We start from the raw sequence: 144179 nt of genomic DNA, 5'->3' as shown, positions 1-144179 counted from the left end.
TGAGTATCAAAAACTGGAATTGGTACTCTTTACTTAGAAGGGCGCCCATCTCGGGCATTGAATGCACTAAAAAATCAGGTGCGATGCGACAGACGAGATGCCCGAGATTTCCCATAGGGAACAATGTTAAATGTCTCAATTGACCCGATTTTCCTGTTCAATGCCTCAATTGACCCAATTTTTCCATAGGAAACAATGTTAAATGGGCCACAGAGGCCAAATAGGCACCCTGAAGTGAATAATGGCCACCCGAATTGTTAACGCCACCCCACGATCAACGTCAACCCGAAGTGTGGCGAGCGCAGCGAGCCCGCGAGGGGCGGCGGTACGCGTCCTACGACCTTTTCATACCCCCACTATCCACGTCGGCGTGGAGTTGAGAATAGAAAGTGTGGCGAGCGGAGCGAGCCACCGAGCCCGAAGCGTGGCGAGCGCAGCGAGCCCCGCGAGGGGACGCGGATACCTTCACAGGTATCCGCGTCCCCTCGCGGGCTTCACAGCTGTCCGCATACCCTCGCCACGCTTCGGGCTCGGTGGCTCGCTGCGCTCGCCACACTTTCTATTCTCAACTCCACGCCGACGTGGATAGTGGGGGTATGAAAAGGTCGTAGGACGCGTACCGCCGCCCCTCGCGGGCTCGCTGCGCTCGCCACGCATCGGGTTGACGTTGATCGTGGGGTGGCGTTAACAATTCGGGTGGCCATTATACACTTCAGGGTGCCTATTTGGCCTCTGTGGCCCATTTAACATTGTTTCCTATGGAAAAATCGGGTCAATTGAGGCATTGAACAGGAAAATTGGGTCAATTGAGACATTTAACATTGTTCCCTATGGGAAATCTCGGGCATCTCGTCGGTTGATCGCACCCGATTTTTTAGTGCATTCAATGCCCGAGATGCCCGAGATTTTTTACTAACGATGCCCACGATCAAAATCGTGGGCGCCCTTCTAAGTAAAGAGTACCCTGGAATTTATTGTATCACGACCTCAACGGCTCATTTTGGGGCTACAACCCTTTATCAATGTACCTACAGTAGCCCCGAAACAAGGTTGTGATAAAATAAATTCTAGTTTTTGATACTGAAAGTCTGCTGCAGTGACGTGCTGTTTCTTGTCAGCCCTTGGAGCTGGAAACCTCGCCTGATATATATATATATATATATATATATATATATATATATATATATATATATATATATATATATATGTATATCTAGAGGAGGGCAGAAAGAAGGCGCTTCATGGTGCAGTAATTAAAATATCAGATTTTTATTTTAAAATAACGATCCACGGTGCAGTTTAGCATAAACTCGTACCATGCATAAAAACTCTGTGGACTGGGTACCACAAGGCATAGGTAAAAAACCAAAGGCATATACTGCTCACACACTGTACGAGGACACCGGTTCCACTCGAACGCCGCAGGGCTGGTTTGCAGAGAAGCATGCAGGGATACAACACGTCCAGGATACCAGTGATTGGAGAGAAAGGAGCGTCGTAGGCCACGCCCTGACGCATTTCGGCACTTAGTACGACGGAAAACCATTTTGGGGGCCTCAGGGATATGTCCAGCTAAAATGGGATCTAATTTGAGGACACCCCAATGTTTCTTAAAGATATAGTTTAACTCTTTTTCATGTGAATTATACTGGGTCACAAACATAGTATCATTACTATTGGTGGTATCAGGTAATGATGCCTGGACATTTCTTTTAGGTTGCCCTCTGAACTATGTGGATAGCTTTTCTCATTGAACCTCTTCACATACACTGCAGCTTGTTCCTCAAAACGCAAGATGTTCGAACAGTTCCTCCTTAATCGTAAGAACTGCGAATAGGGGATGTTGTTTTTCCAAGCCCCCAGATGACAGCTTGAGTATTCTTCAAGCGCATGGATGCGAACAGTTAGCTGGAATACTCAAGCTGTAATCTCCAGTCTGTATATATATATATATTTTTCTGCATTTTTTGCATTTTTCCATTTTTTATGTACTGTCTGTTATTATTGTGCTATTTTGTGTAGCTACCCCATTATTGGGATAACATCAGTGTAAATATTGTGTGTTGTTATGGAAACGATTGCTGGTGACCTTACTGGCACCAAGAGGTTTCTTGATAAAGATATATCCAAAATTCTTTTTTCCGATACTTCCGAACTAGCATTTGATGTTGACAATCCGGAAGAAATTTATAATGACCTCTTGAAATTGAACAAAAGGTTAGTGGAACTCGAATTACACGAGTTAACACTTTCACAGTACCACAAAGATAAAATTTTACCATGGGGATTTCGCATCAAAAATCAACCCACCATTGGGCGTGGAAATGCAGAATTCTTCAAACAATGGTGCATGATCCTTAACCAGTGCAGTATGGATTTAATGCTACTAGTTGTGCAACAAGTTAATACTGAAATTGAAGGGATTAAGTCTGATATAATTGACTGTGAGAAAACAGGGCTTGAGACACTGAGAGCTGATGAAGGTGGGGCCTGGTTGACCAAAATCAGTGAGGGTGTTGACAAATTTAAGACCGAACTATTGGCCTTCAAAAAGACCAAATATAAGAAAGTCAGGGAAGATTATAAAGAACTAAGGGTATATCCCTGGCTTAATTCACAAAATCCCAGACGACCGTGGCGATCGACTGAGGGGCAGAGGAAACGCGGTGGTGGGAGGGAGTATACAGACGTTGACTCACACACCTCCCAAAGCGACTCCGATCAGCCCTCAAGGGGTGGCAGACGCCCTTTTTTTCGGGAACGTGTGTACACCCGCAGCCGCAACCGCAAAGGAGGGGACCCACCAGACGAGGGGGTAGGAGACACAAGGGGAAGAGGGGCCAATCCCAAACCCCGGAAATAGTGGTCTTCAATTTATCACAATATAAACCTACCACTGTGGAGATGGCGGTTCTGTCGAAAGGTTTAACTTTTGTACAGACATATTCGCCCAAACCCATTGATATAGATGTCGAATTATACAAATTTCAGAGGAAACTGAATATCATTGATTTTTTCAAGAAACATCCGACAGAGAGTGGATGTGAGAGAGGTCCCTTTAGGGGTACTAGTGTATTTGACCCCCCAACCACCAATCCTTCGATACGTTTTTCAGATTGGTAAAGAATGACGTTGCACAAAACAAGGTCAAATTTGTACGTTCTAATTTATCTAAAAGTGAAACTCAGGCAATACGTTCTCTCCATGACAACACCAATATAATCATCCGCCCCGCTGACAAAGGCGGGGGTATTGTATTGTTGGATAAAGAGATGTATGTAACTGAGGTCATGAGGCAGTTAAATGACAGAGACTGCTATAAACGTTTGACATTTGATCCAACGTCGTCATATAAACGTGAGATTGATGCAGTGATTGGGATGGGTTTGTCGAACCGGTGGATCAATGAGGACACAAGTAGATTCCTGACACAGGATTTCCCCAAGGTACCTCTGATCTACATACTCCCCAAAATTCATAAAAGCCTGGTGGCCCCCCCAGGTAGGCCCATCATCTCGGCCAGGGGGTCACTAGGACAACCATTGTCTCAGTATGTAGATTACCACCTTCAGCCGGTGGTGACAAACACTCCATATTTTATACGAGACACCACCGATTTCCTTTTGAAATTACGACAAATTGGGGTACCTCCGCCCAACAGCCTCCTGGTAACTATGGACGTCAGCAGTTTGTACACCAACATCTCGAATGATGATGGTACAGCTGCTGTACGATCCATCCTGAGTGAAAGCCCCCACTATACGGGTCCACCGGTGGACTTCCTCATTTTGTTAATGAATTTAATTTTGCATAAGAATTATTTTCTATTTAACAATGCGTTTTATTTACAGTTATCTGGGACAGCGATGGGGTCTAATATGGCCCCATCATACGCTAATTTATTTATGTTCTGTTATGAACGAGATCACATTATGTCACATCCAGTTTTTTCCCAATACATCATTTTTTACTGCCGATTTATTGATGACTTATTTTTTATCTGGACTGGCACTAGTGATCTACTGGAAGATTTTGTGAGTTATTTGAATCATATACCGGGACGAATACGTTTTACCCACAATTGGCATCCGACTACCATGGACTTCCTTGACGTCACGGTGACAGCCATGAGTGACAAATATGCGACTAGGGTGTTCACGAAAAAAACAGATAAAAATACCCTATTAGCTTACTCTAGCTTCCACCCTGCCCCACTAAAGAAGGGTCTTCCCTTTTCTCAGTTAATACGGGTCTCCAGGATAACATCAGAGAAGGAGGAGTTACTGAGGGATTTGCAACTGATGGCATCGAAATTCCTCGCAAGAGGATACGATAAAAGGGAAGTTGATGCAGCAGTGGAGAAGTGTATGGCATTAGACAGGGAACAGCTGTTACAACAAAAAGGTAGCTCTAAGCCCAAAGAAACTAACAGGGTCGTTTTTCCAACTACCTACTCCACCGTATCAAATACCCTGAAATCTGCGATCACCAAGCATTGGCATATCATCAATACTGATCCTGTGATTGGACCAGAATGCACCCAATTGCCCCTTTTCAGTTACAAACGCAGTCCTAACCTAAAACAGAAGATTTCTTATTCCGATATCAGCCCTTTCTCGAACATCAGCACCACGTGGCTACGTAGACCGGCTGGATCCTACAAATGCACAGGATGTGCTAATTGCCCGTTTGTGACGACAGGATAACAGTTTTTGAATCCTTCGAATGGAACGCAGTTCAAAATTTTCCACCGTTTGAACTGTGAATCCAGATTTGCAATATATGCTATCACATGCCCCTGTGGCAAAATATACATAGGGAAGACCATCCGAATGGTTAAGGAACGTATCTCTATGCATAGGTCTTCAATAAAAAAGGCCTTTGTGGGGATTGATGCGGGAACCCCACCTGTGGCCCGACACTATCGAGAAGCTGGACATTCTCTAAGGGATTTCACCTACATGGCGGTGGATCACATCCCACCCCTTAGAAGAGGGGCGGATAGGCATAAATTGCTGTTACAACGGGAATGCCAATGGATCCGCAAATTGGGCTCATTATCCCCAGGCGGCCTAAATGAGGAATTCCCTCTCTCTGCATTCCTTTGAGGACTTGCCCAGTGTGTCGATGTTTATGTCGATTTTTTATGTCGATTTTTTTGCCATCTCTTGACATATGTTTGATATTTTTCTTTGTTTATCTGTGGTATCTACATTGTTCTTTATGTTTACCACCAATCGTGTCTATGGGACATTTTATTCTTTATGTTTTATTTTCTATTTTCACTTTATACATAATTCTGAGCACACTGAGTCATTTTGGGCAACCCTTGTGGCCAAACTGATGCATGGTCCTGCTGGTCAATTCTCCCTATTTTGTTATGAACTGTTACTGGGCACGTCGGCACTGGCTTGATTATATTTAATTTGACTACAGGGACCTAGCCTCTGGATATATCCTGATGAACCCCAATCCTGACATCGTGGCACTGATGTGACACATGACAGGGTACAGGGGGACCGGGGTGGGAGGCTAGGCTCACCGTTTATGCCTATTTCAAAGTTCCATAGCGATATCCGCTGAAGTCCAGCCTTACCAGCCCGCTATCCCCGAGAATATCTGGTCCTGGGACTGTTGCTGTAATAAGCACTCTGCCCAGTGGCAGCAGATAATACGTGGGACACGGAGGCCTGTTATTGTTTGGCTGGGGCGGAGTTTGGTTACCTAGGCAGCAGGAGGTAACGCAATTGGTGATGTCCTGGAATGCGCTGACGCTACGTGATGACTACATCACGCACAGTGACGCGGCCGCGCCAGACACGCTGGTACGAATAGGTCTGAACACAGTATGACTCGCGCATGGAGGTGTGTTACATAGGAGCGAGCAGATTGGCTCCTTAAAACGGAAGCTCCTTATATGGAGTTCCGGCCAGCTGATCATGACGGAGGTAAGGCTCTGGGGCTGCGCATATGACTCATTAGGCACTGGTGTTCTCAATGAATTGGTGATTGTTATTGCTACATACATTGTGGGTCAGTCCAGGATGAAGGCTGGATAAGCCGAAACGGGGCTCGTTGACTGCCACTTCACTGCTGTGGTGACTATGTTATTTTACCCTGAAACCCATGCCTAACTTCATGTTATCAGTTGCAATCCCAGTATGTGTTTGAATCACTATCCATGAAGTAAAAAACTCTCTTTTTGAACCTGGAGTGCTGCCTCATATATCCGACTTGGGTATTAAGTTTCTCTATTATCTACATGGCTGGCACCCGCTTGTTACTCTAAGAACCCTCATTGAGTGCGTATCCCACCAAGTTTTCCTATATATATATATATATATATATATATATATATATATATATATATATATATGTCCAGATAGACCGCACTCTCACTTCATTAAAGGTAACACTGGGGTGTTCAGAAAGAGGTGTATATGCCATTACTCATATACCCTCATAAATAGTCCAATCCGTCCCTGTAGCTAACTGCAGGGTCACTGAACACTCTCCAACAGGATAAGAATAAATCCAGTCTTTCAGTCGAATAGTAGATAAATAATTATTGGTGTTTTTAATTCAACAAGGTAAACACATCCTGCTCCGACGTTTCGGTCATAGCCTGACCTTTTTCAAGGAGCCTATAATGTAGACAACAATAACAATATCAGGGTGTATCTTATCGCAGATAAAAGAATACACCTGACAGAATAAAAAAACAATGCGTTACATACTTGTAAAGGATGCATCAAAGGGACAACAAAACGGTGCCTCAGCCCAGGAGCGGGAGAACAGCTACAATGGGAGAGGGGCCCAAATCCAGCTTATATACCTGACTAATGGCTTTAGTTAGAGACATGTGCGTCTCAATTGCCACAGCGCTGGTAACAGCGCTGCCGCACTTCCGGTAGCGCCGGAAGTGCGTCTGGCCGGAAGTGACGTCACGTGGAACGCATATTACTATGCGAACCCGGAAGTCACTCCCCGGTGACACGCACGGAAGTGCAGTGATGCGGACTGCTATTGCAGCCGCATCTTCTGGCCAGCTAATGAAAAAATTAAAAGATAGCATACTGTAATATGACGCTGTGTGTTAGACAGCGTGGATGGTATGGGGAACGACCAAGTATTAGCTGCATAGTGAACATGTGTTAATGGTGCAGACCATTCAGGGGGAACGCTAAAAATGTCTAGCGCCACCTGTTGGATCTAATAGATATTGGCAATATGGGATGGCCATCCTGGGATTACCTATATGCTAATACTGGGTATAAGCTGCATTATGGGATGAATAAAGATATAGATATTAGAAAACTGAAATGAAGGGAGATATATATAAACAAACATATCTCCTGTTTCTTTACAGGAGATATGTTTGTTTATATATATCTCCCTTCATTTCAGTTTTCTAATATCTATATCTTTATTCATCCCATAATGCAGTTTATACCCAGTATTAGCATATACGTAATCCCAGGATGGCCATCCCATATTGCCAATATCTATTAGATCCAACAGGTGGCGCTAGACATTTTTAGCGTTCCCCCTGAATGGTCTGCACCATTAACACATGTTCACTATGCAGCTAATACTTGGTCGTTCCCCATACCATCCACGCTGTCTAACACACAGCGTCATATTACAGTATGCTATCTTTTAATTTTTTCATTAGCTGGCCAGAAGATGCGGCTGCAATAGCAGTCCGCATCACTGCACTTCCGTGCGTGTCACCGGGGAGTGACTTCCGGGTTCGCATAGTAATATGCGTTCCACGTGACGTCACTTCCGGCCAGACGCACTTCCGGCGCTACCGGAAGTGCGGCAGCGCTGTTACCAGCGCTGTGGCAATTGAGACGCACATGTCTCTAACTAAAGCCATTAGTCAGGTATATAAGCTGGATTTGGGCCTCTCTCCCATTGTAGCTGTTCTCCCGTTCCTGGGCTGAGGCACCGTTTTGTTGTCCCTTTGATGCATCCTTTACAAGTATGTAACGCATTGTTTTTTTATTCTGTCAGGTGTATTCTTTTATCTGCGATAAGATACACCCTGATATTGTTATTGTTGTCTACATTATAGGCTCCTTGAAAAAGGTCAGGCTATGACCGAAACGTCGGAGCAGGATGTGTTTACCTTGTTGAATTAAAAACACCAATAATTATTTATCTACTATTCGACTGAAAGACTGGATTTATTCTTATCCTGTTGGAGAGTGTTCAGTGACCCTGCAGTTAGCTACAGGGACGGATTGGACTATATATATATATATATATATATATATATATATATATATATATATGTACAGATGGGTCTTGTCCCATCTTGGCAGGGGATGGCGCTGGCGCTTGCCGGCGGTAACCCGGGGTCCCCGCCGCCTGCCCGCATCCCCCCCTAACCCCCCCTAACCCTGTCCGTCTCCCTGAGGCGGAGACGGACAGGGTTTCCGTCGCGCTGGCGACGGAGACTGAGACGCGCGTGAGACGCACGCGCGTCTCAGTGCATTCGCTGGCATGGCTGCTGGCGGGTCGCCAGCGCAGACGCCATGGCGACCTGCCAGCAAGGATGGGACCTGACCCATCTGTATATATGAATTAAATGGGTGTCTTTTGAAGAGACATAGAAAGAACGACAAGGTTTTTGGGGCACACTTAAAATGAAAAGATGGTGAGAAGATGGTGTACATATGAGTAATTTAAAATCTAACCTTTATTGATTACACTTAAAAAGCATACACACGTCAAATTTCGAAATAGGAAATAAATTTTTCAAAAACAATTTGATAAAGTTATATATAAATCAACAGGTGAATTCAGCTACGGATTTTATTTTATAACCGTGAATACACATTGCAAAATATGAAATTGTAACACAGTGATCGTCAAGTGGGCGAAAATGATTTGACAGGGAATTTACCAGGTCAAAAATTGTTAGAGCAAGATAAATCAATACCAAAAAATATAATGCAGTGCACATAAATGTTGCAGAGCTCCATGATTTTGTTATTTCTTTAATTACTGGGGTCTTGCTTACAACCCTCCCAGATAATATAGCAGCTTATGGACCAGGTTGAATGACACAGGTGGCAGGTTTACAATACTATTGTTAGGACCGAGTTTGATGAATAAGGAGAGAAATAGAAATAGAAATGCTCTTCGTATGCATTCGTTACTTCTGCTGTCTGGATGAGTGATACAGCACTGGATATTCCCTGATGGTCTCCCAGGAGGTACTGGTCCAGCCTGTCGCTGCTTAGCTGCTGAGTTCAGATGGGATCAGGCGGCCCAGCGAAGTATGGCGGTATATGGCATCAGATGAGAGAGCCTCAAATGGAACTAGGAGCCAGTTGTCACTTCTGCTTTTCCCCGATTTGGCTCAGGAGAATGAGAGAGTGAACGAATCCACGTAATAGGTTATAGTAAGTTAGATTGAAACAGAAAGAAAATGAGCAAGTGAGAAAGGGTATGCTCACATTATATTGATATATGTGCCCACTGCAGATTTCAATGGGTTAGTGGTTACTGGGCCAGTAATGGAGAATACTGTGCACAGTTCCACATGCAGGGGTGAGTAGAGTCTTTATGAATCTTGAATAATTTGTACGTGCAGGATGGATTGGTTCATCAGCAACATACACATTGGCCAGTGGCTCAAAAAATTATTCGAAACAGTGTAACAAACGGTGTTACTGGTAGGCAGCAACAATTAGTAACAGTTCTCAAATGCAGAAAAACCAATGTAGAAAAACAGGTTAAACATCCACTCTGCTTTTACCCTTTAGGGCTAATTGAAACAATTAATTAAGGACTGACTCTTGTCCACACCTTATCCATTTACTAACTTTTGTTAAGGATAGTGGTAACAGTGGTGGTGTTTTAAGGAGAGAATTCAGTGGAAGGTTTAACAGTTTGATATAGCCAAATTTAAACCTGCGGGTCACATTAGTAGCGAGCGCTTGTATTATCAATCAGCTAGCATCTAATTATAGTCTGCCCCATACGGTGGAGCGCAGCAGTCCCGCTCAGTAGCGGTACTGGTTTGTGTACACGCACCAGACAGAAAGTCACGTCACTGTGATCACGTCATTGTGATCAAGCCCAATCGGGGCGAAACACGTGTCCCTTCTGACGTCAGGGCATTTCCAGCCACTCACAGCCCTCCCGCAGTACCTCTCAGACCAGCGCTGCAGCCACTACTCGGACGGTGGGAAACGCTCACCGCACGGCTTTCCCTGCACCGTGATCTCGCCACCAGGCATCTAAGGTACTCTGTATTTTCAAATCCACAGATTGCCCTGCACGCACAGACTTTCTGTCTGGTGCGTGTACACAAACCAGTACCGCTACTGAGCGGGACTGCTGCGCTCCACCGTATGGGGCAGACTATAATTAGATGCTAGCTGATTGATAATACAAGCGCTCGCTACTAATGTGACCCGCAGGTTTAAATTTGGCTATATCAAACTGTTAAACCTTCCACTGAATTCTCTCCTTAAAACACCACCACTGTTACCACTATCCTTAACAAAAGTTAGTAAATGGATAAGGTGTGGACAAGAGTCAGTCCTTAATTAATTGTTTCAATTAGCCCTAAAGGGTAAAAGCAGAGTGGATGTTTAACCTGTTTTTCTACATTGGTTTTTCTGCATTTGAGAACTGTTACTAATTGTTGCTGCCTACCAGTAACACCGTTTGTTACACTGTTTCGAATAATGTTTTGAGCCACTGGCCAATGTGTATGTTGCTGATGAACCAATCCATCCTGCACGTACAAATTATTCAAGATTCATAAAGACTCTACTCACCCCTGCATGTGGAACTGTGCACAGTATTCTCCATTACTGGCCCAGTAACCACTAACCCATTGAAATCTGCAGTGGGCACATATATCAATATAATGTGAGCATACCCTTTCTCACTTGCTCATTTTCTTTCTGTTTCAATCTAACTTACTATAACCTATTACGTGGATTCGTTCACTCTCTCATTCTCCTGAGCCAAATCGGGGAAAAGCAGAAGTGACAACTGGCTCCTAGTTCCATTTGAGGCTCTCTCATCTGATGCCATATACAGCCATACTTCGCTGGGCCGCCTGATCCCATCTGAACTCAGCAGCTAAGCAGCGACAGGCTGGACCAGTACCTCCTGGGAGACCATCAGGGAATATCCAGTGCTGTATCACTCATCCAGACAGCAGAAGTAACGAATGCATACGAAGAGCATTTCTATTTCTATTTCTCTCCTTATTCATCAAACTCGGTCCTAACAATAGTATTGTAAACCTGCCACCTGTGTCATTCAACCTGGTCCATTAGCTGCTATATTATCTGGGAGGGTTGTAAGCAAGACCCCAGTAATTAAAGAAATAACAAAATCATGGAGCTCTGCAACATTTATGTGCACTGCATTATATTTTTTGGTATTGATTTATCTTGCTCTAACAATTTTTGACCTGGTAAATTCCCTGTCAAATCATTTTCGCCCACTTGACGATCACTGTGTTACAATTTCATATTTTGCAATGTGTATTCACGGTTATAAAATAAAATCCGTAGCTGAATTCACCTGTTGATTTATATATAACTTTATCAAATTGTTTTTGAAAAATTTATTTCCTATTTCGAAATTTGACGTGTGTATGCTTTTTAAGTGTAATCAATAAAGGTTAGATTTTAAATTACTCATATGTACACCATCTTCTCACCATCTTTTCATTTTAAGTGTGCCCCAAAAACCTTGTCGTTCTTTCTATGTCTCTTCAAAAGACACCCATTTAATTCAGTTATCCTACTGAATCTTTTGGGAGCACCGCCAACCCAGTACCCTACAGTATTTCTTTTGTTAAAAGTGTTAAAAGGTCGCATGTTGGTATAACACTCAATTTGTATCTCTTCATTTTATCTTTCACCAACTGCCTGTGACACTTCACTCAGTTATTTCTACCATCTGTATATATATATACTAATATATATATATGGAAGAGGGCACTTACTCACCATAGTAAACTACTCAACTTAATACATAGACGTATAATTTATAATTTTCAGTGTGATTATGATGTCATAGCAGTTGCCAGGTTCTCAGGAGTCTGGCTGATAGAGTAGGACTTGCAGTGAAATGGGGTCCCTTCATTTTGGGCTACAAGCTTTACTTCATTGCTTAATCCATAAACCCAACCCCCATTTATTATTTATTTATTTATGTATGTATGTATGTAGTATGTTTGTATGTATGTACGCTATGTATGTATTAAGGTAAGGTTACTATGGTGAGTGCTCGGTTCTCTGTTTTTTATTTATTTAAACAATATTATTATTAGCCACTGCACCCCAACATGGGAATAGTGAGTGCAGATGTGCACACCATTCCTAGGAATGGCCAGTGCAGTTTAATCCTGAATGTATGTATATCTAATGTCAACTTGTCTTACGCTATATAAGATCCATCTGGATATCTCAAGTTTCTCTTGAGTCACATGGTAAAATCATTTATAAGCCTCCTTTTCACTTCCTGCATCATTTATAAGCAAGAACCCATAATAGTGGGAAAGGTATAGATGAAATTCAGTATATGGAAATCTTTAGACCATGCACTTTCGTGCTGAGGAAACCTATACAAAAGAATCCTTTTAATTTTGTGCATGAAGACTGAGGAACGAAGGAACGTGATTTTATATACATTATATATAGTTTTGCCTCCAGCCTTGTCCATCTGTTCTGTTTAGAATTGGTTGGAGCAAACATAAGGGCATTCCAGACATAAAAGACAAGACAGACTCCAGTGAGGTGTGTGAGAAAAAGCAAGGGATATTTTCTTCTATTTCTAGGCCTCAGTTCTAGAGGTGACATGAACTGGAAGGAGCTAATAACAGACAATATGCAATAAATCCCCTCTTTACTCACCATAACATAAACACGATAAATATCACAAGGAGAATAAATTGTGCTTTCCCTAAGTTGCAATACCATACCAATTACTTCCATATTACCCTGTGTAGCATTTAACACCCTGTAATTGGTTAATGATCATAGTACAAATCCAAGCTTTCTAAACACACAACACAAAATAAAAATACAATAAAGACGTTACTCCAAAGGTGGTGCGTTAATGTATAGAAGATATAATTTTAAAGGGTAATTGTAAACAATTAGAGTAAAAAGTGCTAACTAAAAATAACACTACAGCAGAACAACAGAAGCTATAGGCACAAAACTATAATCTCTGGCTCATCAGGCTGAACCGCCGTTCCTAATGGACTTCAAATTATCAACATTGCTAAACTCTTTACAGGCTTGTAGAAAAATGTCCCCAGCTCCCCCCCTTACAACTATAATTTCTAATCAAGAGCATCATTTTGTCATTTTGCAGTACTAATTACCTAACCGTGACATACCATATAATGTACATGTCTACCCAATTAGCTAAGACAATTATTAAAATTTGGAAGCCTAATTATGTCTCAATTTAATGCTGGCAAACTCTTGTCTAGTTCTGTAATTAAAATGCTGTCTTTGCTTCTGCCTTCAGGGCAGTGGATGATTAGGACCTGTCAGGGGGTGTACTCAACCGAACCAGTCGAGCGTACCCTGCAACATGACCCTACGTTGTAAGTGTGTCAACATATTAACCTGAATTCCCATCAGCGCATATAATCACATTTGGTGGAGCTGCAGAGGCTAACGCATGAAGTAATTTATTTAAAAATGAAAAAAAAAAACATGGCTTTTAATTAATGCTATAAAAGAATTGACACATCAAGTGCTTGGAGTCCCAAGACTATTTCATCTAATTAGAAGCCTATAAGTATTTGCCTTTGTCTGCAATAGGATCTTTGCGTTTTCTTTTTGACTTCTGGTGACTGTGTACTTTTATTTATCCATTTATTTATTTGCCTTTGCAAACCTGTTGATGCTTAAGAGATTGAAATTCTCCCAGATGGAAGCAGAAAATAGCACAAATCTTTAAACAAATATTTTCTTTTATCAACAACTTAATCATGATTTTGTAATTATGTAATGGATATGCAAATTATATTATAAAGATAAGCAGATTTTATAAAGTGTTTTTTTTTTTATTAGAAAAAAAAGCATGCTATTGATATTCAGTGTTATTGTAGGCACGTTGAAACAGACAGGTTTATATTGTTTGTAGGTGTCTCCGTGGCGACCGTAGTGTGTCAGTCTCACCCATTAAATGAAGGAAGGCCTTTGGTTCCCTCCTGCAGTGAGCCTCTATGTCTCGCAAATGGCCTTGCTTGGGATCACTCAGAATGGGATACTATAAGCTAACGGCTGTGCTCTGACTTGTTCTCATGCCTGACAGCATGCCTCTCTCTTGTCAGCAGCGATTGACTGGTCATAGTCACCCTTGTACAGCAATTACAACAGCTCATTGACAGAATAGTGACCCAGCTGGACCTGATAATAGAAACCTATTGATTTTTCTGTAGGCTTGGATGTTCTAAAACAAACCATATGTATTATTATCAATTGTTTAGATTTTTAACACCCACTGCACATCAAAAGTTCAATGGTCTCCCAACGGAAGCAGAACTCATTCCAAAATGTGGAGGTTCTCCGGCTCTTAAAGCCAAGATGGCCTCATACTATAACCTTTGCAAAGTTCTTTTTTTATTTCTTATTTGAAAGTGTTAAAACACGTACATGTGGTTACATGCCATAGGTGTTGTCTGAAGGATACTCTGAATATGAAATGAATATACTTTCATGTCCTACAAATATCTCTATAACACCTCCAATTCTGATCCATCTAAAGGAAACACAAGTAGTAATGTGCTTGTGTTTGTGTGTGTGTGTGTGTGTGTGTGTGTGTATATATATATACACACACACACACACACACACACACACACACACAGGGCAGAAGTGTATGAGCCAGTCCATTATCATCGCCCCCCTAAAAACAAAGAGTAATTGAACAACAACCCTCCCCACACACACACACACACACACACACAAACACACACACTTTCCCAAACCCACATTACAGAGCACCTCCCCCAACCACCACCTCCCAGACAGACCAACCCTATGGCCACACAGCCAAGAGGGTACCACCAGTAAAATAGCCCTTCACATACACACACCCTAAACAAATTATTCCCCACACACACACACATCACTACCCTCTCTGAAGTCACAATAACCAGCCAAGCATAGACCCTCTTACTGTAGAGCGCTATACATCGGGAGTTTGGAGACAGAAGATAACACAGGCTGGGATGGACAGAAGGAGACAGTACAGGCCGAGATGGACACCCGGCACATGCACTCCTGTGCGTGAAATGGCCGCAGCAATACAGCCATGCCCATGAACTGAAGCTGATGAGGATCTGCTTCCTCCCTTCCAGGCAGAAAAACCTAGGGGAGATGGCAACCTGTGAAGCCATACAGTATGGGGGTTATTCTGATTTATTTGTAAGGCTGCGAATTCACAGCCTTGCGAGTCCACCAAACCCCGCCTTGCGAATGGTGGCCTGGCCGCCCCCCCATTCGCAACGTGTGTTTGCACACACTGGCTGTGAATTGATGTTTAACATAAACATCCATTCGCAGGCTGCAGGGGAACACCCACATCATTTGTTGGTCGCCGATCATCTAATGATGTGGAAGGCACATGCACATCTAAGGTTGCTCTGAGTTAACCTTAGATGTGCGTGGACATTCTGAAAGAAATGGGCGGGCAGCTGACAACCGGTGATGTCAACTGCCGGCCCCCGGCACCCACATCACCTGGCAATTACCATGGGAACGCTCAGCAACAATATCGCCTAGAGAGTTTGAGGCTTTACAAACGTTGGGGCAGATGTATTAAGCCTGAACAAGAGATAAATGCAAGGGTGATAAAGAGAGATAAACGTCCAGCCAATCACCTGCTAACTGCCATGTTACAGGCATGTGTTGGAAAAAGTCAGTTAGCAGGTGATTGGCTGGACGTTTATCTCTCTTTATCACCCTTGCATTTATCTCTTGTTAAGGCTTAATACATCTGCCCCAATGCTACAAATGTAGTCACCACAGCTGCCTACCAGGGAAACTAAAAGATTTCTAGAGCAAGCTACATGATTATCAGAGACAAGTACAAGTCTCAGCTGTGAGTCTGACACAGGCAAATTATAACTTCTCTTACATCAGTCCAGGGAAGAAGTGGGAGCCCAGAACCATGGCAGAATTTGAGGGAACATTCAGGAACGTTCCAGCCTCCCCTCATGTCCCAGATGCTGATATTGCTGCTACCCTTGTTACCAATATGGTGTGGAAGTTCACATTCAATTCTTTTAAAACAGGTTTAGAAAATCACCCTATGTTCATGCAGGGTCAATGTCTGCTACATAAATGAGTTGCTTCACTAACATTGCACTTTGCCATCTCAATAGTGTTGTGGGCCCTGGACAAATAATAATAAGGGCAACAATGCTCACAGGATGGTATGAAAAAATAACAATGGCAACAATGCTCAGAGGATGGTATAAATAAGATAAATGGGAACTGAAGGCATTGCAGGGTGATCCCTGACTAATACCCCTTTTACACCAAAAACCCTGGTCCGACCCTGGTCTTTGAACGCTGGAGTTTCCAGAGTCTGACCCTGCTTTATACCCCATTTACACAGCACTTCGACCTGGGTCTGCACCATTTATACTGAACCTGGGTCAGCACTGCCTTTCCTTGTGGATGTCATAAAAAATGCTTGCTCGTTGCCAAGGGGGGTGAAATTGCTTGTTGCCAGGAGGCAACACATTATATATATATATATATATATATATATATATATATATATATATATATAAATACTACTTAAATAAAAATTCTGAAGGGATAGAGGGGGGAAGCTGCCCCTGGGGTGCTGGGAGAAGGGGGGTTTCTGCGGCTGCTGAGGGGAGGTGGGGGTACCTGTCAGCCTGAGGTCGGAGCCTGAGAGGATGATGTGCGCCGCCGCCGCTGCTTCTGAATCAGGCCCAATATCATACAACTGCGGTCGATGATGGTCGGAGCCAGAGGGGATGATGTGCTGGTGAATCAGGCCCAATATCATACAACTGCGGGCTGCGGGGGATGATGGTCGGAGCCTGAGGTCGGAGCCGGAGGGATGATGTGCGCCGCTGCTGCTGTACCTCCTCCCGCAGCCACGAAGTTCCTGCAGCGAATGGGCAGTCAGTGCCGGGGGTCCCTCGGGCGCATAGGAACTAGTACTGTCCATTCGCCACAGGGACCGGCTGCCGGGGGGTGGTACAGCAGCAGCGGCGCACATCATCCCATCCGGCTCCGACCATCATCCCCCGCAGCCTGCAGTTGTATGATATTGGGCCTGATTCACCAGCAGCGGCGGCGCACATCATCCCCTCCGGCTCCGACCGCAGGCTGACAGGTACCCCCACCTCCCCTCAGCAGCCGCAGACACCCGCCTTCTCCCAGCACCTGGGGACAGCTTCCCCAGTGCTGCACGCTGTGGACCCGCTGCGGGTGCCTGCACCCGCAGCGGGACCATTTACACTGGCCTTTACACAGGTCCTATCTGGGTTCTACCCATGTCAGGACCTGGGTAGAGGACCCGTGTAAATGGACACGGATATACCCCATTTACAATGCCGATGATCCGGGTCTGACCCGCCGCTGACCCGGATTTTTCGGCGGTGTAAAAGGGGTATTATCTGGGAGATGACCAGAGCCGCAGTTGATTCACAAATTTCCCAAGCCAAACATCCAAATACGAATGCTTCTTCTCATGGACGAACTACTTTCAACTGACAATAACCAGAGATTGAGCACACAATATAACAATAATGGTGGTAAGTTCATCTGTCATCACAAGCAGGGCAGTAGAGAACCTGGCCGGGCCTAGGTATTTCTCTGGGGCGTGGCCTAATCACAGGAGGTGTGGTTATAAACCCTTAAAATAAATACAGTAAAATAATAGTTCTTAAAGCTCCTCTCTGGCCACACTGCACCTCAGTACTCAGCAGCATGTGCTGAGAAGAAGAGCTGCTTTAGGCTTACTGTTAGTTCAAGGGTTTCTTTTGTCTGTGACTTGTCTATTACTGTACTACCAACATCCTATGTATTATATGCATTGTTTTTTAATGTCTGTAAAGCACCTTGAGTCCCTTTGGAGAAAATGCGCTATATAAATTAAACTAACTTATTTACAGTAGCTCCTGCTTCCAGGTAATTGGGGGGTCAAGGGGGATTATCGGTGGTGTTTCTCGTTGAAGAAGTCTCAGTAGTGTATGTCCCTAGCCTCTGTAACAAAAGCAGACCTTCCTGAGTCTGTGTAGTGTTCAGCCACCAAGATCCAATCTATAAACGTATCTGTCCAATTCAGTAAATGTGGCAATTGGCTTCTCCCCTGTGATCACTTTAATTGTGCTTCTGTTCTGGAATTTACTGCATACACAGTAATTACAGAAGAGAATGGAGGGAGGAGCATGCAGCCATGGGGGGTAGGGATCACAGGATTCCTTTGTTGACAGTTGTTTTGTTTAAGTATTGACTGAATAGTGTATAGCATAATATATAGTGTAAATTGATTAATGCCATATGTCTTGTTATAATGTGCTATAACGTATGCCTGATTATGTGTGACGGTGTATTGGGGTTTAGCTGTGCTGCAACACAGAACACTTGTATGTAATGTTTAGGTATGTTTTGTCCATCCCTATGCCAATAAAGAATGCTTTTTTGGTACTTGTTTCCTAGCACGGCGCCCACTACATCAATTGCTTAGAGGGCTATTCTGCGTAAAAAAAAATCTCATCGCATCGCATTGCTTGCCATTTTAGTGGCATGCGATGTGATTTTTTTTTTGTTATTTTATTCACTGCTTTTATGTCCCCAGCCCATCTCATTGCATGGCACCTCCTGCAAAATCGCATGCGATGCGATTTTTTTGTTAATTTATTCACGGCTCTTATGTCCCCAGGGCCATTTCATCGCATGGCATCGCACCGCACGCAAAATCGCATGCGATCTCATGCGATTTTCTGGGGTGCTATGCCATGACATTAGGTATACAATAATATGATTGTATGTCCCAAAAAATAGGTTTAATGCACCCCCCCCCCCCAAAATCCACTCCACCCCGAAGCGTGGCAAGCGCATCGAGCCCCGCGAGGGGCGTCGGGACGCTTCCTCCGTCTTTTTCATTACCCCACTATCCACGTCGGCGTGGAGTTGATTTTGGTACTTGTGTATTATCTGGGCGCCCAATTTTCTTCATCGCACCTAAAAATCACGTTGTATCGCATACAATCATATTGCATGTGATGCGATGCAACACGATTTGACGCAATTTTAATATGTAAAGGCACCCAGATGCCTGTTTCATATGTGAAATGGCCCCCCAGACCCCATTTTTAATTGTATACCCACCCTGATGGCTAAATGCCCCACATTGTTAACGCCACCCCACTATCAACGCCAACCCAAAGCGCGGCGAGCATAGCGAGCCCGCGAGGGGCGTCGGTACGCGTCCTCCGACCTTTTCATACCCCCACTATCCACGTCGGCGTGGAGTTGAATTTATACAGTGTGACGAGCACAGCGAGCCACCGAGCCCAAAGCGTGGCGAGCGGCCGCGAATTACATGTGAAGTAATACGCATCCCCTCGCGGGGCTCACTGCGCTTGCCACGCTTCAGACTCGGTGGCTCGCTGCGCTCACCACACTATATAAAATCAACTCCACGCTGACGTGGATAGTGGGGGTATGAAAAGGTCGGAGGAGGCGTACCGCAGACCCTCGCGGGCTCGCTGTGCTCGTCACGCTTCGGGTTGGCGTTGATAGTGGGGTGGCGTTAACAATGGGGGGCATTTAGCCATCAGGGTGGGTATACAATTAAAAATGGGGTCTGGGGGGCCATTTCACATATGAAACAGGCATCTGGGTGCCTGTACATATTAAAATTTTGTCAAATCGCATCGCATCACATGCAATACAATAGCATACAATGCAATGCGATTTTCTCTTCAAGGGAATTTTAAGGGAAATCGCGTCAAATCGCGTCGCATCGCATGCTTAGGGTAGTGGCATACAATTTCAACATCGGGCGCCCAGATAATACACAAGTACCTTGATTTTATATAGTGCGGCGAACGCAGCGAGCCACCGAGGTCGAAGCGTGGCGTGCGCAGCGTGCCCCGCGAGGGGACGTGGAATACATGTAAAGTAATCCGCGTCCCCTCGCGGGGCTCCCTGCGCTCGCCATGCTTCGGGCTCGGTGGCTCGCTGCGCTCGCCACACTATATATATTCAACTCCACGCTGACGTGGATAGTGGGGTAATGAAAAAGTTGGAGGACGCGTTCCGCCAACCCTTGCGGGGCTCGTTGCGCTCGCCACGCTTCGGGGTGGCGTGGATAGTGGGGGGGGGTGTTAAACCTTTTTTTTGGGACATACAATCATATTATTGTATACCTAATGTCATGGCATCGCATACCCTATAAAATCGATTTTGCGGGACATGCGATGCGAAGCAATATAGTGGGGTACAATGGGCATAGAGAAAAATTACATAAAGAAAAAAATCGCATCGCATGGACCATATAATGGCCCATGCGATGCGATGCGATTTCCCTATGGTGCCGTACGTAGGAAATCTGGGCGCCGTGCTAGGAAACAAGTACCGCTTTTTCAATCAATAAATGAGTACCTCCCTTCTCTGTGTTTGGCTAATATCAGATGTCAATGCTTATGTATGCTGTGACAGCCCCCATAGGCTGCCACCTTGTCCTCTGGTCAAGAGACATAGAAAATCATGGCAGATAAGAACCATTTGGCCCATCTGGTCCTAAACTGCATGAACTGGTACATTGCACTTTTTGTTTTCAAATTTCAGATAGCACCATTTGTCTTTTGCACTAGCTTTCAGGCTTGGTCAAGGATACTTTTTTACATTCCTGAAAAATATTCATCACACCTTTTCCCTATGTGTGTTTTATGTGTTTGGTAGGTACTTTCCCCATATCTACAAAGGTCCTTAAAGCTGAAGGGGAACTTCAGCCATCTTCGGATGGGGAGGAAGGGGCTAACCTGAGCATTGTGCTGGAGGTGAGCCTGAAGAGCCTTGCCTCCTATTGGACCAGAGGTTGTGGGTGTCAATGGTCTGTCCACCCAGCTTCAGCATGTTGGGAGTTGAAGAATAATTTATTTTTGGTACTTGTTTCCTAGCACGGCCACACCGATTAACATCGGGGTGGTCGTGTCGGAAAAATCGCGTTGATCGCATCGCATGCAATTTGGTTGCATGCGATGCGATCGAAGCGACCGACCCGATTTTTTGATTGAATGAAATGTAAATCGGGTCCCTGGGACCCGATTTTACATTGGATTCAATGTCAAATATTCCCTACCCCCCTAAATTTAACGGCGTCAACCCCACCCCACGATAGACGCCAACCCGAAGCGTGGCGAGCGCAGCGAGCCCGCGAGGGGCGGCGGTGCGCGTCCTCCGACCTTTTCATTCCCCTACTATCCACGTTGGCGTGGAGTTGAGAATAGAATAGTGTGGCGAGCGCAGCGAGCCACCGAGCCCGAAGCGTGGCGAGCGCAGCGAGCCCCGCGAGGGGACGCGTATACCTGTGAAGTTATACGCGTCCCCTTGCAGGGCTCGCTGCGCTCGCCACGCTTCGGGCTCGCCACACTATTCTATTCTCAACTCCACGCCGACGTGGATATTAGGGGAATGAAAAGGTCGGAGGACGCGCACCGCCGCCCCTCGCGGGCTCGCTGCGCTCGCCACGCTTCGGGTTGGCGTCTATCGTGGGGTGACGACGGGGAATGTGAAATGGGTCATATTGGCCCATTTCACATTTTTCACATTTTTTCACAATTTCAATGTTAAAAAATATTTTAACATTGAAGCCTATGGAAAAATCGGCGGCATCGCGTCGGGACCAATGTTAATGGTCCCGACCGACGCGATGCCCCCGATATTTTACCTTTCCCGACACGATTTCAATGTTAAAATATTTTTTAACCTTGAAGCCTATGGAAAAATCGGGGGGCATCGCGTCGGTCGCGTCGGGACCAATGTTAATGGTCCCGACCGACGCGATGCCCCCGATATTGTGCCTTTGCCGGCAAAATGGACCTGATTTCAAAGGAAATCGGGTCCATCGTGTGGATCGTGTACCTTAACTTAAAGGTACACGATCCACAAGATTGTGGCCGTGCTAGGAAACAAGTACCTTATTTTTTCCTCTTTACAAAAACGTCTTATGGTTCTGGAAAAAAATGCAAAAAAATAGTTAAAAACCACTCAAAATGATGGCTTCTGCAATAGATGTTCACTTTGAGCTACAGTTTTTATCCCTCAAACTCTCCCCCCACCCCCCAGTCCCAATCTGTTTCTACCTCCAATCTCTCTCTTCACAGCTCCCTCTCTCCATATCCAGAAAGTTTGAAACAGTTAAACTTCCCTGCAAAAATTGTTTCTACTTTCTGTTATATCTATTAGCACACAAAGGAGTAATTTGGTCCATTGAGTGGCCTCTAGTGGTCAGTGGAGGTACTTCACCTCATAGAGGTGAGGAGTAGTTAGCCTTTAATATAGATAGATAGATAGATAGATAGATAGATAGATAGATAGATAGATAGATAGATAGATAGATAGATAGATAGATAGATAGGGCCCTTCTCCTTTAAGAAAAGTTCTAACTCTCAAGCCCCCAGCACAGATTATACCCTATAATGGGTGTTGGAGAGCTCAATTTGGACTTGTATGTGTATTAGCTTCTTGAATCAGATTAACTTAAATTAAAAATCTAATTTTCGATCTCTGTTTCGATCGAGAATAGAGTATTTTAAGTCAGAGCAACAGCTGAATGAAAACTAAAGCGAATGAATAGATTTGTTTGTGGGAGTCAGCTAGTAAGATTCAATTCTGCTATAACACACAATATACCGTTGGCCCATAATTATTGGTCCAAGTCAGCGACTTATTCACAAAATATTGCCGTAATCAATGAACATCTACTGAATGTATACTGAGCAAACAAAGTTGTTTTGACATAATTCCCCTCCACTAGAACATCTAACCATTTTCTTCAGGCTTAGTTCCACTTGAACAGCAGGCTTCTATTTTAAGAATAATGTTTGCCATTACTGTATACATGGTCCCTTGTTCCTTGTTTAACCCCATCAATACCTATTCCACAGACACTTTTGAGGATTATTCCCCTTGCAATTCATTTTACAAGAAAAGGAGTTAAAGTACCAACTACGAGGATATCAGCAATAGTAGTACAATTTCACAGTTCTTAAGTACACAAATCCCAAAAGCAGGCTATAGAGCCCTAGTGTTTAGAAGATGGGCTAAAAATATAAGACATGTGACAATGAAATCACTTTTAAATGATCTGTTATTAACGCTGACAAAACAACTCACAGAAACAGCTCAAGAGACAAATCCCATCTTACCCTTAAATGCTCCATACATGGCCATCCACAACTGTGTACCAAACAATAACTACAAAGACATATACATAACAATGGCATTTTCGACTCTGTTTGATCCTTTTACATAGAGAAGTGAGATGAGTTCATCTGATTACACAGCCGTTCATTTGATTTCTTTCTTAATAAGCTCTACAGAATTTCGGTAATCACCGAACAATAGAGATATCAATTCACACTACAACAATGGCTGCAGCATTACATCACAATAACATTACTTAACTCCCTTTGAAGTACTGTAATCTAGTGCTACAACCATTGCTTTTTTTCAGAAAACTATTTGTCCTGTGGTTGTAGTCCATTTAAATGGGGGAATGGACAAATTTGGTACACACTATAAACACTGCGTTAAGGACGTTATTCGGCAGGTAAAACATTTAAGAACTGTGCAAGTTTAATACAACATCCCCCCAAAAATATCTTCTCTGCATATGAATGGATGTTCCCCAAATTTGTCCAATTTGCTATACCAACACCAGCAAATTTGTAAAATTGTTGTCCCGCACTTTACCCTCCCATACAAAAGTACATGCCAACCAGGGTATTTAGAGTTTTCTATTTAATAGGGAATAGAAACATCGCTGAAAAACTTGTGAGCAAAAATTATACAGAACTTTTTACTAGTGAATTGATTGGTTTCATTCCCATCAGTATTAATCAAAATCCAAACTAGCCTTCTCTACTATGGGGACAGGAGCTCTTGATTGTTCGGTGCATATGTAATAGGGTCTGGGTTTGCTGGTAGTTTAGGATGCAGGGCCGGTCTTAGATGTTTTTTTAAAGTGGCGATCATTTACAAGACAGTTTTCCCTTGTAAATGATTGCGCTTTAAAAAAAACATCCGGGATCAGCCGACATTGAGCACCTCCAGCAAACTCAGACCCTATTACATATGCCTGTTGGGATCCGTGACAAATTCTATCCTATAATTACCAACCAATCAGCTCATGTCATTTTTCAAACATAGCCTGCAACATGGCAATCAGGAGCTGATTGGCTGGTAGCTTATTTCTCTCCAATTTATCACTCTCCAAGGCTTAGTATATCAGCCTCAAAGTTTCTCAGAAGAATTTTCTCAGGTCTAATAATTAAGCTGACAATAATAGTTTCATTACGGGTGGAGTGGGGCCCTAAAGCAGGATGTGCAAGTGGTGCCACTGTCCATGGTGGAAGCAGCGGTGCTGAGAGAGGTGATGGCAATGGCATCTGTATTTAGCTGGCAGGAAGGAGCATACTGTAAGTAGATTGGGTGCAATGGTGACCATTGCTATTGATCCCAGATTTCCTCCGGGCCCCTGTCCCTTCCAGTAATCCGTGCTTGAAGAGAGTTAAAGTGGAGAGAGATAAAATACTAACCGATCAACTTCTGTCATTTTACAGGCTGTGAACAAAAAGTTATCGTGAAACACACAGCGCTACCTTAAATAACATCACCTCACCACAAGTTCCATGTGTTCCCGGGTCCACCAAGATGGCCGCCGTTTCCAGAAGCGGACACACGTCATTCCAAGATGGCTGCCATTACTGGAAGTATAGATGCGTTCCATTCATACGCCCATTTACAAAATCGGGAGTAACCAAATCGACTACCACACGGAACATATAGAACAATCTAGAGTTCCTTAAGTCCATAGGTATAATCCATTAAAGTGCAGAATATACTGTATAAAAAAAAAAACAAGAGTTAAGACAAGAATTTAAAATGGTAAAATAACAGGCTGTGTTTGAAAAATGAGAGGAGCTGATTGTTTGGTACTTAATCTCTCTATACAGCTATGATGACTAGCCATATGGTTGGCCATAAGTATAACATTTGTTTTTATATTTTCCTCACTAAATAATGCAATTATTCTATTTACAGTATTTCTACATATTTAGGGATACACCAGGGCTGATAGTGTAGTGGAAGTACACACCAACATGACACTGGCTGCACCCACTTAGCACTGGCCACACCTCCAATTCTAATCACAACAGCCGCTTGATCCTTTTCAGCCCCATGCGGCCTTTTAATCTGGCGCCTGCAGTGTGCAGCAGTGATCTAGAGCAGGGGTCAGGGAACTTTTTTACCTTTTACCCCAAAATATATTTATATATGCCTTTGATTTCATATCAGTGTAATACACACTGAACCTCCAGAATATCCTGCAAGCATGGAACACAGCCTGGCAGCCATTGATGATGATGATGAGGATGATGATGATAATTACCATGTATGGCTGTGTAGGATACAAAATTTGTACCACACACAGCCATACATGATAATCATCATATAATAATCATCAATTGCTGCCAGGCTGTGTGTGGTATAGCCATTGATAATGTGACCTCCAGGGAACTATTAGTGACAGTCTGTGCAAATTCTTTCCCCTGGACTAGAGATGGTTATAGCTTGACAGGATGGGTAGTTGGTAACAAGTTACCGACTGGTGTAACCCGCAAATAGATATGGGTGCCTTGTCAAGCTGCGGTAAAAATAGGGGGTAGTCAGCCCCCTTCTAGAGAAAAAGGGAATGGGGGGAGGGGGGTACACTGCAGGTGGGGCAGATGTGATTTGTGCAGAAATAATTAGATTTGGGTGGGGTTTTACTTCAAAGTGAGATCTATATTGCAGTGTAAATATAAAGCAGCCAGTATTTACCCTGCACAGAAACAAAACAACTCACCCAAATCTAATTCTCTCTGCACATTTTACATCTGCCCCCCTGCAGTGCACATGGTTTTGTCCTAAGAAGGATTTTGTCAGAAAGAGTGAACTAGAATAAGGCCCTTCGTGTATCACAACATTAGCCTAGACGGGTACAAACTATACTTGCGCCTACCCTCCAAAAAGGTGCAGGAGGATCTGCAGGAGGATCTGATTTTTTAGGTAGCCCCACAGCCCTGGAGGAGTAGGCGGCTCTCTTGCAAACTACCACTCTGAGAGAAGCAGGCAGGATGGTGTTATAATTACCGGCAATCATGGGTCTACAGGGCTAAATTCCTGGTATGGCATCTTCTAGCCCCACCCGTTACTGTAGACCCCTGGGTGTTTCCCTGTGTTGGGGGGGTGTGGTGAGTCATTCTAGCCCTGCTCCCTGAAGTCGCATGCAGCGCGTTGGACTTCTCCTAGACAAGTAGGTAAGTATGGTACAGACATGATTATAACTGAGGTGCAGTGTGACAGCTACAGGGGAATAAGTGAAATCCAATGTACAGAAATGGGGGAATAATACTGTAACATAAATCCTTCTCTCATCAAGGTCATCTCCAGGTCCTTCCATCTCCTCCCAGGACCCTCCAAGGAAGAGAGGGACTGGTGAAGAGAATGGAGAAGAGCAGTAAGTGGACTATATTATCTTATTACAGATATGAAATAACAGAATATATACAATATATAGTCGGACGATATTTCCCGTACACACTGAACAGTGGTATCAGCCGCCAATTCCATTCAGTGATGCTGTATCCCGCTGTACATGCAGGTCCTGCTTTATCAGTAACTATCAGTCCTCAGTAACGATATGAAGTGTGAACAATATCGCTCAGAATCCCCATTCTAAATGATATTGTTAATAATATCGCCTAGTGTGTATGGGGCTTTACATTTGCACTGGAAATAAACATTTGATGGTGCGTGAATTACTTATGGATTTGCGAGTGGATAGCGATTATCTTCCCAGTAACAATTCACTTGCAGATTACACAGGGTGGGTATTCCTTCTGTCAGGGCGGTGGTTATCTACTCTGCAACTTCAGGTGTGAATCAGGCCCAATGTCCTTCTCCATGAGACATGCATTGGCCACTTTCTGTAGCGTTCTAACAGCTGCCTGATGTGATAAAGGGGATGATTCAGACCCGTTCGCTTTAGGAGGAGCAGTTTGGGGTGGGCAGGTGGCGGTAGCAGGGGAACGGGCAGCGGTTTGTGTGCATCCCCATAAAAATGCTGGGCATTCCCATGCACATGCAGGCATAGTGATGCCAGCTCGGGGTGGGCGAATGACATGGCGTCCGTGCCCGCACTCTTTTTGGTGATCTGCGGCCAGAATAATAGTCAGTTTAGACTGACTTTTATTACCAAAGGGGAGAGAAATCCCAGCTCATTGTCTGGACCTCCCTGCAAATGGAGAAGAGATCTGACTGCCAACAATGCGGAGGCTCCCTTCCTGCAGCCGGAGGAGCATGCAGATTTCTAAGAGCTCCTGAGTAAGACTCCTATCACTGTATCTGATGTACATGTATTGCCACATCCTATCTCAGATGTTATTCATAGTTATAGGCAGGGCTTAAAGTGGTCCGGGAGAGGTGGTGGAACTCATTTCTCCTGCCACTTAAACCCCTGCCTATATTAGGTGGAGCCCAGGCCAGTGCCAGCGTTTTTGGCACCCTGGCAAACTACAACATTTGTGCCAAACCTCCTATACTTTGTAAAGGGACAGTGGTATAACAATATTCCCCCAATTTTAATTATGCCAGACAGTAGCACAATCATATTCACATTACACCACATGTTGTGACCCTGATCATATTACACCACAAAGTAGTGCCCCTTATTCACTTTCTGACACACATTAGTGCCCTATATTCAAGTTACGTTATACAGTAGCACTCTTTATACATGTATACCACACAGTAGTGTAGCTTAAACATAATGCCCAATGTAATATTGCTTATACACATAATGCTAACAGCAGTAGTACCAGTTACACATATCTCTGTTCCTCCAGCAGCTTCCGCTCTTCTTCACTACAGCTGTGGGAATGGCATGACATAACATATGACGTGCCACAAAAGGGAGCCTCTAGGACAGGATTTTCTAATACAATTATTGTGCATGACTTTGGCGGAGAAGGAAATGAGTTCCCCTAACCATTAGAGGTGCTGGAACTCAGTTCCACCCTGTTCCCCCACACACACACCCTGGTTATAGGAACAACACAGTCCAATACCAGTAAGCAATAATGTTCTAGAGAGCTGTACATGTGTTGTCTATCTGTGGGCATCCTCTGGTAATGATCACCCCAGTTCCCATAAGCCAGTTGCTGGATGGTGCAGCAACCTATTTACCTGCCGTGATAACTTTATTACTGACCGCCAAGCCATAGCTCTGCCGCAGAGCACTGATAAATAGTAGAGCAAAGCGCTTGCACTTTAGCGATGTGCCCACACATTTTTGCAGGAACATTGATGGGCAGGACCTGGCATGTGGTGTGTGTTGCCGTGTTTGCAGTTTTGCAATATTTCGCAAAACTGCAACCAGATCTGAATCAGGCCCCTAGTACAGTAATAACAATGGAAGTGCAAGGCAATCATTAGGAGTGCAGCATGAGATAAATAGAGGTGTACTATTACATTAATAGTAATTACGCACAAACTCAGCTGTGTGACATATAACACATGCCACCAGGACACTGTAGTACAGATACCGATGTCTGTACTGGGTTGGAGAGGCGATACATTACTTATATCACAGCTGTAGCGGAAGTGATGTGTATAATTCTCATTTCATTACTTGGGTTATGTAGTCATTCCAGATATCAAATTATGACCCACAGGGACGGATTAACAATGGGCCTGATGGAGCTACAGCTCCAGGCCCATTTAGACCTTAATCTGGCAATGATGACCCATGTCCCCTCACATTAACCTTCTATAAAGTGCAGAACTTGTAATTCTTTCAAAGATTGGTATGAAATGAACACTAATCAGGGCTCGGTAATGATGGGGTTTGACAATAACCCCACATGGACATAAATTGCACACGAGCCATTGTTTGTACAAGGAGGTAAATGGTAACACTGCACACACTACAGAGCTGCACATGTGCATATTGTGGGGAAAATAAATGACACTAGAATATAGACTCTATTAGAGGTCAGTACAGAGGGTTCTGATATAACATAAATGTAATTATTGAATATTCGGTACTTATGTATTATCTGGACTCCCATGTTAAATGCACCCCATTTTTTCATACCCCTACTATCCAACTACGCATGGAGTTGATTTTATATAGTGTGGCGAGCGAAGCGAGCCACCGTGCCCGAAGCGTGGCGAGCGCAGCGATCCCCGCGAGGGGACACGGTCTCATAAGAAAAACGGGAGCCCAGTTATTACATAAGTACAGAATATTCCAGCTGAGTTATTATTATCTCTTTAGAGGACGACCACATAGAGAGCTTTCTTCTCTGGGACACTGGATTTAGAGTCTCTGACAAGTACCTCTTTGCCTCAGTACTTGTGTACTTTAAAACAAGCAGGCCTGAAGATAGAGGAGTATGGGAGGAATTTATTTTCCGCCCTGTAAGTATCTCATCACTTACCTTCATTGGTTATTAGTTTTCTATTTGTTTTAGAATTTACTGATACATTTGGTCCACTAATTGTCAGCCCATCAAACCGGGTGATTTATAATCTTCTCTTACAATCATACCTTTCCCACAGTGTTAGCACCCTCTTACTAACCCTTATATGTACCCCAGGACTGGTACATAGTGTTAGCATTAATATTAAAGGTGGAATATTAATCACAGCCAGGTAAACCGTTGTTACTACCAGACTAATACATTACCAAATCACCAGGGAGAACAGAGTTCAATATACTTAGAAATAGAGAGACGGTGATCCACAAGACGTGGACCACCGTTCGCAGAAAGGATTCCTTTTTGGAGGCACACTTTTGATATAGCAAATTAAATGTATAATGATTATGTTAAAACTTAACTTTTAATTCCAAATAGTCTAAGATAGTTATAACTCTTATAGAAATATAGAAAACATGATTAGCCTTTAGATGGCAAAAAAGAGTTATTCTTAAAAATTAATCTTACTTAAGTGAACAAAGAGTAACAGAGAACAGAGTTCAAGCAAAGTCACATTTAGCATGGAGGTAACAACTGACCTAGCCGTGTTCACACCTTATCCAGAACTCCATATTATGTCATCTACAGAATTCCTCCATCCACTCACATGCAAACTGGCTTAACCCAATTTCTGCTCTTATCACCTTGTGTCTCTTATGTTATATGTTCTAGATACTGTCTGCTATTCTAGCTTTTCTTATATTATATGTACAATGTTTGTCTGTTGCTAACTGTCCATGTGTTGTTCCAGGTTCTTAGCAAACCAGATGGAAGAGGACATTAAGTTCTGTAGAAATATCTACCCCTGGGCCCTCAGCTGGAAATGGCAGAAGAAGAAGAAGCGCCTGCATCAGAGGAGGGACAACCTGCTGCGGAGGATGGGCTTCAGGGCCATGGTGGACTTGCCCTGGATAAAGTACTGTATAAAGGAGGGAATGTAGACTTCTGCCCTATTGTGATCTGTTTGGTCCCCGTCATGTAAGCATCGGGGACTGATGTTTATGCTGTGACATCACAGGACATTAGCCTCCCGCACTGTTCTTTGACCTGACAGCACACATATAGGTCTGTTAAGTTTTATTTGTGAACAGAGGGAAAATTATTCATTGGTCAGCGATCATCAAGTGATTTTGCCCACGTATGCTCACCTGCGAATGGATGTTTATGCAAACATCCATTAGCAAAGTGGCGGGATGTGTGAACTGCGGCATTGGCTAGCCTGGCAGGTGGCGTTATATGGCTCGCTAAGCAGCCATTTTTCACTGCTTAGCGGGTCACCCAGAATCACCCCCTTAAAGCACACTCAGCTCTGCGGCTCACGTTCTATGCCTGGGGTTTAGTTAGCAATTCAAAGGTATACTTTGAGGGGGGTATTCAATATTGGGTCACGACTGTCGGGCTGGCCCAACAGCCATGACTCTGTCCCGGCTCAACAGGGATTTTGCAGGCGGGATTCAATGCCCGGCCAGCTGAGTCCCAAGAGAGCTGCGTCCGGGATCTTGTCAATTATCAGCCGTTCTTGGCAGAATGTACTTGACTGCTTGTGAAGTCAGGCACGTTCTGCCGAGATCCCTGTTCAATGCTGCTTTGAATAGGGCTCCGCCGCCAATTCCCGCATCGAGAATGTTGGCGGAAGATTGAATATTCCCCATAATCTGCATGAAAGCTGAAATAGGTTTAAATATCACCTGATGCAAGTAACTCGATTCTTCCCCCACCAAACATGTACACTGAGTCTGACAGGTGAGATATGGTCATCCATAGCCAGTGTATATGATACTGTCCCCATATAAAGGTGTTAAGTAGGGGAAAAGGGGGTTCTGGAATTGCTTCTGCACCAGATATATAGAGGTTCGGTGTTTTGGTCCCCAAATATTAGTTTCTGGGTTAGATTACGGTACAACCAAAATTGGGGGTGCTGCCAAAGACAATAAGTGGGTACAAGAAAGAAAGACAGGAAAAGGATTGTCTTTTTTGCTGGCGCACTTTTAAAGAAAAAGAAGAAAATATACCTAAAATTTACCTTTTATTCATATATGTTGTTAAAACCGTTTAAATGAAATTTTAAACCAAACCATTAAAGTATACATACATTAAACAGTACAGTAATATTAAAAGCATGTGTAGTGTGGTTAATGGTATTGTTCGATTTTGCTGCACGATGCCCCAATATTATTGACCAAAAAAATATCTCAAATGCTGTCAGGACAGTGATGTTATATATGAGCTTGTGCCGTACTGCTCAGAGTTACAGAGTTCTGTTAATTGTGAATGGATGAGAAAGAAATGGGCACCTAGATGGGCTGTGTTACTCTACACTAATTTTATGAATGCTTAAATTATTATAGGTCATGGCAGAAGACCCTGATCACTGGATCTGGATGAGGAATCGACCATTACATCACAGCTGGTCTGTGTGCTTGTACAGGGCTGGTCCATGCTGTTGCTGCAGCTCCAGGCGTGTGCTGGGCATGTCACATAGGCAGCGCAAAGCACAGCAACAAGGCAGCTGCTCCAGCAGTGTCCAGACAATCCTGGAAACTGGACGGACTCGTTATGGGGAAGACCAGATTAAGTAATAGCCAATGCGGTAGAGTCAGCTCTGCATTGTTGCTTTCGGCACCACTGTCTGTGTTACAGGCACAGTACAGGAGGCTCCCTGCAAAAGCAGAGTGCGTGGTAGTGCAGGAAGAGATTGAGTGCCTCTTCTGCCCGGCACCTCCCTGCACCGCAGGAGCCGCTGAGTGGGTAGCGCCGGCCCTGCTCAGGTGAAACCGTTAATTAAGCTTTTTATATTCTGGAAAATCAATTTGAACAAGTAATGTTCTGTATAGTTATGTGACACAAGGTTTGCAGTTTGGTAATTACCCCGTCTGTGTAATGACCTCTGGTACAGTATATATCTGTTGTAGAGCCATGAAAACCTACTGACCTATGAGGAGGAAGGACAGTACAGGAGACTGAAGATCTGGCACTTGTCTGCTTCAGCCAGCAGGTTCAAATATTCCACATCATTAAAGGGACAGCAGATCTGTGACTGAGGGTCTAAAGGACAGCAGCAAGCGGTCTACTGCAGGTGGCACAGAAGGCACCTGCACTGCCCTAGAGCATCACTGCTAATAAGATAACACAGCAGACCCAGTAAATGCACAGTCTGTTATGTGACAGTGGAAATATAGTGGATTTTGCCACTTTTTGCTACTAACCCGTTGGACTCATTACAATGTACAGGGCCTTGCCAAAAACTATTTCCTGAAATGAACCAAATGTTCCACTCAAAAGGGGATGTGGCCTTGTACTTGCTCCTAGATACCTGTCGGAGGACACAAGTGCTATGACCGATGAGTTGGAACAAGATAGACAAGAACATCCTCTCATCAGAGCTATGTAAATAAATGTCCTTTGGCTTCAGTTAAACATGTGCTCTAAGATAATTTTTTGACTAAGGGCCTAGCGAGACTTTACTCTATTCCAGTACAAATGATAAGATGATAATGTGAATGTAAAGGTGCTGTTGTATAAACCTATTTGTATAATTATATGCTTAATTGTATCTGTGAAAAAAGACACATTCTATTAAAAACCAACAGCAATGATTTCAGAGCAGAGCAGCATTTGATTACTACACACAGGGAATGATTCTAGGCTGCATATGTTCGCATTCTAGCGAACAAGTAAACGCCACCTGACTGGATGTCCACCCACCCCTCCCTCTATTCCCAACCCTCCCTGCTGCTCAAATTCCCACATTTGCATGTGAGGGGGTGTGTAGATGTAACATGTGCAGAGAAAGATACATTTCGGATTATTTTGTTTCTGTGCATGGTAAATACTGATTGCTTTATTTTTACACTGCAACAAAGATATCAGTTTGAAGTTCAAAACCCAACCAAATCTAACTGTCTCTACATTCTACACCCCCCATCCCCCCCCTCCCCCACAGTGCACATGGTTTTGTCCAATAAAGAATTTGCGAGTGAACCAGAATAAGGCCCTTGCTGCAGTTTGCTTTACAGTGTACAGTGAGTCACATTAGATTTTGACTTTAAAATATATGTAAAGGCACTAGAGCAGGTGCTATAGGATCAGTTAATTGACGGGTCCAATTTGTAGACTTACAGGGCTCACCAAGTTTATTTTCTAGATTTTGACTTATAGACTTATTCAACCTCTCTATTAATCCACTTACATAAATACTCAAGGGACAGGAATGCCGCATTATCTCAAATATTAACTGGAAGGCTGAACTTCTTTAAGACAGAGATGATGCTGAATTTCTTTGTTTGCAGCGGCATTGTGGTATCCCGAGAACGCTATTTGTGTATTCCTTAGTGAGATGCTGATTGGAACTCCAAAGAGCATTTGACCTGGACAATGGCACCTGGATGTGGCATACAGAAGGATTATCTGTTTTTTTCAGTATAAACAGATATGATAAAGATTGTTTGTGCCTTTCAAATGTGAATCCTTACTTTACTTACAGTATTATTACTATTGTTGCCAACAGAATTACTATGCCTTTTTGTAGTTCAATTATTTGTATGTTACTGATTGTAATAATTATTACAATAATTATTGTTTTACATAATATTATTCTGAAATTTCAAATACTATTAAAAAAATGCCCATGAGAATTAGGGGGGTTAGTTGCCACCCAGACAAAAGTGAAAACCCGCCCTGTGCAAGTCTGCAAAAATATTGGCAATCTTCATCCAGCTGCAAACACTCACTATTGAATGATTTTTCCAGTGAGTGCATAACTGTGACCTTTCCGAAAGAAACCGGCTGATCGAGGCCGGAACTGACGTCACACACCCTCCTTGAAAATGCCTGGGAACACCTGCGTTTTCCCTGACACTACCAGAAAATGGACAGTTACCACCCACAAATGGCAGCTTTCTGTCAGTCAAGTTGCAATGGGACTGAGATTAGAGTCATCGCTGATTTTTGCCCTTGTTATGATCTGTACGCATGCACAGCCATTTGATAATCGATCGCCATGCTCAGGGCTGGCCCAATCCTAATTTTTTAGGTAAGCAAACATCAATTTTAGCTCCCCTCACTGTGAATATTGTGGGTGGAGCTACATTTTGGGTAGAGTATCAGTTGATTATATATTGATATAAAAATATAGGGGTTGTGTGTAGACTGCGCAAGCAAGAGCCCCTTAGACACACTGCACCATTACACATTGTGCCACACTCTGTGATGCCTATTACACACTTTATGCCACAAACCATGATGCCTGTTACACATTATGCAACACGCCGTGATGCCCATTACATATTATACCACACACCATCATGCCTATTACATATTATGTCACGTAAGTGCCAATTATCTACATGCTCATTGCTAGGGGTTTCCTGCTTAATGCCAGGGGTTACCTGCTCAATGCCAAGGGGGATTAATTCTCATTGCCAAGGGGATTACATGTTCGTTGCACAGGGGGATTACATGCTCGTTGCCAAGCGGAAGTGACAGGCAGAATTGAAAGCATTGACAGCCGGGCAGAGAATGGAGGGCTGCCTGGCTAAATTCAGTCTCCGGTCCACGGCTGTTTTGAAATCTCGTGTTGGCTCAAGAACCAATTGGAGCTCACAGTCTGGCATACAATCAGGAGTGGCAGAGCCTCGTATTTTCATGACCTCTATGACTGGATCATGAAGGGCCCACCAGGTAATTGCATTGGTAGAGGACCATACTTGAGAGATATGGACAGTTACAACAAGGTGGGACCAGTCCCCACAAGGGCTTGGGCAGCCATTAGAGACCCTGTAAATGACCCTCTGATAGAGTAATTATGTATCATTTGAATGCAGTCTCTGAAATATGACATTAGTAGAAAGGGGTGGAGCCCTCTGGCAGTGAGGTCAACCTGAGATTCCCCATGTACCATTGTAAACTAATCTGACCCAGTCTATGAACCTCGTCATATGCTTATGGCAGGGGCTGATTGACTGGTCGGGCTAGGGCTGTAGATTCCTCAATCACCTGCACCATGGCACTTTTATGGCACCTGTATGCATACAAATAGCTCTCCATAATGTACAACAGAAGACAATACGTGCCATGAAAAAGTTTTTGCCCCTTCTGAAATTCTTTTTTTTTTTTGCATATTTGTCACACTTGTTTCATCTGCAAACGACATTGAATATAACCCAATGACAAAATGTGTAAACACCAAAAAGATTTTATATGAACATTTAACTAACTGACTGAAAGAAAAAAGTAATTTAACACCTATCACCTATATGAAAAATTATTGGCTCCCCTTAACTTAATAACATATGTCATATTCAGCAACAAAGAGCTGGAGATTGGTCTTATATAGGGTACACACCAGAACGATCATGATCATGAGCAGATTGTGAGATGATCACACGATGGTTGCACTTCTGGGAATATTCCTCACTCTTCCAAGTTTTCTCCATTTGAAGATAATGGATCTCATCGTAGGTTGCTGAAATCTCAGAGCCTTAAAAATGGCTGTGCAACCCTTTCTAGAATAATCTATTTTTTTAATAAAATATATCTCATCACTACTGTAATTTCTTTTTATGGTGCCATCCTGTGCTGCTCGTTGAGACCTTTACATTGCTGGTAAGTCTCTATTTAAGTGGTGTTTAGACTCAGTAGGGCTATCAGCAATCAGATGTACTAAGCCTTGGAGATCTAACCGCTCAGAACGCTCATCTCCACATGTGTAGGCACCTTTAGTGTATCTCCCCCTCAAGTCTTTAAAGCACTTCCTTAAAACTGATGTAAAACTTTCTGGTCTCTTATTCCCAAGGTTGTGATATATTTCCCTGACATCCTGAAGCTTTGTCTAGCCCAAAGGCTATAACAATTGCTGCTATTTCAGAATGCATTATATTTTACAGAAAGGAGCAAGTAGAAACACCAACCCCCGCAATACTGCGTTACGTGATAATGGCTCATTTCCAAAAAATATAGAAAAGGAACTGGGCCTGATTCAGACCTGTTCCCTTGGCTGCACTAGTCAACGCCGCCCACCACCCCAGTGAAATCCCCCTTTGCCAATCTGATCTGACTTTTCTGATTGGACTTTTATTAACGACAGTAATGGCCAAAATGAGGGCGGGTGCTGACATCATGTGACATCAGCTGCCCGCTACGAGGAGCCAACGACCCGCCTACAATGCCAGGGGAAAGCCCAGCATTTTCAAGGGGACACCTATAAAATGCTGGGCATTCCCCTGCACAAGCCCCCTGTCCACCCCCTTCCCTCAGGGGGGATTTCACTGGGGTGGTGGGCAGCGTTGACCTGTTCGTGTTGACCCAAACAATCGAAACAAGGTCCTAACCGATTGAGCCTGAATCAGACCCTAAGAAAATGATGTCCAACATCATTATAGAATTTTTAATGATATATAGAATATAGAATTTTTCATTAAGCAACAAATTATACTCTTTAAAAATATTTAATTTGCATGTATACTCAAGTTTTCCTCTTTACAGGTAAACATGACTATATAATGACACATTAAAAGCATTGTAACATATGATTAAAACATATATAAGAATGTACAATATTGAACAATATTGTGATTATAACACATGAGGTGACTGTGCCATGTCCTTTGAGGACTGTTCTGCACTTGGAGTTCATATTGGTAAACGGATGGGTCATTATCGTGTCTTTCTTTCTAAGAAAGAAAATTGGCCTTTCCCATGAGACAAGGAGAAGAAAAGAGTTCATTCTGCTGAAGCTTAAGGGAACATTTTACATCTAGCTCTGGCCTCTGGCTCCTGACCTGACATGATTTCTGAATCTGAACTAGTTGCTAAGGCTAACATTAATGTGGAGTATATTCTCTGTATCTACTTTACAATCTTTAACAAAACATTAAGGTCAAGAAGCACATGAATCATAAGGTGCATTTATAATAAATACACACATACATATATATAGATATACTGTATATATTATATATATACACTAGTAAGCCCGCTCGAAGTAAATGGTTCAAAAGCTAGACTGCTGCCTTGTGATTGCCTCTGTGTTGTGTGAGAAAGAGATGGTTTCACTCGTTGCCAACAGATGAGGGTGTTTCGGTTACAAATGGACACTAGACATATATATATAGATTATATAAATATATATATATATATATATATATATATATATATATATATGTGTAACGAGTGTCCGCGTGTAACCGAAACACTGCCATCTGCTAGCAGGGAATGAAACTACATCTCGTTCTCTTTCACACATACAAAAACACAGAGGTAGTCACACATACATAAACACAGAGGCAGCTCTCAAATCTTTTGCTTTGAGCAGACTTAGCTAGTATATAGAAGAGTTGGATATCAAGATATCGTGGAAGACGCTTTGATATAAGTGTGCTTAGTGCCAAGCAGCAGTTTAATAGAAATGGGTAGTCACTCCCAATAGTGAACAAAGTGGGTACAGGAAGCATAAAACTGCGCTAAATATATAGACAAAAATGTGTAAATTTCATGAAAATGTGCAATTTAATATAATTACATACAATAATAAAATAATTGATTAAAAATGAGGGAAAATAAAATAATGAAAGTCAATAGTCACTCAGTGCATTGCCATGAGTGCATGGATAGTCACCCTTTTTTGGTCCGCCAGTACTGGGGAAGTCCATTCAAATTTTAGGTAGATGAGGTATTGTGGTATCCAGTAAATGGGAGGTGGGGGTCTCTTCCTCTTCTTTGCCAAGAAATGGAACCGAGTCTATTAAGGAGGTGGCGTTCCTCCAAAGATATTGTTGCTGCGGTGAGTGGAAGAGATAGGTGCCACTTGGTTCAATGGTGGTAGTGGTAACCTCCGCTGGAAAGGTTGTAACCGTGCGCTGTTTGGGCAAGGTGGGTGGCTTATCCAGTGGTAAAGTAGATCAGTTAGCAAGAACCTACGCGTTTTGCCGCTGAATGCAGCTTTTTCAATCATATATATATATATATATATATATATATATATACACATACAAGAATGGAATTGCACTCCTCTCAGAGGTCAGCTTGCCCGGTGCCTACCCTGGATACTCCTGGCGTGGAGCCTCGATACAATACTTTGTGTGGGCTGCACTCGGATGCAGTCAATGTTTCGAGACCTTTATTTTATCGTCTCATCATCAGGACATGAGATGATAAAATAAAGGTCTCGAAACGTTGACTGCATCTCTGCTTCAGTGAGGAATTATTTCATCTGAGTGCCGCCCACACAAAGTATTTATATATATATATATATATATATATATATATATATATGCAAAGAAAGGAGAAGCGCACAATGAGCAAAATAAAACACAGTTCCTTTACTGACAATATATGCTCACATACATGTGGGTTAGGGTATAACAGCTTGCCAAGATTGTAATGTGATGTAGGAATGGACGAGTTCACAGGACACGGTCAAAGGAGGTACTTGGTCTCAGACAGCCTCTCACGCTGAAATAACGCCGGTCTCCACGCTCCGTCTTGATCTCCGTCTCCAGACAATCACACAGGGTGACGTTACTGCGTCCACGGTATAGGCCATTTCCAACGCGTTTCACCCCCTGACGAAGGCCTCTGTCGAAATGCGTTGGACATGGCCTATACGGTATCGACACATAAACACGCTTGCGGAAACCCCAAACATCGGGGTAGAAGCTGAATTCATCCCCAAAGTTAGAATGACCCCTCATTCTGCCTTTGGGATGATTTATGAGCAAGGCTTTATAGGTTTAAGGATTTATGTAGGCAGAGCAGTTGGAGTCCCACTGGAAATCCTTAACCATACTTGCCTAACCTCCCGGAATGGCTGGGAGGGTCCCGCAAATCGAGAAGGAGGGCAAGTCTCCCACATCACCACCGAAGCCCCCGCTAAAATGAAGCAAATCACATCATTTTGCATATTTTAGCCGCTCCCCAATCATCGGACCCACAAATTAATGCGGCTGACTGTCATGGGGGCAGGGCTTGTTGACATCAGCCTCATCACGCCCCCGACACTTAAACTCATCCTGCCCCCCTTTTTCCCCCTCTCCGGGCTTCTCCTGGAGAGGAGTGATAAAAAGTAGGCAGGTATGGCCTTAACCCCCAGGTAAGTAACCGTTGGGAAGCGGGTATCACTTAGGGTACTCAATATTGGCTGCAATTATTATGTAAAAATGCATTGCCTTTGCTTTTATATGGATATACAATTATTCAAATGAAATAAACAAGCAAGGCAAGTAATTATAGAGAAACATAATAATATATCTGGCATACTTGCTGTAAAGTACATTTATACAGTTGAAATGCATTTTCTGTGTTTTTATGGTTGCTTCCTCCTGGTTTAATTTAAGACTACATTGAAGTTCTACTTGTAAGAGGAGGTGGTGATATAAGAAAGAGGTATTTCCCACTGGGCTATGTGAATAGTGCTCGGAGCATGTAAGCCAGATGGCTGATGCAGAATGTTCTGCTGAAATACATCTCTATTCAAGATGATGTTGCACACTATTTTCTATCCAGGCTGTCAATATAACTCCGCCATGGTATTTAAATCACATTAAGCTTTCTTTTATTCATGTACCCCCATGTGATTTTGACTGGATACAATGAATGCGCTTGCTCACGACCACTGGAGGATGTGCTAGAATTAGTAGGTGATTTTAATCCCTTTGGGGAACATATCTCCAACTCATGCATATAATGTCCAAAATTCTGTTTTATGTCTCATGATTGATCACAGAAATAATCTTTCTGATTGCTAAATTCAATTTATATTCCTTTACTTCAGTGTTAGCAATAAGTGCATTCTTCAGCGGTCACGGTTGAGAATTAGTGAATATCTAGCTTTATTTAAATGAGGAAACACCATGTTTTTAAAAATCTAATTAATGCATAATTAGACACACGGCGCATAATAAAAAGAAACTAATGTCAAAACCTCTTCATGAGAGGCGTCTGCGACAGTCCTAAATAAATGACAGCGTATCTTCTTTTCAGAGACCTTGTTTCAAATGGACATTTTACTAATAAATGAGTTATTTTAAAAGTTTCATTGTCCTATCTCTCTTTGTGATAACGCTAAGCAGATATTTATTGTCTATCATAACTTGACCACTTGGGGGCACTGAAGGACATCTCACTATCTTGTCCAAATGGTCATCTTTATAGACGCTGCACATGTTTTTCAGTTAAATATGTAGACAAAATAGTAAATTTGCTTTCAAATAAGTTACGTCATAAGCCACAATTATGCTAAATGACATTTAATACATTTGAATAAACTGAAATTTTTGCACAAAATTTGTTCGATATACTACAAAAGATTGCAGACAATTGTACATTCTGATGTTGTTCATCGTGACTATTCTTAAAGGGATAACTGATCCTTATTTTCAGCTATTCAGGTGACTGTAGTTCCAAATCCAGCTGAAGATCACGTGTTGAATCACAGTATATTAGTTTCATTTTGGATTGTTAAGGCGGCTACACAGGGAAATGTTGCTGAGTGTTCTGAGCGATACTAGATCGCTCAGCAAGATTGGTCAGTACACAAAGATGTGTCAGCGCTGTGTGCTACTCGATCTGTCAGGGCCAAGATGTCTCCAGTGAGAACACTGGCCCTGACCGATTAATAACCAGCATGCTGAATATTAATCACTGAGCAATAGCATTGCTATGGCCCCTACACACGGAATGATGTAGGGCATTTTCTAAGCGATCTAGTGAGATTATTTATAAATATTCATTGGTACATAGAAAAGGGAAGAGGGGGGCCCTAGACTGCACACCCTGTAATGAGAGGTGCTACCTTGCTGAGATTTTTAGCTATATGCAAAACAGAGGGGGGTTGCATTTGCACTATGCAATCATTACTGCTAACATGTATTCCTTTTATAATTCATTTATGAGGATGTTAGCATACATTTGGCCAAATATATCTACCTGCTCACCACGTTAAGGTCTCCTCATTAGAGCAGGTCCCTAGCACTATGGGGTTCATGCCTGGGGTGCAGGGCACCCCCAAACCAGTCCAGCAAAACCACCCCAGGACATCACATAAATAAAATATAGCTGTGAAGTGTAATAGAGTGTAAAGGGTCATAGAATGTAGGGTATGTGTAAGCAACTAATAGTGATAAAGGGTGTGTAAAAAAAAAAAAAATTGTGAAAAATTTTGTGAAAAAATACATATAAAAAAAGACATACATAGAAAAATGATATGTTTATGTGAGACTATGTGTAAAGTAGCGATGCCCTGGAGTGGTCCTGCCAGACAGGTTCAAGGGGGCCCCGCACCCAGACAATTACCCCAAGAAAACTGACAGTTATAAATTTTTAGGACTTACTTGGAATTATGCCTTCATCACAGTTGTGCAGTCATTGCTAGTCCCTGCTTAAAAACATTTGAGGGTGGTGGGGGAGGGGTGCTAATCTAGGCAGAAGCAATCTCAGGCTTCAGGTGTGTACAGATACACAATATAGACTATGGAAAGAGGAGGGCCCTAGACTTTTTTTTTATATGTATTTTTTCACATATTTTGTCACAATGTTTTCTTTTTTGACACACCCTTTATCACTATTAGTTGCTTACACATACCCTACATTCTATGACCCTTTACACTCTATTACACTTCACAGCTATATTTTACTTATGTGATGCCCTGGGGTGGTTTTGCTGGACTGGCTTGGGGGTGCCCTGCACCCCAGGCATGAACCCCTTAGTGCTAGGGACCTGCTCTAATGAGGAGACCTTAACGTGGTGAGCAGGTAGATATATTTGGCCAAATGTATGCTAACATCCTCAGAAATTAATTATAAAAGGAATACATGTTAGCAGTAATGATTGCATAGTGCACATGCAACCCCCCTCTGTTTTGCATATAGCTAAAAATCTCAGCAAGGTAGCACCTCTCATTACAGGGTGTGCAGTCTAGGGCCCCCCTCTTTCCATAGTCTATATTGTGTATCCGTACACACCTGAAGCCTGAGATTGCTTCTGCCTAGATTAGCACCCCTCCCCCACCACCCTCAAATGTTTTTAAGCAGGGACTAGCAATGACTGCACAACTGTGATGAAGGCATAATTCCAAGTAAGTTCCAATAATTTATAAATGTCAGTTTTCTTGGGGTAATTGTCTGGGTGCGGGGCCCCCTTGAGCTTGTCTGGCTGGACCACTCCAGGGCATCGCTACTTTACACATAGACTCACATAAACATATCATTTTTCTATGTATGTCTTTTTTTATACGTATTTTTTCACATATTTTTCACAATTTATTTCTTTTTTGACACACCCTTTATCACTATTAGTTGCTTACACATACCCTACATTCTATGACCCTTTACAGAAGAAAAGAGAGCCAGTAGGCGCCTTCTGTATACTGAAAAATGTTTTAATCAACAATCAACATACAAGTATCACAATTCACAAACACATAACATGTACCTATGCATGCATGCAAAAGAGATAAAGTTTTTTAGCTTTTATCTCTTTTGCATGCATGCATAGGTACATGTTATGTGTTTGTGAATTGTGATACTTGTATGTTGATTGTTGATTAAAACATTTTTTAGTGTACAGAAGGCGCCTACTGGCTCTCTTTTCTTCGCTAAAGCTTTCTGTAAGGGCGGCAACCCTAAACCAGAGGGCAGCATTCTGTACATCACACAGCACACGTGCCCCTAGCGCTCAAAATCACCCCCCAGTTATGACCCTTTACACTCTATTACACTTCACAGCTATATTTCATTTATGTGATGCCCTGGGTGGTTTTGCTGGACTGGCTTGGGGGTGCCCTGCACCCCAGGCATGAACCCCACAGTGCTAGGGACCTGCTCTAATGAGGAGACCTTAACAAGGTGAGCAGGTAGATATATTTGGCCAAATGTATGCTAACATCCTCATAAATGAATTCTGAAAGGAATATATGTTAGCAGTAATGATTGCATAGTGCACCTGCAACCCCCCCTTTGTTTTACATAGAAAAGGGGTAAGGAGAATGTCTGGAGCCCTGGATACCGCATTGCATTGCTGGAAAGTTAGGTATACATGAATTGCTACTTAACAAAGCTATATTTCTCATTGAACTGATGCAATATACAGTAAAAAGTAACAATTCTGTTTTTATCTTCTACATAAATAGTCTCCATAGGAAAGACATAAAGAGGTCCAATTTACTAAACTAAACTACTATATTTAAGTGATATTAGCTCCCGGAGCAGCCAAAGTGGGCTACCCCAGAGAGCTTTCATTACCTGTTGGGTGGAATTCATTAAAACTGTACTGGCGGTTTTGTGCACGTGCACTGATAGGAGAGGCCGACTGATGTCAGGCGCCATGCCTGAAGCCTGTGGGGCAGTGCAACATGGGAACCAATCTGGATGCCGGAAAAGACAATGGGTTCCAAGAAACCAGCATGTTTTTCCAAGAAACAGCTCAGTTTGGGGGATTCTGCATCTAAAAAAACAATAGAATAGACAATTACCCTCGATCACAGCAGGTCATTGCAATTTCTGATGACCATAACATAATCTCATTATGATTCAGACACATATTTATGGGCATAATTGAAACTACATAGTTATGTTTAGGGACACACTCCCATCTCAGCAATGTGTGCTGTACAAGAAAGAAGAAGAAACAAAAGTGATAACTCTGAGGTCAATATATTGGTATAAGGAGTGTGACTCTACCACAAGAAGGCATATTCACCAACTTACTTACTGTAACACCCCGGGGAAGTCAGGGTGTGACACTACAGATCACATAACTCCGCCTCCCACCAATGGTGGTTTAAGAGTGGAGAGGGCCCTTATGCAGGCTCATCCTCCCTGGCAGCTCAGCAGACTCTGACCTTGTGTCAGCGGCATATTCACGTGTGCAGGTCTATGGGTAAATTACCCCTGAACCTTATTCCCAGGACTTCTCTACTGTTATGCAGAAATCACTAGAGAAATGGCCGCAACGAGATTTCCCCAATGATTTCTGCCTGCTGCTCTACAGAATAGTACCAGAGTACAGTATAGTTACATGGTTTCAGGGTGTGCAGTGCTTTTGAAGTTCTAGGCTACCCTTGAACCCTCTACAATAAAGTCATACAATACCATAGAATATAATGGTAAATGGGACATATATCACATACATTGGGAAAGAGCCAACCCCCATATGGTTGACAGTTAAAAGATTGACATTTTAAAAAGGTCAACATGGAAATGGTGAACATGTTTTTTATTATTACTTTTGGACCATGTAAATCCCAAATTAGTGGAAACGTGTACTCTTGTAGGCTCGCTTCGCTCGGCACATGTTGCTATTCCCAATTGTAGTCCACATAGATTGTACAATATAAAAAAAAAACTTGAAAAAAGGTCGAAGCTATCGGCCTAGTGACCATGCTGACCTTTTGTATCTGTCCCCTCGGTGTAACTATAGAGGGTGCATGGGATGCAACTTATATGTGGCCCGGCCGCTTGGGGGCTCCGAGACCCAGCAGTCAATCCTCTAAACCATTTTGATCCAGTTTTATTTTTATATTGCCACCCAGGCAGTGGGTAGTGGCCATCCTCTACCCTTGTTAAGCAGGTGCTGAAGCCAGCACCGCTGAGCAGAAGATCCAGCTGCAGCCGCCATTGAGCAGAGGACACATGCAAGAGGCTCATGCATGCGCCCCCTTCTGTGGGATGGCGGAAGATGGCAGTTGGTGATGCTTTCGCCAGGAGCAGCTCAAATGAGAGTTACCCTTTTATACTTTATTGGTCAGACATTTCCTGTAGAAGCGCCAGAGAATAATCACGTACAGTATAATAAAACCCACAGCATGCATAGGCATCTACAGCACAGTAATATGGCTTCCACACAGAACGATTTCAGAGCATTTTCTTACAAAATGCCCCTACATCGGTGTGTGTGTGTAGGGGCCATTGCGATAGTGATGCTCGACCTTGCGTGTCGCTATTGCCCGGCAATTAATATCCAGCATGCTGGGTAAATCTAGCTAATCGCCGGGCAGTGTCAGTGTCCTCAGAAGAGAACACTGGCACTTCCATATCGCTCAGCGATTTGTGCTGAGCCATCTTGCTGAGTGTTCTGAGCAATCTAGCATTGCTTAGAATGCTCAGCAAATCTCTGTGTGTAGACCCCTTAAGTACAGGTAATAGCAGTGCAAAGCTATAGTGCTTATATTTCTTGCTCAGGTCAGGAAAAGTGAATGTCCTTATAGAGGTCTCATGTCATAGGGAGAGAGAGTATTATATATTGGCTGTTTATTAAGTAAAGTTATTATACGACGAGTAAGTCTGTTGCATTAACTATTAAAAAATAAAAAGAAAGAAAAGGTGTTTGAATTGGTCATCTTTGCCAGTTGGCGTATCTATGGTTAATAAAGTTTGGTATTTATAGTTCAATAAGCAAAAAAAAAAAAAAAACATAAAGAAAAATCACGCAAGTGGATTAATATGGTCATTCCCTTTGAAGAGCAAATCAAATCTGATCTTCAAAGTGTTAAAATCCAGTGATCAATTCTTATTAGTACACAAAAGTGTTGCGGTGTCATTTGAGACACAGGGTGTTAACAGCCCCAAAATTTTATTGGTAATGACCTTTATACCCCTCCCCATTTTCCCGGCACTTCTTTTCTTCACTGCCGAAACCCTTATACTTCATTTCAGAAAAACAAAGCCTAAACCAGTCTTTAGCAAGGACATGGATTCAGGATGACAACGCTGACAAGAACAGAGGTATTAAAGCCACAGAGGCTGCCAAAGGTAATTTATGGTGTTATGCAGTGCCCTCCAGTTTGTAGAGAATCTCATTCTATTTCGTTCACTATCATCAAAACGACACAAGGTAACTAAAAAGCTACAATTCAGGACTATTGGCGACATTTGTCCCAAGCCAACAAACATATTACAGAATTACATATATATTTTTTTTACTATAAAGATTTTTTTTTCTCCTCTCAAACATTAGAAAAACATAAATAGAATCCATTTGAAAGTAAGCATTAACGGAATATCGGGAAAAAGGGGCATACACATGGAGCTATTTCTGACTAGAGCGCTTAGAAATTAAGCACACATCTCCCCGTGTGTACAACCCATAGCGACAGCAATGCACGGTCCCGCGTGCCGCTATCACTTGACTAGATTTTGACTGCATATAATCAAAATCTAGTCAAATCACCAGTGTTCTCACCATAGAACACTGGCCCGCACTGATCGCTCAGCACACATCGCTCGCTGGTGCATCGCATGTGTGTCAGTGTTGTGTGCTGAGCAACCTCTGCTTAGTCACATCACTCAGCACGGGGCTCCCATCACTGTGTGTACAGGCCTTCACTTTGTGTGGCTGCTCATTTAGGGGATTATTCTGGTTCACTCCTTCTGGCAAATTCCTTCTAAAATGGACAAAACCATGTGCACTGCAGGTGGGGCAGGTGTAACATGTGCAGAGAGAATTAGATTTGGGTGGGGATTTACTTCAAAGTGAGATCTATATTGCAGTGTAAAAATAGTCAGTATTTTCCAGGCACAAAAACAAAATATAATATCCCCCAAATCTAATTCTCTCTGCACATTTTACATCATACCTGCCTACCTGACCCTCTCCATGAGGGATAAACTGCTCTGTTCTTGGACTACACTGGTAATGTATGATTGCCAGCCCCTGTGGGGAGCTAGGTAATTGATAAGAAAGGTGTTTTACCACACAGGTGATGGCAATCATACATTACCAGGGAAGGCCAGGAACAGAGCATTTTCTCCCTCATGGAGAGGGTCAGGTAGGCAAGTATGTTTTACATCTGCCACCCCTGCAGTGCACATGGTTTTGTCCATTTAAGTAGGAATTTGCCAGAAGGAGTGAACCAGAATAACCCCCTTAGTGTAAGATCGGTATGTGAAGGCAATTCTATGTAAATTAGGTGTGCAGGCCAAAATTTTAGATTCATTTATCCTCCAAATGTACATAATGTAGGTAAGGAGACAGAGGATATCCTTTGGATGTGGTTGGACAGGAAGGCTGGCTGTCAGCAGGGCTCCACTCCCCCCATTATACACTGGCAGAAAACCAGGAATTGTAAAGTGGGGGCGGTTTCTACGATGGCCAGTTTCAGTTTGAATGGCCTCATAGGGTCCCCCCTTGGACCTCCGACTTTTGTTGTTGTGGGCAGCCAAGAAAGTGTGTGTGTATGGGGGGGGGGGGGATTTGTGGATGTGGAAGGCTGTCTGGAAATTTGAATACTTGCTCACCTTTTCAGGGGGGGCAGGAGCACCACTCGATTTTCACCTAATGCTACTATTTTTTTGTCTCCATTTAAACTGCTGGTGCAAAGTAGCACATCCATTAGGTTCCTATATCTGTGTAATTTTGAACACTCACATGAAGACTGCTAAGGGCTGCAAATGGTCACCAAGTACTGCAACTAAGGGGTTATCATTCAAGTCGTGTTCAGGTAGACCTGCAGACCATAGCCATGCTGCATAGTGCCTTAACAAATAGAGTCCATGGCCATATGTGGTCTGCACCACCCCTGAACCCTACTCTCAGCCCAAAACTGGCACCATGACTCTTCTGATTACACCAGTTGCTAGTCCTCCAGGGTCCAATTAGTGATTTCATAAGCTCAGATGAGCTGTGTTTATTGACACATTTTTAACAGTGTCACACAATGTATTTTCTGCACCCATATCCCATGGAAGCTAAAATGCTACACTAATATGGATATGTGCATGGTACCTTCTGCACTTAGGTTGGATGCGATTTGATATAGTGCTGCTCTTCTGACCACAGAGAATTGTGGCCGGACACCACTGGTCATGATCATTAAGTACCCATGGTGGCAACTTCACTGTTCTACGAGGTATTCGTGGTACACATGCAACACTATCAATCAGGAATGTTGAATGTACGCACAAGTTTGAAATTTGAATGTCCCATCCAGCCACCATCATGCCCAATTCGAACTTTTATGAGCAGAGCCCAATTACTCAGTGTGTGTAATGTAACACAAGATAATATATAAATAATGCTGGTGGAGGTACATTACAGGTTACTGTAATTACATTTTGGCAGAATTGATGACTACACATTTTATATTTATGAAGGAAGTAATGCAGGTACTGTACATTGACCTGCACTGTCTCCAGCTAGCATTTAAACAGCTCTCCAACTGATTATCTACTGATCCCAATGTGAAAACCTTCATATATACTTACAGGGTGGACCACAAAACATGGATATACCAAAATAAGGCTTTATTGGTGTGGCTTATGGGTCTTCTATAAAGAGTTTGTATTCAACAGCAATAGTAGTAGTAGTTCGTTAATTTATAAGGCACCACAAAGTGTCCGCAGCGCCGTACATAGCAGCCACCACTATATACAGAAGAAGTTTATGAGACAATGTAAAACATTGTCCACTAAATGGTGGCCACATGTGCTGCACAGCTCGCAGTGAACAGAATAGTTAAAATTAAGCTTTGACCCAGGCTTGGAATACTGGGTAATTTTAACGGTTCCAGTCTGATCCGCAGTACACACCGAAAAGGTAAATTACTGGGTCAAGCGTTTATACACAGTAATTTGCCCTTCAACACAGGACCTTTACTTGTGTAATACCCCTCTTACACCAGAGCCGCGACCCAGGTTATTGCCGCTGCAGTCCGGGCCAGGGCTTGATGTAAAAGGGGTACAAAAAATTAACCCAGGTCCTGTTACCCGGTGTCCGACATGGCAAATGTTCAGGGTCGGACATAGGGCATCCACGGAGTCAGGGGCCGTGTAAATGGGTAACCCAGATCATCCGACACAGGGACACATTTCCTCCAATCAGGTAGCCCCAATCTCCGGACCGCAGCGCCCAGAGGTCAGTCCGAAGGTTGGGCAGGGGCTGCAAACAGCCTCCGCTGCTGTCTGCGGTACTATGCATACAGCAGCGGAGGGTGGGCAGAGGTGAATGGATGCTTGTGTGCGGCATCCATTCACCTCATGGACGGAGGCAGGGGCAGCCCAGCAGCTTACATGGGAGCCGGGCTTGCCGTTGCGGGGGTGTCAGTCATAGTTGCAGGGGTGTCAGTCTGTGGATTTCCCAGTGCTTGGAGATGATGTCATCTCCAAGCGCTGGCTCTGGGCCCGATTTCACCGGCATCGCCCACCCGGCATAATGCCGGGGGACATCGGTGTAAAAGGGAAAAACTGTCTGGTCGCACAAGGGTCCAAAAACCCAAGTGCTACCCGGCAGTTTTGGTGTAAAAGTGGTATTAAAGGGTCGACCCTTTTGCACACGAAAAAGGCTAGATAAGGGTACAAATGCTTGACCTGGAAATTTGCTTTTCAGTGTGAATGGTGTATTACCTACCCCTATACAAACTGCATGTAGTGCACTGAATTGTCAATGAGCCCATACCACTGTTTTCTCTACTGTTACTGTTGGTTCGGCCAAGAAACATAATAAACTTATCTAACTAATAAACCACTTACCTGGGCGGTAACGGACAGTGATGCCCACCCAGGGCCGGCGCCACCACTAGGCAGCTTTAGGCATTTGCCTAGGGCGCCGGCCACTGGAGGGCGGCAAGGAGCAGGAAAGAAGTAGCCACCCGCCCATTAATCATCACAGCAGGACCAGGGCAACCACGAAAGGTAAGCTCCTCCCGCCTCCCCTCTCCATATAGCAAGTTAGGACCTAATGCCCATGGGTAGCACGCCCACCCCTGGAGCTGGAGGCGCCTCTCCCCCATGGAGCTTGGAAGACCCCCTTCTCCTGGAGCAGGCTTGGCCACGTGCAGCACCCCCTGCCCCTGGAGCTGGGTAGCAGCTGTGAGTAAAGCCCCCCGTGGAGCAGGTCATGTCACTCCCCCCCGTACCCCCTGCGCGCGTGTACCGTCCGTGCGGGGGGTACCGATGTTTAGTTACCTTCTTCTGTTTCACCTTCGGTGCTCAGCGGTAGTGCCTGTGACTCCCCTCTGCGCGGCTGAAGTTTAGAGAGGCAGCCGCTGGCAGGGAAGGGGAGCAGCTACTCTCAGGCTGTTCTCATGAAATCTGACACAGATTTCTCTATGGTACGAGGTAAAGGTGGCAGGGAGCTGGCTCCTGTGTGTGTGTGTGTATGTGTCCATGAGCTGGGGTATGTGCATAATGGTTTTAATGTCTGCCTATGGGGTGGGTGAATGTAATGCCTGTAATGTCTGCATTGGGGGGGGATGAGGGGAATCAATGTGATGCCTACCACCATGTCTTGCTGCTGGGGAGGGGGATGACTGATGCCTGGGACATCTGTCTATAGGTGGGAGTACTATAATACCTGCGATGTGTGCCTTTTGGGGGGGAGGGGCAATGTGATGCTTACTATGTCTTCCTGTTGGGGAAGGATCACTTTGATGTCTGTCTTTGGGGGTAGGGGTTCAGGGGGACAATAAATATGATGCCTGGGATGTCTGTGTATATGTTGTGTTTTGTCTATGGGGGTTATGATGGTCTCTCTGCTGTCTATCCATTGTGGGGGTGCTATCTCTTAGGTCAGAGGGAGTGCTGAGGGGGAATGATGGTGGCTGTGTCCTCTGTTTATGGGTGAAAGGTGTAGGTGTACATAAGCCTGTCTAGGTGTGTGTAAACAATCACACAGAGCCACGAAAATGCCATTAGTCTGTAACTAATTATTTGGTAATCCCCTTTTTAAAATCCTGCGTTCGCCAGTGTGTGTGCGGGGGGGGGGGGGGGGGGCGACGGGCAAAGTATTTGCCTAGGGTGCTGAGTTACCTTGCACCGGCCCTGTGCCCACCTACAGTAAGCTTTATTTATCCTTGAGAGAAGTAGAATTCCTTTAGTGACATATCTAGTAGGGGGTACTAATACAAGGGCATCTATGGGTGGGTGGTTTGTACTATCACCACTATGGGCATGGGGATGGAAGTTACTGCCTTCTCCTGCTGTACCCCCAACCCGTGGCTGAAATGCATGACCATATTTTAGTATGGTGAGAGCAATTTGTTAATGGATGGAAAGCTCGGGTTTCTGTTTCTCTGGTGTGCTCAGATTAATCATCTCAGGAATCTCACCGTGTGTACACACCATTAAACTAGTTAATCAAGAAAAATGTACATGATCTGGATTTCCTATCCTTTCCATGTCCTGAAAATAGAAGTCCGGTTCGATTTAATTTGATTAAATTCTTATATAATCATCTGAGCTCATCCATAGATACTGTATCCTTAAAACTTGGGGCTATTTCTTTGCCTTGAGTTTATTTTTGTGAACTACTGGCTTATGCCATTATTGGAGACCATTTATGCTGGCAATGGGGACCCAACAGAAATATATGTAGTCTCTGGTCTGTTATATGCCACATAGTTAAGAATGCTGCAGGACCTCTAAACCAGGCATTCCCAACCATGGTCCTTAAGGCACACTAACAATGAAGGTTTTAGTAATATCCAGGCTTGAGTACAGGTGACTAATATCCCTTTCAGACAGAAAAGCCTGAAAATCCCGGCAAATACACAGCATTTCAAATGCCGTGTCATTTTGCCGGGAGCAGCCTGACCCCCCTTCACACAGAAGAACAAATTACCGGGTTGAAAATTTCGACCCGGTAATTTGCTGAATAACATGGGTATTTCTTCTGTGTGAAAGGGTCAACACGGGTCATAAATCCTGTGTCCTCGACCCTGGTCAATTCCAGGGTTGGAGACACGGGATTTACGACATGGGTGTGCTCTATTCACAAAATTACCGGCTAGAACTGCTTCACCCGGTAATTTTGTTTTCTGTCTGAAAGGGGTATTAATTAGTACCTGAGTGATTCTGATTAAAACATCTGTGCTGAAGCCTGGCTATCACTAAAACCTGCACTGTTGGTGTGCCTTGAGGACCGTGGTTGGGAATGCCTGCTCTAAACTATGCCACTGCTACTTAGGTACAAAGAACCCTATACAGTAGTTGCTCCATGGTTTTTGATCATGAGATCTGTCCATGCCATGGCCATCTATGTGTAATTTAACCACTGAAGAGACTAATCCTGCAGGAGAGCCGCCAGGCTCCCGGATCGCATATGATACACTGTATGTGCTTCTTTTTGCATACAATGTATAGTATGCTATACCATTGCTTGCCACAGGATCCGAAAAGACCTAGATAAATTTATATAATGTGTTAGTATTAGAAATGTTAGGCACCCATCTAATGAAGTTCACCTGGACGCGGTGGATGGGCCCACATATTTGCGCAAATGTGTGCTAAGAACTTCACTTATACTCCATGTTAATTGTAAGAGTTATCAAAATTATTTTTACTATCAGTGTTCTTAGCACCTAGAGTGTGCATCAGTATTGTTCTTTTTTCCTGTATGGTACTAGAAGCCTTAACTTGGTAGCACCTCTCATTATGTTTAAAAATATGGTGTGCAGTCCAGTCCCCCCCTCTTTCCCAAATATTTGTGTATATATTGTACACTGAAGGTAAGGCTCCTTCATTCTGGCACTGGCACCCCTCCCATCTACCCTCAGGTGTTTTAATTAGCACAGGTTCCTACATTGCCGACTGCATGTTAATATGGGCTCTATTTGACGATAAGACCTAGATAAATTTATATAATGTGTTAGTATTAGAAATGTTAGGGACCCATCTAATGAAGTTCACCTGGACGCGGTGGATGGGCCCACATATTTGCGCAAATGTGTGTTAAGAACTTCAATTATACTCCATGTTAATTGTAAGAGTTATCAAAAATATTTTTACTATCAGTGTTCTTAGCACCTAGAGTGTGCATCAGTATTGTTCTTTTTACCCTGGTTATTGCGTCAAGGTCCTTTCCCATGTCGCAACTGTCTTTACCATGTACTTGTCCTAATTTGCCTTGTACTGGAAATTATTTTCTGCTCATGTATGTATTGTTAGGTGCTACGGAAGCCTTGTGACGCCATATTAATATCATAATAAAAATAATCCACTCTGCTCAGATGGAAACATCAGGGCGGGGGGGCAGATCCAGTACATAGATTTCACATCTAGAGCTCAAAATATAATCTACGATGTACATTTGTTTTCTTTTAATAGAAAAATTGCATCAATCTTCAAGGCATAGATGGTAAAAGTGGACACGACATAACTGTGTAGGAGTTTTGTCCAGCAGTTATACAGTAGTAAATCGATTGTGCATTTTTATTCTAGCTTTGAACCTGCTCAGTTGCGGAAAAAAACTGCATGTGCTACAGAAGTAATACAGGTTGAGTATTCCTTATCCAAATATCCATTATCCAAATTATTCCGAAAACCATAGTCTCCAAAATGTTTTATTTATTTTCTAAAAACCTACTGGGTACATCTGTAACTGGCACTACTGGTGAAATAACATGTAACTGGCACTATATATGTGCAAGGACATGATTGCTTGGCATTTACATTCAGTGCCTGAGATAGGATACAAACTTTGTTTAATTTTTTAAAACCTTGTTCTATGTACAAATAAAATATATTTGTGTTATTTCATGTTTACTGTGCTTATACAACATAAATGTAAGATACCTCAATGGTTCTTTCAGAATATGACTGGATATTTGCATTATCAGAGATATTACCCTATAGGATGCTCAGATTATTTATGGCAATTAAAGTTTAGTTGTGAAATTTACTAAACAGAAATAAAAACTCCCGAAACACAAATGTTGACGCCCAAAGGAGGCCGTATATGCACATGATGTATTAAGCTCACAAAACCTTTCCCCATTTAATGCTAAAAAATGTTGGTGCAACAGTCACAAAAAACAGCCAGATCTTTAAGAGGAAATACCAGCATTCTTCTTTCAGCCTTTCGTGTAATGGTGCTTACACACAGGGCGTTTTTAGCCCTATTTGTAATGAGGCCTACGCATTTTCTAAGCGATCTCACTCGAATTGGGACTGCAGCAGCCATCTGAAAGTATTGAGATTTATAGATGGAAGGCTGGAGAAATCATTCGATGGGAAGCGACCATCGAATGGTTTCTCCTCCTAGCGCCTGCATGTGATGGGATGTTTTACCATACACATCCCCTCGTATTTTACCGAGCGGATTCCTTAGTCTGGGAGGGGGGGGGGGGGGGGGCGCGTTTCCCTGTTCACTAGGATGCGAACATAAGCAGCCTAGCAGGACCGAAGTAGGCCCTTTATGTAGTCCAGGGCTGGGCAACACTGGCCCTCCAGATGTTGATGAACTACACATCCCAGCATGCCTTGCATCAGTTTCAGCATGGCCACATAGCAAAACTAATGCAAAGCATCCTGGGATGTGTAGTTCATTAACATCTGCAGGGCGGTGTTGCCCAGCCCTGATGTAGTCCGTAACAAATCAAGTGAATACCATATATATTGCCTAGCACAGTTATAGTACACCTGATCATACAGCACAATGATGTAAATGCGTACCAGATAGCCTATGAATAAGTGTGTTTTTGAGGGGAGGGGGATTGTGGGAGATACCGGTGCACAAGCAAAAGCACGAATCAAAGTTATTGAGTATTTGTAAAAAATTCTAAATCCACAATATAGTGATAGGGTGCCTAAATGTTTATATTTCAATGGCAGGTGGAGGTGCTCCCCTGAGAGTAGATGAACATACAGGTGGGAGAAGTACTCTCTTTTGCTGGGGGCACTGCTTTTGAAAAAAGTTTTAAAACGTAACTTTTAATTTATTTAGACAATTTTATAAGAATAAAATGGACATACGTAGATACTAACATAACATACAGAAAACATTGAACATATAATAAAGGTGTGTAACACTAATGCCTCGCAATCTATCCAGTAAGCATTTTGTGTAAATAAGTTGTATAGTGTGTACAAGAATTCAATGTGCATTTGTGCCATTTCTCTGTTACAGAAGCAATTAGTGTGCACATTGAATTCTTGTACACACTATACAACTTATTTACACAAAATGCTTACTGGATAGATTGCGAGGCATTAGTGTTACACACCTTTATTATATGTTCAATGTTTTCTGTATGTTATGTTAGTATCTACGTATGTCCATTTTATTCTTATAAAATTGTCTAAATAAATTAAAAGTTAAGTTTTAAAACTTTTTTCAAAAGCAGTGCCCCCAGCAAAAGAGTACTTTTCCTTTCTCCCAGCCTATGAATAAGGCCATCTGTTGCTTCTCAAATTTACTTGAAGACTTGGAGGATTATACTCATCACTCTTTAAAATATAGTGTTTAACAGTGATCTTTAACGTTTTTTTACACACGCACACAAACAAACAATAAAAGACTACACCTGCAAAAAATATAGTTTCATGGAAAATGAATGCTCTTATGATAGCCTCCAATAAATAAAGTGAGGGTGTCACAAACCGTGGGTCTCAGCCCCGTCTGAGACCACGTCCATTACCTTCCCGGTGGTCAGCGTTGAGAGTAAGGCCTCTGGTTGCTGTCAGTGTCTGGCAAGATGTCCCATGTGTGGCTGGCGCTGACCCGTGTAATCGACATGCCGGCATGGTGGACTCCGCGCGTCATGGGCGCCGCCATGACACTTGCACTCAGCTGACCAGGGGGTCCAATCCCGCTGCTCAGCCTGGGTAACCTCTGACCCACACACCTGCATACCTCTCAGGTATGCTCACTCTTTTCCTGTACTGATTGGTGCTGCTGCAGCTAGCCAATCAGTACTCAGCGAGGGGGATATATTCTGGCCTCTAACTCTCAGTCATCGCCTTGAATATGTGTTCATCTGACCTCAGTACCTCCTGTGTTCAGCTGTTTCCAAAGGCTCCTGGTTATCCGGTCTCCCCGTGTACCTCTCGCAGATTCTGCCATTACTACCTGGTTTGTCATCTCCAGAAGACTCCTGCCATTCCACTCTGCAGTCGAGTGATTACTCCTGTTACCATCCTCACCTGGCATACCATCTCCAGAAGCCTCCTGCTATTACCATCGTGCAGTTGAGTGATCTCATCGACCCAGCTGTCGACATCAGTGTTGACACTTTCACACTGTGCCTCCCAGAGACTATTCCACCTACCCGTGTCTCCAGTGTCATTACCACTCACAGCCTACGACCAGAGGGCCAGGGCAGAGGGCCGCGACCTGCCTGTCAGACGCATCGAAGTCCATATCCCATTGCGGGGGTCCCTGGTGAATACCGCTGGCAGGTTAGACTCCGCGCCTCTGTTTACGGTCTCCGCCAACACTCTGGTACGCAAGGCTTTGGCTCTGTGCATGTCATTCATCAGGCCTCCAGCCTTCCGATACACAGCGCCCTCCACTGGTCCACCACGGTCAGGGCCGGGAACACAACAGACCCCAGACCTGACAGTATATTCAAGGCCGATGGACTCGGCTCAAGACCCAAGTGTGGGACCAGCGGTTCTTCAAAATGTTGCTGCCAGAATGGAGACCCAAGAAGCCACCCAGCAGCAGGTGATCAAATTCTTACAGGATGTGTCCAGCCGGTTGGACACCCTGCAACAGTCCCTGTCGACTTCTGTGTCAACCTCTCCCGTACGATCAGCAACACCAGCCCTACCTTCTCGTCTCCACCTGCCAGCACCCACCAAATACGATGGTGACCCCAAGACCTGCAGAGGGTTTATCAACCAGTGCCAAATTCAGTTCGAATTGATCCCTCAGAACTTTCCTACGGCCAGAATTAAAATTGCATACATGGTGTCGTTATTGACTGGTTCTGCCCTGAAGTGGGTATCACCCTTATGGGAAAGAGCAGATCCTCTGCTGGCAGACTATGATCAATTCATCCAGACCTTCCGCCGCATATTCGACTTGCCAGGTCGACCCGTGTCAGCAGCTACCGACATCCTCCAGATTAAGCAAGGGTCACGCCCCATGGGGCAGTATGTAATCCACTTTCAAACTCTTGCGTCTGAATTACAGTGGAACAATGAAGCCCTCACAGCTGCCTTCTGGTTAGGAGTCTCTGACCGGATCAAAGATGAGCTGGCGTCTCGCGATCTTCCTGACCAATTGGAAGATCTTATATCTCTATGTATCAAGATTGATCTACGTCTTCGTGAGAGAGGACTAGAAAAACACAAGAAGTTAATTCCCAAAGTTTCTCCCAAGATTCGTTCTGAGTCTCCTACGCGTGAAGAACCAATGCAAGTGGGTAGATCACGACTGACTCCCGAAGAACGTACCCGTAGGCAGCGCAATCGTCTGTGCATATATTGTGCTGCTCCTAGTCATTTCATTAACAATTGTCCCGAGCGTTCGGGAAACGACCGAGCCTAACCTGTAAGGGAGGAGTCAGGTTGGGTCAAGTGGTGAAATCTCCTCCAGAAAATGACTTTGTTTTGCTCGTATCTTTGGATACCCCTGCCGGTGCCCATGCTAGCACTGCCTTGGCAGATTCCGGGTCAGCCGGGAATTTTATCTCTCAAGATCTGGTTACCAAACTGAAGATCCCTATGGAACCATTAGTTCCCCACCTAGCGGTTACAGCAGTTGACGGCAGCAGAATCCCAGGCAGTGAGGTTCGTTTCTGTACCAGCCTCCTCACCCTTAGAGTCGGCATGCTGCATCAGGAGCAGATCAAATTTCTTGTCATTCCCAAATCTTCTTATGAAATCGTCCTCGGTCTTCCCTGGTTTCGTCTTCATAATCCCAACATCAATTGGAAGACGCTTCAGATCGAGCAATGGAGTTCTCATTGCCAACAGCAGTGTATCAAGTCAGTGGTACCCACTCGTTCAGCCAATGTAAAAATTCTTCCTGGGCTCCCCGAAGTCTACAGTGAATTCGCTGATGTGTTCTGCGAGCAGTCTGCTGATACTCTTCCTCCTCATCGTGATTGGGACTGTAAAATTGATCTCCTCCCAGGGAAATTCCCTCCTAAAGGTCGAACTTATCCATTGTCCATTCCTGAGACTCAAGCCATGTCTGTATACATACAGGAGAACCTTCAGAAAGGCTTCATCTGACCCTCCAGTTCCCCAGCAGGCGCAGGTTTCTTTTTTGTAAAGAAAAAAGATGGAGGCCTTTGCCCATGCATCGATTACCAAGGTTTAAACAACATCACAGTCAAGAACAGCTATCCGCTTCCTTTAATTACCGAACTTTTCGACCGAGTGAGAGGTGCCCGAGTCTTCACCAAATTGGACCTCCGAGGGGCATACAACTTGATAAGAATTCGTGAAGGTGACGAGTGGAAGACCGCATTTAACACCCGGGATGGTCATTACGAGTACCTGGTAATGCCTTTCGGCCTCTGTAATGCCCCAGCAGTATTCCAGCAATTTGTGAATGAGGTTTTCAGGGACATGCTCTATTTTTGTCTTGTGGTATACCTCGATGACATCCTCATCTTTTCCAAAGACTTATCCTCTCATCGAACTCAGGTCAAGGAAGTATTGTCTCGTCTTCGCCGAAACAAACTGTATGGCAAGATTTCCAAATGTACCTTCGAAGTTCCTTCCGTGCCCTTCCTGGGTTACATCATTTCTGGTTTTGACTTACGTATGGATCCAGAGAAGTTGGAGGCTATTAACGGGTGGTCACAACCCACTTCCCTCAAAGCAGTCCAACGCTTTATAGGGTTTTCCAACTACTACAGGAAATTCATTCGAGGCTTCTCCACGTTGATTGCACCCATCACCGCACTCACCAAAAAGGGGGCTAATCCAGCCAGCTGGCCTCCAGAAGCCGTCGCAGCTTTCCAGTTTTTAAAACAAGCCTTTGTCACTGCTCCTATCCTGTCCCAGCCTGATGTCAACAAACCCTTTTTTCTTGAGGTAGATGCCTCTCACATAGGAGCCGGTGCTGTATTATCCCAAAAGAACAGTGATGAAAAACTCCACCCCTTTGGGTTCTTCTCTCGCAAGTTTCTTCCAGCAGAAAGAAATTACTCCATTGGAGACCAAGAATTACTGGCCATCAAATTATCCCTCGAAGAATGGAGATATCTTTTAGAAGGTGCCAAGTTCCCCGTGACGATCTTCACAGATCATAAAAACCTGTTATACCTCCAGTCTGCCCAATGTATGAATCCTCGACAGGCTCGTTGGTCCTTGTTTTTCTCTCGTTTCTCTTTCAAGTTGTTATACCGTCCAGGTACTCAGAATGTGAAAGCTGATGCCTTATCTCGTTCCATGCAAGAGGATTCTGACCTACAGGAGAATCGGCCCATTCTTGACCCCATCGCCTTTGCTCCCATGCAAGTGTCGCCTGTGCCTCCTCCTGGTAAAATCTTCGTCCCCACTGAACTGCGTCAGAAGCTTCTCTCCTGGGCACACAAGTCATTATTCTCTGGGCATCCTGGCGCCCAGGGGACATTAAAGATTCTTCAGAGATCCTATTGGTGGCCGCAGATTGGCAAGGAGGTGAAGGAGTTTGTGCTGTGCACACTCTGGACATGAAGCCACAAAGTGTCCCGACAAGCTTCAGCCGGCCAGCTCCATCCTCTGTCCATTCCATCTCGTCCCTGGACTCACATTTCAATGGACTTTATCTGCGACTTATACAACAAAGATGTGGATCCCTTCAGCGCTGTTCACAGGATTCTCTTTAGAAATAATTCTCAATGGACCATTCACATCCAGAGTATTCAGGCCACCAGGGAAAGAAAAAGAAATCTCCAGGTTACCATCAGCATATAATGAAAATAACTGAATGGTCAACCACCGTTAGCACTCACCTAGACTGGCTAGGAGAGGTTCACATAAAGGTTTCTTTTACACGATCATCAAGACTTGGGTACATATGGAGCAGAACTCACCTAGGGTAAATGCCCTATGTACATCCAAAGGTTTCTTTCAAGATGAAGTGGACACCGGGAAACTTGTAGATATTTTCAAGGTAAAAATCCACACTTTAATAATAAAACAGGACACTCCAAAACATCAATACAGCCACGTTCCACGAAACCCTCACCCGGAATGGGGGCTAGTCGGGGGCAGCAAAGTCCTCAGATGTTAAAAGGGATGACGATTGGAGTCCTGAATAAAATACTGTAGAACACACCAACGCGTTTCGAACTCCGTTTGTTCTTCCTCAGGGTGTAATTTAAAATGATCCCGGGGGGGGGGGGGGGGGGGGGGTTTATACCCTAAAACCTCCCGGTCATATCTAAAACCCGGCAGTACAATCCATAAAATCACCACTTCATACAAACCTATTTCCATACAAAAATCATCCTAAAAGCTAACTTCAATAAATACATAATATTCCCCACTAATAGTACAAGCCAGTATCAATGTATCCACACGCCAATTATCGCATTAATACTTCATTGGTGGTCAGTCGGGAATCCAGTCCTTATTTCTCTGTTCTCTGGAACGCAAGCAAGTTTGTCTCCTAGATACTCTTATAGACTTCCGGTATTCACGGAGCAGGGGATAATTCACTGATATATATCCCGTATTCAGGGACCATCATGCGGTGCCATCGTCCATAAAAAACATAAAAGTGGGGGAATTAGACATTGCATACAATACCAAACATACATATATTTAAGTGAGAAAGCATTTTAATTCAAAATCTGCGTTTAATCCGCGGGGAGACAAAGTTTTAAGATTATAAATAAAACGCATTTCCATCTGGGAGAGTCTGATATCTCTGTCATCCTTTCTCCAGTTGGAATTAATGACCCTTATGCCACAGAATGCTTTTATTTGGCTAGGGTCACTTCCATGATGGTTTTTAAAATGCTTAGACACACTATGAGTCTCCACCCCTTTCCTAATGTTCCTCACATGTTCAGCTAAACGGATTTTCAATGCCCTAGAAGTCTTCCCAATGTATTGTTTATCACAAGAGCAGCTTAACATGTAAATACAGTATTTTGAATCACACGTTATGAAATCTTTTATAGGAAAACACTCTCCTGTTTGATTAGACTTGTATTCAGTTATCTTACTACTACTTGACTTGGATGCCTTACAGATGCTGCAACTGCCACATCTGTAGAAACCCTTGGATTTGATGGTGTTTCCATTCTTGGGTACATTTATGGCACTCCTCACTACCATATTCTTGATGTTATCGGCCCTCCTATAGATGAACTTAGGTACAGGTCCTATGTATTTTTCCAGTAGTGGGTCTCTCTTTAATATGTCCCAGTGCTTTTTTATTATTTGTTCAATTTGCTTATGCTGGGTGTGGAATTTGGTGATAAAAGGAATTCCCATTAGTTTCTCCTTTTTCTTCTTTGGTCCTTTTTTGATGGCCTCCAGCCTATCTAATTGAGCTCCTTCCCTTAGTGCATTCCCCACCTTGTCTGGATCGTATCCCTTCCCTATAAATTGGGATTTCAAGATGGTTGCTTGTTCTTCATAGGTCACCAGATCAGTGCAGTTCCTCCTTATTCTGTAGAACTGACTTTTCGGGACACTTTTTTTCCAGTTCTCATGATGGTTGCTCATATACGGAATGAATGAGTTACAGTCGGTACTTTTTACATAGTTTTTTGTCTTCACGATGTTATTCTCTATGTAGATCGATAAGTCCAAAAAATGTACCTCTTGTCTGCTTTTCTCAAAGGTAAGGATGATGGATGAGTTATTGCTGTTAAGATGTTCTGAAAACGCATCCAGTGAGGCCTCATCACCCCTCCACACGAACAAAATATCATCAATGTACCTAGACCAGGACACCAGGCTGGCACCATATGGGTGACCACTCCACACGGAAGTGGCCTCCCACCACGCCATAAATAAATTGGCGTAGCTTGGTGCCAGCCTGGTGCCCATGGCTGTCCCGGTCAACTGTAAGTAGTAAGATCCTTCATACCAGAAGTAATTATTAGTTAAAATGAGTGATATACCCTCCAAGATGAATTTCTTCTGGTCGGGAGGTGTGTTATTCAAATTCAAAAAATACTCAACTGCTAATAGACCCAAATCGTGTCTAATTATAGTGTACAAGGAGGTCACGTCAGCCGTGACCAGAAAACTGCCCTCTTCCCATGTCGTTTCTTGTATTATCTGAAGGACAGAGATGGTGTCCTTCAGAAAAGATGGTATTTTCTGTACCATGGGTTGGAGTAACGAATCCAGATAGTGGGACAAATTGGATAATATTGAATCCGTCCCCGCCACAATTGGGCGTCCTGGCGGATTCTCCTTGCACTTATGGATCTTCGGTAGTACGTAGATCACCGGTACTGATGGTGAAGAGACAGAAATGTATTCTTTAATATCCTTAGTGATCACGTCTTTCTTGTGGTAGGTTTCTAGGAAGATTTCTAATTTAGCCTTTATCTTGTCTGTAGGATTACCTCTTAACTTCTTATATGTACGGGCATCCGACAATTGTCGCATGATTTCCTCCTGATACTTACTAGTATCCATAACCACTATGCTGCCCCCCTTATCAGCGGGTTTTATAGTGATTAATTTGTTTTCCTTTAAATTATTCACAGCTTCCCTCTCTTTTTTAGTAAAGTTAGGGTTCCTGATGGGTTTAAGGTCTAATTTCTCCAGGTCGTCTCGAACTAGACGTTCGAATGTATCTACAAAGCATCCCCGTTTGTGTAATGGATAAAATGTGGATTTTTTCTTAAAGATGGAAAAAACCTCTTCTCCATCTACTGGCTCCACATTTGTATTTTTCTCCTCAAAAAAAACGTTTTAAAGCGAGTTTCCTCACCATTTTTTGGAGATCAATGAACACCTCAAAGTTATCTGGGGTGTTGGTGGGGGAAAATTTAAGTCCCTTTTGGAGGACCTTTTGTTCATGTTCGCTTAATACGTGGGAACTTAAATTAAAGATCACTGTATTTTGTTGTTGATCTACTGGAATATTTTGGAGACCCTCAAGATTGTGGTTATTATTTGTCTTTTTCTTTTTTCTTTTATTTTTATTTTGTTTCCTTTGAGGATTTCTTCCCCTTTTCCCTCTCTGTTTGTGTTTATTGGCTTTTTTTGGGGGGACTTTAGTTGTGATATTTTTTATTAGTGGTCCCTGTACTAATTTCCTACCTCGTTTGGTGTTCCCCTGTCTAAAAAATGATGGGTACCCTCTTCCTCATATCTACGGTATGGGGTGTCCCTGTTTATCCTTCCCCTCCTCCTTTGTTCATACTCCCCACCTCTAAATTCTCGGGATCTTTCTCTGACAGGGGACCTCCTCCCTCTATATTGGACATGGGGTCGATTAAACATTCTCCTAGGGGACCTCCTCCCTTCTGATCTATCTCTCCTGTTATTATGGTTTTTAATGTATGGTCTAGAAGGGAAGTTTCTTTCTTCTGATCTAAAACGTCTGGAGCCCCGAATAGGACCTCTGTTTTCTATTTTGTTGTGTCTGTATCTATTTTGCGGTGGGCCCCTATACCTTCTTTGGGGGCTAAGATTACGTTTATCCCTATATTGGTCTGTGTTTTCAGATCCATCGAAATTCCTTTCTTTCTTGGTTATACAATGTTGTATACCCTCTTTATAATCATCTTTATCCCTTAGATACTTTCTCCTCTTTTTAACCATCAGGTCGGTCTCTACCCGATTTAATCTTCTAGTTATTTCTTCCTCGGCCTCTTTGTATTCATTTGATTGCTCAAAAGGTTTGGCCATTTCGGTTAGAGAGAGTATCTCTTCCCCTAATTTTTTCAGGTCATTATTCCTCTGTTTCACAATTAAATTCATCAGGGCAAAGGAACATGTATCCAGAATCTTTAACAGAATGAACAAAGGAGGAGGGGAAGGATAAACAGGGACACCCCATACCGTAGATATGAGGAAGAGGGTACCCATCATTTTTTAGACAGGGGAACACCAAACGAGGTAGGAAATTAGTACAGGGACCACTAATAAAAAATATTATCACAACTAAAGTCCCCCCAAAAAAAGCCAATAAACACAAACAGAGAGGGAAAAGGGGAAGAAATCCTCAAAGGAAACAAAATAAAAATAAAAGAAAAAAGAAAAAGACAAATAATAACCACAATCTTGAGGGTCTCCAAAATATTCCAGTAGATCAACAACAAAATACAGTGATCTTTAATTTAAGTTCCCACGTATTAAGCGAACATGAACAAAAGGTCCTCCAAAAGGGACTTAAATTTCCCCCCACCAACACCCCAGATAACTTTGAGGTGTTCATTGATCTCCAAAAAATGGTGAGGAAACTCGCTTTAAAACGTTTTTTTTGAGGAGAAAAATACAAATGTGGAGCCAGTAGATGGAGAAGAGGTTTTTTCCATCTTTAAGAAAAAATCCACATTTTATCCATTACACAAACGGGGATGCTTTGTAGATACATTCGAACGTCTAGTTCGAGACGACCTGGAGAAATTAGACCTTAAACCCATCAGGAACCCTAACTTTACTAAAAAAGAGAGGGAAGCTGTGAATAATTTAAAGGAAAACAAATTAATCACTATAAAACCCGCTGATAAGGGGGGCAGCATAGTGGTTATGGATACTAGTAAGTATCAGGAGGAAATCATGCGACAATTGTCGGATGCCCGTACATATAAGAAGTTAAGAGGTAATCCTACAGACAAGATAAAGGCTAAATTAGAAATCTTCCTAGAAACCTACCACAAGAAAGACGTGATCACTAAGGATATTAAAGAATACATTTCTGTCTCTTCACCATCAGTACCGGTGATCTACGTACTACCGAAGATCCATAAGTGCAAGGAGAATCCGCCAGGACGCCCAATTGTGGCGGGGACGGATTCAATATTATCCAATTTGTCCCACTATCTGGATTCGTTACTCCAACCCATGGTACAGAAAATACCATCTTTTCTGAAGGACACCATCTCTGTCCTTCAGATAATACAAGAAACGACATGGGAAGAGGGCAGTTTTCTGGTCACGGCTGACGTGACCTCCTTGTACACTATAATTAGACACGATTTGGGTCTATTAGCAGTTGAGTATTTTTTGAATTTGAATAACACACCTCCCGACCAGAAGAAATTCATCTTGGAGGGTATATCACTCATTTTAACTAATAATTACTTCTGGTATGAAGGATCTTACTACTTACAGTTGACCGGGACAGCCATGGGCACCAGGCTGGCACCAAGCTACGCCAATTTATTTATGGCGTGGTGGGAGGCCACTTCCGTGTGGAGTGGTCACCCATATGGTGCCAGCCTGGTGTCCTGGTCTAGGTACATTGATGATATTTTGTTCGTGTGGAGGGGTGATGAGGCCTCACTGGATGCTTTTTCAGAACATCTTAACAGCAATAACTCATCCATCATCCTTACCTTTGAGAAAAGCAGACAAGAGGTACATTTTTTGGACTTATCGATCTACATAGAGAATAACATCGTGAAGACAAAAAACTATGTAAAAAGTACCGACTGTAACTCATTCATTCCGTATATGAGCAACCATCATGAGAACTGGAAAAAAAGTGTCCCGAAAAGTCAGTTCTACAGAATAAGGAGGAACTGCACTGATCTGGTGACCTATGAAGAACAAGCAACCATCTTGAAATCCCAATTTATAGCGAAGGGATACGATCCAGACAAGGTGGGGAATGCACTAAGGGAAGGAGCTCAATTAGATAGGCTGGAGGCCATCAAAAAAGGACCAAAGAAGAAAAAGGAGAAACTAATGGGAATTCCTTTTATCACCAAATTCCACACCCAGCATAAGCAAATTGAACAAATAATAAAAAAGCACTGGGACATATTAAAGAGAGACCCACTACTGGAAAAATACATAGGACCTGTACCTAAGTTCATCTATAGGAGGGCCAATAACATCAAGAATATGGTAGTGAGGAGTGCCATAAATGTACCCAAGAATGGAAACACCATCAAATCCAAGGGTTTCTACAGATGTGGCAGTTGCAGCATCTGTAAGGCATCCAAGTCAAGTAGTAGTAAGATAACTGAATACAAGTCTAATCAAACAGGAGAGTGTTTTCCTATAAAAGATTTCATAACGTGTGATTCAAAATACTGTATTTACATGTTAAGCTGCTCTTGTGATAAACAATACATTGGGAAGACTTCTAGGGCATTGAAAATCCGTTTAGCTGAACATGTGAGGAACATTAGGAAAGGGGTGGAGACTCATAGTGTGTCTCAGCATTTTAAAAACCATCATGGAAGTGACCCTAGCCAAATAAAAGCATTCTGTGGCATAAGGGTCATTAATTCCAACTGGAGAAAGGATGACAGAGATATCAGACTCTCCCAGATGGAAATGCGTTTTATTTATAATCTTAAAACGTTGTCTCCCCGCGGCTTAAACGCCGATTTTGAATTAAAATGCTTTCTCACTTAAATATATGTATGTTTGGTATTGTATGCAATGTCTAATTCCCCCTCTTTTATGTTTTTTATGGACGATGGCACCGCATGATGGTCCCTGAATACGGGATATATATCAGTGAATTATCCCCTGCTCCGTGAATACCGGAAGTCTATAAGAGTATCTAGGAGACAAACTTGCTTGCGTTCCAGCCGCAGCAAGGATTTCCGGAATAGAGCTAGAACCGGAAGTGACGGGAGGTCGAGGTGACACGCATATTGCGGTGCACAAGAACGGAAGTGACGCCGTTCGCGTAAGCGGAAGTCCAGAGAACGGACGCGACATTGAATAAAAACAGAGAAATAAGGACTGGATTCCCGACTGAGCACCAATGAAGTATTAATGCGATAATTGGCGTGTGGATACATTGATACTGGCTTGTACTATTAGTGGGGAATATTATGTATTTATTGAAGTTAGCTTTTAGGATGATTTTTGTATGGAAATAGGTTTGTATGAAGTGGTGATTTTATGGATTGTACTGCCGGGTTTTAGATATGACCGGGAGATTTTAGGGTATAAACCCCCCCCCCCCCCCCCCCCGGATCATTTTAAATTACACCCTGAGGAAGAACAAACGGAGTTCGAAACGCGTTGGTGTGTTCTACAGTATTTTATTCAGGACTCCAATCGTCATCCCTTTTAACATCTGAGGACTTTGCTGCCCCCGACTAGCCCCCATTCCGGGTGAGGGTTTCTTGGAACGTGGCTGTATTGATGTTTTGGAGTGTCCTGTTTTATTATTAAAGTGTGGATTTTTACCTTGAAAATATCTACAAGTTTCCCGGTGTCCACTTCATCTTGAAAGAAACCTTTGGATGTACATAGGGCATTTACCCTAGGTGAGTTCTGCTCCATATGTACCCAAGTCTTGATGATCGTGTAAAAGAAACCTTTATGTGAACCTCTCCTAGCCAGTCTAGGTGAGTGCTAACGGTGGTTGACCATTCAGTTATTTTCATTATATGCTGATGGTAACCTGGAAATTTCTTTTTCTTTCCCTGGTGGCCTGAATACTCTGGATGTGAATGGTCCATTGAGAATTATTTCTAAAGAGAATCCGGTGAACAGCGCTGAAGGGATCCACATCTTTGTTGTATATGTGTAGATTTGGGTTCGGTAGCCCTACTTTGTGTGATCTCTAGCAGCTGATCCGTGTGAGTGCAGACTGTTACCAATATATTTTTTTCGTTTTATCTGCGACTTACCCAAATCTCAAGAGTATAACACCATATGGGTAATAGTTGACAGATTTTCCAAGATGGCCCGATTCATTCCATTACCCGGGCTACCGTCCGCCCCCAGTCTGGCTCAGCTGTTTGTACAACATATCTTCAAAAGTCATGGCTTGCCTAATGAAATTGTGTCCGATCGTGGGGTACAATTTGTAGCACGGTTTTGGAGAGCCCTGTCTGATGCATTCCAAATCAAATTAAAGTTTTCTTCAGGCTATCATCCCCAGTCCAACGGTCAGACAGAAAGGGTGAACCAGGATCTGGAGACTTTCCTACGTCTTTATATATCATCCTCTCAAGATGACTGGTCGAGACTCCTCCCATGGGCAGAATTTGCTCATAACTTCAGGTACCACACTACCACTGGTCATTCCCCTTTCTTTATAGTCTATGGACAAAATCCCCGTGCCCCCAATTTTGAAGCTTTACCTGCGATAGAAGTACCTGCAGCCGCAGCAGCCGTTAAACACTTTTCTCAAATCTGGCGAGAGGTTCATTCCAACATCAAGAAAGCTTCAACAAGGTACAAATTCTTTGCAGATCGCAAGAGAAGAGCTGTTCCTGAGTTGCGTCCAGGGGATAGAGTTTGGCTTTCTACCCGAAATCTCAGACTAAGGGTCCCTTCTATGAAATTTGCTCCCAGATTCATTGGTCCTTACACTGTTCTTCAAAAGATCAATCCTGTGGCTTATAAGTTGAAGTTACCCAAATCTTTACGCATCCCCAACTCATTCCACATCTCTTTGTTACGCCCTCTCATCCTGAATCGCTTCCATGCTTCTTCACCATCACTACCCAAAGTTCGAACCAGCAGGGGAGTGGAATTCGAGATCAACAAGATTATTGATTCTCGTCGGCGATATGGGCGCCTCCAGTACCTCATTGATTGGAGAGGATATGGTCCTGAGGAGAGGAGTTGGGCCAATGCAGAAGATGTGCATGCCCCCCGTTTACTCAAAGTGTTCCATGAAGAGAACCCGTCCAAGCCTAAAGGGTGTTCGGTGCCCACCCTAAAAGGGGGGGGGTACTGTCACAAACCGTGGGTCTCAGCCCAGTCTGAGACCACGTCCATTACCTTCCCGGTGGTCAGCGTTGAGAGTAAGGCCTCTGGTTGCTGTCAGTGTCTGGCAAGATGTCCCATGTGTGGCTGGCGCTGACCCGTGTAATCGACATGCCGGCATGGTGGACTCCGCGCGTCATGGGCGCCGCCATGACACTTGCACTCAGCTGACCAGGGGGTCCAATCCCGCTGCTCAGCCTGGGTAACCTCTGACCCACACACCTGCATACCTCTCAGGTATGCTCACTCTTTTCCTGTACTGATTGGTGCTGCTGCAGCTAGCCAATCAGTACTCAGCGAGGGGGATATATTCCGACCTCTAACTCTCAGTCATCGCCTTGAATATGTGTTCATCTGACCTCAGTACCTCCTGTGTTCAGCTGTTTCCAAAGGCTCCTGGTTATCCGGTCTCCCCGTGTACCTCTCGCAGATTCTGCCGTTACTACCTGGTTTGTCATCTCCAGAAGACTCCTGCCATTCCACTCTGCAGTCGAGTGATTACTCCTGTTACCATCCTCACCTGGCATACCATCTCCAGAAGCCTCCTGCTATTACCATCGTGCAGTTGAGTGATCTCATCGACCCAGCTGTCGACATCAGTGTTGACACTTTCACACTGTGCCTCCCAGAGACTATTCCACCTACCCGTGTCTCCAGTGTCATTACCACTCACAGCCTACGTCCAGAGGGCCAGGGCAGAGGGCCGCGACCTGCCTGTCAGACGCAGCGAAGTCCATATCCCCTTGCGGGGGTCCCTGGTGAATACCGCTGGCAGGTTAGACTCCGCGCCTCTGTTTACGGTCTCCGCCAACACTCTGGTACGCAAGGCTTTGGCTCTGTGCATGTCATTCATCAGGCCTCCAGCCTTCCGATACACAGCGCCCTCCACTGGTCCACCACGGTCAGGGCCGGGAACACAACAGACCCCAGACCTGACAGAGGGTCTAAAGCAAAAAACACTAGATCAGACCTGGTCCAAAGGTAGGAGAACAATCTACTAGTAGGTCATGGGACATCCACCAGTAGACCACGACAAATGTTAAAAAATAAATAAAAAAAACAGTGATGACTTCTGGGGTCTTAGCAGCCCAGCTCTTAAGCCCCGTACACATGGGGGGAGATATATTGCTCAGCAATATATTGCCCAGTGTCTCCTTTGCATCAGCGACCAGATATGGTCGCTGATGAAAGGGAACCTCTGCCGGGCGGTGCCGCAGAGGTAATTAGCTGGTCACAGGAGCAAGCTCCTGCGACCAGCGATTAGAAAGGGTCTGTAAACGGGAGCGCGCACCCGGCGATTTATCGCCGGGGCACACTCCCAATCACTGGCAATATGGTCGCCTGCGACCATATTCCCAGCGATAATAGCCCCTATCGCCCCCGTGTGTACACAGCTTTAGTTGTGCAGCAAGCTGGTGACATCATGCTGTCACCCGTGCACAGCATAGAAACTGCTGCAGATTCATTAGAGAGGCAGGGATCAGGTTATGGCCTCTCTACCACCGCATCTGTGTCACACTACTGCATACTGTTTGCAACCAAGCTGCTGGCACCATGATCCCTGCATCTCTGCTGACACTAGAGAGCACTCTGACAGGAAATGGAATCTAGCGACAATCTATGAGACAGTCATTCTGTGGAAAATCATGGAGCAGAGGATCACGGAGCAATCCAGCTCACGTACTACCCATACTGGCTGGTAGCAAGCTCTCAATCTCACTACAGTTATTGGAGAGTGCTCTGACTTTACCTACCAGGAGATTGAAATGTTAGTGCTGCAGTAAGCCTTCAGACACAAGTGGTGACTTTATAGCTCAGTAGAAGTATTGTGAGGGTAAGCGGTGGATATTATTTGTATGCTTATCCTTTTACATGTAGATAATAATGCAACAGCCATTATACATTTAGGTCCATACGTGCGTGGATGCACAGTAGCAAAATTTGCATTGCATCAGTAGAGTGCCCCCCTGAATCATGTCCTGTGATGGCGTTTAGTGTGGCATGCCTCACAGAAGAGACCTGCCCAGGGAGAAAAAAAAAAAAAAAGATTTGATGTGGACAGGATTATTGACGGTTTTTAAAAATTTGCATTATAATTGGTGCTACTATTTGATGGGGACATTACAGTATTAAGGCTATTTTTGCCCACCTTGATGCCCGCTTATTGTTAGGAAGGAACACCTACTGTCCTGATTATTTCAAACTTCCTGATGCCATACAGATGCATCTCATCAATACATTTTGCATTAGGTTTCAGTGCATTGTTTCCAGTAGATCACAAATTAAATAAGTGAATAAAACATAGATCCTGGGTCACAAATGTCCGGCCACCCCTGCACTAGGGAATAACGTGAACAATATCGCTCAGAATATAGTCAAGTGTATACTCAATATGGTTAACCATGCACTCTCCCGCATGCCGATAACAATTATTGAGGTTTTCTGAACATACAGGTCAATTTCGCTATATATTCAAAGGACTTGCCTGTTCAGCCAGGTTGCGATGGCCAATGAACAATATCAACAGCCAATATTTTTCAATATATAATGCCCGTGGTCCCCATCGTTTAGTGCGTATTGGGATTTATCATAGCAACGATGCGTTTCATCCTTTCACTATATACAAAAATTCATCAGATGGAAGTTATCGTAAGAAAGGAACTTTATTTTGTATTTTACAAATACTTGCACTTTATTAGTGTTACACTCTTATATTATTCCATTATGGTTATATTTTTAAATTTCTTTGGTAAATCAGTTTACTACCTGGGAAGGAACCTTTGTAAAAATAAGTAAATCCAGATAAGCCTATAAAATTTTATTTCTGGAATGAATTTAATTTTGACAAATTTAGACTGAAAAGGTTTTCAATGCTACAGTAGATTGTGCTTTTTCCCACCATTTTTGTAATCTACACCAGCAGTACTCAAACTGTGGGCCCCAACCTTCTCTGCATGGGGTCATGACTCCATGTTACTAACCATTAGGCTTCATGACTTTTCTAATCTCAGTTGGTGATTCAAGGGGGGGGGGGGGGGGATTTACTTAAATTGGAGTTCTATTTCACATGGGCTGTTGCTATAGGCAACCAATCAGACTCTACTTATTTATTTAGCACCTTCTAGAAAAAAATAGATCGTATCGGATTGGTTGACCTTCTGCAGTAACTTGCTGGGGTCCTGTAATTATTTTTACAGGTGGGGTTCCAGAGCAAAATAGTTTGAGGACTCCTGATTGAGACATTATATCTTTCTACACATGCACTTTTACCATGGGATTTCTCTCTAGCAACATGGGCTTCACTACATTGGGCCTTTAATAGGAGTAGCAGGTAATGACACCTCCCTGTTGAGACAGAAAATCTCATTATCTGAAGTCTACAGGGTTTTACTCATTGTGCATTATACTTAGTGCAGACCAGTGGTTCTCAGCCTCGGTCCTCAAGTACCCACAACAGTGTACATTTTCCAGGTCTCCACACAGAATAACAGGAAAAATCATTAGATCCACCTGTGATCTTTTAAAAGATGTCAGTGAATAATGAGTGCACCTGCCAGATGACCTCGAAAACTTACACAGTTGCGGGTACTTGAGTACCGAGGTGGAGAACCACTGGTGTAGACCATCAAGAAGCTCAAACAAGATTATGGGGGAAATTCCATTAGACAGTAATTTACCACTGCTAATAGGGAGCAATTCAATTAGCCTAACAGCCAGCAGTCTTGTGGAAATTTTCTCATCTGCCCAACGGACACGTGAATAGTTAAAACACCTACTTGAATATCCCCCCCACACACACACACCCACATTTACAGCCATTTATTCAAGGCTCTAATTCAGAGTAATCTCTAGTGGGTAAAAGGTGCCCCATACATGGTGTGATTGCTGCGTGCGATGCAATGCGCGCTCCCACGTACATCCCATCACTGCACATACTTTTTGAACTAGTTTTGGATTGCATCACATGCTATTTAGTACAAAACGCATGCAATTATCGCAGTGTGTACGGCCACCTTTACTTGTAAGTATCACAAATAAATATTAACAAGAATTTAAAAAAAAAAACTTTTGTTAACTCAGATTACTAATGCATATACACTTTATATTAGCAAATATTTAATATTGACATGGATTTTATGCTTTCAAATAATCATGTTAACTTCATTACCATGGTAATTGAAATCGAACGCTATTGACCAGAATATCTAAATGGCCTTAAGAATTTTGTTTTTCCATTATTTTTCCATTTAAAAAAAAGTTAGTCAAATTCAGTAAAACACACTTGTATTTATAATATAGTAAGAGGTGTGTATATGGTACAATTAGTGAATTCTCTCCCTAAATTATTTGGTTAAACATAAAATTGTATTGGATTCAAGTCTAGAAAGATGAAAGCACTAATTTATTCTGTTATACGGTTACAGTATCGCTCATCATTTAGGATTAGAACATGTATGGTCAGGGGCAAACGCAGGATTTTCAGAAGGGGGTTTCCAGAGGGGCGGAGCAAAGCACGGAGATGGACACTTAGGTGACCAAGTATATGCTTTGATGTCCCGCGGGTGGTAGGGGGTATTATATCAACCGCTCAGCATGTAGGGCCTGGAACAGTCATTTCCACTAATTATCCTTTACTGCACAGATGGTGGGAGATGAGGTGGGAGAAGGGGGCATTGGGCTGAATGAAGGGGCCCTGATACATAACTTCCGGGGTGGTAGAAGATGTTTAATACGCAAAGGAAGGGTGTATAGTGGAGTGGGCTTATTAATCATAATTTTCTGGTGGGAGGACAACTTGCTTGACTGCAGATATCTCCAGTTCCCGGAAATAGATTTCTTAGATTTTAAGGTAATTAAAAACTAGAGAATCCCACCTACCAAATGGTATTGGGGACTAGGGGATCAGAGTTCAGGAGGCAGAGCAATCTGCCGAGTATATAAAACTACATACCAGGTGTGTGGAGCTGGAGCAGTAACCAGCTGCTGGAAGGCTGATATCTCTGGTTCTGGGAACAGTAGAGACAAGCTTCTAGTGTACTTCAAAGGGGGAGAGTCCCAGCTTTTGGAATATACCCTCAGATAAACTCTAATTCAGACAGAACCTGAAATATCTGACTGGGAAGAGCAATTAAAAGGCTTGGATGGGGACCACTTCTTTGAAGTCAGTATCTCTGGTTTCCAAGGTCCGATTTTAAAAATTCTTGTACTCATGAAAAGAGGGGACCCTCAGCTTTCAGTTTAGGGCCCCTAGACTCCTGGGGGGGTTTCTGGGTACTCGGAAACCCCCCCTGCGTGCGCTACTGATGGTGTTTTGTTTACATTATGTGTCACCTTTAAAACCAGTGTCTTTAAAAAGGGGAAATTCTATGCACTACAACATACTCCTGGTATCTGAAAGCACCAAATATCAGGGAATGATATGAAATCCCAACGTTCAAAATTCCGACGCCGGAATCCTGACGGGGGGGGGGGGGAAATAGCCCTTTGTGGGCTCGCTGCGCTTGCCATGCAGCGGGCCCGGTGCCGCGCTACGCTCGGCACACAAATTTATTCTCCCTCTATAGGTGTCACATAGGGAGAAGACACCCACATAGGGAGAAAGTGTCGGGATTTCGAAAACCGGGATTCCGACCGCCAGGATTTGAACTGCATCACAAATATCAGGTGTCTTTGAAACCACTGCATAGTAAATTTAGCCCTTTGTGTTATACTGTAGTTTGTTTTCTGATGAGTCATATGACTTTCAATACAGGTCATTTCTAAAGTGCATTTTAAACAAATGCACTAGAATTGCTTAAACAAAAAAAACAAAAAAAAAAAAATATATATATATTTTTTTTTTAAAAGGACAATTTTTATTATATATCTAAGTCTCAATATGCAAAAGTACCCATACTGTGTTGAGGGATCCTTTAAATTTTTTTTAAGAAAAGTATATAAATATCCATGGTGGAATCAGTTAATTAAAGAAAGCCTTCATAATTGCTTTCCTGAAATGTGGCCTTTGAATAAAATGGTTTAATTAACAAAAATGAAATCTTGAAATGGAGGCTAACTGGACAAAAAAACAACAAAAAACAAAGAAAGTAAAAAAAAAAAAAAAACACCTATCACCAAACATTTGTTATGGGGAAAACAAAAAATGAAATTCAGAAGGAATTCTATAATAGTGTAGTTGGATTTAAATTGACCTTTAAAAATGTTAAGCTCCAGTTTGTTTAAAAAAAATAGTGAAGCAATTTATGCTTGATGGTTAGCTTACCAGTAGGAAAATAAAGTTACTTCACAAGAAAATTAAAATAGACAGAGCAGATTTGAGAAAGAAAGTAATTATACAAGACTACTCAGCCATGCTAAATTCCAATACAATGTTCTGAAGAGCATATTTTCTCTACATCATGTGCTGCATCACAATGCATTTTTGAAATATTGTAGACTAACTCCATGCATATGTCTGAAAAAAAAGTTTTAATGAAATGCTATTTGGTAAAAATTGTACAAGCAGTCTGCAGTTTCAATGATGAAGCGGGGAGACCGTTCTAGTGTATTGTAAACAATCCATAATCTTACCTCCTTGTCAGAGTTCTCATTTTAGAAAATAAATGTGTAAAAGGTAAATAAATTTATACACAAAAAGCGTGTGTCAACAGTAAATTCTCTATTTGGGGGGGGGGGGGGGGGGGGGGGAGTGTAGATTCCCAGGATAACAGGTGCTGGAATATACAGCAGTTGAAGTCCATTTATAATTAGAGGCATTTCAATGAAAAAATTCCGTCCTCACAACACATTTATTTCAATATTTCTGCAAGTAGGCCCTTAGCATGAGCATAGTGTTACACAATTTCCATACACAATCACATCCAAAACGATTTCTAAATTTCAATTGTAAACATTCCCATATGTTGAAATATTAAACATTTGCTAAAATGCTCAAGTGTGGAGCTTAAATGAATTTTAAAAACAGTGTGATGAGAAAGCTACTTGTACAGAAATAGTTTTAATAAAATACCAAGTAGAAGAAATGACTACAAGAACATTAAAAAGAAATGGATATAACTGGTCAATTTCTTAAATTTCTTTTGCTATTAAAAAAAAAAAAATTCTCAAAAGCTACCAAAAAAAAAAAACTTAAAAGAATCATTGGGTAAATACATCTTTGTTGACAAAGTAGGAGGTAGCATGGATGCACCAGTTAGTGAGAAATGTGACTGAAATAAAAGTATTTCCTTACAACAAATAATTTCCAGTACTATTTACACTTTTCAGAAATACCTGTTAAACAATCCACCCTCCACTTTTTTTTTTTTTTAGTACAAAAGCATCGGTAATTTAAAAAACAAACAAAAAAACACATACATATTGTCTGTACAGAATAGTACTGATTGCCCTATGTGAATGGAACAGTCTTTAGAACTCTGCATTTTAAGTTAATACTTAATGCCCTACATCAGCCAATCAGTTTCCTTAATCTTAGCATATTCTCTTTTTCTTTCTTTTACAGGAGTCGTTTCCATGATCGTTGGGGACTTCAGTTTACAATATGGTCTTGCATTTGGAAAAGGCATGTATTCTAGGGTTGTGGTGTACTTCCATCTTGTAGGAAGACCGTGTTTGCGAGAGTTTATCATAATAGTACGGCACATCAGTATTTATTTTATCCTTTGTACTATAAACAAGAGTAGCAACGTGGTCTTAGAAATAGAAAAGAAAAAAAAAAAAAGATTAAAAGTCCCAATGTACATCCAACATAAAAGTTAGTTAATATGGTAATTGCTCTTATGTTGCTGCTTCTGCCATTACTAAAGAGAAATTTGTTTCAGAAATGGAGGAGGGCTTCTTTAGCAGGGGTTCCACTTCAACCATGCCCGCGCCAGTCCGTGGAAGATTTGCATTGACAATGTGACGCTGCAAGTGCTTTATCCAATCCTCTTGGACAGAAAGAGGTCCACGAAAGGCAAGACCACAAAACCTGTTCAAAATAAAAATGCAATTTAATTCATCAAGAGCAGAAAGGAACAAAAGAGGGTTTTTTATGTACTATCCCTTGGCTTTTAGTAACCATCAAGTAACTGCAATTTAATACAACAATAAAGGCAAAACAAACCCGGTTTGCACTAATAACCATTTAAAATTCCTTTGGCAAATTACAAATAGCTGGAAGCTTCTAAAAGCCACCATTTAGTAAATATACCTCTAAGTGACAAGCTTCACAAAAACAACCACATTAGGAATTCTATACATGAACATCAAATGCCACACCAAGTAGTCTTGTGGGAATACATACGTCATATCGACAAGCAATATGTGGACCCTGGAATGTTGGTGTTGGGATGTCTAACATTGTGGAAAGATAATTAAAGCATTTTACAGGCACCGGCAGCACAACGGTCAATGAAGATCAATCAACACATTTACAACTGTACGGTCAGTATGCGTGAAATGCTTTACACCTGCTAACATCCCACGGCCCCCCCTTTTGTGTCACTGCTCCTCATGCTTGCGTAAATTTCTGCTGAGGCACTACCACATTTCAAAAATATACTGGTTCTTGACAAAATGTGTATGTGGTAATGTGAATGACTAAATATTCGCTGTACAGTATGCGCTATATTATCTAGTGATAAATAATAAAATGGCGTTCGTGATTGTGCCCCATTGGAACTGGTTAGGATGCCAACAGCGTTATCCCAGTAGTCAAAATCCATATTGATCCTGGAAAGTATATAAACCCTAATATTCCACCCCCCCCACACAGCATGACCCTAACCTTCATCCCATTCCATCCCTTTCCTTGGAATAGGTCAGGATCCAATACAAATCTGAGAGGTGTTACTAGACCTCTATGAAAGCAGATAAAATCTTTGTGTAAGATTAGAAAAAAAAAAAAACAACCATCCATTACACTTTATATTCCACTAGCTATCATTAGCCATTAAAAATCAGAACTAGAAGGATGTCCGTGTTCACTAGCCCCCAACTATAAAAAATAAAAAAACATTTTGACCATCCATCCGGACTAGACTTATGGCCAGATGTATCAAGCTTCAAAAAGTAATGAAGTGAAGAGTGTCATTTTTCAAACCCAGTCTGCAACATGACAGTAAGGAGGTGATTGGCTGGCTGTTTATCACTCTCCATTTTCTCACTTTTTGAAGCTTGATACTTCTGGCCCTTAGTGGGAGAAATACAACTGCAGGCAGGAAATTAAAAAGCCCAGGGTTTTTCCCATATGAGTGTGGTTTGGTATTCCATTGCAGGACAAATTAATAAATTAAGCATATGGAAGTTTCCGATTACCTTAAGAGCCCCATACATTACAAAGATTTTGCACGATTTTTGGGCCGATCAAGTGGCAAATCATAGGAATTTTCCATCCGAACCCGTGAGCGATGGATCGGAGCCCCTAGATCGCCGTGCTGCACTATTGATTTATCTGAATCACGGATGGAAAACAGTGTTTTTTTGTGTGCATGCAGTATATTGCAGGAAGTTTGACTGGCATTTCCAGCCACCCTAGCCCCCTAATCCATCCCATCAGATAGATCTATGTTACAATTGTATACCATAAAATAGACCGCATGTGATCCATCTTATACAAAATTAGCACAAAAGTACAAAATTGTATGGAATCTCTCCCAGGAGGGTCCAGGGGGAGTTCAAGGGAAACCGCATCTGACTTCAGAGTCAGACAAATCATTGCAGTGATTTCATCATTAAGTCTAGTTACTCACCTTCCAAAGCATTGTCTTCTACATACACATTGGCATTATGTCCTCTGCAGCAGTGGTGAACATATTCGTTGTGTGGAGTGTCTGAGTGTGAGCAAATGTCTGTAGTATGTGACCTCCAGCTAGCTTGCTTAAGTGCATTCATTTAGGACAAACAAAGAGAAGTTCTAATAGGAATGGACTTCACATTCGCATATTCTATTACCTGCATCTCAGAATGTAAACTTCATCGGCACTGTGTGGTAACTGCAGGACTTTTTTCTTGCTTCCAGACCTCGATCTCGACTTCTTCTGCTTGCAATCTAATACTAGTACACAAAGTCACAGCATTAGAACGGAGGTACCTGCTTCCGTAACCAAAACCTAGAATGACGACTTCTACTATTATTTGTATCTGAAAACACAAAGATATTTTGGATACCCTTTTTAAAGACCTACATATATTACCGCTACTCGACTAAAACCACTTCTCTGGATACCTATAACATATTGTACTGGGAAAGTGAATGGGCATACACTCCTTCACAGATAGTGGGCCAGATCTATCAAGCTTCAAAAAGTGATAAAATAGCAAGTGAAGTGGCCAGCCAGTCAGCTCGTAACTGCCGTGTTAGAGGCTGGGTTTGAAACTTGATAGGTAAGAGCTGATTGGTTGGTGGTTATCACTCTCCACTTTATCACTTTTTGACGCTTGTTACATCTGTCCCAGTATCTTATGCAGGTAGAAGTGACGTAAACATGAACATTTTATACATGAAAGTAAAAAGCTTGCAAGTTCAAGCTTCAAGAGTTAGCTATAAATACAGTAAGATGACACTAAAAGACAAACTTGAATCATTGTTAATAAGAGGATACATTCACTAGATAGATCAAACATTACAATAAACTAATGTGCGCTAAAGTCATAGCAGCAGCTTTCTGAGCACTCAAATAAAATCCCATTGAAAAAGCACTTTGCTTTCTAGAACAATATATGTCAGAACCTGTTGGACTTTCTGCGGCACCAAAATGATACTTTTCGATTAGCTTTGCAACTAGCGGTTCAGCTTATAGAATACTTTCATTTGAATTCTGATCTAGCGTTATAACACTGGAAAGATTGCAAAACATGCCAGCTGAATACATATTTATGGAGGTTCTAGAAATGAAGAGGTCAGTCAACTACGAATAAAAATGTATTTCGAGCAGGCTCTCTTATGGAGAACCTTCGCCAGACTGGCGAGCACAGTACATTGCTAAACATTTGATGTGATTGTCCTTGCGCGGTGAATCAGCCGGTAGACATTTTACAGGGTACAGCTGGCATGTTTAGTAATGGCATATTGCTGCCAGATAGTAATGGTGCTTTATTGGTGGCTAGAGTTGCAGTTCAAGTGCTGTGCCTTAAGAAAAACGATTAAGTATCTTGCTATGAAAATGCATACCTGTTCCGGTCAACAGTCCAGCAGTCTTCTTCCGGGAATAAGCTCGCATATGGTTAGACAGGCTAACAGCACTTGAAAACGTTGTATTGCAATTCACACAGGTCTTATGCTTCGCAGACATACCTAACAGTCAAAAGAAATCTAAAATCCAGGTCTCTCCCAAAAACACACATTTATGCATTACCTAGTACCCTAGGTATGGAAACATTAAAAACACATAAGAGACAGGGTGTGTCATTGGGTCGATTGCTGAAGGTCAACATGACAGGTTGAAACAAGAAATTGGTCAACATGGCTAAGGTCAATAATGGCAAGGTCGACAGTCAAAATGTAGACATGAAATTTTCAGTCACGAATATTGACAGTGTCAACATGGACATCGTCAAAGTGTACCGCTGCTCTCTACATGCTTCGGGCACAGTGCCACGCTGCACTCAGCACACTATTCTATTCTCCCTCCACGCCCTAATAGTGGATGGTAGGGCATGAAATGCCACCTGTCGGCTAAAAAAAACAAAAACCTCATGTCGACCTTGCCAATGTCAACCTTTTTGACCTTTGCGTTGACCTTCAGTGGATCGACCCAAGATACAAAGTCTACACAAGTATTGCTTACATGTGTTCTAGATGTCAAATGTATGACTATGTAAGCCCCATTCATATTTCCACAAATTAAAGCAATAAGAGCTTCTCCAGCAAATAGTATACAAGCGTTCAATGTACATGAAAAATAAAAGTCTAGTTGACAAAGTGGTAATTAAAGTGTTTTACCCACAAGACTGTAAAAAGGCACAGAACTAAATTAAGGTTGCTGATGAAGGCTGGAAGAAAAGGTGGTAAAACACACCACCAAACAGCTGTTAGACAAAACATTTTATTCAGTGCCTTTTATGTTCATTACTTTGGATGCGCAACCAATAATGAAAGTTAATGATTTGAAGTTTCTTGCAAAAATGATTGTGCTAAGCAAATGATCAACAAACGAGGATTTTGCTCATCACAGAATAATTTGTAATTTAAGGAATTAGTTTAGTACTGAAGTTTATAACTTGCACAAGCACTGTATACCAATTACTTCTGAGAACAAAAAAAAGGTAGTAGTCAGATAATGTAGGGCCTTTTCAGTATCCACAAAATGACAGTAACAAATTGAGACATATATTACGAATGCAGAGGATTATTAAAATGGATAACTGATAAGTCAATGCATTCTGAAGATTGAATCACTGTCAACATGTGTATAGGTGAAAAGCAAGGCATGATCTGTAAAAAGTACAATCAAAATTTGGCTCTACGTATTAGTAAACTTGTGGCCGATGTGAAAACGCACTTAAATCTATGGGCCTACTTCTGAGTCGCAGCAAGAAGCTGCTGTTGTGGTCAGGTCATAAGAAAAGTAATGAGAGTTCTTGGGTAGTTTTTTGAGGCGGTAACTAGAGCACACACACAATAGAAAAAGTCCCTACATTTGGAATACCATGGGAGGTCAATACAGATGCACAGCCACAAGCATAGGAGGCCATAGTCAGACAAAGACAGCGGTTCCCAACTACTCCTACCCCTGGGGATACTCCGCAGACTAGTTGGGGGTATATGAAAAATAATATTGGTAATGGCAGAAGTAGTCTCCCGTCTTCTCCGCAAGTAACAACACACAAGGATCAGCATGTAAAATAGTGCACAGGTCATTAGCCCACACAATCATGGCCTTAGAGACCCAGGCTGAAGCTATAAGAGGGCGAAGTGTGTAGCCCACCCCTTCAAAAATTGCCTTGAGGTTACCCTCCAGCTTCTTATCTACGGGGTCCTTAAAGGCTGCCCCCCCTCCTGAACTGGTAGCACAGTGGCTTTTGACAATCGTGCCACAGAAGCATCTACCACTGGAACTTTCTCCCAGAGGTCTGCATGAGCCTCAGGCATGGGGTATAGACTTAAAAATCTCTTTGGCATCTGCAGCCTTTTATCGGGCGTTTTCCAAGCCCCTTCCAATAAATCCTGTAAACCTTCATCTGCAGGGAAGGTAACAGCTTCCTTACGCTGCCGTTTAAATACACCTTTTGCAGGAGTTTTATCCTCCACAGACAAATTCAAAGCCTGTTTTACAGCAGTAATCAAATCCTCCACCCCTGCGGCCGAGGAATCCTCAGAATCATCACCCTGTTCCCAGGGAATGTCTGCATGCTCTCCCTCCTCTTCAGCAACAAACAATGGCACTGAATAAGACCTTTTAGGGGTCCCCACAGCATCAACATCCATTTTGTCTAGCAATTCACTAAACCTGCTAATCCCCTTAGCAGTATCCTGCATGACCTGAAGGAAGCCAGGATCTGCCTGGGTCAGAGGCAAGGAGCCAGAGGACTGCTGAGATGATGACATAGGTCTCTGAGAATCTACCAAGACATCACTCTGTCTGTCCAGTAATTGCACTAAAGCATTAACCGACCTGCCCAGGGCACTGGCCCACGCAGGTTCTAATTGCTCTACCCTCTGGGGTTCACTCCCCATGGGTCTCACAGCAGTGCAAGTAATACACAAGCCCCCCTTGGCCATCTGCTCAGGGACAAATTTCAGTGTACAAACACTGCAAGCGCTCAATGTATTAAGGGCTCCCTCCCCCAAAACCTCAGACATGATGTAAAGTAAAACAGTCACAGCGCATTCACTGTACAGGCGTTTAATACAGAGCCAATGTACTCAGTCACTTATCTGTCTGATGGTTTCAGATGTGGGGAAAACGATGCCCAGGAAATCCAAACACTCTGTCAGGATCAGTCAGCCAGCTCAGCTCCGCTGCAAGCGTTCCGAATGGCGCCAAAACAGAGTGAGGGAAGAGACCAAGTCCCTGCTGCTGCGGGGTCCTTGACTCTTGGCGCCAACCACCCCCAGACAGCCGCTCCCATTGTAGGATCTCCTAGTTCCAGTATCTCCCCCTCAGCTGGGGACCACTTGGAACATGCCTGTAACACACTGCTGTCCTCTCATATAGGAGCTCAGTGTATAAGCTCCGCAGAAAATGGCCGCCGCCATCACGGAGCGCCAGTCCCCCATGATCCCCACCTAGCGTGAAGCCGGTTTCAGAGCGCTCCGGAGCCCAGGCAGCTTCTTAAAAGAAGCTGTAAGCGCTGCACAGGGAGGCCAGACAGCGTCTCCCCTGTGCACAGTGAGCTGACAGGACGCGCTTCTGTCAGCCCCTGCTGCGCTGTCAGTGTGAGGATTCAGTGAGAATCCTCACACTGTGCCTACCTAGCTAGTGTAAAAGTTAATAAAATAATAAAACCCTAACTAACTCTAATCCTTCGGCTGCTCCGGCAGCCCTTTAGAATAGCACCCACTCCAGTGGGCACCTAACACGAACTGAGGAGTCTGGGATGCAGAAGGGAGGAGCCTACCCTCCAAAAGCTTTAGGATAGGTGCCTGGCTCCTACGGACCCTCCTACATCCCAATGTTGAGCTGTGTCACCAGGACCAAGAGAAAATTGGGCATCTAAGTGTCATAAGTTTGTAGGCCATTTGCAAAGAACCCGACATACTGCTGCGTTCGCCTTTGCATGCGACTCAGAATCAGGCCCTATGCGTTTAAAAAGACACTAGAAGTAAAGGCCATAAGTTTCAATCTGCACCATAATAGTTTATAAACGGAATAAAAGGTTGGGCTTACCTGGAGGAAAGGCAAAGTCAAAGCCCTTTTGGGAACTGCACATCAATGAACAGTCTTCATTTAGTGGGTGAAGGCATTTCTGGATGAATCTCTTTCTAGCCGTTTGATTGACCTTTTGAGAAGATTCCGTGTTCTTTTCTTCACCCGATTTTCTCATTTTAAGAAGTTCAATTAGTGAAAGAGGTTTATCCTTTTCACCATGCCCACCTGTTTCTCCACATTCATTTAAGTGCACCCCTTCCTGCAACATTTGCTCAGATATAGCATCAGTTTTTAACCCATTACGTTGCATGTCAGGAGGTGCAGCACTGGTTTTTGAGAAGTCTTTATTGGAAGGTTTGTGTGCAGAGTACGGCCTATGAACAGTACGCCTGTTATTAAGGACTTTCAGGAGTTGCTCATATTTTTCTTCATTTTGTAGCATTTCATTCAAAACACAGATCGGTGATTTGTGCGCATCCCATTTTGTTTTGCCAAGTCTTTTTAGATGACCACGAACATGATTTGACAAGCCAATTTTTGTATCAAACCAGCCTCCACAAAGTAAGCAGGTGTGCTCAGATGGACTCTCCGATTTCTCTATAACTGATGGCATAAATGAGAAATGTTAGCACCTACAGCTATTAAAGAAACTGGCTTTTACATGACTAATTCTTAAAGTACAACATATTAGGGATAACACATATGCCAAACTAAAACTCAGGTAATATTGAAGCTCCTTTAGAAACCCTAAAACCTGCATACGTGTGTTCCACTGAATCAGAAGAATTACATGACATACTTATGGTGCCCATACACTTACTCTATTTGGGACGATTTCACCTGATACCAATGGATCTGGCCGAGAAATCTGGCCGAGGATCAGTTAGTCATCTCCTCCGACCTGATGCAGGGTCCAGTGCACATCGCATTGGAGTAAGGAGGTCCGACAGGCTGCACATTAACTTTATCGGATCGGACCCATTAGTGGCACATTGTGGGTGCTTTTTAAACACCCACTATGTGTTGGTTCCGATCCAAGGTGTGTGCCAGCAGCAAAGCACCGCTAGCACACACCTATATGCAGTGGCAAGGGGCGGGCAGCGGGGTCAGAGTGGCGGCTGGGGGCTAGTAGCGGCATTTGCTGGGAGACGGGGCAGGGTGAATTTGATCAAATATTTTTAAGACTGGCCGGATGCTGATTGGCTGAAAGAATTATTTTGGCCAATCAAATGGGAGGCCACCGATTGACTGAGAGAATTCTCTCAGCCAATAACCAGCAGGTCATTCTTTTCAAATTGACCAGCCGCTTCCTGCGTCACCTCGCGGGATGCTAATAGCTCCCAGTCGCTGCTCCGACCATGCCACTGCCAGCTCTCAGGGAGTTATTACGTATTCGAGCCTCCCAGGGAGCTCAAGGGCATTTTGGTCTGACTAGTCCTTAGGACAAGTCGGACTAATGTACGGGGGCCTTTAGCCAGATATTTAAGAGTAGGTTTTTAGGTTTTGAACTATAAAGATGTGTAGAGGTTTCTACCCAATTTCTCCAAAAACCAGGCATTCCCAACCTTGGTCCTCAAGGCATACTAAAGCTAGGTACACACTAATAGAAATATCTGCACATCAACTGATCCGCAGATATATCTCTGGACCGATTGAGCTTGCCCATTGAGCTCTCAATCACCGCCGGCTCTGGTGCGGGTGGTCGGTGGATTGCCAGTACACACAGAACGAAACAAGCACATATTTTTAGATTTATCGTCCTTCAGCTGTGTTGCACAGCCAATGCGATGTCTGAATGACGCCATTCACAGACATATCACTTGTACATATTGGTGGCCAATGGTCCAGAGGTATAACAGCCATACATTACCCTGCATAACAGTCCATGTTTTAGGGATATCCATGCCTGAGAACAGGTGATTTAATTAGTGCCTCAGTTATTTTGATTTAACCATCTGTGGTGAAGCCCAGAGATCAAAAAAACATGCACTGTAAGTGTGCCATGAAGAAAGTTTAGGAATGACTCTGCATAAACTATAAAATATGCTATAGGAACTATATTCCAAAAATGTGATCTACACTTCTTAGACCTGCCGTATCTTTGGAAGTTTGAAAATGTAAAAAAAGGCAGTAATATTACACACAAACCCATATTTTGCTTTCCAATTTAATTATATGGCAACAAAATTATCTTTTTTTTTTTTTTTTAAAGAATTCCAGTTACTATCTGGTGATATATTTATAAATTAATAGTGCCTGAGTAGATTTTCTTCTTTTCCTTTATGGCAACTTTGTCTAATTGTGATTCTGTGAGGAGACCTGCAAAACATGAACTATGTGGTGTCCTAAGGACCAAGTTTGAGAAGCTGTGCATTAAAAAGAACTTACAATACATTACCTAGCACTCTCCTGTGTGTATTGAATGTGTATAGCTTCATTGTGTCTGGGAATTTAGCAATGGCTATTAGCAATTGTGTGCCTGGTGTATTTTAGAATATAGGAAAATGAACAGATACAAGAGGATATATTCTTAAAACGATTAATGGTATACAGTCAAACTGCATGCAGTAGGTTGATTATCAACTGTAACGCATGTAAACTCTAATTCTGAATCCCTTTATGCAACTCTGACCGTATACTATATATAGTTTAAATACATCTTCTTGTATCTGTTCAAGGTCATATCCTACAGAAAACACCATTGCCGCATTCCCACAAAACACACAATTTTTACACAGGTTAGCGCTAGTAATGATTTAAGGGCTGGACTCCCTATACCAAAGCCATGGGCGCTTAAACAGGTCACTTTTCCAACATTTCTGCTTGCCACCTTGGAACGATATAGCAAGTAGAAATGCTGGGGCTTTTGGAAAGATAACCTCCAAATGAATAGGAGCTTGTGTGGGATCTTAAGTCAAGCAGCTGTGAAATGTGGGGCAGTCACTTACACAACATGAGGAAAAAAGAAAGCTGAAATCACAGTGCTAATTTAGAGGAATGATTAAAAATGATAATATTCAAGACATGAAAAAAAACATTTGTTATAATAAATAAATCTTTGAAGGTGCAATTGCTAGTATGTAGTCCCTCCATTAACTACACCTTTCAAGGCGTATGCACCCAATTTTTAATCCTTTCCACTCCATGAATATCCACCCTGTGGCATCCTTCTATAGTGAGTGTTGAGCTGCCACCTATAGACCGCTTATTAACATTGTGTCTCTCATATGAGGTCGTTATAGGAACAATACTTTGTGCAGTTTCTCTCAATAATTCATCTATAAGCAGCGATAGAGGTTGGGTCTCCCTTATCTGTGTATTCCAAAAACCAAAACTATTCCAAAAACAGTTTTTCAGATTTTGCGGGAGTTTTCTCCCGGCCACGTTTCTCATACGTACCTCGTCCCCCTATGTTCACGGCAGCCTTCAGGATCCTTTTCAGTGGCATCTCTGGTCCCCGTGGTGCATTGCACCAGTGAAGTCTCCGTCACGCCCGCACATCATACCCCTGGGACCAGAGAAGCCGGGGGACACCACCAGGGGACCAGGTAGTATGGGGAAAGAAAAATGCTAAAATCCTGAAAAATCTCTTATCCAAAATGCTTGTGGTGCCGAACATTTCGGATAAAGGTATACTCAACCTGTACAAGCAATTGCATCTTCAAAGTTTCATGTATTTTAACAAATGTTGTTATTTTCTTTCATCCCTTCAATATATATTAGAAATTATAAATCATTCCTCTCATTTAGCGCTGTGTATTAGTGTTCTCTTTTCCAGAAATGTCAGGGCTGGCAGCGACAACTACATGGCTCCACTGGACACCCGGCAATGACAGCCACCGGTGCAAACTACTAAATAATTTCCCCAAACTCGCATACAATCCCGATAAATGAATACAAGAGCTGAATGTAATTAAAAATAGAAGCAGACACAAGTGATCTCTTCCCCGATAAAACAAAATATTTATTAGCCATTATTAGATATAAATTGTTAAGGTGCCCATACACGCTGCGATAACGTTCAAAACGCATCGCATTGGATAGAATCGCACCGTGTACCTGCAGGGATGCGATGCGTGTCCCAGTGGGTACAATATTGTATAGCACAAGAATTATCTGCAGGCAGTACTTTTTGTTCTACATCGCGTCACTTTTGTAGTACATGCGATGCGATGTACATTACTTAACTATAAACTCCAAAAAAAAAAAAAGGAGGCTAAAATCGCATCGCACCCGCACTGTACAGTAGATCGCATCACATCCCCCTTCAAGTGCTAAAATCGCACGGCACAAATAAAGTACAAAACGCACAGCACACATATCGGCACGTGTATGGGCACCTTTAGCTCAGAGTGTTTATTGCCTAATAAGAATATAGGTACTTATGTAGTATCTGGGCGTCCGATTTAGAAATCGGGTCGGTAGCATCGCATGCGAACAAATCGTATGCGATGGTCCCGATTTTTCCATAGGATTCAATGTTAAAATGGTCTGAGTCCATATTAACATAGAATTCAATGGGAAAAAGGGGTCCTTTTCCTTTCCCCACTATCCAAGTGGGCATGGAGTTGGATATAAACCTGTGGCGAGCGTAGTGAGCCCCGCGAGAGGACACAATACTTTTTTAAGAAATCTGCATCCCCTCGTGGGGCTCGCCACAGGTTTATATCCAACTCCATGCCCACTTGGATAGTGGGGAAATGAACAGGACCTTGTTAACATTGAATCCTATGCTATCCTATGTGATTTTGCCGAAAATCTCGTCGAATCGCATCTGATTGTATGCCTTAAGGTAAGGCATACAATCAGAAAATCAGCAGCCCAGATACTACATAAGTACCAGAATATATTCTAATATTTACACAATAGACACTATTTTACCTAAAGAAAAAAACTGAATAATCATTAGAGTTTTTGGGAACAGGGAGTTGTAAGGGAGGTAGTGCTAGATTATGCAAATTAAAGGGTCGCATAAACATTAATGAGTATTTCATTCACCCACCTTTTCTAACACGTTTTGTTGGAGTTCCAGTTCTCTTGAAGTGCTGCATTTTATCACTTGTTGCTATTTGTTCTGGAGATACCACGTGACGAGCTTCATAAGTTAAACCTGCTCGATGTAAATGTCCACGGACATGATTTGATAATCCAACTCCTGTTTCAAAAGTTGCAGGACAGTATGGACAGGATTTCTTTTCCAGAGTCAAATCACTCCAGTGGAATATAGAACTGTGGCTTGGTAACCCAGAATCTGCATTTTCTGTATTATCAGTACTGGACATATCATGCAAATAATCCTCCTCCTCACCATCTTCATAATACTCAAAATAATAGCCATCATTATTATTATAATGCAAGCTATTGTCCTCGCTATGATGATCTTTCGTTTTGTCTTTAAACATTGAGTAAACTGCCTTTTTTGTTGGACTGTTATAGGTATCATCTGGTGATTCTGTGCTATAATCACAAAGGTCGCTATTCTCCCACCCATCATAGTCATCCTTTTTTTCAGAAGAGTCAAGTTTCTTAAGTACAACATAGGTCATTTTTTGAAGAAAATCAGGGTAACTATCCATGTCTTCTTCGGTGACCGGCTGCTCAAGATCTGATTTACGTACCCTCTTGACTGCTACCCGATCCTTAAACCCGACAAGCCTACCTGGGTGTCTGTTATGAGGATCCATAATTAAGCATTCTTCTTGAAGGTTGGGTGACTTGGAAAGTAAATGTAAAGAGTTGCTAGAATTATCATCTTGCTTTTTTAAGCTCAGTGGGTATACATGGTTTGATTTCTTTAATGCCTTGTAGCTGTCCCACTTTTGATTGTATCTGTAGGCATGGTTCATCCTTGCCTGCTTTTGTTTCATCTGAAAATACCTGTGTTTTTGGTCATTGCTAGTGAAAAGTAGAGCTTTATTTGGAGAAATTGAAGGACCGCAAACCGATTGGGCAGCACTTTTTCTAGCTTTCTGTATCTTGTGTTTTCTGTACAACTTTGTATAATTGTGGGTTTGACCAACGGAGCCGTAGGGTCTTTTCATATCCTGTTTTAAGACAGAATTCTTTGGAAAAGAAGGAGGGTGCTTAACAAACTCTTTAGTCTCAGTATCGCTATCTAGGAGTTCATGATCTGAAAAACGTTCTTGTTTAAGTATAAGCGGACCATTAAACTGGTCAATGGAAGATGGTGGATGTACATATTCATTGTGTTTCCTTAAAATATTACGGGAAGATGTGGCAAAAGGACACATCTTACAGACATAGGTTGCAGGTTTTTTGGAGGGAAGGAAAATTGAATTTTTCATGGATTTTTTCTGATATTTCCTCTGGGGGAGATCTGAAGTCAAAACAGAACATTTTACCACTGCCCCATGAGCAATACCTTTGTGACACTCTAATTCATTTTCTGTAACGGCCATAAAGTTACACTCTTCGCAACAGTAATAACGTTTATCTTTCTCGTGGGTTTTGGCATGCTGCACAAATGTCTTTGGGCAGTTGGTTCCAAATATACACTGTGGACATTGCAATCGGGCACTTCTACCTTCATCTTGGAGCTCTTTTAATTCACGGATTTCCTCCATCAGTTTCTGACGTCGTTCCTGATGTATAATCATATGTTTAAGAAGCGAATTACGATCTCTAAAGGTTCTTCCACACTCCCTACAAGCATATGGTCTTGGAACGTTGAGGTGACGAAAGTGATTATTCCCATCCAAATGATACATCATGTGTCTATGAAGATGTTTCTTCTCCCTAAAATTCACATTGCATTTTGTGCAGGGATAAAAAGATGGCTCTTGATCACTAGTGCATGTTGGAGGGGACGGGGAGTCACAACTTTGGACATCACTGGGAAAGAAGGAGTCAACGTGAACGGGTGAGGTTTCCCCAGAGTAGTCACAGACTGGACTATAGATATAATGATTGATAGCTTCCATCGCTTCTTTTGGAAAATGTTCTTCAGAGTCATCATGAGAAGATTCAGATTTTATGTTCATTAAATCAAATTTGTGTGGAGCCCCCACTTGCTCTTCATCGCTGTGTTCCATCAGATCTAAATTTAATAGCTTTGATTTCTTGGAAATGTAACTTACATCATTATAAGCATCTTCTGAATAGCAACGGGTTATCTTACTACCATCCATTTTTCGCTTTCGCTTTTTTTCTACCTTTACAACACAATTCTTTTCAGGCTCTTGCATTTTATCATTTACCAAGTCTCTCTCGGTACTCAAATTAGCTGGTTTCCCAGCTATAGAATCATTGGCGGGGCAATTTTGGGTCTGATTATATATCTCATTCCCAGGTATCATTTTCCTATCATTACACACATTATCTACTGGCCCTACTAAAGTGCTATCCAGTCTGAAACTATGCCCATTAGATGTTTCACACCCAACAGAAGAGGAGGTAGGAAGTTTAAGAATGGAATGGGTTGCTTTCTTGGCATGTGCTACATCAGGTAACAAGAATAAAACTTGCTGACTTGATATCTGTACAGTGTTCTTTGAGGGTGGTTTATGATGTCCAACAACCTGCAACGTTGAACACAAATTGGTTTGTGACCCCATAGGTTGGTCTGTGGTTAATGAAATACTGTCTGCTGTCAGGATGGAAGTCTTATTTGAGGAGTGCGAAACTGGCCCATTATTAAATCCTTTAGGCAAGATACAGTTTTCACTTGAGACAGTTGGAGCACCATCATGTGTTAAGCGAGAACCGTGGACTTTGCTTAAGGCTTTATCAGAGCTATCCCTTGACGGTTCAGGCACAGACAAAGAGCTATTTTTCTCAAGAGAGGATAGACTAGTTTGTATTTTCTTAAATGCTGCATCATTCTCCTCGACAGAGTGGACACGTTTTTCCTCTTTGAGGCGTTCGTTAGCATCAGTACTTTCAGCACTTATCTGGGACTCCTCCATATTGTTGTTTTGCCCATTAAATAATTTCTAGAAAAGAAAAAAAGGGGAAACAAAAATAAAGATTTGAAAATAAGCAATATTTAAGACAACATTTTATGATTTCTAAATACTAAAGTTATTAAACAAAGTTATATATTTATACAGTGCCACAAGTGTTCAGCAGCGCCTAACAAGCCATAAATGAGCATAAACAAGAAAAGGACTGTGTACACACGTTGAGATTTGACATGTTTTTTTACCTAGCGATCCCAACGCGCGCTCCCGTGACAGCACAAATCAAAACCCAGATAGACAGGACAGCAATGACTATATAGTGCAAATCTAATGTATGAATTGTATGTTAAAAGTACAGAGATCACAAAGATTGAATAGCACTCGAATCTTAAGTCGAATAGCAAAGGAATCTCACCGTGTGTACAAGGCAATTTAGGACCAACACGTGTAAATAAAGATGGTTGCCTCAGGGGACAGGACACTGAAGTAACTATTCGGTTGGCAGAGACCTTGGGTTATGTTTTGGTCAAATCCACCACACTTTGTCTAGTTCCTTCCTACTTACATTATGCAGAACACTCAAACATACACAAAAGCTCTTCATATTGCAGACTTTGCTGTTCCAAACTACTTGTGCAAAATGGAGTCAGACTGCCACACAATCTGCAAGTAATTTACTGGTCCCTTTTTTTAAACTTGCATACGATAAAAACATTTTTTTAAAAACCAACACTGTCCGGACATTTGTGTTTGTCCCTTTTTTGTGCATCAATAGTTTGAGAAGGTCGCTTATTTAGAAGTCTTAGAGCATTGCTTACTTTCAGCTGCAGCACAAAATATTCATGTTTTCTATACAATAAATGGTTTTCAGTTCCTGTGTTCCAAGTTTGAGAGAAATGTATTTTCAAAGAATCTAATACTCCTATAGCTTGTCACCCTGCTGTTAAGGGGCACCAGAAAACTTGTTTTAAATGGGAAGCGTCTGTTCTTTCTTGAAACCTCTAACACCAGAACAGATGGATGGAGCATGTAAGGTTTTACCTCTGAGGTGGTAAGTGAAGCCTCTCATTAACACTGAATTTACCACTTCGTTAGCAACATTACTTCCTGTTGAGAACCGCTAATATCTCATCTCAAATGGAGTGAGCATACATTTACCTCGGTTCATAATAAGTTGCAACATAGATGCTTAGTTGTCACTTTACATACTTGAATGTTTATTTTCTCTGTCCTTTTGTACAAAATACAGCATTAAACTCACTAGCAGAATTTCTGCTCTTTATTGACCATATTATAAAATGTGATCTATATTTAGCTTGTCCAAGTCCTGCTGGGTGATGCTTTAGCACCATTTTGGAGTGCTAAAATAGACTAAAATGTGTATTTTCTGTCATTGTGGGAACATGCCTCTGGTATACTGCTGGGAGTCTTGATACGTTGAGGGGAGTCACACCAGAAATTAATTCCTTTGTGCAGTTAGCACATTTAATTAGAGCTAGAATGTAAATATATTTAGTGCATCACTTCTGATTTTGAATAAGTTAAATAGAATACTTTCTGGTTAAATGTGCCATTTAAGAATTCTGAAAAAGAACAGAAAAAAAAACCAGTATCTTCGGCATTGTGACATTCATGCTAGTGAAGGAATTAAGATTTGTTTCAGTTGGGAGCCAACTACAATTAACATATTTGGAATGTATGCGTGTAGAATTTACTGGGGTACAGTGGTTCAGCTTGCACTTTCTTGGCAGCTTCTGCACAAATTGAATCTGCCTGGATTAAAACTTTGGGGGGGGTGTCATTCCATGGTAACTAACATTACATTTTGACTAAACAGATCATGTGAAATATTTTTGAGCTTTTTTTGGAATATTTTGTGCAAAGTAACTGTTGCTTGTGTGGTACATGATTTGATTTTGATGCAAAGCTGGTCATGAAAACCGGTAACAAACGTTACATGAAAAGGACATGTTCATGGAATGACCCAGGTGGGTATTCAATAGAACCCAATATTTCTCAACACGTATTCAATGCTGTCAGATCTGATTTATTTTTTTAACAATTTTTCGACAATCTATGGCCGTTTGTCGATCAACGGACTTTCCGACACTCAACAGCCGGATAATTTAATTCAGGCTATCGAGTTACTGTCGATTACGACAGTCTTAATCCCATATTGAATACTCCTTCTTAAGGAGCCATTCGAGCTTCTGATCAGAAAATCAGAAAGAAAAAAAAAGTTAGCACAAATCGCAGTGTGTATAGAAGCGAGACGCCGATGCGCTTCCCCGTGGGATCGGCATCACAAGAAAAAATTGACTTAAAAAGTGTTTTTCCTACCAACTGACTGCAGCAACCATTAGATAAATACAACGACTCTAAAAACGGTTCTCATTATTATAATTCAACTGTGAGTCCTGTAAACCATGAGGTTTGCCAAAGAGTGTATTTGATTGGTATGTAAAAATAAATCTGAAAGATGTGAAACCGCACAACACATTTGTCCAGTCTGGTCTACACTATCTCAGTCAATTTTCTCTTCATACTAGTGTTCACTCCAAGTGTATATTTCAGGGTGCTGCACCTGCCTGCTTTTCTTTTGTGCACCCTTGTGCCACGCTGAAAGGCCGAGAGTGGCGGAAGATGGGATGCGGCTGTGAAAGCCACTCTACTCTTAGGAGGTGAGCGGCATGTCAGCGTGACGAGATGAAGCTGGAGGAGCTGACACCACTCACCTCTGGGGAAGAATGCACCGGCCCTAAAAAAAAGCCTAGATTGAACAATACACACCTTATTCTATGTTGATGTGGACTTCATTCAGATTTGCCATTAGCCAAATATTAAATTTTTCATGTGGCTATGCAACATAAAACAAATGCTGAAGAAAGCAATAAAGGTCACACGTTATGACAGAACAGAGAGACCTAAAGCTATGTTTAAATCTAATTTTTTAGCTTCAGTATTGTTGCAAACTATCAGCACTTGCTGTAACAACACCCCCTTACACTGAACCGTAAGGTTACTACAGGAGAAATGGTGATAATTGCTTATTAGCATAATTATTCTTTAATTCCTCAGAGGATGTAGATTAGGTCACTTAAAAAAAAGCATGGCTGTAACTTGTCAGACAACATATGCTGTCCACAAGCAGTTATTTATTCAATATGTTGGCAGTTTTGTTTAATGTACAATTCTTCCGAAACCACTTCTTTCCCCCATAAAAATAGTAAGCACTTAAAAAGGAGAACTATAGCTAGAACCCTCCCTTCAAATGAACTTAGTCAGACCTCCCCTCCCCACAGCCCATCAGCGGCAATTCTAGCAAAATTACAATAAAATACAATGTAAATTTATATTAAGTTAGATTAAAGGGGTCCATACATCCATCATCTTATTCCCAGTTCTACCAATGGCAGACTTTAATAATTGACCTTTTTGATATGGGATCATCAAATTCGTTCATGTTAAAAATCAAAAAGGTAGCCAAACACTGCTGCAAGAAGCCACAGCAGCAGTGAATGGCCATCCAATCTTCTGCATGTATTGCATGCAACCCCGTTCACCACCACCGGGAGGGGGAACAAGTCCAGAACCAAACTTTACTAGTGTTCTTGCAAAGTGAAGTTACTCCCCATAATAGACATAACGCACACATGGGAGGGATGCCGGACGGTATCCCGACTGTCAAAACACTGACAGCCGGGTTACAGACAGCCGTCGGCTATTTTCCCTCGTGGGGTCCACGACCCCCATAGAGGGAGAATAGTATAGGTGGCTCGCTACGGCCACCGTGCCCGCAAGGGGCTTAGTTGCGCTCGCCATGCTGTCTGGGTCCGGCCAGTCGGGATCCCGACGTTGGGCTAATGAGTGTCGGACTCCTATACCACAACCCCAAGAGAGTGCCACTTGTGAGCGCACAAGGTGCCAGGTAGTGCTATGGGCCCCCCAGACTCAAGTTTGGGTGCACAAAGAACTGATTTATCACACATTTCAGCTAACACCTCACACCTACTTATAATAGAGGATTATAATTTATGAAGCAACAGAACTTGCTGCATGAAATAATTTTCTGGTCGAATACTGTATAATTAAAAGATTAACTAGCAGTACATAAATACTTTAACATTTTACAGCAAACATTTTTCCTCTGCTTCATTTACTAGGTGGTGTTGCTTGCCATTAAGGGCATTTTAAGGTATTGTAATTACAGTCTGGTTTTCTACATTGAAAATTAAGTATTTTTATTTACAATTTAGGAAGGTATCGTATTACATTTAAATTACTGCATGGCAAAAATGTGCTTTTACCACGATTTTTGCCAGCTGGTATTAAAAACCGGCCCACCTTATTATAGCCTGTTTTTATTGTATGACAAGTTGCCCTAAACCACACGGAAACACATGGCAGTGATTGTGGCTTTGAAGCACTAACAGGAAAAAAGTGCTGGCAGCTGGGACTAATAGGATACCACCAGGGACACATCGGGATGGTATCAGGATTCCGATACTTTGCATGTCGGCAGTCAGAAGATTGACCGTGGCATTCCGATGGTCAGGATCCAGACACCTTTTAGGTATATGTAATAATTTCCCCACCACCACTTCTGCAACTTACACTTCTTCGTGTCAAACGTAACAACTCTAAACAAAAACACTGATTTGGCCACTTTTCATCCAATTCCGGGCTTCTGGAACAAGTTATCGGATGAAAAGTGCCCATATCGCATGCATTTTCCTAGGACTCCTATCTGAGGTGCATCCTTTGGAGATTTGGTGTTAGTTGCAGAACGCCACGGTTGCCATGAATATTTATCGCAGCCCATAGCCAGGAATGGAATCGCATTAAAGATGCATCGCATACACAAGGACTGCATATGATGTATCGCATGCGATCCTGCCTCCCAGCAGTTGACTGGTGAATTGGCAGGGTATCACATGTGATACCACACACTAAGTGGATGGGGGCCTTTACACTGGAATTAAGTGGAAATAAGAATTGGCATACTTTTTTCATATCTTACCAAATGAATACATTTTTTGCAGTTGCAATTAACCAGCAGTTTCCTTTAACTGCGATTCAACACTCTTTAAAGCTGCTAACAAGTTTTTGCTTATTACAGCTCAATGTCGGAATTACATTTATCAATGCAGACATCCGTTTAGTATACACTTCAATAATTACCAAATCACACATTTCTACTATATGAATTTAGTCACTTATCACATTCCAAACTTCTAGAAAGCAAAGAAAACAAAATATTATACTGTACAGAAAGACAACATTCACCATGGAATAGGGATTTTTTTTTGGGGGGGGGGGGGGGAGGAGACCTCCCGATACCTAAAATATCCAGTTTGTTTTTGAAAAATGGTTGAGGAGGTTCTATCTTTCAACGCTGAAATCTACTCAATGCAAAATATAAATAAATAATATTCAAATTACCTGCCCGGTGTTCTCTTCTTGCCAGTCCTCAGAAGGTACTGACACGCAATAGCATATTTCACAACTGGGTGAACCAAGTGCTCCTAACGGGATGTGGTCGAATGTTACAGCATAAAAAAAAAGGTTGGTGGGTTTGGCGCTCTCTGGGGGTGATATGTTTTCAGCTGCGGGGCTCCAGTTAAAGAGGGAGGCCACCCTCTTGGCAATAATGGATAAATACAGGGGTGTCTGGAGACCTGCGCTGTTACAGCATGCATTCTCAAACGTTAAACAAAGTCATAGTAGTCGGGTGATTCCATGTCAAAATCACAGCTCCCAACAAGACCAACTTAGATTTTCATGAAATGTGGTAGATGACAAAGTTACTTATATATGTCAAATTTCCAGCGATACCCAGTGTTTATGCAGCAGGGTTGAAAACATGACAAATACTGTTAAATGTATGCTTGCACCGTCAAACAAAAAAACATATCCCCTTATAAATGTGGTAGAACTTTCATGTTAGTCTTGTGTCAAAGGTAAGGGACAATAGTTTTCATAAAAAATGAAATATTTAATGACTTTTACATGTCAAGGTCACATGATTTAATTAAGATTAGGTCAAGATTTAAAACGGACAACTATGGCCTCTCAAAACAAGACCAAAAGGTCTACCACAATTCGAAGCAAAGTTATGATTTTTCTCAGTTGACAGTGCAAGCATAAGTTTTAAAATGGTCATGTGTGCAACCCTATTACATGAACATTAATCACTAAAATTTTACATGAGTCACTGTGTTGTCCTACCAAATTTCATGAAAATCTGAGTCCATCAGGTTCAAAAGTTACTATTTTGTGATGATTTGGCATGGAATGACCCAGTCAATTTATGTCGCTTGAATAATAAACTATATATTGGATTGTAGCAAAGTACCCAGTTATCCAGCCTTTAGCACAATCTCTGGCATTGCATAGCAAAGCAACCAAACAAGTTTGAAAAAACAAACTAGACAATAGCACAAATGATTACAATCAATTACAGTTGAAAGTGAACACTACTGCAAACAAAGGCTAATTCAGATTTGGTTGGAGTTGCTTCATTGTTAGCAGCAGTAATCGTACTGCATGGTAACTCAGGTGTCTATTTCAAGCAGACACCACCTGCTGCAGTATTGATCCCACCTGCATTAGGATGCAGTATCAGATCACCCAGTCAAAGCTGCACAAGCTGTCCTTCGAAAAAGCCAGGAAATTAACGAAGATTCCTGGCATCTTTCCTCCTTTGAAGAAACATGGCACCTTTTAAAGAAACAGAGGTGGTCACCAGCCTCGGACTGCCACTGACAAAACGGATCTTCGATTACATGAGATCCATTTGCTAAAGTGGGTCCAGTGACTACATAGCAGAAGTGCCAAATAAGTGCAATATTTTTGTACCTATACTACTTGTATATGCTTTAAAGAAAGGAATGGTAGAACAGTTAGAAAATGTTTTTTTATAGGGACTCATGTTGAACATTATATACTCAAGTGTGAAATACTTCCGCTTCAAAAGAGTGTAGGATAGCGCTGGTAATACGTATTGATCTCCCAAGCTTATGTTATCTGTACACCCATTACAAGCAAAGGCTGAGGAGAGCTCAAAGGTCTCCATGGACAAAGACCCATGTAAGCAATGTGCCAGGTTACACTGAAGAGATAACAGAGTGGGTGTTTTGGATGCTAGCTGATAAAATCTCTTAATACAATTGGGTTTAACCATTAAGGTGCCCATACACTTATATGATTTGGGCACTTTTAACCTACGGGTAGGGGGTGAAAAAAGTGCCCAAATAGTATTTGCTAAACCTCATTTTCCAATCCGTAGTCTTGTGCACATCGGATCCGGAGGTCACAAGTGCTGCACAAAAGCTTTATTGGATCCGGTATGACTCGCTGGGGGTCACATATAATACATCATATGCGTTCCGTTAGCAATTAATGGGGCAGATGTATTAAGCCTTAACAAGAGATAAATACAAGGGTGATAAGAAGAGATAAACATCCAGCTCCTTACTGACTTTTTTCAAAAGGCTGTAACATGGCAGTTAGCAGCTGATTGGCTGGGCATTTATCTCTCCTTACCACCCTTAAATTTATCTCTTGTTACATCTGCCCCAATGTATGGTGGCTACCCAGTGGGTAGATGCAGAAGTAGCGCATGCGAGACTGCATGTGATACCTCGGATAAGTGTATTGGGGCCTTTAATGTCTGAATTCTCAATAAAATTTCCTGTAAATAGATGAGCACATCAAATTTTCTTAAATGAAAATAAAACAGCAAATGTACAAAGGTGCAATATGCCTATAACAGAGGCTTACATTTACTTAATTTTGTTCCTTATTCAGAACCAAAAACAAGATGGTGCAAATCAGTTATGACAGAGGAACAACTTTATTGTCAGTGTGGTCATCGGCTTCGTAATGGTTTACTAGACCTGTAAGCAGTCTATCGCAATTCTAATGTAGCTTTCACATCACACTTTTAAAACGGTATATTGCCGTTTTTTTTGCCTTTTAAACGTTTAACCCCTTCATGACAGAGCCAGTTTGTGCCTTCATGACAGAGCCCTTTTTTTCAAATCTGACATGTCTCACTTAAGTGGGGATAACTTTTTTTTGCTTTTACTTATCCCAGTGATTTTGAGATTGTTTTCTCGTGACACATTGTACTTCAAGTTAGTGGTAAATTTTGGTCGATACAGTCTGTGTTTTTTTGTGAAAAATACCAAAATATCGTGAAAAAATGGAAAATTTTGCAATATGCAAAATGTCACATTTTCTGCTTGTGAGACAAATAATCATACCACTCAAAATAGTTAATAACTAACAAAGACCATATGTCTACTTTATGTTGCAATCATTATTTCAACCTCCTTTTCATTTTTTTGGACACTAGGAGGCTTCAAATATGACTAGCAAATTCTCAAATTTTCAAGAAAATTTCAAACACTGATTTTTTTAGGGACCAGTTCAGTTCTGATGTGACTTTGAGGGACTTGTATGTGAGACACCCCCATAAATGATGCCATTTCAAAAACTGCACCCCTCACAGTATTCAAAACAGCATTTTGGAAGTTTGTTAACCCTTTAGGTGTTTCACAGGAATTAAAACAAAGTGTAGGTGAAATTTCAAAATTTCTTTTTTTTTGCAGAGTTTCAATTTTAATACATTTTTCTAACGAATACAGTAGATTTTACTAGAGAAATGTGACTAAAAATTGATTCCCCCAATTCTTTTGTTTTCAAAAATATCCTATTTGTGGCCCTAGTGTGCACGTTGACCAAACCACAGGCTTCATAATAGAAGGAGCACCTACTTGATTTTGGAGCCTCCTTTTTATGAGATTTTTTTTTAGGCACCATGTAGGTTTCTAGGCACCATAAGTGCTAAAAGTTAGGAACCTCCCCCACAAGTCACCCCATTTTGCAATCTACACCCCTCAGGGAATTCATCTAGGGGTATAGTGTACATTTCAAACCCCCAGGGGTTTCACCAATTTTGATACAACTGGGCAGTGAAAATGAAAAATTAAATTTTTTTACACAAAAATGCAGTTCTGGCTCAAAATTTTTCATTTTCACAAGGAATGAAGGAGACAAAGCACCCCAAAATCTGTGCCCCAATTTCTCCCGATTACGGCAATGCCTCACAGGTGACCAAAAAATACCAGTTGGGCGCATGGCAGGACTCAGAAGGGAAGGAGTGATTTCTGGATTTGGCAGCACAGATTTTGGTGGAATGAATGGTGGGTGCCATGTTGCATTAGCAAGACTCCCAAAGCACCAATACAGTGGAACCCCCCCACAAGTCACCCCATTTTGCAAAGTACACCCCTCAGGGAATTCATCTAGGGGTATAGTGTACATTTCAAACCCCCAGGGGTTTCACCAATTTTGATACAACTGGGCAGTGAAAATGAAAAATTACATTTTTTTACACAAAAATGCAGTTCTGGCTCAAAATTTTTCATTTTCACAAGGAATGAAGGAGACAAAGCACCCCAAAATCTGTGCCCCAATTTCTCCCGAGTACGGCAATGCCTCACATGTGACCAAAAAATACCAGTTGGGCGCATGGCAGGACTCAGAAGGGAAGGAGTGATTTTTGGATTTGGCAGCACAGATTTTGGTGGAATGAATGGTGGGTGCCATGTTGCATTAGCAAGACTCCCAAAGCACCAATACAGTGGAACCCCCCCACAAGTCACCCCATTTTGCAAAGTACACCCCTCAGGGAATTCATCTAGGGGTATAGTGTACATTTCAAACCCCCAGGGGTTTCACCAATTTTGATACAACTGGGCAGTGAAAATGAAAAATTACATTTTTTTACACAAAAATGCAGTTCTGGCTCAAAATTTTTCATTTTCACAAGGAATGAAGGAGACAAAGCACCCCAAAATCTGTGCCCCAATTTCTCCCGAGTACGGCAATGCCTCACATGTGACCAAAAAATACCAGTTGGGCGCATGGCAGGACTCAGAAGGGAAGGAGTGATTTTTGGATTTGGCAGCACAGATTTTGGTGGAATGAATGGTGGGTGCTATGTTGCATTACCAATACAGTGGAACCCCCCCACAAGTGACCCCATTTTGCAAACTACACCCCTCAGGGAATTCATCTAGGGGTATAGTGTACATTTCAAACCCCCAGGGGTTTCACCAATTTTGGTACAACTGGGCAGTGAAAATGAAAAATTACATTTTTTTACACAAAAATGTACTTCTGGCTCAAAATTTTTCATTTTCACAAGGAATGAAGGAGACAAAGCACCCCAAAATCTGTGCCCCCATTTCTCCAGAGTACGGCAATGCCTCACATGTGACCAAAAAATACCAGTTGGGTGCATGGCAGGACTCAGAAGGGAAGGAGTGATTTTTGGATTTTGCAGCTCAGATTCTGGTGGAATGAATGGTGGGTGCTATGTGGCATTAGCAAGACCCCCGAAGCACGGTGAAATGATGAACCTAATAATCCATAGATGTGTGGTATATTTTGAAACACTCCTTTATACATAGGCCGGGTTTGTCGGGGCAAGTTTCACAGTGGAAAATAGTTTCCTTTCTTATTCCCTTTTTATAGCAAACTTTGCACCTTTTTTGTGTCCTGCCCTTTCTTGCAGTGGAGGGGATTTCGTTGGGAAAATGCTGCCCTGGTACAATACGGGGGCCAGTACTAGAAGTACTGGGGCCCTCTGCCTGCTGGTTCCCAAATATTAGGCCCTTTATGACTTCCTCTTGAAAGTGCATAAATGTCCCCCTCTGGCCGGTAGAACGGAATAGCACGTAAGCGTTATACAGTGCCATCTGGATGATATACACGGCCAGCTTCTTGTACCAGATATTTGTTTTCCGCAGGGCACTGTACGGCTTCAGTACCTGATCTGAAAGATCCACTCCGCCCATGTACTTATTGTAATCTAGGATACAATTTGGTTTTGAGGTGTGGGTACTGGTACCTCGTACAGGGATGGAGGTGGTACTGTCTCCATGAATTGTTGTCAGTATAAGGACATCCCTCTTGTCCTTATATTTGACCAACAACATATTTTCGGTGCATATTCCCCTGCTTTCACCCCTTCTCATTACTTGGGCAATGTGCGTTTTTGGGAGGCCTCTTTGGTTCTTACGCACAGTACCGCAAGCTGCTGTACCTCTTGAACCAAGGGCCTTAAACAGGGGGATGCTGGTGTAAAAGTTATCCACATAGAGGTGATAACCCTTATCCAGGAAGGGGTGCATTAAATCCCAGACAATTTTTCCGCTAACACCTACGAGGGAGGGGGGGCATTCTGACGGTTCAATTCTTGAATCCTTCCCTTCATATACCCTAAACTTGTGGGTGTACCCTGTGGTGCTTTCACACAGCTTATACATTTTTATGCCATACCTTGCCCTCTTACTGGGAAGGTACTGGCGGAATTTAACCCTTCCTTTAAAATGTATAAGGGACTCGTCGATGCTAATACATTTATCAGGGATGTATAGCTCTGCAAATTTGGCACTGAAATGATCAATGACCGGCCTGACTTTGAATAGCCTGTCAAAGGTGGGATCATCTCTGGGTGGGCACTGTGCATTATCGGTGTAATATTTATGAATTGCCTCAAAACGAGTCCGAGTCATGGCCATACGGTAAAATGGGGTGCTGTACAGAACATCTGTACTCCAATATTGCCTAATTTGTGGCTTTTTTACTATGCCCATATGAAACACCAGACCCCAAAACGTCATCATCTCTACTGCATCTACAGGGGTCCACCTAGCAAATGATGACGTGGGGTTTTGAGCAATAAACTGCTGGGCATATAAATTAGTTTGGTCCACCATTAAATTTATAAAATCATCAGAGAAAAATAATTTGAAAAAGTCAATTTCTCTGAGACCTGTGGAATCAAATTGGATTCCTGGCATGGCCAAAAACTCAGGAACCTGGGGCTCAAAATTGTCTGGTGGTGGGGTCCATACGAGATCAATTATTGGGGGGGGGGGGGTCTCAGCTGCTCTACGGGGGCGTCTTTGAGGGGGTCCCTCATCACCAGAGGAGGAAGAGGAGCTTAAGACGAATCCTTCAAATTCCCCGCTTGCCTCACTGGCTGTGTCAGAATCAGAAGCAAGCATGGCATATGCCTCCTCCACTGAATACATTCTTCTGGATGACTGGGATGACATTTGGGATGACATTTTTATTTTTGTGTTACTGGTAGTGAAATGTTTCAACACGTGTATAGTGTAGGGGGGGGTACAAACTTTATTTCAACCCGGGGGGTATGTAGTGTGTAGTGTGTATGTAGTGCAGAAAAAAAAAATACTTTATACAAAAAAAAAAATTGAAGGGGTTAAAAAAAAAAAAAAATTGAAGGGGTTAAAAAAACAAAAAAAAAGGTCCTGCGCCAAAAATTGAGCACAGATGTTGGTCAGTAACGTCCGTCACTGAACAGCGCTCAAAGGCAACAGGAATTTGATAAAAAAAAAAAAAAAAATAGATCAACCCTGTGCCGAAAAAGCTGATCAGTGATGTACGTCACTGATCAGCGCACAGTGGCCACAGGACACCCACAAAATCACAATGTGTGTAAAAAAAAAATTAAAAAAAGACCACACAGCACCCACAAAAAAAAAAAAAAGGTGATCAGTGATGCGACACTGATTACCAGTGAGGGGCAGCAGGTGCACAACCTTTGGTGCAACTGGCAGCAACTGACAGGTATATATAAAAAAAAAAAACCTCTGCGCCCCCAAAAAGTTGCTGATCACCTCAGATATAGTGATCAGCACAAAAGGCGGGGGTAGCAGACACAAAATATACACTCTCTGTCACTATCTCTCACTATCTCTCACTATCTCTCACTATCTATCACACTGCAGCAGCAGCACTGACAGTTATATGTATAAAAAAAAACCTGCACCCCCAAAAAGGGGGGGTAGCAGACACAAAATATACACTCTCTATCACTCTATGTCACTATCTCTCTCTATCTCTCACTATCTATCACTATCTCTCACTATCTATCACTATCTATCACTATCTATCACTATCTATCACTATGACACTGCAGCAGCAGCACTGACAGTTATATATATAAAAAAAAAACCTGCACCCCCAAAAAGGGGGGGTAGCAGACACAAATCTCACTATCTCTCACTATCTCTCACTATGACACTGCAGCAGCAGCAGTGACAGTTATTTATATATAAAAAACCCCTGCACCCCCAAAAAGGGGGGGTAGCAGACACACAATATAGCTCTCTCTGTCACTATCTCTCTATCTCTCTCTATCTCTCTCTCTCTATCTCTCTATCACACTGCAGCAGCAGCAGGAAGTCTCAGGAAGTCAGATCCAGGAAGCGTCCAGCACGCTACAAGCAGTGATCAAGTGATCAGGTAAGGTATTTGCAAGGATCAGGTAAGTATTAGCAAGGATCAGGTCAGTATCACGGCAGATAGGCACGGTGACCGCTCTGCACGCTATTCCAGACCGGAATGGCGTCTGCAGCGCAGTCACCGGTAGTTTAAATGTCGCGCCTTGGCTGTGATTGGTCCGTGGGTCCCACGGACCAATCACAGCCTTGGGGGCAGGTGGGGTGAGGTGTCATCGTCACCGATGACCCCCTCATGCCCCCTGACGCCCGGCGGTGATTGACACCTGTGTTACCAAGCGTCTGATTCGCTGGTAACACAGGAAACCGCTGTGAATGGCTGTTCACACTGAACAGCCAATCACAGCGATCGCCGACGGGGGGGCGACATCGCAGCCCCCCCTGGGCATGCAGGGACATGTCTGCTGTCAGGGACAGCAGACATCGTCCCTCTGTCACTGCGTCTCGAGACGCAGTGACAGTTTAAAGTCATGACGTATATATACGTCATGTGTCGGGAAGTACTTCCCGGCCATGACGTATATATACGTCAAATGTCGTGAAGGGGTTAAGGCTGCAGTGTGAAAGTGTCATAGTTGAAATACCATTTAAAGTTAACTGGTATTTCAACACGTTTAAAAAGCAGAGTCCTACCCGTTTTAAAGCCAATTCAGAGCCGTTTTTTGTGCTGTCTGAATGGCACTGAAATGGTATTTAGTAAAAAATAAAGGTTAGAGCACTGTGATAGGCGGTCCCTTGTCTTGTGTCCCTTCCCTGAACCAGGAAATAAGCTGTGGGTAGAAACGTGTTCAGAGGTTAAACGGCTTGACTGGTGATGTGAATGGTACTTAAACTGTATTTTTAAATGGTAATCTGCTGCAATATGAACACTAGACCCGTTTAAAATACCATTTAAAATTACAGTTTTTCAAAACGTTTCAAAATGTTTTATGTGATGTGAAAGCTAAGACTCGTGTAGACTTCAGTGTTTTCATTTCTTTTCAAAACATATATGACCAGTAACAACATAAACTCAAAGATTTCAATGTCAATACTTGGGGATAGACCTTCCGAAAGCTATGGACTACACTGCCACCATGTGGGCAGCCTAAACTTCTAACTATACACCAATTATCAAAGCAGTAATAAGAAACTAACTTTATGGGCAATGCTAAGCCTGCAACACACACACACACACACACACACACATACACACACACACACACACACAGTACAAGTACCTTTACATGTACAAAGTGTCCTTAATGAATGGGTAATTGCTAAACTAAAATCCCTGAGAAGTGCCGTTTTCGGGGCTGCAGTTTCACTAAACCTATGTGTTTTATGGTAGTTCTAATTGTATACGCCATAAAATATGAAACCATAAGGAAAAATGACAAGAACCAATTTTTCACTCAATGTGTCAGGACATTTAATTGGATACCCCCTGAATGTAAATGTATTCATAATAATAGCACATGAACCCTATGCGTTGTAATCCTGCCATGGGAAGCGGTGTTACCAGGAGATTCCCAAAGGTAAGAGAGACTACAGCAATTGTACCCACAGCTTTAGACATATGGCCATTTTTGGAGAACACACAACCAAACCATAGCCTTTAATTCAGAGATGTGGCTGGGGTGAGCATTGCTTGGATGCAATTTAGTAATGAAGCAGCATCAGCGATCCACTGATGCAATTATCAGGAAATCTCCATCTTCTGGCAGAGATCCTGGTCTCCTTACTACACCAAAATGGAGGAGGCAGCAAGTCTCTATTTTTTGGAAACTGAACCTATTGCAGCCTCCTCCCCACCACAAACAACCACAGATGAGATCATTCCCTTCAAATCTGCAGTCATAGTGCACCCAACATGGCACAAGACTCCATAGTGAGTCTTGTGCAGATAGGAGCCTCATCCACACGCATCGGCAATTAGGCCCAAGGTCAGAGCTGAAAAATGTCCTTGTCATGCCACCAACCAAATTAGGATTAGCCTACATTATGTGGGAGAGCCATTATAATACATAATGTAGTGTTCACTCTAGGATGGAGACTGGGCAGAGCGCCGGGGGGCGGACCGGGCCACAGCTGGGGGCGTGCCCGGGCTGCCGGTGTCATGAAAGGGGCGTGCCCGGGCCGCCGGCGTCATGAAAGGGGGCGGGCCCGACCGCCATCGTCATCAACGGGGGTGGGACCGGCCCCTCCGAAGCCACTATGCTGCCGGGGAAGCGCCGGGCATCGCCGTCTTCCCCGTGAGGCTGTTTAAGCGGGGCGCTGCGAGAGGGGCAGGGCGCAGCGCCCCGCTAAAACAGCCTAGCGGGAACACTACATAATGGTTACACCACTGGATTCATGGGTTTGAGTTTGACTCGCGTCCTATTTTAGGAGTATGCATCTTGTACAGTATTGTAGGATCTACAGGTGCTCTATTTCCCTTTCACACTCCACAAAAATACTGAGAGCAGTGTTCCCTCTAAGCTGTGCGAGCACACACAACTTGTCGAGCGTACGCACAGACATTACAACAGAGCGCACAAAGCAGCAGTGGTCCCTTTTTGCAGTTGCGGACTCAATTAATATGCGTTTCACCCATTAACTACATTGTGTGCTGTGTTTTGAATGTTTAATTTCATTTTGAAGTAAAGTTAACACAAATGCTGAACGTCATTTTCCAGTTATATATAAGTGACGCGCAAAAATGTAAATTTCCTTCCAAAGTTGCACAGCCAAAATCTTTGGCCGCACACAGCCTTCGTAAAATTAGAGGGAACATTGACTGAGAGGGGAATATATATCTAAAAGGGGAAATTTAACAAAAAGTAGCACTGTGAAGGTAAATTGCTTGTAGACAATAAAACAGGCAGCTCGGTTGCTGCACCTTTTGATACCACAATTAATATTTCTACTACACGTGCACATAATGGTTTCTTAGGTGAATATAGCAGGACTGAAGGTAAAATTACCACGTATAATAAAATCTGAACTTACTTAATAATTCTGACCCCTATGCCCATAAAGGTATCTTTGACATCATGCTATGCAGCCGGACATCAACAGCACCCTGTGTACGCAAAGGTGATACTTCAAACTTCTCACCCACATGCATATAGAGTTTTCTTTAGATAGAAGACTCCACCCCCACCGCCATTTATTCGGACAGTGTGAAAGTGCGACAGGACAAGGAGGCCAGGGCTTTTACATCTTTCCGGGAGGGTGAGCGGTGATGCTGCAGTGTCTTGATTGATGGTCTCTGTAGGGATCCAGCTGCAGTTTATTGAATTAACTCCACAGGGGCCAGTTTAAAGTATTCTATTTTCGGGAATATATTTCTTATTAAATAGTAACACTAGTCCGCAACATAAGAAATACACGGTATAAGTTTCACTGGGAAAGGTATATATGCGCTGCATAAAATTCTCTAACATGCGCAAGGATATAACAAACAATTTTATCATATGCAAGAATTTAGCAAAGTGCTTTAAATGAATTACATTAAGAAATAGGCTGGGATAATTTGCAGGGGTAAGGGTCGAGGAAAATCATTTATTAGTAAATGAAACAAGCTGAACACCTACTTGAAATCCACTGGAGGTCACTATAGAGCAAGTGTGTGATGGTTCGGAATACCATGATTTCTATAACTATATGAAGCAAAAAACACAGATTGAGGTCATATATTCACAAGTGGGGGTGACAGATAAAAATGCCCATCACCTCTGCTGGCTCAGCACGATTTAGACCAGTGGCAGCCAACTCCCGTCCTCGAGAGCTACCAACAGTTCACATTTTCTAGATTACCTAGCTGGGACGCAGGTGCACTCATTACTGACTGACACATTATAAATGATCCACAGGTGGAGCCAATTACCTCACTTGTGATTCTGTGAGACCTGGAAAACATGAACTGTTGGTAGCTCTCGAGGACTGGAGTTGGCTACCCCTGATTTAGACCATCACTGCGCTTCATAACCATAATTCTGGTGCAGATTCCTCTTAGCACTGCATAAAAAAAAAAAAAGGTGCTTTTTTGTGTTTAAGCATTTGTTGGGACTTAATCCAAAGCATGCCAACATTGCTGTGAGCAATCCTAAAATATCCGCTAAAAATTTCAGCATCTCACAGCAACTGTTTTTAGTAGAAGGCCAGTAATTGGAATTTAGTAGAATATTGCACCCAAAAAAAGTCGCTGTGAATGTCGCTGGCTTTAACGAATAATTTGAGGATTTCTCAAAGCAATTTTGGCACTCAAAGGTGTTTATTCAATGTTTGTCATGCTCCCGCAGCCATCTCCCGACGGGGTAGATGGCTGTGGGGCCCTATTCAATGCTATGCAAAGGGATGTGGTAGGTCGCACAAGACACATGGGTATATAGGGTGGACCCCCTGGATTTTAATACACTGGAATGATCATAACATGTGTGGGGGTGTGCTACCTCGGACAAGATGATTTGACAAAAACAAGAGAAGAAAAGAATGTCCTATGTCGGTGCACCAATAAAGAATAAAACGTAACTTTTATTATTTTCTTTTAAGAGCTTCTCCGACAGCATTGAACAGGGGTTCTCGGCAGAACGAGCCCGACATCACAAGCTGTCGGGCTCGTTCTGCCGAAAAAAGCCTGAAATAGGTGAGCTTCCAGCCGAAACTCGTCTATTTCCGCCCTCAGCCCACGGCCACACCCCTTTCTTGACGCTCGGTACATTGAATCCCGACCGCCAAGCTCAAGCCAAGCAAAGCAAAGCGAGAACGGGACAGGGGCACGGCTGTCAAGCTAGCGCGACAGCCGTGCCCCTGACATTGAATACCCCCCAAAGGGTTTAATAAAAAGTTTTGCTAGGCAATTTTCACACTTATGTACTACAGATCTGCGTTTGTAGCAAAAACAGGAATTTGGTCCTTACCAATAATTCCATTTCTCCAAGCACACAGAGGACACCACAGTCTTCATGCATTGGTGATACAGGTGACAGGCGTTGCCACTTTATAAAACATTTTTACAAAAAGGCAGGTGCCTTCCCCTCTATGTCAGTCTGAGATGTCAGGCTTACAAAACTGTAGAGAGGAGAAAAGAGACTAGAGAATCTCCAGAGTAGGAGGAGCAGGAGAAAACAGTACAGGACCAAACTAGAAGCAGCATAGAGTCACAACAACCAAGGCATTCACGACACACCAGAAAGAACAGCGCTGGGTGGGCGTGCAGTGTCCCCTATGGAATCAGAGAAATGGGAGTTATCAGTGAGTACCAAATCCCGGTTATCTCCTTCAACAACCAGGGGACACTGCAGTCTTCATACATTGGGGACATATCCAACTGAGGGATTATAGGACCAAGGACAAATCCCATAGAAGCCATACAAGGCCGTTGAAGTCATAAGACACCCTTCAGACACGTTTGGACTTCGGAAGTAGGGCCAAATGCCAGCGAAAGAAGACCTTTTGGGGCAGCAACACCTGTTGAACCAAGTCCTATAAGGAGAGAATCCTGTCCAGTGGCAGGATAACCTTCTGGTCTACCTAGGACCAGCAGTCTTTGGGGCGGCAACAGTTGGGAAGTTTATTATCCATCCATGCTGAAAAAGAAAATCATATGCCTAGAAAGGCATCTTGTATTATCTTTTCCCGTGAAGGAGCTGTGAGGAGATCATCTAGGTATGCGATTATCGTAATCCCTAGTAGACGTAGCTCAGATACCTCACAGGCCATGATTTTAGTGATTACCCATGGGGTCGATGACAGGCCAAAATGGGAGAGCTCTGAACTGGTACTGAAGATCCTGGACTGCAAATCTGTGAAACCTTTGATGCACACTCCAAATGGGGATGTGGAGATATGCCTGCCACCAGCCACTAATGGTCTATGTATAGCTGTTAAAATAACCTGTTTCTTTTTATGACAAAACAGTTGAGTCCTGAGGTTGAAACGCAAACTCTAACTTGTATCCGTGGAAAACAATCTGCTGAACCCAGTTGTCCTTGCAATTTTTAAACCACATGGCATTGAAATCCATTACTCTGGGGACCCCCAGGTGGGTCAGATGCCAGTCATGCCACTGGTTTGTCTGCGGACTTAACGTCTGAAGGGATGTTGCAGTGGAGGATGATGAGGAACCTCTACCTCTATAGGTGCCCATACACGTCCCGATGCGCGCGTGGTGCATGCAATGTGATGAAAAGCAAGTACATAAAGTATGTGCAGTACATACTTTTTGTACTGTGCGATGAGGTGGCCGCGGGAGTGCGCACCTCAAAGCACAGATCGCACCGCCCGCATCGGGACGTCTATGGGCACCTTATGACCTTTAAAGGTTTGTACCTTTGTAAAGGTCTGCCCCTGAATTTAAAGAAACCCTGAAAGGACCGCCAATGAACATTCCTTTGGGGGCGGTAGTAGCTGAAGGTAAAAAGGTGGACTTACCACCAGTCGCCTTGGAGATCAGTTTGTCAAACTCAGACTCACAAAGTGTACCCTGTGTAAGAAAAGGACTCTGCCTTTTTAATATCTGCTTCTGCTTAGCAAGAACGGAGCCAAATAGTACCTTGGCTGTAGTACCAGACGCCGATATCTTAAGATTCTACAGTCACAATACCCCAAGGCCTCTCCCAGATAGATTGCGGATTCCCTAATATGTTCTACAAAAAAAAAAAAAAATTCTGACAGAGCGGTTTCTTTGAGACCCCATGAGAGTTCCTCCGCCCATTTATCTATTGCCCTGTTGACCCATGAGTCCATTTTATCGATCATATCAGGTTTCAGATACGATCCCTCCATAGACATGCACTGGATTTTAGTAGAACAAAAAGGATTCCCATCATTGCTGGCTGATCAATGATGGTGGGTACACACTGGCCCATATATCGGCGTTTCAAGTGAATGGCAGATATATTGACAGACTGTCACAAACATTGCGTCACCTATGCAATAAAGCCTATGGGTGATATATTGTGCGATCAGTAACTGCCTGGAAACTTAATGTGAGGGCCAGCCTCACAGATAGGTGAGCAAATTCAAATGCCTGCCCAGCTGCATGGCTGGCAGCGACATATAAAGTGGCCAATTCACAAGTGTGTATACTTACCGGGATCAGCTGATCAGCTGACGTAATGGTGGGTTCACTGAAGTATTCGTCAAGTTTATACCTAACATAATACAATACTAGAGCAATCTGTTACTCTGATCTACTAACTAAACGCTGTCCGCTTTCTGTATCACCAATTGTTCTAAAAAAGTCTGGCGAACAGAGACCTGCAACTCCATAAACCTTGCAGTATTGAGATGAAAAGTGGATTTCCCTTAGCTAAAACCAATCTCCCCTATTTTGATGTGTGTTAAGTCTAACTGAAAAAAAAGCACCAAGTGTATAAATAAGTTAACATGCAAAAGGTTTTGTTTTGTTATCTTTAGATAAAATACCCACATTTATTCAAAACTGTCAGATACTGTACACCTACTTCTGTGACATCGCATGTTAGAGATGAGTTGACTGGTTTCATGGTCAGATGAAAAAGTTGATAAGGCATTGTTGTACTCGGAAAGTCAAGATGGTTAGTAAGAAGAAAGTTGGTCCGATGTACACAAATATTTTAATATAGACATAGACAGAAATCAATTCAAGTGTAATGTGACTTTCTAGCATTGGCTGTGCTGGTTATGCAATGCAAGTTTTTACTTACAATTGTGCGTTCTTTTGAAGTCGAGGAAAATCAGGTAGATCTCTCCAGAACCTAAAATATATAAGCCATTACATTAGAATAGGTTTATATAAATATTCATATGTATGTACAAATATATATATATATATACATATACACACACACACACATATATACATATACACACACACACACACACACACACACATATATACATATACACACACATATATATATATATATATATATATATATATATATATATATATATATATATATATATATATACATACACTCATAAAAAACCACTCAAATAATAATGAGAACGAACTAGATCCTAAAAATGAGCAAGTTAATCATTAAACACCTTTAATAAGACGTAACATGTGGTGAACATAATAACACAAAGGAAAATACTTCTACAGGAAAAAGGCAAAGATCATCAGTAGGATTACAAATAAAAAACATAACAATCCACACAAGTGGAAACACAATAGAAAATGTAAAAGAAAATTATAATTTAGTAGTCGGTGCAAAATTACAAAAAAAAAAAGTTCAAACCGTGCGACCAGGGTGGAACGACAGTACAACCATTCCAGTTTACTCTGCAGCATTTTTTTAAGGTGCTCCAAACGGCAAGGTGCACCCTGCCGCCCAGCATTCCCCCAGTGAAAACACCATTTGGTACTTGTTTCCTAGCACAGCGCCCCCGATTTTGATTGTATTACATCTTATACAATCGCATGCGATTGTATACGATTTTTGATTGTACACTAAATTCCGCAATGGTCCTTCATAGTGATACTGCGCAGGTCTTCCTGTGAATTATTCCAGGACAATTCATTATTCATTTACAGTTTATTTAAATAAAAACACATTTCATTAAATTAAGAAATGTCAGTTACACGTATCTGTTTGCATATTCATTGCCATAGCAATAAGAACAGTATATACATATAGTATATATACACATATCCATACTCTGCACAACCCTCTACTCACTAAAAAAAAAAATCTTTGGGAAGAGCAATGGACAATCCAGTGGCAGTTCTGCGGCTATTTCAAAACTTGTGCTGGCTCAGTCACGAGCCAAATCGGAACTCGCGCCCTGCAGCTAATCAGGAGCTGCAGTGGCGGCTCCTGATTGGCTCGCGAGCCTGCACAAGTTTTGAAATAGCCTCTCTCCGACGTGGTGTCTCCCATCTCATCTGCCTGGGGCTCCCTCTCTCCGGCGCGGTGAGGAGGGATAATCCCCTCTGGCAAAGACCCTGCAACCCCTGCCATTAACCCCTTGAGCGGTGTGTTTTGCTGTGGCAGGGCAAACCTACTAGGACAGGTTTGTCCTGCCCCAGTAAATCCCAGAGCGTAGCCTAGTGTCCGGGTACCCCCCATAACCTCTGCTCTGGCGTTTGTACGCCGGAGCTCCTCTGCCCCAGCTGTCAGTCACAGCAGTGACTACATACGGCAGACTCAGGGATGTTTGGGAGGACTCATGCGCCTGAACATCTCTCCCGAGTCCCCCCTGAAAATCCCAGGGGAGCTCCAGCGTATGATCGCCGTAGAAGACCGGTGAGGGAAGAGGAGGTGCCCTGACAGGTGCTGCGCCAGTGGTGTACAGCTGCAGGCACCACTGGTGCACACCTTGATATGAGTGGTATGCCTGAAAATTTTCCAGGACAGCCCGTGCAATCCCAGGCATCAAGCATGTAGGTTTGGTGTTGTGGGCCGAGAGACTTTTCTTATAACTGCAATGAGTACCAATAGGCGGTGCTATAAACACTCCTCTGACAGTGCAGCACCCCAAATTTATTTATTGTGAGGACCCGGCTACTTCTTGATGCCACCCGATGGGAAACATTTTCTGGGGAGAACACTGCATTTTCATATGCAAACACTGAGTATAGGGAAAGACTGTCATAAACTTATATTACATGTACCAAGCATGTAACAATAGGATAAAATAGAACACTTTTTATACTTTGGTTCTAAAGTTCATGATCTACAAATAATAATAAAAAAAAAAAGTTACTCATGTAGCCAGTTTAGTATATTCCGCTATTCTAAAGCTGGGTACATACTATGTGATTTTATGGACAATTTATTGTTACAATGTGAAGCATAATAAATCGTTCACATTGCATAGTGCAGTGATGGCTAACCTATGACACGCCTGTCACTCGTGACACGCCAAGGCACTTTGAGTGACAAACATGCTGACCAACCGGTGTGCGGATAGGAAGTTAAGCGGCTAAGCCAGCATACATGCTGCGCCGTCGCTGACTAGAGGGGGCGTCACCTGTCCGCTAAAGGGAGCAGAGCTAGCTCCCGCTCTAATCCACCTCCGCTGCTGTAGTCGGGCATGTGCTGGGGACTAAAGACCTGCCTCCTGCCGCTGAGTCCTGCCACCTGATCAACAGAGGCTACCAGAGGAGCTTTGGGCGAGGACTGGGCTCCGGCATCCAATTTGAAAGGTTAGACACCTTTGCCACACATGGGCTCTGCTGAAAACTCTGCATGCTCCGAACGCCACACTATTCATTGCTTCTATTGGCACCGGTAGCTGCCTTTTTTTGACAGACACTGTATTAGTGCAGCCTTAAATTATTATTATTTCTTGCTCTTTCACATTGACTCAGATTTATAATGGGGCATGGCGGTGTGTGCGTGTGGCACATGTATAATGGGGCATGGCGGTGTGTGCGTGTGGCACATGTATAATGGGGCATGGCGGTGTGTGCGTGTGGCACATGTATAATGGGGCATGGCGGTGTGTGCGTGTGGCACATGTATAATGGGGCATGGCGGTGTGTGCGTGTGGCACATGTATAATGGGGCATGGCGGTGTGTGCGTGTGGCACATGTATAATGAGGCATGGCGGTGTGTGCGTGTGGCACATGTATAATGGGGCATGGCGGTGTGTGCGTGTGGCACATGTATAATGGGGCATGACTGTGTGTGGCACATGTATAATGGGGCATGACGGTGTATGGCATGTGTAAAGGGCATCACGGTGTATGGCATATGTATAATGGAGCATCACGGTGTGTGGCATATGTATAATGGAGCATCACGGTGTGTGGCATATGTATAATGGGCATCACGGTGTGTGCAAAGGTCACAAAGTTATTGATATTTCTTTAAGTGACACACAACTCGAGGAAGGCTACACCTTTTTACGATTTTCAATACACCAAGCTGAAAAGGTTAGCCCTCACTGGTATAGTGCTGGGGTAGCCAACTTCAGTTCGAGAGCTACAAACAGTTAATGTTTTCCAGGTCTCCTCACAGACTCACAAGAAAAGTAATTAGCTCCAACTGTGGATCTTTTCAAATATGTCAGTGAGTAATGAGTGCACCTGTGCAGCAGCAAGGTGGGCTGGAAAACGTGATCTGTTGGTAGCTCTCGAGGACTGGAGTTGGCTACCACTAGTATAGTGTGTACACCTATGGGGTTATTCTGGTTCACTCCTTCTGGCAAATTCCTTCTTAGATGGACAAAACCATGTGCACTGCAGGTGGGGTAGAGGTTACATATGTAGAGAGTTGATTGGGTGGGGTTTTACTTCAAAGTGAGTTCTATATTGCAAAGTAAAAATAAACAGTCTGTATTTTTCCTGCACAGAAACAAAATAACTCACCCAAATCCAATTCTCTCTGCACATTTTACATCTGCCCCCTGCAGTGCACATGGTTTTGTCCATTTAAGAAGGAATTTGCCAGGAGTAAACAATAACCCCCTATGTGCACGCTCCTGCTGGTCATACCACACCATACTCTGTTGTCCATACATGCAGCTCAAACAGATTGCCAACGATAGCACACTCCTGGACATGGCCACTTATTAGATCGTTTTGCAAGACTGGACAGTGTGTACACACTGTATCCTCTAGTGCAGGGCTGGGCAATTGCGTCCCTCCAGGTGATGAACTACACATCCCAGCATGCCTTGCATCAGTTTCAGCATGGCCACATAGCAAAACTAATGCAAAGCATCCTGGGATGTGTAGTTCATCAACATCTGGAGGGCCGCAATTGCCCAGCCCTGCTCTAGTGCACAGGCCTTCAACCTGTGGCCTTCCAGATGTTGTGGAACTACATGTCCCAGCATTCCCTGACCGTTTTGGCATGCTCTTATAGGAAAAAATGTGGCAATGCATGTTGAAACATGTAGTTTCACAACATCTGGAGGGCCACAGTTTGAAGACCCATGCTCTAGTGCAGGCATTCCCAACCACAGTCCTCAAGGCACACCAACAGTGCAGGTTTTAGTGATATCCAGGCTTCAGCACAGATGTTTAATCAGAATCCCTCAGATACTAATTAAGTCACCTGTGCTCAAGCCTGGATATCTACAAAACCTGCACTGGTGGTGTGCCTTGAGGACCGTGGTTGGGAATGCCTGCTCTAGTGTGTACCCAGCTTAATAAAATTGTTTGAATACTGTAGTATTAAATCACCCAACATCCACTTCAATAAAATCTCCTTATAGCAGAAGCTGAGAAACCAGTACTTGTGTAGTTTCACGGCGCCGCCGCGCGCACACTCTGTCTCTGAAACTTGGCAGCCTGCCAGAGGCTCGCGTGCCACTCTAGCTATAATGTAATGAAATGTAGCGTGTAAACAGGACACAAACGGGGCTTCTAAACTACACACCCTGGCACACGGCTACCAAAGGGGGTGACCCCAATGTAGACACTAACATTTTAGGCGCTTTTAGCATCTGAATTCACACTCCCGGCACTTCGCGCGCACAGTCTGATGCTTAGCCCCACGCGGACATCGTAACGTAGTCAGTCAGAGCGCTACGCAGTTAGCGTAGTCAGTCAGTAGTAGCACTGTGTGAGAGACGGAGGTGTATAATGGCAGTGGCGAACCCGACTATGGCGATGGAGCGTCTGACGCTGTTTAGTCTGCCGCAGACGGAAGAGGAGGCGGTTGCTTTTTTTTGCAGGCCCGACAGTTCCTGCCGCAGACCCAGACCTGCCCCAATGGCCACCCAATGAGGCTGAGCGTCAAAGAGCGCATGTGGCGCTGCCACATTCGCAGCTGCCGCAAGAAGGTGAGTGTGAGGTCCGCGCAGTGGTTCCGGGGGTCTCACCTCCGCTTCGTGACCCTGATCCTCTATTGCTGGGCGGAAGAGCTGACCAGCATTAAGTTTTGTGATCGGCAGCTCAACATCGCCCAAAAAACTGCCGTCCAGTATAACAACCTCATGAGGGATGCCTGCACGGTGGACCTGCTGGACCTCAGCAGCGGATCGGAGGCCCGGGTCACATCGTGGAGGTGGACGAGAGCCTCTATACGAAGAGGAAGAGTAACGTGTGACGTTCGGGGGCATCTCCAGGGAGACCGGGCAGTGCTTCATGACTGCGGTGGAGCGGCCACCTTGATCGCTGCCATTGAGGCCCATGTTGAACCGGGCACCACCGTCTACACAGACTGTTGGAGGGCGTACAACACTTAGCAGCTCGAGCAGGCCGGTTACCTGCATGGGAAGGTCAACCACAAGTATTCATTGACCCGGACACTGGGGTGCACACCCAAAACATAGAGCGCCGGTGGGGCAGCTGTAAGTGGCGCAATAAGCGCCAAAGGGGGACCGCGCGCCATCACCTGGACTCGTACCTCCAGGAGTTCATGCGGAGGCAGAGTTTAGGTGCCCAGGACCCCTTCAAACGCATCCTTCATGCTCTAATCCTGCTCCCCCTGGTCGAGAAGGATGATGACAGCGCCGAGCCGGCCGACTCCTCTGCAAGTGGTGGCGGTGACGACACACAAGCTCCTTCCTATTCCTCTCACCAATCATGACTTTTTAAACTAATATTGGACTGTTCTTTACGTTGATTACCTACATGTTCTTTGAATCATTTTTATCCTCAGTTCTCACAAGTAAAATTTTAACTAAAAACTAGTTAACAGTTACCAAAAATGTCGTCATTACTGTCTCAGGTGTATGAGTGTGCAGGTGTGAATGTGTTTCTGAAACAGCACCACTATCCGTGCCAACCCGAAGCATGGCGAGCGCAGCGGTACGCGTCCTACAACCTTTTCATCCCCCCACTATCCACGTCAGTGTGGAGTTGATTGTATAAATTGTGGCTAGCGCAGCGAGCCACCAAGCCCGAAGCGTGGCGAGCGCAGCAAAGGGGACGCGGACACCTGTGAAGCCCGCGAGGGGACGTGGATAGCTGTGAAGGTGTCCACTCGCCACACTTTATAAAATCAACTCCATGCGGACGTGGAGAGTGGGGGTATGAAAAGGTCGTAGGACGCGTACCGCCGCCGCTTGCCACGCTTCGGTTTAGCGTCTAAGTCCAGAAACCTCGGCTACTTAGCGGCTAGCAGGTAGTCGGGTTTCAGACGCTTTAGCGCCTAAGTCCAGAAACCCCAGCTTCTTAGCGGCTAGCAGGTAGTCCGGGTTTCAGACGCTAAAGCGTCTAAATTTAGCGTCTGCATGGGGGACTCCCCCTTTGATAGCGGTGTGCCGGGGTGTGTAGTTTAGAAGCTTCGGCACGTCAGCGGTGTGCCCGGGGTGTCTACTTTTACATGCCCCAGTTGTCAGCGGTGCGCAGGGCTGCCTATTTCACTGTGGAACTACAAGTACCACAGTGACCTGTCAGCGCCTGGGCAGCACGCTGCTGCCCGGTGCTACGCTGATAACGTAGCTTACAGCTAGAGCAGCACGCGCTCAGTTAAACAGAGCTTCTGGCAGGCTGCCAAGTTTCAGAGAGAGAGTGTGCGCGCGGCGGCGTGAAACTACACAAGTACCGAGAAACCTATCTAAATTGTGCACCTCTATAGGGGAGAACAAAATGTTTTGTGGGTGCCCACATATAATGAATGATAACCAGATCAAATCAATGGTTTAGCTACATCGGGTGAAGAGTCATATAAACAACTGCTTGGGGAGCACAAACTCCTATTTGTTCACCAAAATGTGCAGATTTATCACATCAGTTGGATTCAGTATGAAATCCCAGCGTTCAAAATCCCTATAAGGCGGGGGGGACGTGTATCACCCCCCCCCCCCCCCCCCCCCTTGCGGGCTCGCTGCGCTCGCCGTGCTAATTTATTCTCCCTCCAGGGGTGTCGTGGACACCCACGGAGGGAGAAAGTGTCGGGATTTCGGCGGCCGGGATTCCGGCTTCGGGATTCTGAACCGTCGGGATCCCGACCGCCGGGATTTTAACTGCATCCCTATCAGCTCGCACCTCAGGAGGGACATGGTTTGCGGATCAGCTCTGTCAGTCCCTCCATTAGTTACCTGTAAATTCTCTACAATATTTTTGTTGAATGCGGCAGAATAATTTCTTTAAGACTGAACATCAGAACATAGCGTATCTAAGAGCTTTCTACCAATAGCCATTTTTACCATGGATGACGGGCTATGGAGTCGAATACCACCTAGTAGATGCAGCTGAACTTCACATATGCCACCTTACAAAAGCAAGAAAGCCTATAGTGGATGGCATCTATGGCAGATTGTAAATAGCGGCGTAGTCCTGCAGCCTGCGCCTGGCGTCCTGCTATGCACAGGCTGAGAGTCGGCTACACAGAACTACGCAATGCGTGTGCGCGCACACACACACACAGCGCCGAGCAGCAGGCCAGTCAGGAGCTGTTAGTGGGCTGCATCTGGCCCGCCCCTGCCCTAAATGCTTTTTGCTGTATTGATTTAACCATGTTCAATGTAGGATCTTTGGTTTTGCTATTCTTTAGTAACAGTTTTACAAGAATGTTGTCCCTCCAAGCTACTTGAAAGACTTGTCAACACTCGCCGCACACACAACTTATTGGACTCACTTCAGTCAGGGTTTCGTTCCCAACACTTCAGAGACAGCACTGACTAATGTAGTGAATGACCTGCTCACTATGAAGTGTAAGAGCCAATACTCACTTCTTCTATATCGCTCTGCTGCGTTTGACCATTATCTTCTTATACAAAAACTACAATCCGTAGGTCTTCAGGAGGAAGCCCTTTCTTGGTGCTCATCTTACTAAGCTTATTACTCTTTCTGGAAGCCGCACATTTGATCTGAGGGAGCTCAGACTTGGCCTTTTTTCGTCAGATTGGTTCTTCAGATCCATCTGAATCTGACAAAAACAGGCCAAATCCGACTAGTGGATGGGGCCTTAAGTCTTATAGGACCTCTGATTTTCTAAATCTATATATCTCTTTGCAGGTTAATCAGCTCTTTTTGATTTTAATATAATCTGTCAACAGATGATACCCAAATCTACCTATAACCCCAGACTTTCCACCATCTGAATTGCTCCGCATCACTGAATGCTATTCTGACATTTTATCTTGGATATCATCTTGCCACCTCAACTCCACCCCAGGGTTAGATGAAATGGCAGGAGGCACCTGAAATAGATGATACACCGCTCTCAGCAGAGGGCGGGGGAGGCCGGGGCCTGAGGCAGCTGGAAGATTACTGCACCAGCAGGAGGGGAGTGTGCGCTAGGACTCAGTGATGCTGTCACTCTGGTGAGTGAACATTGCTCCTCTGTCAGAGGGCTGCCAGGGCCCAGGCACATTATAGCAGTGAAGTTACTCCCTCTAGGACATTCCAAATCTGAGCGGTGTCGAATACTTGGCACCCGCTTACTGCGCAGGGAGGAACCAGCCAGGTCCCAAACTCCATGCAGCAGATGAGATAGAAATATGGGCAGGCTACTCCCCAACAAGTCCTCCTCCATTACCACAGCAGTTGCAGTGCCCCAGCTCCTCACTCACCGCTGAACAAACTATTTAGCAGCACCGGTTATAATATGTACAGCAACAAAGCACAGGAAGCAGCCGGGGGTGCTGAGAGCGGTCAGTGACTCTCAACATGGGATAACCGGCCTTTCAGCAGGGCGGGTGGGGGGGGGGGGCTGGTGGGAGACCTGGAAGAGCGGTGTATCAGCTAGGGGTGGAAGAACCACAGATAAAGTCCTTTCAGCACAGCAGAGGGCAGCAGACACAGTGCCACATAATAAATGGGCAGGGCACATTTAGAAGTTAAAAAAGGGACAGGGATCAGCGCCCTGCAAAAGAAGTCTAGAGGGAACACGAATATATACACACAGGCCTAAACATACATACATACATGGCTGCATAAACCACTGAGACAGAGATTAGCAACACCCTATGGCACTGCTCGACAAAACCTGGGCGCCATGCTGCCTTGGAGAGCAGATTCTGCTTTCTAGTGATCAGATTTTTTTGCAAGGCAGGGAGGAAGCAGAACCTGGGCAGACCATCACCTCTCAATCCTGTCAGACTAGCACGGCCTGCAGTGCCTGACCCACGCCTCCCCCTCCTGTCAGACTAGCGCGGCCCGCAGTGCCTGATCCCCATTTCCGTTCTTGTCACACAAGAGGCAGCGTGGTGCCCTAACCCCGTCTCCCCCCTCCTGTCAGACCAGCGGCAGCACGGCACAGTGCCGGACCTCCCATCCCCCTTTCCTAACAGACCAGCAGCAGTGCGGCCTGCGGGCCCGACCACATCTCCCCCACCTCCTATTAGACCAGTGGCCGCATGGCCTGTGCTGCCCGATCGCCGTCCCTCCTATAAAACCATCGGCAGTGTGGCCAGCGGTACCCATTCCCCATTACCTCCCCTCCTATCAGACTAGCCGCAGTGCGGCCTGAGGTGCAAGACCAACGGCCTGCGGTGCTAGACTCCCGTTTCCCCCTCCTGTCAGACCAGTGGCTACCTACTTCTCATACAGGAGCTTAGCCTCCTCCACCCCCTGCCAGAAGTCCCACATCCGAATGCAGGTCTTCCCCTTCACTCGTCCGGGGCACCGTGGAGCCCCACCAGTGCCACCGCTTCTTGCTGCTGGAACGAGAGGGGTCTGCACAGCTTCCAGCATCCAACCCTGGCAAAGAGCAAGTTACCCATATCATCATGCATGAAACCCATAGAATTGAGCACGTAGGTATTTAATGGACATTCCAGTGTTTGGTATATGTAAAGGGCATTATGGCATGTGATATGTTTAATAGGCATTATGTTGTCCATTTTTGGTGCGCACCTTCAACACGCACTGCCCCATTTTTATTTAGTCTGGCTCCTACATTTTGAAAAAAAATTGGTCTAGCTCTGCTGTATGGGGTATATTTACTAAAGGTTGGTTAAAGATCAATGTTAATTGAATAAAATAAAATATTCATGAATGTTAACCTTCCAGAGCTAAAAACAGACATTTCCTAACATTAACAGGCACAAATATGTTATTAAATGGGTGTTTTAGCCTTGAAATCGCAACTTCAATTATGATTTATTTTTCTATTTGCAAACAGATAAGGAACTTGGTTCCTGAAAGAGACAGTCCCACAGGGCCCAGTCTGGCAAGTAGGATGAGGCCGTCTCTCTCCATTCCATACTCACTCAGCTCAACAAAGCAGGAATAGCTATTTTAGGGGCATGTACTGACAATGACCATCAAAAGTATTTGGATGACCAATCTTATCAGCTACTACCAGACAAAATGCATTGCTTGGCTGTATGTGAACATTCTGTATGTGAACATAACTGTATGTGAACGTTCCTATTTACACAGGTGTATGGAATGTCTTCACTAAAAGTGGCAAAATACTTGCTTGGATGTTGCAATTCGCTTCCCATTAAAGTAATTTTTTTATTTACGTTAAGCCTTTTTTCCCATAAAAAGTGAATAGTACAGACATGTTTAACCAGTTTCATCCTATGGTCATAATGAGGAACACCAATTAAGTTTACTGGTAGTAAAATGCCAGTGGCACTATAACAAAATTATCTGTGATGTATTAGAATCCATTTTGGGGATAGTGATCCATATAATGCAAATTAGAAAAAATCTTTAATTCCTAATTATACCTGACCACCATGTCTCAAATTAATTTAGTTCCCATATAAACCTTTCATGGGGCCACTAGAGGTCGTCTCGTTCAGCTGCATCTGGCTTCTGGTCTCAGCACTTCAGCTCACAACCCCTGGGGTGCAATCTGAAATGCACAAAGTCGCCAGTTTGATCACTAAATGGGCGTTCCTATTTTTGAAGTTTATATTTTATATAAACAAATGGTACTTGTTTCCTAGCACGGCCACAATCGTGGGGATCGTGTACCTTTAAGTTAAGGTACACGATCCCCACGATGGACCCGATTTCCTTTGAAATCAGGTCCATTTTGCCGGCAAAGGTACAAAATCGGGGGCATCGCGTCGGTCGGGACCATTAACATTGGTCCCGACGCGATGCCCCCGATTTTGCCATAGGCTTCAATGTTAAAATATTTTTTAACATTGAAATCGTGAGCATCGCGTCGGTCTTGTGCCATTATAATGGCATGAGATGGACTTGATTAAGTCCATCTCACATTGAAAAAAATTAGAAATATGTGAAATGGGCCAAAATGACCCATTTCACATTATATATGGCCCCATCGTCACCCCACGATAGACGCCAACCCGAAGCGTGACGAGCGCAGCGAGCCCGCGAGGGGCGGCGGTGCGCGTCCTCCGACCTTTTCATTCCCCAACTATCCACGTCGGCGTGGAGTTGAGAATATATAGTGTGGCGAGCGCGAGCGAGCCCGAAGCGTGGCGAGCCCCGCGAGGGGACGCGTATACCTGTGAAGTTAACTGCTTTTTTGATTTCTGGCTCAGCCTGCCAGGAGCGCAGCCACACCGTACGCCTTGCCAGAACGGCCGATGCCGAGGCCTTTGCTGCTAAGGTAGAGACATCAGAAGCTGCCTCACCCATATACGTAGAAGCGTCCTTGATACACTTTGCCAAGGATAACAATTCCTCCTTGGGAGAATTCTGCTCAATGCCCTTGATCAAATCATCAGCCCAGGACTCCATGGCCCTCGCCACCCATGACGAGGCGAGAGCAGGTCTCAAAATAACACCCACAGTAGAGTAAATGTTCTTCAGGGACCCATCTAAACGTCTATCCGGCGCCTCTTTAAGAGACACCGCTCCCGGAATGGGAAGAGTGGTCTTTTTAGACAGACGCGATAAAGACACGTCCGGTGTGGGGGGAATCTCCCACTTAGCCCTGGACTCTGCTGAAAATGGGTATAACGCATTAAACCTCCTAGACATTTGAAATTTCCTGTCTGGATTCTTCCAGACCTTAACCAAGGGACCCTCTAGTTCCTCGGAGTCCAGGAAATTAAGAGGCTGCTTTTGCACCCGGCCAAAAATCAACACCTGAGAAGGCACCGAATTATCAGCTATATTAAGGGTAGACCGAATCTCCCTTATCAGTCCCTCGACGCCCTGGGCGTCCTGAACATCCGGCTCATCTGGATCATCTGGGTCGTCTGCTGAGGGATCCTGAACGGGGTCAATTAGAACACTTACCTCTCCCTGAGCATAATCATCAATATCAGGAGAGAAGAAAACAGAGGAAGCCTTCCTCTTCCCAGTCGGTGAGGCTGGCCTAGCCTGAGCAGAGGCCGCCACAGACTGCTGTAGGGAAACCACCGTAGAGGAAATCTGAGTCAACTGTGACTGAAATGCCTCTCTGTCCCTTTTGGATGCAGCCAGCTCAGCCGAAAGGTTGGCTAGAATGGCCTGCCAAGCATCTGGGGTTTGTGACGGGGGTTTAACAACCGGGGACTGAATAACAGCAGGCCCCTGTGAAGAAGCATAACATGCCTCACAGACAGACACCCCCTTCACATGCTGCGTATAATGCACATTGCAGGTGTATACCTTTTGTGCTGCCTTAGAAGAAGTAGCACGCCCTGCCATACTTCTGACCCCACACACACAGGGAATAAACAGGTAACAGCCCAAACCAACACAGACAGACAGCAGTATACAACAGCAATGAAGTCTGTGTTAAAGACAGGGAGAGAGGAGCCACAACCCTCCCAATCTATTAGGATATATACAGTATATGTATCCCAGTATGTCCCCTTAAGACTCACAGTGACCCTGTGATCGCAGGGGAGAGCGCTGACCGAACAGGTGCTGGAGAACCAGGACTGCGGGTCACCAGGAGGAGAACTGCTGGAGCCTGATGCGAACAATGGCGCTGGCAGGGAGAAGTGAAGCCAAACTCCGCCCCCTGCACGAGCGTCCTCCGCGCCGTGCTACGGCGGTAAAATCAAATGACAGCTGATCCAAATCAGCCTGCCCTGCTCCCAGCCTTGTCAGCGCCGCCAGCACCTGATGCTGCGACCTGACCATCCCCTCTGCTGCGGCTGAAGCGCTCCTTACAGCCGCCCCCCTCTGTATGGCGCACAGCGCCGCTTACCCACAGGCAGCCTCCTGGAGTACGGGGGAGAAGCCTCGGACCCGTAACGCTAGCCGCGTGCAGCTGCGGCGGGTCCCCAGAGCGGAGGCTCTGGCGGCTTGGGTGCCGGAGGAAACACTGCGTGCAGTGTCGACCGGACCCCTCCAGGTCCCACATAGCAGGCAGACTCCCTGTCTGCCTGTTGTTGAAGAAATAAAAATAAAAAGCCAAAAATTGAGTCTCCCCAGGGAGACCCTTGCCCAGGAGACCGACTCCTCCGGGCACTTTTACTAAGACTGGGGTCTGTTGGGGATAGTGGGGGGAGGAGCCAGCCATTTCTAAAGTTTCTTAAAGTGCCGACTCCTCAGAGCACCAACACTATCCCACAGGTAATGACTGCATGTCCCCTGCTGGCCGAGGGAGAAACTAGAACATTTTTAGGCCCTTAGGAGTGGGTTTGAGAACCCCTGCACTAGACACAAGTGAACTATATTGTGCAAACCCACAAACAAAATTGGTGTATGAGGTAACCCTCGTACTAAAGCAGCTTGATGGCTACATAGACAAAATTGACCTGTATGTGCAACTGTTGGGTAGGGTTTTATTAATGATATTGAGCATACACACAGTAAGCTTAAAAGAAAAATAAAATAATCATAAGAAAAAAAATGTAAATAAAAAAAGCCTTTCTGAGCTACATCTTTTAAAATCTTTTCTGTTGTGTGCATGGTGTAAAGGTGCCCCACACACTAGAGATTCTTTGGCCGATTTCTACCACAAAATGTTCGCAATTGTGTGTCCGGATCTTCAGGCACTTTCGGTTATTAGGGAGAAGATGCCCTCGGGTGAGTTTGGGCATGTTCACACACTCTGGCGAGTGTGGGCTCTCATGGAATCAGGTGTTTGGCGTGTTTACACACTCTGGTGTTCGGGCGAGTTTGCATGCTCAGAGTTCAGGGGGTTGGGTGCATTCGTACAGTTGGGTATTTGGGAGTACTGGCGCGTTCACTCAGCTGTTCAGGTATGTTCGGGCTTCACAGATCTTTCTAGTGTGTGGGCACCTTTAGTTCTAACAGCGCCAATTGCAACATTCATATTATTTACTACATTAGGGGTGGAATTCAACTGCTGGCAGCGGTGAGGTAAAATGGCGTACAACAGTTGAATTCTCCCAGAGTGTATTTCATTTATCCTGCATTTATCCCAATTAGACCAGTATTTAAATTTCACATAACTGTAGCGAGCCTGGATGATCACCAAGACGCTACAAATAGAATATATTACCTTACAAGGTAGAGAAGGGTTATGTTGAGAAGTGTGCATTTTATTTTTTATTAAAAAGGCATAAACGTTATTTAATTTAAATAAAATTCTGGTCAAAAAGTTAATGCCAACTCAATCTAGGTCCCAATAAATATACTGTAGATTAAGAAAATGCCTGTCGACAATGCTTTTGAAAAATTAAAGTATAACATGCTTGCATAATGGCAATTTGAATTATTATCCCATAAAAATATATAAGGAAAACTTAATTTAATGCAGGAAGAATAACATAACAAAGACTTCGTGTTCACCTCCTCTTTACGATGAATACCACTATATTTTGAGACAGATTTACCTGTCTGGCACATACTATTGTTTGTACCATTCTGAAAATCTATATTTAGTAATTTTTGATGCAATGCTGCATTATTATCTATGTATAAACCAGATGCATAGCTTTACCCATTGAGCAGTCATACAGCTGCATCTAAAATCCTGTTTGGGAGCCATTTTCTTTTCAAAGCTTTCATTAAATCTAAGCCACGTTTGACATTTTGTTGCAATCTCACTTTTTACCTAATGGTGGCAAAATCCTCTGCAATTTTTACAGCACATTAAAAGAGAGCAGGCCATTTTGACATACATTTTTTAAGAGATCTTCGTTTTTAATCCATTAAATCTCTGTAATCATTAGATTAGGCAATTCATGAACGTTTATTTTACACAGGTAGCAGCATTCTAGAAGCGTCAATAATGGTTTCTGTTTCTACTAACCAGCGTCCAAGAACATTTACATTACATCAGATGTAATATCAGGCTACTGCCAAGGCATTCACAAATTAATATGTGCAAAGCTGCGACCATACAGACTTTAGTGAAAGAGCACTAGCAACATGAACTGAAGGGGGATTACAGTGACTTGCAGCATTAAGGATTTATTTTGCATGGTAAAAAAATAATAATAATAAATAATACTACTTCATGGAAACTAGTCTGATGTATTACCTCTATGGGACCGAATTAGTACACAATGGAGTAAAACCAAATCAACAAAATACTGTGTATCCATATTCTTGGGCCTGGTACCAACTATAGATTGACATGCCATTTTTGAACATTGTAATACAAAGTTGCACAGAGGCCTTCCGCAATTGGAAATGAGATTCATGGATTGTCAAACATTTAAATTACCATTGTTGTAATGTTTAACAAGAAAACTACAACAGAAACTAGAGATCAAGGGTCTCATTGAATAGAATAGCTCATTTTTGTCCCTCTAACGCTTATGTCATCATCTATAGGTGGTGAGACCCATTGCTACTTGCCAGCAATGACGACCCAGCGAAGGCTTACTACAGGCATTTCCGGGCTTTTGCCTTAATGGGTGGGTATGGGCACATCACTTGATCATGCTGGAGGGGTACATTTCTTAAATACCAACAGCCTATTTGCGAATATCACTGACATTCTAAACAAAATATACTACTTGTAATTAAAAATCAGGACCTTAGACGGCCTACACACAGGGCGATTTCAGTCCATTTTCTAAGCGATCTCACTAGACCGCTTAGAAAACGCCCCTACATCGCTCTGTGCATAATGGCCATAACAATAGAGATGCACGGCCCCGCACGAAGCTCTTGCCGGGTGATTAAGATCCTGCATGTAGGTCAAATGTAGTCAGATTGCCAGTCAGGGCCAGTGTTCTCACCAGAGAACACTGGCCCTGACAGATCGCTCCACACACAGCGCTGACCTCACTGTGCAGCACTGTGTGCCGAGTGATCTAGCATCGCTCAGCACACTCGCCCCATGTGTAGGCTCCTTTAAGATACATAGAATTGCATTCTCTATCTAGAACAAATAATTGAATTGCTCCATTTAGGGTTCTACTCATAAAGATACCCAGATCAGGTCACACTTGAAATCGCTACCACACCCACCTTGAAATAAATTGGCTATAAGATAGGCTTAACAGCTATAGAAACCAAGTGGAAGTTCATCTACATGCCAGCCATGAAGTTGTACATATTTAAGCTGTGTGCTACTTAAAGTCATGCTGTAGGCCAGTGGTTCTCAAACTGTGGGTCCCGACCACCTCAGCATGGGGTCACGACTCCATGTTGCTGGCCATCATACTAATGTGTGTGTTGAGGGGGGACAGGGATAACTCATTAAGTAAACACCCTCTGCTTCCCTCTTCTATCCCCCTACCCACTTTCCAAACCCCTCATTACCCACTGCCTCCCTGTCACAATAGCAGTCACTTCATTTCACCGACCACACATGTGGCGGCTATTCTGTGGTAACTTGCTGGGGTCCTGTAATAAATAGTATTTGTCTGACGAGGTCCCAGAGCAAATAGTTTGAGAACCCCTGCTGTAGGCGATAACGCGTGTTATACTATACTGCATAACATAGTACATATAATTGAAAAGGGAGGGAGGCATAAGCCAACGGCACACTTAAAATCCACAGGATAATAAAGTTGTTGATATAAAGGATCACAAAGTAACCATATTAGGTATAGAATGAATGGTGAGTGAAGTGACAAGATGAAGCCCAGACTGCTTTGCAATGAATCTAGATTTTGGGGGAAAAAAAACAGAACAAAACACAGAATATATAGACAAGTGTTAAAATCATCAGTAAACCAAATGCGTTCTTACCAAAGATCATTCTGGCCATGAAATGGTCATAATTTAAACTAGATCAAATTCCGAATAAATATTTATATTCAATTCAAGTGGGCTGTGCTGCGATACCAGAAACACTTGTTTGCTAACAGGCAAAGTTAATTTTCAACGTAAATATTTCCTTGTTCAAACTTAAAATGTCCATACACTGGTCCAACTTGTATAAAGCACAATTCAGCACATTTCGACGAATCGGGCCGTGAAATCGGTTCAGTATGATATCCCCCCAGGTGCGAGGTCCCGTGCGCGTCGGACCTAAGCCGGTGGTCAGACCCACTAGACGTGCAACCACCCAACGTGGGACCTCTCTCCGCTTCTGGCGGGCAGCGTGGTCCATGGGGCGGGTAGCTCGTAGTGGCAGGCAGCAGGGTCCGTCCAAGCAGCGGCAATGGCTGGGAGCCAGGGCAGGATGTGGCTGCTGAATATTTTGAAATGACTGACCGGACGTTGATTGGCTGAGAATCAGATGGGAGGCCGCTGATTGGCTGAGAGAATTCTGTCCGGCCAGTCATTTCAAAATCTTCAATAGAAAATAAAAACAAATGTGATGGCGATAGCTGCATTGTGTATATAGTAAAATAAATGAATCATCAGATTTTCATATACTGTCCACTTTGGCTAAAGCTTCAAGTGAAAGGGAGTGCTATCCCTTATGACACAGGTCTTCAACCTGTGGCCCTCCAGATGTTGTGTAACTACATACCCCAGCATGCCCTGAGGGTTTTTAGCATGCTCTTATAGGAAAAAATGTGGCAATGCATGTTGGAACATGTAGTTTCACAACATCTGGAGGGCCACAGGTTGAAGACCCATGCCTTATGGTGAGAACAATACAATTTCAAAATATTCAGCAGCCACATCCTGCCCTGCAAAACGTGGCTACAAGCTCCCAGCCGGCGCTCAGATGGACCCCGCCCCCCGCAGCAGCTGCCCAAGAGTATTAAAATATATATAAAAATGGCACATCACATGCCAGATCACATGTGAGCCTTCCAGGGGGCTGCCTGGGGCTCCAGGCAAATTGGCCCGACTTGTCCTTAGTACAAATCGGCCCAGTGTATGGGGGTCTTTAGAGTGATATGGAGCTTGATTCTCCATTTTTAAAGTGCGATTGATTGCATGTAATAGGACCCCCAGAAAGCCACTGGGGACTTCATGGAAAATCGGACACAATACATTACAGGTTCCAAAAAGTCCCCGCTGTGTGAAACTAATGGCTGCACATGTCACTGATCTCATGTGCAGAATATCCGACCTCCGATTCCATGCGCATCAGATTCCATCAGATGTCCAACACCTGAAATTTGGCCACTTTTCATTCGATTTCTCAGTCCGATAGGTCTAGATCAAATGAAAAATAATGCCAAATCGCAGCAGGGTTAAGTGCATCTTTACAGCTCTTTAACTCATGCAAACAAAATTCAGAAGAATTAAGGTTACAGAGACCTTTAGTGAGCACAATTTTAATGTCATATCTTAAGGTGACCAAATTCTACTGCGATTTTGCAAATTAATGCTTTTTTTTTTTTTATCCGCTCCCATGTGCGGTCCCATCCGCATCAGATTGGGGCCCCCTAGTTTGCAAGGGCTGCACTTATGATCTGTTGTATCGGAAAGCCTCCGGCAGCACTTGCTAGGATTGCATGCAATATTTTAGTGTTCCTGCTAGGCTGTTTTAGCGGGGCGCTGCGCCCTGCCCGATTTTTAAAGGGCAAAATGCGCCCTGCCCCGCTAAAACAGCCTGGTGCCTGCCAGACTTCTCGGGGAAGCCCAGCGCCGCCTTAGACGGCAATGCCCGGCATCAAGGCACCTTCCCCCGTGGTGACGGCATCTTCGGCGGGGCCGGGCCCGCCCCCTGTACTGATGTCGGCGGCCCGGCCCGCTTTAGTGACATCGGCGATCTGGGACCGCCCACAAGTGTGCCATCGGCGGCCCCAGACCGCCCCCCTGCCCGGCAACATTTCTAGAGTGAACACTATATATCACATGTAAAAGATCCTGATCGGCTGGTCATACACTACTGCGAGTAGTTGGAGTAGTTCATAGGGGTCTTTAAGCTAGGATTGCTCATTTCAAATGTATTCATTTGACCACAACTAGAATTTTTAGTGTTCCCACTAGGCTGTTTTAGCGGGGCGCTGCGCCCTCCCCGCTAAAACAGCCTGTCTCCTACTCTCCTACTCTTAGCGTGATACCGGGGATATAGCGGTGCCCGGCCCTTCCCTGGCAGCGGAGAGCCTTCGGTGCGGCCAGGCCCGCCCCTTTCAATGACGATGCCGGCCGGGCCCGCCCATTTTCTTGACGACGACGGCCGGGCCCGCCCATTTTTGTCACGACGCAGCCTGGGCACGCCCCTTTTGTGACGGCGGCGGCCCGGGACCGCCCACAACAGTGATGTCGGCAGTCCCAGTCCGCCCCATTGACGATGCCCCCGTGCAGCCGCGCCCTGCCTGCCCCGGTTCCTAGAAGGAACACTAATTTTGATGGTTTATTGAAAAACTAGTACACACTAATGTAGAGTATCAACAGTGGATGGTCATTAGGTCTACCATAATAAAGTCAACAACATATGGTCGACATGCTAGAGGTCACAGGACAAATAGGTCAACATGTAAAAGGCAGACACCTGATAAATTAAAGATACCAAAGCTCTAACCAAAGTTTTGTGTATGACATTTACCATACATGATCCCAATTAGTGTACTGCTTTGCTGGCCACGCTTCGGCAACGTGTTCACTGCGCTCAGCACAGGTTGCGTTTCCCAATTGTAGTATGTGTAGATGGTAAAAGAGGAAAATGTAAAAAATAAAAAAAATCTTTGGTCAACGAAATGTGTGGACGACGACTGCTTGACCATTCCTGCTTATTGCTGGAATTATATTGTTAACGCACCGGCAGCCAGCAAATGGCACCCAAGTGAGCTATGCAATTATGTAGCTCAGCAACCAGTACCAGTATTCCAAATCACATCTTCCAGGTGTGGTTCCAGTTGATATCCTATCACTAATTATTAACACTTAGTATCTCACTGGCATGCCGCACTGGGCCTCCTAGCTTATGATAGTTTTTGGGGTGCCACACCCTGCACCTAGATATAGCGCTAGGGACCCCCAATATACAGAGAAGCCTTGACGCGGCTTGGGGGCATATCATACACCTGCGCAGGTATATGTAACCAATATCTCTGAATTCTATTATCATGTAGTGTTCAAGATTGGTTGCTAAAACTATTCAGTGTGCCGGGGGAACCAATGTCTTGTTACTTACTAAGTATTAACCCCTCCCTTGCATGCACCTGAAAAGTTTTACTGAACTAATTTGAGCATCTACCACTATCTGTATGTGGTTCCAGTTGATGTCTAGATAGACTGTCAAAAGGTCAAATCATGACAAGGTCAACAAGAGTTAATGTTTTTTTATTTAAATCAGCGTGTTCTTAATTCACCATCCATGTTGGCATAAAAGGGAGAATAGTGCCAAAAGCATGGCTTGTCATGCAAGGGTACATTTCACACTAATTGGGGGTCCATGTCAATATTTGTCAAGATGGACACAAAAAAAAAAAAAAATATATGGGAAAAACCCAGGTCTACCTTTTAATCTGAAGAGAGTGACACCCCAGACAGGACAGAGGAAGTGCATGAGTATTTCAAGATACTATTATGAACACTACTTTAAGGAGAATATGGGTGGAATGCAATGGTCTTATAATTAATAGGGGCCCAATGTTGCAATTCAGTTTCTTTGCCGTCTTAGTGGTGTACAAACAACTGTAGCTCTGGTTTCAAATGCACAGGAGCTATTGAAACAACGGAATCATCGCCTAGGGCATGAGCTCCCAATCTTTTTTAATCACAGCCCCTAGAACAGACATGGCCAGACTATGGCCCTCCAGCTGTTGTAAAACTACAAGTCCCATCATGCCTTGCCACAGTTTTGCTATTAGGGAATGCAAAAACTATGGCAAGGCATGCAGGGATGTGTAGTTTCACAACAGCTGGAGGGCCATAGTTTGGACATGTCTGCCCTAGAGTATCAGAATTTTTTCATGGCACCTCTAGGCCACATAAGATTCTTAGTGTCAGTTATGTGGTTTAGGGCAGGATTCTGTTTGTAAACATTTCATGATTGGCAGCCACCAGCACTGGTTTTGCCCATAAATATGTAACCATAATTAAATTGAAATGGTCCTGGACCACCAATCCGGGGCACCCCAGGTAGCAACAGTACACAGTTAGGGAACCACTGCCCTAGACTGTTTTAGGTTTGTAAATCAACAGATCAGCTGTCTTGTCCTACAGGCTGGGCGGGCAATACGGTCGATTGAGCAACAGCATGATGGTCGACAGTAATTAGGTCAACGCGGGCAAGGTAGACAGTCAAAAGGTTGACATGGGGTATTTCACTGTTTTTTGAGCCGACATGTGCAGACAGGCGGTATTTCACTACGGTGTGGTGGGAGAATAAAATACTGTGCCGAACATAGCAAAGCACCGTGCCCGAAGCACAGAGAGCGCATCAAGCCATGCGAGGGGACGCGGTGCTACGTTTCAGTGTCCATGTCGACTTTCGGGTAAAAAAAAAAACGTGAAAAACCCCACGTCGACCTGTTGACCAAAGGCTGGAGACCTAATGGCAGGTCGACCCAATGATCCACACCTGGGCTGGAGTACAAGAGATCGGCGGTCAGAAAACAGACAGCAATATCCAAGGGCACAAAACACGACACCTGCTAGGTAAGTATTCTACCTCACCCCAACTCTCCCTACCTGCAGCCTAACCAGCTCCTAAAGTGCCAAACCCCCATGTCCTGCAGCCTATCCATAGCCCCTTGGTGCCCAACTCCCTCCACACACAGCCTAAACAACCTCCCTTATCCAGCCTAAATATAATCTCTGCTGCCTAACCAGCCCTGGCATGCTTAGTCAGGGTTTCAACGTATGCATTGTGAGGGTTGCCAGAATTCCAGTGGCGGAATAGAAGTCACTGTAGGCAGATATTTTGAAGGATCTCTCACAGCAACGTTGGCAGTACAAGCTGCTGGAGAGGTAAGAATACACTAAACACAACTTAACACTATTATAGAATGATCACGCTAGGCCAGAAGTTCCAAAATGCAGTCTTCAAGGAACCCCAACAGTACAGGTTTTAAGTAGGAGGTAAAAATGAAGTACTAATTAAGTCACATGTAGCCAAGCATGGCTATACCTAAAACCACATTTTGGAACCGCTGTACTAGACTGTTTTAGCAAGGTGCAGCAACCTGCCTGTTTTAAAATGGTGTCACTGTGCAGATACAGCTTACCCTCCTCTTCTATCCCCACCTGCAGGTAGGAAAAGTTACAGTACCAGTCACCGCATGCATTGGCACAGAATCTATTAACAGTGAGGGGACAGCCCAGCATGTCTATAAGTGCTGGGCATACCCCCAAGAGTAAATCGAACAGGTCCACTTTCTGGCTAGTCATGCTCCCTTTTTACAGGGCATGCATGGACACAGTGCCAGCACCTCAGCACCCCACATTCAATATAATTATATATTGCACTGATATGATTAGATATAATGGTATAATTACCTTCTTGCCAGTACTTCTTGGGAGTGTTCATTCTAGCACCCTTCATCTACAAAAGCCCATGCAGTTCCCCTTCCCCATCTGGGGTGTCGCGCTCTGCGGTGTTGCTTTTGGCACAGGTCTGGTCTGTATATCAGTGCTGATATACAGGCCACACTGGTTTTGAAAGATGCAGGGTGCAAGAATAAACACGACTTCTATTTCTACATGATCTGAGCCCTTTCTCCTGCCACTATTTACAGTTGAGAGAAAATAAACTCTTATATAAATCTGTACCAAATACCCACTGCCAGTTGTAATGCCGGCCATACACGGAGCGATAAACTGTTCATTTTGAACTAGATCGCATCTAGTTCAAAAAGCATGCGATGGGCTAAACCAGACATGTCCAACGTTGGCCCTCCAGATGTTGTGAAACTACACATTCCAGCATGCTTTGCCACAGTTTTGCTATAAGAGCAAGGCTGGGCAATTGCGGCCCTCCAGATGTTGATGAACTACACATACCAGCATGTCTTGCATCAGTTTCAGCATGGCCACATAGCAAAACTACTAATGCAAAGCATCCTGGGATGTGTAGTTCATCAACATCTGGAGGGCCGCAATTGCCCAGCCCTGTATTAGAGAATGCTAAAACTATTGCAAAGCATGCTGGGATGTGTAGTTTCAAAACATCTGGAGGGCCAACGTTGGACATGCCTGGGCTAAACCACTGTGCGTTTTGAACTAGACGCAATCTAGCTCAAAAAGTACTGGCAGCACATACTTTATGTTCTGTGCGATGGGAAGTAAACGTCATACCACCCAGTTGCACCATGCATGGTTGGCATAAGTTGGTTAACAGAGGAATTCTGCTCATAAAGAATTTTTTTTTCTGAAATTTACTTAAGACTAGAACACCGTTTTCGCCAGAATATTGGTATATATGGCACTGACCAAATGTTGACATTTTAATACATCAAAATACAATACAAACAATTAACATTTGAATAGCTTATCCACACATTTATTTTATTTATTAAAAGTTTCTTATATAGCGCACACACATATTCCGCAGCACTTTACAGAGAATATTTGTCCATTGATATCAGTCACACATCTCTACTACCTAAAATATTAGGAAAACTGAGTTGGTCCTGAACTATAAAGAACAGATTTTGAGTGGCCAGAACAGATCAGACTTGCATCAATTGGCAAGGAATCCACACTATAACAAATCGGTGCAGTTTAACCAATATATCTAAACTACCTTTGTTGTCCATTTAATAACAATTAGAAACAAATGATCCATGGCAGGAAAAGGGGAAGACTAGATGGGCCAAGTGGTTCTTATCTGCTGTCAAATTCTAGGTTTTTATATGCAGTGGTTCGTAAAACTGTGTGCCGGTGCCATGGAACACTAGCAGGGGTATCCTGGGTTAGTGGTCCAGTAACAATTCAAATTGGTTATGGTCAATGTAATATACAAAACCAGTGCTGGTGGTTTTCAATCACAATATTTGCCGACAAACAAAGGGAATCCTGTTCCACACCACATAACTAACCCTTAAGGTGTCCATACACGCACCGATTTTCCCAGTGCAATGAGATGCGCGCTCCCGCTGCATCTCATCGCACACTACAAAAAGTATGTGCTGTACATTCTTTTTGTACTGTCTTTTCATCATATTGCATGCGATGCAATTTAGCACAAAACGCACAGCAAAATTGGTGCGTGTATGGGCACCTTAAGGATGACATGTTAACAATTTACTTAATTTAATATTTTTTTTCTAAAATTCCTCAATAATAAACTTTCGGGTGCTGTGAAGAAAAAAATTCTGATACTCTTAAGGATACCATGATTCAAAATAAAAGTTTGGGAACCACTGATCTATGATCAATTGTATTTAATCCAACACAGTATAACATTTTGCTTTCTGTATGGCTTACTTAAGTAACTAGATTATAGTAAGAATATGCATGATAACCATAGTCTAAAATGAGTGGCTTAAACACTATAAAAATAGGGGGATATTCAGTTGATAACACCAGTCCCAGCACCCATGCACGTCGCATGCTATATTCAATTATTATTTTATTTTTTTATAACAATGGGCGTGCAATCATTCCAGCTCGCTACTCCAGGCAATGGCAAACTGAAGTGCGTGAAAAGTCACCTATTCAAGTGCTTAAGTGTGACTTTTTACGCTTTGCCCATTAGTTTGATGGGTTTAGCAGCTATGTATGGCTAATCAAGACCATAATGAACGTGATAAAAACACCCATGTATTGTCAATTTTGATGGAAGATCAGGTGCAATTAAACACTTGAGTACGCCGCATAGTTTCATTAAGTACATAATAGAAGTCTTTCCCAGGCTTACATTGAAAAAAGTACTTAAAAATATTAGACAGCTGTCAAACCATTTGCAACAAAAAAACAGAAAAAGTAGTTCCAACACATACACCCGGTACCATCACTTGTAGGGTTACCATACTATCCCTTCAAGATGGGACACCCTTGAACACAGGTTGTGTGGATGGCTGACTTCATATTACAATGTTTTAAGCAGCCATTGAACCTAAATAACCCATGAATATCTCTGAATCAAGGGACAGTATGGAAAGCCTAACTATAGGCCCAACACACAACTAGAGGGACACAGCTTTATGTCTGTGCCACACAATTCAAACATATCAGCCCGGTCTAGAAAATGGTGTGTGTTGGATGACACCTTGGCCTATACTGTAGAGGAGCCCCAGCCCTGGCCTCCATCCGTTTCCCCCGCAGCCGTGTTAAAGCACAAACCAACCCACCACACACCGCAGGAAGCAGCCAATGCTGGTCTGGATTAGGTCCAGCACACAGATAGCCCTCTCCCACCCCTCAGTGCTGGGATGGCCACTGCAGGCCAGAATACTAGGCCACACTGGCTGAAAGAAGGGGTCATCGGTGGCCCTGCCTGGCGGAGCCACCATAGTAGAACAAGCAGTGGCATATAGTACAGGTCGCGGCGCCGGGACATCACTCACTTATTTCCCCAAGTCGTCCCCCAAATGGCCAGCAGCAATGGCGGCCGCCTGGCTCCCCGTCCGCCGCTATGGCTGCCCTGCTCTGCCTGCGTGCCCGCCGATTGGCTGCGCCGGTCATGTGACTAAACAAAACCGTCACCGCTAAACCTAAAATGAACCCTTTGTCCGGGAATTATCGGGGGTTCTTCCCGATGCGATGAGAGACCCCCCCACCCGGTTCGAGCGCTCCCCCCGGGGGACCCCCACACGTTGCCGGCAGAGGGGAGCAGCATCGGCTGCCCCTCCATCCGCCTCCGGAACACATCACCCTCTCGATGCAGGGCTCTCGCAGGCGCCATGTTGATCTGTGCAGCAGAATGCGTCAGGCGACACATCTCCGATCGCGTCACCCACCGGGGAACGGTGCCTGCCCGGTACCCAGCACCCCCACGGCCCGGAGATAAGAGGACGGTTGACGGCAGGCGGCTAGTTCTCCCTCTGATTCGTGTCCGATCCGAGCCGGCAGACCAGGGGTTAAATACACGTTTGGCAGCGCTGCGGGTCACTCACCTGCTCCGCTGTGGGTACAGGCCCGGCCGCCCGCTGCCGCCGCTCTACTTTTTTTTTTTTTCTCTTTTTTTTTTTTTTCCTTCAGTTTAAACCTGAGGATTCGAGACAGCCATCCCCTCACGTGACCCGCGCCGCCGCCGCCTCCTCCTCCCTGTATGTGTGCTCCCCGTGGCGCCAGAATAGCGGGGGCGCGCCGACTGAGGGAGGAGATCCAGCGGCGGGAGTGCGCAGTGCACGCATAGTACACTTGATGGCTGTGTGTGTGTAGCGCGATGGGCTGTCGCGACTCGCTATCACTAGTATGAGGGACTCGGGTTGCTGCTGCAGTGCTGCTTCAATGGCTCCGACTTGTAGCTTAAAGTATGTTCCAGTATGGGTCGACCCTGTTTAGGATAACATGCTTTGGGTTGACCACTGAAGGTCGACAGGGCTTAGGTCGACACTTGAAATAGGTCGACATGGCTAAGGTCAGCACGAGCATTATGTTGACAATATTCAGGTTTCGACAGTCAAAAGGTTCACATGAGTTTTTCATGTCTTTGTGTCCCGAATGTCAACACAGTTGACATGGACACCGTCAAAGTGTACCGTGTCCCGACGCATGGCTTGGCTCGGCACACTAATTTATTCTTCCATCACGCTGTATCTGATGGTAGGGCATGAAATACAGCCTGCCGGCTCATAAAAAATGTGAAAAACTCACATTGGACTGTCGACCTTGCCATTGTCAACCTAATGCTTGTGTCGACCTTAGCCATGCCGACCTATTTCAGGTGTCAACCTTCAGTGGTCGGTCCAATGCATGTCGACCTAGTGATCCTATCCCAAATGTTTTGATCCTGGCTCCCCGTGTGGTGATTGTTTTTAATTTTGTATGGCACCATACATCTGTCTGAGTCACACTTCTGTTTTAAGCGCCCACTGTGCACCCAATTTCCTGATGAAAGATTGCAGGGTGCAATTCGTTAGGGGTTGTATCTGCAACATTCGCTAGACAGACCTGGTTTGGTCGCATAAATCGTCTGAGCCCAACCACAGTGCGCTGCAAAGGTACAATGTCCCCCACTGATCTGGTTTCTCAGCCAGATCCTTCCCCCAAAACTAGCCTGCATCAATGTAAAGAAATACAAATTCACATTATATGATGGTTTTTCTACAACGGGGAACCTTTGAAGAAGGTCTTCCTAGGTAGACTTCAGGATGCATTCACTCATAGGAAATCATATGGTCCAGAAGATGCCAGTTTCTGTAAAACTGGCATATAGGTTCAGCCAGACTCATGACCCTGTGACCTTCTGTCTCTGTCACTCCTGCACTTAGGGCACATTTATCATTAATCACATTTACAATTGTAAAATGCGATCATACCGGCGGAATGTATGAAATTTGAGTGCGCAGGGACAGGGCTCCTAAAGGAGCCCTGTCCCTGCGATGCCCTGACCCGGAAGCCGGGGGTCAGCGTCTGCACGGTTATGCGCTGATCCCCGCCGACCCCTCTGACCGCACTGCCCTGCTCAGAATGGCGATAGCCCAGGTGTGCGATGCCGGGCTGCCCGATGTTGATACATCGGCAGCTTTGCATCCCCCATAGAAACCTATGGGGGATGAGGCCGGCGGCACTGCAGTGGGGATCGCAGCAGGGATCGGAGACTCCTGCTGCGGTCCCCCTTTGATACATTAGGGGGTTACTTAATATTTGGAGCTAATCCCAGAAAACGGGTGTTTTTTGGGTATTTAACCGCAAATATTAGTTGATAAATGCAGCCCTTGGTCACGCCACCCCCTTGTCTTTACAGCTTTCTGTCCCCTCTAACGAGTGTCGGATGACCTCCTGGCAGTCAGGTTTCCGGCAGTAGGCCGACGATGGAAACCCTACAGTTAGAAGCCTGACAGTCAAGATCCCGACTTACGGGGGCTTTTCCCCCTTATGCAGGGCCTAGTGGCAAATCTGGCCCTGCATAGAGGGTTATTCAGGGTGATTATCAATAGAATGCACATGCATACGGCTCATATCACGCATGCATAAGGCCTTCCTGTGATAAAGTCCTGCTACTTTTTTTGATCACTGACTATGGATGGCCATCGGTGCAGTCACCTTGCAAATGGGTTTTGCAGCTAATCGCTGATACAGCTAATGTTTGCAAGCCTTGCTAATCATATGGATGCACAGGATGAGATTATTCTGTCTGTGTGGCGTATACCTCATCGCAGGGCTTTACAAATAAGCAGCCCAGTGATCAGGTCTGAATAACCCCATAGTCCTGAAACTTTGGGGGTGATTCAGGTGGCTCAAAAAGCACATTTAGGGCCTGATTCTAGTTTGGCCGATAAGCTGTGATCCTCATCTGAGACCAAATACATGCACCCTCTTCTGATTCCCCTTGGTACCAAGCAAGGGGATGTGCAATGAATTAATCAAATGATTAATGTCAATGGGAACTGACTTTTATTTGCCAGCGCCAGGATGAAGGCTCTGCAAGTCGCCAAAGCCGTTCGCAAAGGGGAGCTACACATGTGCATGCACAGTGCCCCAAACATCGGAATGGGCCGAATTGCCCCGTTCTGAATGAATCAGAATGAGGGCCTTAGGGGGTTATTATGGCTGATTCGTTCGGATGCGAATTCGCTCGATAAGCTGTGATCCTCGTCTGAGATGCCGCCCTGCCGAATACATTCCCCCACCACCGATTCCCCTTGCTACCAAGCGAGGGGATGTGTAATGAAAACACATCACCTCACATGCCTCCACTGCAAGAGAAATCATTCGATGGTCACCGACCATCAAATGATTTCTCCTGACTTCGCAAATAGTAGTCAGTGGAAACTGACTTTTATTTGCGAGCGCCAGGATAAAGTTTATGCAAGTCACCAAAGCCATTCGCACAGAGCCCCGAACATCTGAACAGGGCGGAATTGCCCCGTTCTGAATTATTCAGCATGAGGGCATTAGGGGGTTATTCTGGTTGATTAGTTTGGATGCAAATACGCATCCTTGTAGGTCAACCAGAACCCGTCCTGCGAATGGTGGTACACCATCCCATCACTCGCACAGTGTGTATGTTTGCATTGCATGCAAATGGATGATTTACATATACATCCATTGGCCTGACAGTGGGAACCTCCCACATCTTTTGATGGTCGCCAACCATCGAAAGATACCACGTCGCACACGCATATATAAAGTGACTCTCGGGTCAAACTGTGGAACTCTCTCCCTGGAGAAGTGGTGTTGGCAGATACAATAAATAGGTTCAAAATAAGGTTGGACAATCATTTATTGGATAAAAACATCCAAGGCTACTAATAAGAAACATATTCTGTCTTTTACAAGGGATAAGCTATTAAAACATAGGTTGAACTCGATGAACGCAAGTTTTTATTCAGCCTTATCTACTATGTAACTATGTAGGTACGTTCTTGGTGAAATGGGCGTGCACCTGACATCCACGTCACATCCAGGTCACTGGGCGGTTACCATAGGAATGCCCAGCGTTTTCATGGGAATGCCCATGGGGGAGAACCCATGGCCGCCTCCCCAATCCTCCAAACCGGCCACAAGGTTGGGTGCGTGCACCCAGCATCTGCACATGCACAGAAATGCGTCTGCACAGACGCTAAACATTGCCCCCGTGTGAACACATATTCACGAACGTATTGACCTGAATAAGTTCCTTCGTTTTCTAATGGACAAAACCATGCGCACTGCAGGTGGGGCAGGTGTAGCAAACTCCAGTGCTCGTGCTTCCAATAAATTTCTTACCCCGGTGCCTTCCTTTGGCCTGTGAGGGCCCTCATATATAGACTTTGGCAATTAGGCATCACTCAGGGATTTGTATGTGCAGAAAAAGTATTTTATTCCGACATGTTTCGGGCTACATGCCCGTCCTCAGGGAACAAATGTGTAATAATACATATAGTGTTAATATACCCTCCTCAGGTCCCACCCACAAAATCATTAAGAAAGAGACATACTTACCTGTGCCGCTATTGCTGCTAGGGTGGATCATGTGGGCAGCGCAGGCATTCTTACTCCGGACCGCGGGAGCAGCTTGGTGTGCCTGTGCATGCGCACCGGCCCTCCCACGGCCATTTTAACTTAGGGAAAAGCCAAGGCTGGCCGCAGCCATCTTCAGTTAGGGCACAGTGCCACGGCCCAGCACGGAGATGTCGCGGTCCAGTTAGGGAGGGTGGGTTTTCGCTTCTACTGTAAAATGTGCCAGCCCCCTGGGAAAAGGCCCAGTTTCCCACCAGAGCCAATCCGCCCCTGGCAGAGAGAGTTAGGTTTGGGCGAGTTATTTTGTTTCTGTGCAGGGTAAATACTGGCCGCTTTTTTTTTACACTGCAATATCGATATCAGTTTGAAGTACAAACCCCACCCAAATCTAACTCTCGCTGAACATGTTACATTAGCCCCAGTTGCAGTGCACATGGTTTTGTCCATTAGCAAACGAAATGTGCTTTGCGAGCCAACCTGAATCACCCCCTTTCTTTTTTGAATCATGCTTACAGAACACTTCAGTTTTGGTTGTAGTACTGATGTTTGGTACTTTGCGGATGTTGTAATGCAATATATGTCTGCGATGTTAGAGATGGACAGTCTGATGCCATTTGGGGGTAGTGATGACCTCCATATCTATGGAGGCATGTTTCTGCCATTGTGAAGGAGGGTCGAGGCCAGGATCTCTACTCAAGGACAGACATTCCCTGACCTCTGACCTCTTTGTTGTTGTTGTGGTGACTGGCTTGCATGACTCTACGGAGTTGCAGATTTTCCAATACTGCGTCCTAGGATGCAGCCTCCTGCTGTATTTCCATATTAGTGCTATCGTTGAGATTCTATGTAAGCAGCAGCGATGAAAACTCCAACTCATAGTTGCCTGCCCTCCTGCA

General features: G+C 43.7%; 1 protein-coding gene and 2 pseudogenes across 3 annotated transcripts; 1 reads left to right on the top strand and 2 right to left on the bottom strand.

The window, feature by feature from the left end:
• Positions 1 to 9187: 9187 nt before the first annotated feature.
• On the bottom strand, positions 9188 to 9304 carry LOC146029747 (5S ribosomal RNA; annotated as a pseudogene).
• Positions 9305 to 11062: 1758 nt separating this feature from the next.
• On the top strand, positions 11063 to 11179 carry LOC146029607 (5S ribosomal RNA; annotated as a pseudogene).
• A 64794-nt stretch (positions 11180 to 75973) lies between these two features.
• Positions 75974 to 139448, bottom strand: ZNF644 (zinc finger protein 644). Of its 3 annotated transcripts, none has more exons than XM_083157128.1 (7): positions 139290 to 139448; positions 112993 to 113043; positions 89081 to 92030; positions 84097 to 84681; positions 80439 to 80561; positions 79220 to 79322; positions 75974 to 77255 (listed from the first exon to the last, which is right to left on the bottom strand). In XM_083157128.1, exons 3-7 carry the CDS (start codon positions 92001 to 92003, stop codon positions 77063 to 77065), a joined length of 3927 nt encoding a protein of 1308 aa, XP_083013254.1. In that variant the 5' UTR covers positions 92004 to 92030; positions 112993 to 113043; positions 139290 to 139448; the 3' UTR covers positions 75974 to 77062. The 3 variants fall into 3 exon arrangements, with proteins under 3 accessions (XP_083013254.1, XP_083013255.1, XP_083013256.1); XM_083157129.1 differs by lacking the exon at positions 139290 to 139448 and adding an exon at positions 138741 to 138847; XM_083157130.1 differs by lacking the exon at positions 80439 to 80561.
• Positions 139449 to 144179: the final 4731 nt, after the last annotated feature.

This window comes from Crinia signifera, chromosome 8 (genome assembly GCF_055691185.1).
Source record: "Crinia signifera chromosome 8, ASM5569118v1, whole genome shotgun sequence".
Lineage (NCBI taxonomy): Eukaryota > Metazoa > Chordata > Amphibia > Anura > Myobatrachidae > Crinia > Crinia signifera.
Note: the sequence above shows the minus strand (reverse complement) of the source record. Positions and strands in the feature narration are given on the sequence as shown.

Excerpts from the sequence above, each read along its gene's own strand:
- ZNF644 (XM_083157128.1), bottom strand. The coding sequence starts at position 92,003 with ATGGAGGAGTCCCAGATAAGTGCTGAAAGTACTGATGCTAACGAACGC. Across the intron at positions 84,682-89,080 it reads AACAAAACGTGTTAGAAAAG|TTATAGAGAAATCGGAGAGT; the intron begins GTGGGTGAATGA and ends TTATGCCATCAG. Across the intron at positions 79,323-80,438 it reads TGGACTGTTGACCGGAACAG|TATTAGATTGCAAGCAGAAG; the intron begins GTATGCATTTTC and ends TTTGTGTACTAG.